Raw genomic sequence first — 132,727 nt, forward strand, 5'->3', positions numbered from 1 at the left:
GAGGCAAAGGTACCCATGGTGCTTGAAAGTCACAATGTGGCGCTGGGGAAGGCCTGATGACCTACCAGGGGTCCTGTTTTCCCACTCTCCTCCCTCCAGCCTGGCTCAGCCTCTAGGAGGTTTCACGTTCTCTACCTCCAGGTCCATGTGTCAGGGATACTCCAGAACCCACACTGCCCACAGTCTCTTCCTCCAGGAAGTCTTTCAGGGTTGGCTTACGGCCTCGTCATCTGCCCATGTGGACCAGAGCCCTAGGGAACTGGGGAAACAGCTCCAGCATTCCTGATATTTCCCAGGCCTTGCCCAAGAGCCAGGTCCCTCGTTACGGTTTCTTACCATCCTTGGGAAGAAGACACTGACACGGTACCCACTCTCCTGTTGAGGAGACAGAGACACAACCAGATGATCAGCTTCAGCTCAGTAAGTGGCTGGACCCTTACCCAGCCTCTGGATCCCTGCTCAGAGGGAGTGGGCCTGAGGTCCTGGGCAGCAAAGGAGCAGAGGGGAAGGGTTTTGAAGGCAGGACCCAGGGACAATAATAAAAGAGTAACAGAAAGAAAGATGCAGCTTCTACAATCACATCTGCTCTATCCCTTCCTCACTCTGTGGCCTTGGTGAACTTGCTTCACCTCTCTAAGCTTGTTTGTTCACCTGGAAAATAAACCCCAGAGGGCCAGGGGAGTCATGATTAATGGACGTCTGGGTGCTTATGGGACCCTTCCTAATTATCATCACCATGTCCCCCAAGTGGCCTTCTTGGTTCCTCCCAAGTTTGGGCGGCAGAGTTGGTGGGAGACTCCCAGGTTGAACCCACCCAGTGTTAGTCTTGGCTGTGGCACTTGGCAGCCATGTGGCCTTGGGCAGACAGATGGACATATTTGTAGTGAGTGTGAGAGTGGAGATGGGGAAGGGGTTAAGGGTAGGGACAGTGGAGAGACGGGCCATCTGAGGCCAGAGAAAGGCCTTGAATGTCATGCCAAATGGGGTGGCCTTCATTCAGGGGGAAGCGGACCCGCGAGGGGTACAGGCAGGACAGGATGCCACCACTCCTTCACCAAATGCAGAAACAGTGGAGTTCAGCAGACAGCTCATTGGAGGTATTGGAGGCAGGGTGGCTGAAAACACCAGGAATGGTCCTACCTCAGGGCCTTTGCTCTTGCTGTTCCTTCTGCCATGAACATGCTTCCCCAAATGGGTTCTTATTTGATCCTTCACTGTGTCAAGTCTTTGCTCAGCTATTCTCATAGAGGCCTTCCTGGACCACCATAATACTGCAGTCCCTCCCCGCCAGATCCTAGCAGTCTGGGCCCCTCTCTACTGCCTTATTTTTCCAAGGCACCACTGCCAACTGATATGTGTCAATCCCCAAACTTGAATGTCAACTCCACAGGGCAGAACCATGGTTTTGTCACCACTGGGTCCCTTGCAGAGGAACTGGCACACAGTAGGTACCCAGGAAGTACCATAGAATAGAAAGAATTGACAGGGGATGGGTTTAGGGGGCTGAAAGTCAGGGAGTGGGGAACTGGCAATCATTCATTCATCAAATCCACCCATTTAATGTGTTTAATGTGCCTACTATGTGCCAGGCACTGTTCTGGGCACAGGGGCGGGGGGTGAGCAGGTCAGACAGCATTCCTTTGTCCTGGAGGCGACATTCTAACAGGGAAGACCAGTGCATCTGCAAAAGACAGGCCCACTCAGGCAGTGCTCGCAGCCAGGAAGAGAAGAAGCAGGGCACAGGGTGCCTGCTACCCCCTGATCCCACACCAGCTTTGAGTACATGCTCCCTTCACAGACAGAGGTTTCGAGGCAGGGAACCCCCCCCTCGTCTAGAGCCTCACAGCTTTCCGGGGCAGAGGCTCAGGATTGGTGCGGACCTCCTGCCTCCCAGACTGGCCCCAGTGACCTCTCACTCTTTCCTGGTCAGTGCAAGCAGTGGAGACTATGACCTCGTCCATTCGCCGCTCCCAAGCAGTAGGGGCGATCTGCTCACGCATGTGCAGGGCCTGTGGGTTCCTCTGTCCAGAGTACACCCAGATTTCTCAACAGCTCCTGCGAGACCTCCTCCAGTCCTTAGTGCCCAGAGAGGGTAGGCCTGCTTGCAGGCACACAGGGAGGATGGTTTGGGCATGAGGCATAGCCTAGGCCCAAGGACGGTCAGGGAGGCATAGCAGCCACTCCCCCAGCTTGGTCTCTTATTTGTTTGGCCCTCAGACCACCACCTTACTTCCTGAGCTTCAGTTTCCTCATTTTTAAATGTGGCTATGAGGCTGAGCTGCAGAGGGTTGGGATTGCAGGGTTGGGCAGCCCCTGAAGGGCCCAGAGTGGACTTCGGAGTCTCCTGGACCTGGCCTCGAGCACCCCAGTTGGAAAACTTTGGATCAGATCTTGTCCTCTGTGCTCACATCTGGCAAATGGAGATAATAAGTTTCCCTGCCATGAGGTTGCTGTGAACAGGGGTGAGAGCCCAAGTGGTAGCATGGGCACCTCTGTGGCCACAGAAGCTTGGAACAGTACATGGTTAAGGGAGGGAGCAGGTGCATGGAGGGACCAGCCATGAACAAATGTATAGATATACTCTTTAGCTTTCGAGACCTCACTGGCACTAGGCTAGTTGTGACCAAAGGGCTTAGAACAGAGCTAGACCCTGAAACATGTGGCTTGTCTTCTTTGTGCTCCCCATCAGCAGAGGTGTGCAAGTACAGACGTGACAACAGACCGCTGGGGGCCCCAAAGCAATCCAGGCATCAGATGGAGCAGGATTTTCCCTTCTACATCCAATCTTAGAGAAGGGGCTAAGACATCAGATGGTACCTGAACATCCAAGAGGATCTCCACAGAAGTGGGGGTGGGTGGCAAGTTGTTGTAGTGATGGGAGGGGGCCCAGGTCGCTGGCCAAGACAGTTCCAGCACCAGGTAGGCAGGGGTCAGGGAAGAGATGGTTGGGTGGAGGCTGAGGCTTCCAGCCAGGACAGCGCAAGCAATGTGAGCCTTCCCAGTGTGAGCCCATCAGCAGGGCCCTGGCTGATGGAATGCCGAAGAGTGACACGTGTGCCCAACACAGCCCCTCACACCAGTCAGTGCCCCAGCTCCCCTTTAAAGATGAAGAAACAGGTTCAGAGAAGCCACCCAGCAGCTGCCAGGTGGCAGAGCCAAAGCAATGAGCCAGACCTGACTCCAGCTCCTACCCCTGGCTGGCCGGTTGCTTCATGACCTTCCAGAGCAGGAGCTGGGTGGGCGGGTCACAGGACTGCTCCTTTCTGCTCTCCACAGCCCTGAGGGCCAGACCAAAGGCAAGCCAACACAAGGAATGAGCCAGGGCGCAGGAAGAGAGGGTGCTTGGATGAGGGGCATGGAGGCAGGGGCATCCCCTGAGGTCCTTCCCTGAAACCCTTTAGAGAGGGTTTTCATGGCTGCAGCAGAGAGAAAGTTGCACCCCCATTGTCCCATGCACACTCTGGGTCTCTTCCAGGGTTCTGGGATGGAAGGTAGGAAGGAGCCCACTGGGTACCCCGTGTGGCAGGAGGCAGGAGGCAGCTTTGGTGCTACTCACCCAAAGGAAACAGTGACCTAGGGACGCCCAGGTGGCTCAGCAGTTGGGTGTCTGCCTTTGGCTTAGGGCGTGATCCTGGAGTCCTGGGATCCAGTCCCGTGTTGGGGTCCCTACATGAAGCCTGCTTCTCCCTCTGCCTGTGTCTCTGCCTCTCTCGTGAATAAATAAAGTCTTAAAAAATGAAAGAAAGAAAGAAAGAAAGAAAGAAAGAAAGAAAGAAAGAAAGAAAGAAAGAAAGAAAGGAAGAGTGACTTATCCTCGTAGAACAAGTTCAGGAGCCTGGGGTCAAGTTCTCCAGCCTGCTCCCACCACCTCAGCATGACCATGAGGACCAGTGGAAGCCAGACCCTGCCTGCCCTCCACCTGGGATCACACAGGTGTGCAAGTGGGGGCCTGGTGACAAGACCTCCCCCCTCCCCCGCCATCTGGCCCCAAGTCCTGTGGCCTCACAGTCCCTGCTGGTCATCAACTCGGCTCCAGCCACACACCTAACTCCTAAAGCACCAGGATGAGACACAGCTCCCGGGCCAACGAGACACATCAGAGATGTTGCCATCTCAGTAAGATCTTGCCATAGAGAGCTGACCATGGAGCCCCACAGTTCAAGCCTCCAGCTTCGCCTCACAGACATGGGGCCATCATCACAGGGCCCACACCTGGTGCATCACAAGCACACCAGCCACCCCGGGCACCCGGGGGAACCCTGCTTTGAGAAACCAATAGGCCCCAGCCATGCAGCGGCTTCACAGACTCCTGCTGCTCTGCCGCTCGTTTCACCTCCAAGCATCAGGCAGGGACGGTGGCCACCAAGTGGCACAGCGCTTGGACCCTTGCTTTTCCCAGCTTCCCTCGCCCCTGGGCTTGGGGGCTGGGGTGCCCTGGTCTGGGGGAAGGAGCCCTCGGGGGTGCCCTCAGGGCAGTGAAAGACCCCCTGAGGGCTGCTCAGGCTCCTCACTGAGACCTGGTGGAGCTGCTCTGAGGATTAGCGGAGGTGCAGCAAGTCCAGCAGCCTGAGCGCCACCCACCCAGAATGATACAACCTCAGTACGGGCTCCCCCACTTTGCCCACCCTCCCCAGGTGCCATGCCGCGTCTTTGCTGGCCTTCCCCTCCGAGATTGGGTCTTCTACTCAGTCCTCTGCCAGGATCCCTGAGGTTCTGGGATTTAGGGGCTCCTCCCGTCCCTGTGGACCCCCTCTACTGTGCTGATTGTGTTGAGCGGAGATGGAGGAGGGGGATGTTCTCAGGCCCCAGCCCCAGTGCTTGACATGGACAAGCGTGGACTGAATGAGGGGCGGCACTGGAGTTGGACTCTGGTCGGGGCCCCAAAGCCTGTTTCCCTGAAGCTGGTTGGCGGCTGCAAAGAGCCTGGGAGAAGTGATGAGAGGTGAAAGCAGCTCCGGCTTTGGCCTGCTCTGAACTCACCCCTACCTGGTGCCCACGGTCCTCCACTTCCCTTCGGTCAGATGGGAATAATAATCTTCCTCACTTCCTTGGCGTGGGATGCTGATGGTGCCCTTGCCCGTCTCTGAACCTCAGTTTACCCAAATGCTCAGCAAGAATGGACCTGTGGCTTCTGGCGTGTCATTCAGAGCCTGGACCAGCACCCACCCCCACACCCAGGCAGCGAAGGGGCCTTGATGATGGGGGAGGCGAGGCCAAGCCCCAGCCCAAAATAGCCTGGGATGGCAGGATGATGGAGGCGGTGCCGGGCCGGGTGGCAGGAGCTGGTAATTGATGGCTCTGCGCTGGCCATGAATAAAACATCAGCCTCTGCTCCGTTCTGGGTTCATTATTTGCTAAGGGGGACAGGCTTCGTTTGTTAGGGTCGCCCTTGCCCACCTCCTCCTGGGTCCTCCCTTCTCCGTCTCCTGACTTGGCTCCCCAGTGCCTGGAGGACAAACTGAGGCCCTGGAGGCCATGGCCTACCCTCTCCCCGGCTGCTGAGCCAGCTGCCCCACTGCCGCCTGCCCCTGCCCTGACTTCCATCCCTCCGGGCCTGGGCCTGTGCTCACTCACCGGCCTGGGTGCCTTTCCCGGCTCTCCCGCCAGAGGGAATCCTCCAGGCATCACCAGGCCCAACTATAGTAAATCCTCCAGGAAGTTTTGTCTGTCCTTGACAGGTGCCCTGGACACCCAAGGACCCTTGCGCACCCTGAGCACGGACAGTGCTGTCCTACCTGTGTGAATTTCAAGCTACCTGGAGGTGCCCTTGTCGCCATCAGATCGGCAAAGACTTCAACATAGTGCAGGAACATGGGCACCAGATTCCTCGTGGCTGGAAAGCCACCTTAGAGAGCCATTTAGGCAAGCTTGCCAGAAATCACTGGCCCCAGGCCCACTAAAGTCTTAGCTCACGGGTGTCCTCCCACATGTGTGAAGCAAGGCTGCTTACTATAGCCTGTTGGCAAGAGCACAAGACCAGACACCAGGACACCCAGCATGGGGCACCGATGTGATAAATATCAGTGACATCAAACCATAGAATGTTATAGAGCAGAGAACAAGGTGGCGTGATTGTCCCTGACATGGGACACTTCTATGATATATCATGTTAAAAGAGAAGTGAGGTGCAGAGCAGCGTTCACACGTGCTACATTTCCTGTTAAAAATAAGAACCACGAAAAAGATTTCATATCAGTTCTGTGTATGTGCAGAAGCCTCCAGAAAGACACATAAGAGGTCCAGCAGCTGACCCCACTGAATCCTACTGCTCTGTGCATAGTGCACAGGACCAATTCCACAGAAAAGTGAGACTTGTGGACCCACCAACCTGGGAATTTTACAACTGTGCCCAAACCCTCTGGAAGTAATTCTTAGGGGTGCTGCAGCAGCATTTTTTAAAAATTTATTTAGGAAACACACACACAGAGAGGCAGAGACATAGGCGAGGCAGAAGCAGGCTCCTGCGGGGAGCCCAATGCAGGACTCGATCCCAGGACCCCAGGATCATGACCTGAGCCAAAGGCAAACGCTCAACCACTGAGCCACCCAGGTGCCCCTTCTCCATGGTTTTGAGAGTGTATCCTGTTGGTGGAGTATAGAGAACTGTCCTAGGCTCACTGCCCTGCCCTGGCTGAGGCAGAACACCCAGTGTACCCTGAGCTTCTCCTGACGCAACCCGTGCTTCGTGGAGGTGCTGGGGGCAATATCTATGAGCTTTTCTGTGTGTGCCCCTGTGTGCATGTCCTCCCTGCTGGCTGCTCCAGGACAGGCCACGTCCCAACGTTGCTGTCCCCACTACTAGCCCATCCTTCAGGTTGCCATCCCTGGAACCAGCCAGTTGGCTCACATTAGCTGCCCTCTCTCTGGACCCAGAGATGGGGGGGACACCCTTTAACTCCCACATAATTGAATGGCTCCCTGACCCATGGTGACAATGGCCATTCATGCTTCTTAGTCCCACACCCACACCGAGAAATCCATGAGGGAGAGACCCAAGGCTCATGGGAAGCTTTCAAAGGCTAGTCACCCCCACATACTGCACTGTACCCCCTCCTCCCATAGACAGGGTCCCACATGGTATCCTTTGAGGCATTGACCCAGCAGAGCCAGCAGATTCTTGTTGCTTGGATTCCCACCAGTTGCTTAGTGCCGTGTGACCACAAGGTCTGGTGTGACCCCAGGCAAAAAGGCCACTTTCAGCTGGAGACCTCCCACCTCATTTAGCCCCAGATCCCGAGATTCTGGGGAAAGAAGGGAAATGGAAAGGAGCAAGGGTCTAGAAGGCATGTGGAGACTGTGCACAGTGAGGGCAGGTTCTATGCGCACAGTCAAGCGGCTCAGCCTCTGCGGGTGGCCTTTCTCTGCGTGCATAACAGGACCCCACGAGCTTACATGCCAGACCTTTGCAAGACTCCCAGAGCTGCCTGTGTGAGAAGACCCTTCCAGATTTGACCACATGCTCTGGGGTGCAGAGTCAAGGCCAGTAAACAGACCCTCTTAGCATTCCAAACACCTAGCCCTAAGAACAGCCTGGCTTTAAGGAATAAGTCAGGCCTGAGAAGTCTGAGGGTTCTGAGTCCATAGATATAAGAATGAAAAGGTGCTCTGGGTCTGAGGCCCCGAGCCCTTCACATCTGTACCGAGGGTGGGCAGCAAATCAAGGCCAGGCCCTGGGGTCTAGGCCAGTCCTCTCTCCCCTAGACACTGGAGGGCCAGGGGTCTCCCATCCAGTCTCCTTTGCTGCTAGGAGAGCACACTGTGGAACGTGCTCATGCCCATCACCAGTCCTCAGCTGCCCAGGCTGGGGGCTGGAAGGACAAGCCTCAAGCCCCTCTGGTCCCTACACAGTTCTCTGGCCACTCTGTGTCTGTTCCAAGCCAAAGGCTCCAGCTGACTGTGGCCCATGGATTGGTGGCCACACAATGGTGGGGGCGGGGGGGATCTCCAGCAGGCCTGGGATTGACTTGGCTGTCACCCTGAAACATGTGCAGAGCCCTGCTTTCTCTCATTCATTCATTCATTCATCCTTGAAGAAAGTCTGTGCCAACATCTCCTCCCAGCCCAGCTGTACGAGCAAGCCCAGGCTTAGATCCACAGCCACCATGTGGTAGCTGTGCAGCCCCTGGCAAACAGTTCATCCTCTTTGTGCCTCAGTTTACCTACCTATTAGACCACAGCGAGGGCTCATAGAGTACCCAACTTATGGCATACTTGCGAGACAAAAATGATTAAAATATGTAAGTGACACTCCATGTCATTCCCGGACGCCACCAACCCGGAAAGGAAGTGGGCCATCCTCATCCTTGGGATGCTTACAATTCTGAAAAAAAGGAATGAGACCTGGATCCGGACACTCTAGTTTGTGCAGCCAGGATGTGGACCAGGGGAAGCAGGCATGACGAGTCCAGGACACAGGAGCCTCTCCAGGTCTCCTGGTCACAGAGATGGCTTCTAGGGACTGAATCCTTGGGTGACAAACGCTCCGAGGAGCTGAGTGGGACATGGGACAAGGGTGGGGCAGGGGTAAGGGGCCACAGTGAGGCCCTGAACCACAGGCGCCTGACACACGACAGGTGCTCAAAGATAACGGTTGAACAAGGACAGGAGGTAAAGACCCAGGAGGAAAGGAAGAAAGAAGAGAAGCAAACAGGATGCAGGGCTTCCAGATCCTGGGGTCTTGGATGCCAGGTTGGGTTTGGCTTAAACGTAAAGGCTGGCGTGTTCCCAAATCTTCTCTTTTTTGACCCTGAGTTGAAAATGAATAAGATTTTTAGCCCTAACATATCAAGGTCCCTGGCTGCTCCTCTTTCTGTCCTGAGCTAGAAAGGTCAGTATTTACACCCATTTTCCATACAAGGAATTGGAGGCACAAAGAACTAGAGAAGCTCAGGTGAGTGACAAGGCTACTGACCCAGGATGTGATGGATGGGGCCCAGTCCAGAGGCAGAGAAATAGCCCTGAACCACCAGCAACAGGAAATGACACTGGGTAGACTTTCAGTCTTGCCTCGTTTGCTGACAACCGTGCTTCAGTGTTCCAACTACCAATTTCTCCCCAGATGGAATGTAGAGAAATAAGACCAGTGATGGCAGCCCAGCCAGCGTCTCCCAGTGCGTGCAAGTGATCCTTGCCAGGGCGCCCACAACTGAAATCCTACGGACTCCGGTGGGTGGGAGAGTGCATGAAGGCAGAGTAGATGACGAGAGCTCAGAGTCAAAGGCCTGATACTGTTTGACCCCAGATTTCCAAACCAAGGGCACAGGCTCTTTGGAGCTTCCGTTTCTTAGGAGAGGCTGGGAATCTGGAGTTTTGGTAGGGAAAAGAAATCTCAGATTTTAAAACATCAGCCTTTAATTCAAAATTGCAAAGCCATCATGAGAGCTAACTCTCCGAAGGCCAAATAGAATGTGGCTGTGGGCTGGACCAAGTCCGTGATCTCCACCAGTTCTTAGGCAGCTTCTTCAAACATGCCAGGCATGGGCCAACCTCCAGGCCTTTGCACTTGCTGCCCTCCTACCTGCAAAGTTCTTCCTTCAGAAGAAGGGAGTCTTCAGATGTCCCTTCTCAAATGTTATCTTCTCCAAGAGGCTTTCCCTGACTTTTTTCAGCCCATTTCTTTGCATTGTTTTTCTTCACGGCGCTTACCTGCACCTGGCATTTTAGGATTGTTTCTTTCCCTGAGGAGAACTCAGCTCCATGAGATCAGGGCCCCTGCCTCAGGCAAACCCCAGAAGCGGAAGGGCTACTAGCTCCAGGTTGACACTCAGTCAACGTTTGTCAAATGGGTGGTTCATCCCCTCCCGGGATCCTGAGGCGCTTACCGGGGCTCAACACAGGAGCTGGTCCTCGTGGGCAACAGGAGACTCCCGATCCAGGACTCAGGAACATGGCAGCACCGGGCCGCAGCCTAATCAGAGGAGGCCAACTAACTAATGCCTGTGCTGGTGTGCTGGTGCCCGATGAGCTGGTTCCCACCCCGTCCCCACCCCAATGGCCGTGGTGGGTAAGTCTGGAAAAACCCAACCCCCTGGAAGCCTCCATTTCCTGACCTGCATGGTGAGGGAATGGCAAATACTGCCACCTTGGGGGGGCAGGCATGGAATCCCAGATGGCCCCCATCACCAGCCGCCCAGGCCAGAGGGACAGACCCATTGATGGGGTCAATATTTGTGGAGTGTCCACAGTGCTCAGAAGGGGACAGGAGGAAGGAAAATAAAGCCAGGGTCCCAACAGATGCAAAAGCCAGTGGCAAGAGGGCCATGCCATGCACGGATAGGTCTCTTTCCTCACCACCCTGGAGCTTCAGAGAGTTTCGAGCAAGCTTGAGGCAGTCAGGCAGGGGCAAGAGGTTGCCTCCTCTCTTTGGGAGAGGGAGGGGATGGCAAAGATGCTACTGACACACACACCCTGAGGAGGACTTCTGGGAATTCTGTTCCAATTTTAGAAGGTGTGCTGCTGAAGTGAGCACTGTCTAGGGGTTTCAATCACACCCCTGACACTGAGCAATTGAGGGCTGCAGGGGGTGGGTTCTTGCCATGTCTCTGCCCATCCAAGCCAGACTTGTCTTGGACACCTCCGACCAAGGAGGAAAAATTCTTGTGATGGTGGCATTGTGCTGCAGAATCCAGTCGGGGTTTGTTTTTACATGAAAGTGTCTCATCCTGACTCAGATCTTCAAGGAAAGCTGATGCCCCAAGAAGATGAGATGTGAGGGTCCTATGGCTCGGTTGTATTCAGGAGTAAAGTCCCCATATGCAGTGCCATGCAGTGACAGTGAGAACCAGGACTTGGGTCCCGTCGGCCTGGGGTCAAATCCCAGCCCGTGTCCTCCTCGCTGGGCCAGACCACTTTCCTCTGTGGGCCATGAATTTCCACCTATTTCCACCATGAATTACCTGGTCCTTCAGAGCCCTGGGCTCCTGGCCAGAGCCCCAGTGATAAGGGAGGGAGGCAGCAAAGCACAGCTTCGGCAGGAGACACAGCCCTGGCTTGTACCCATGCGTGGGGGACACACAGGCCCGATCAGGTCAGCGAGGAGGGGAGAAGGGAGAGGTGTGCTTCCAGCTGAGCTCCGTACAGGTGGTGCCCAGGAGGATTACTGCCAAAGCCTCAGCCAGCAAGTCCTTGAAACACCAGGGCTACGACCCCGTCACTCCCCTCCGAGGTCTCTGCTCCAAAAGACTGAAATCCACATTCACACAAGACCGTGTGTGAGTGTTGCCAACGGCACTGTTCGCAACGGCCAAAAGGTAGATGTGACCCAAATATCCATCAACAGAAGAACAGGTAAATAAAATGTGGACTCTCTACGTGCTGGAATATTATGTGGTCATAAGAAAGAATACAGATCTGACACCTGCTACAACGCAGCTGGACTTTGAAGACAGGATGCCAGACCCACTGCATGATTCCACTTCTATGAAAGGTCCAGAAGAGGCCAGTTCGCAGAGGCAGAAAGCAGGCTAGAGGTGGCCAGAGGTGAGGCGAGGGGCCGGGGGAGGACCTGCTAATGGGTACAAGGTGTTCTTTCCAGGTGAGGAAAATGTTCTGGAACTAAACAGTGAACATGTTTGCACAACATGGCAAATGTATTCAATGCCACTGGACAGTATGTTTTAAACTGGACAGTTTTATGTTAGACTACTTTTATCTCAGTAAAAGGGTGTGGGAGCGTGGACCACCAGGGACACCGCAGGACTGTAGCAGAAACAGCAGCTGACACGGTGAGCAGACTGCCCAGGCGCAAATGGCTCTCCAGCCACCTGCCGGCTGTGTGACCTTGGGTACATCTTTTTACCTCTCTGAACCCGTTTCTGCATCTGTAAAGTGGGAATGAGAACAGCGCCTGGCCCAAGGCTGCTGAGATGGTGAATGTGTGGGAGCATCTGAAGCAGACCTGCCCTGCCCAAAAGCACACATTATCTTTCTTCCCCTGATGAGTCACAGCCACCACCTGTGGGGTGACAAGCCTGGCTGCCCAGGGTGGGTGAAGCTCCAGGGCTGTCCCAGACCATGTCCGGGGCGACACACAACCCCTCCCAGTGGCCAAGGGCTGAGCCAGAGCAGCACCTCTCCGTATGTTTGGTCAGCTCATGTCTCCTCCCTGGGCCTTGCCCACCATCTGGGAGGGGGTAGGCACCAGTGTTCTATGAAGCTTCTAGCCCTGGAAACTTTCTGCTCCTGGAATCTGCAGGGGAGAGCGATAATGAACATGGAGAGAGAACGGGGCAGCTAAGGTGTCGTCTCTGGTCCCCCCTGCCCAGGTTCAAATTCCAGCTCCAGCACTTCCCAGCCTTCCACCCCTTGGGCCCTGCTTGTCTCAGCCAGCTGGGCTCTCTGTGCCTCAGTCTCCCCATCTACAGAAGTCAAATAATAATTGCAACTCCTTTGTAGGGTGTTGTGAGGATTGAATGAATCCATTAGATCAGTGCCTAGGCCTTCAGGGGCACATTCCTGTGGTGCCTGCTGCTCACAACAACCCATTCTTCCGATGAGGAAACAGAGGATCAGGAGTGGGACTGGCTAGAATGTGGCAAGGGTGAGGGTTGCTAGCATACACCAACTGTGCTCAGCCGGGAGGGAGCGGTGGGGGTGGCCAGGAGAGAAACTCAGGCCAGCAGGGCCAGGAAGGAAGGGGCGAGGGAGTGAGCCAGGGAGGGAGCTGCCCTCCCACAGCACAGGAAGCCCGGAGAGGGGAGTGGGGAGGGGGGCGGTGTGGCGGGTGCCAAGCACAGATTCAGCCCTACCAGCCACACTTTATAAATTTTGCATCATCCTGGCTATGAATAGCTTCCTCCGCAGCAAGACAGACAGTTCAAAGGGAAAAGAAGGGCCTGAGGCAGGAGGGGGAGGGGTGAGATGCACCCTAAACCCCTACCTCAGGCTCTGGAGACCTGGAGATCAGGGGCCCTGGGACAAGAGCGTTGGAGGCTGGGAAAAGCCTCCTGGCACATCCCACAGGGGCCAGGTGCAGGCCCTGGAAGGCTTCCGAGCCGGGGCACAGGGGGAGGCCCGGAGCCTAGACTGCCACCTGGAGTTCCCCATCCTTCTCCAGCCCAGTGAGGCTGTGAGGCCATTTCTCATGCACAACAAAGCCCAGGGAGGTCACCCTCCATCGAGGTCACGCACACCAGCCCAGGCCTGGGGTAAATGCATGAAGTGGCTGGTGGAACCGATAAGGAGGGAAGAAAGATCAACCAGAGGGGCCTGGCTGGGCCCCAGGGAGGGAGGTCGGTCTAGTGGGGCGCTGAGAGGGCACTTGGGAGACCGTGGCGAGGCTAGTGGTGTCACCGGGACTTCCATCGCCTCTGTGCCAGAGAGCCTAGGTTCAAAAAGACACATCAGCCCTTCCTGGCTGGGTGGCCTTGGGCAACACACACACACACACACACACACACACACACTGCCTGTTTCCCCAATAACAAATGTCTAATGAAATAATGAAAGTACCCACCGCATTTGGGGGCTGCTAAGTGAGCCCCCTGCCCCCCACAAGGGTTCAAGGCCAAGTGCCCCACTGACCCGCTGTGCAACTTTGTCTTCCAGCTCGGTTTCCCCATCCACAGAGGGGGCTGACGCTGACCCTTCCTTCCCTACGGTCGTGAGAGCACTAGGTGAGGATATCCAGCATTTGGAACAAGCTGCCTCAACCCAAGGACCGGGACCATTTACCAAGACTGCTAATCTTTGATCAGTGAGACTCCACAGGGACCCTCCCAGTAAGGAGACCGTCCCCACAGGGCAATCTCCACTTGCCACCAGGGGGCGCCCCAAAGTGTGCGAGGCAGGTGAATCTTCCCAGACAGGCCAGGCCGCTGGGGTCCCCGCAGTGTGTGAGGGACCTGCTTCTGGCCCCAATGGGTGAGTGCCGGACCATCAGGCTTGTCTGTTCCCTCCGACAGGGTGGGGTGGGGGAGGCGACAGGGCCATGTCTTCCTGGCACTGGGGGTGGGGATGGCCCTCACTGCCCATGGCCCAATTAGGGAACGCAGGCCTTCTCCTTAACCCTGTGCCTGGGTGCTGGTCTGTAAACTGAAGAGTGTAGGAGAGTGGAGCAGCCACCTCCTTGGGCTACAGTGAGGACCCCTCCATGCCACTTCTTGTCACTGGCACTGTGACAGCCAGTTTCACCAAGCACTTACACGTGCTGGGCATGTGCCCTTCTACATACTTGATACATTTAACTCAGGGATCCTCTGAGGCAGGTGCATCCCACTTGACACAGAGGGAAACTGAGGCCCGAGGAGGCAAAGGAACTTGCCCAGGATGTGGGGCCTCATCTTTGTCTCTCCATCAGCATTGACACCTAGTATTTGGGTCCTGTCTCTTCCATTTGAGTGCCAGGAGACCAGGGTGAGACCTTTCCTCTTCTCGGCCCTCAGTTTCCCCAGCAGTGACCGGTATGAGGTGAAGAGAGCATGATCATTGTGCAATCCACAGCCCACCCCTAGCTACCTGGGGAAGTGAGTCCTTCGCAGTCTCTGCCTTTGTTTCCTTCTCTGTAAAACGGGAGTGGGAGCAGGTCTTGCTCCCCGGACTCAATGAGGCTCAGTGCACTGAGCTCTTAGGGCAGCAGCTGGCACCCAGGACGTACCCAGGAAATGACCTGAGCTGAGTATTGGATGGTTGCTGTGAACTGATGGGTCTCAAAGACCCCTCCTCACCTGGAGACCCCAGACAGGAGGACAGGAAAGTTCCAGGCAGCCAGGGCCACTCAGAGTAGAATCTGCAGCCAGCCAGGTCCAGCTTCCCTGCATTCTTCCCACAGCCTTCTGTCGGCCAGAGCTCTGCCTCACGTCACATTTCCTCTTCCCTCCAGCCAGGTCAGAGGAGACCCCAAGGAAGCAAAAATTCAGGAGAGAACTTTCCCCAAAGGGAAAAGTATCCTCATGGATCCCTTAGGGCTCCGCTCCCCAAGCACCAGCTAACCACAGGACCTGAAGCCTGGAAAGCTCCTAGCATGTCTGCTTAGACCCAGGAGTCTTCAGAGTTCCACCTGCTTGGGACCAATTAGGACCTCTGTCACTTACCTGCTGCGTGACCTTGGGCCAGTCGCCACACGTCTAAGACTGCAGATGATAGCAGCCCCCGGGCAGAGGTGGTTGTGGAAGTCCAGGGCCACAACACACATAAAGCAGCTGGCTGGGTCCCACCGGGCCCGACAACCCGGCTCCTGAAGCCACTCAGCCTCGTGGGGATGAGCAGAGCCCTGGCAGTCAGACGTTCCCAGTCCACGCCCTGACTCACTGTGTAACCTTGAGTGAGCCACTTCCCCTCTCTGTGCCTTGCTGTCCTCATCTGCAAAACAGAGTTCACGACACATACCCCAGGATGTTGTCAGGAGAACAAAATGAGGTAACCCCAAGACAGCACTCAGCAGACGATGCTTGTGAATGATATTGCCTCCTGTGTCAGGGCCCCCACCGACCACTGTCCACTAGTCACCGGCAGCCCAACCAAGCCTCTCTCAGATAGGCCCCAGCCTGAGCAGCAAAGGACCTCACAGTTCTCCTTAGACTGAACCTTACCTCCCCAGGTGACCAGGAGCAGGTGGCAGACGCATCTCTGTCTTTCCCACCTGCCACATGACAAACACATGAGAAAGGAAAGGAGGACCATGAGACAGCCAGAGAGCTCAGTGACAAAATGGGGCAGAGCAGGGGTCGGGGGGCAGATAGCTTCCACAAAGCAGGGCTTGCCTGGGGCCCCCGGGTGTGTCTCCTGGAGACTCGCTTCCTGCCTGTATTTTGGGGGCTCTAAATGGGTCTGGCCCAGCCTCTGTGCCCAAGCCCCAGCCTCCTGCCTCCCCAGCCATACCTGTATCCACACAGGCCTCACTGGCTTACTTGGGAAAATCTCACCTACTGCATCACTGGGTCCAACAAACCCAGTTGACCTGGGACAAGTGCCAGATACACTTAGACTCCAATCCTAGACCTACCTCAGCCTATGTGACCTCACCTGCTCTAGGCCCCAGCAACACCCAGCATGAGATGGGGGAGCTCTGAACATGCTCATTGATTGAATGCCTGACTCCTATTCACCGCGTGTCACCTGCAAACAAGGCCCCAGATTGTTTGCAGCTACTTCCACTGAGAGATAGAATTTCATCTCCTGTCCCCCTGAACCATGGGATCTGCAGTGCCAATAAGATGAGGCCAAGGTGATGCCAGGCCTGGTCTAAGATGAGGTCTCAGGATGCCTTGCGGCTTCCACCGCTGTGCTGGCGATCCTTCTGCCATATGGACTAGCCTGGGCCGGGCCCGCTGGAGGGTAAGAGACCTCCTGGAGAGGGAGGCCCCGCCAGCCCAGCTGAGGTCACACATGGTGCGCAAGCCCAGCTGAGAATGGCTGAGCCCAACCCAAATCACCACAGAATCGTAAGCTAAATAAAATCATTGCTGTTTGGTACCTATGAGTGGAGAGGATGTTTGTCACAATGCACCAGCTGCTGGATATACTCCATAGCCCCACTTTACAGTGAGGAGATGAAGGTTTTCAGGGGCCACAGCTCCATCTGCCAAGGGACCCACAGGCCATTCTCCATTAACAGGAAATTGTGGCAGGAGTGAATGAGAAGTACACCCCCAGGGGATGGGTGGCCATCACTGTTTCTGCCAGCAGTTTTGGTTGCATCATTAAAAGCGTCATTAATAAAGATGTATTGTGGAAGGTAAAGCTCATGCCTCCTAATTGCTCCTGACAGTCTTACACGGCTGCTCACTGATTGAGTGGGCACCCGGCCCCCACCACAGAGAACAAAAGAGGCAGTGACAGGCTCCTCCCTATTGATTCAGGGGCCCCAAGGAGGGGGCTTCTCGTCTATCTGGAAAGTCAGCTGTGCTCTGAATAGTGACAAAGGGAGGAGAGAGAAGGACTCAGGGCCAGGGGGCCTCCCCCTGGCAGGCAGTGACTTCCCCCTGTGCCTGCAGCCCTGGGGCAAGAGCAGCATTTTCTGCCCCTGCCACATCTTTGCACCTGCTCTTCCTTCTCCCTGGTGCCCCCTTTCCCCTTTCTTTACTAGGCCAATGCCAACTCGTTTGCAATCCTCAAGGCCCAGACAGGTTCACTTCTTTTGTGGCCCTGCCTGCTTTCCTCTGATTTCAGATAGGATCCTCCTCTCTATGACCCTCTGGGCCCCAGCACTGAGCTAAAATCATCAGCTCAGCACCCTCTTTCCCATCACCATAGGGAGTTCTGGACGGCAGGAGCTGTGCTCCTTGAGGACAGCTAGATTTGCCTTGACCCAAATTAAAGGAAGTTACAGGGAATTCAAACCCAGGCACCGTCTCTGACTGCACTTCTCCCGGAAAATGCATTTCTGAGGCGCTGTGTCTCTTCCCACCATCTCAAACCCAGTTGTGGGTCTGAGTTACCAAGTAGGGTCCAAGGGGATGGAGGTTGAAAAAAAAATCATGAATCAGGGGGCACCAGGGGGCCCCCACTTCAGACCACAAATCAAACTCCACCGGGACGGGGCTCCAGAATTTGTATTTTAACAAGACTGGCCCTGTCCCTCCTGTGTGAGGAGGCCGGTGACTCCCACACATGGCCAGGGCAGGGATTGGCTGGGCTGGAACAAGGGTGACCCTGCCAGCCTGGACTTCCAGGGGTCTGCTCATTTAGCCACCCTAATCTCTCTCCAGTGCTCCACTAGACCTTGCTTGTACCTCACCTCCCTGCATGCCTGGTTCCTCCTCATCATTAAAGCTTCGACTCTATGTCGCCTCCTCTGAGAAGTTTCCCTGCACATCCCAGCCAAATGCTGGAGAGCCGCCCCTACCCTCTTTCCTCTCCTCGAGCACCTCTTAGAAATGTCATTATGAGCATGGATCTCTCTGATGTCTATTAGCTCCACAGGGGCAGGTTGTGTTCAGGGCTGTGTCCACAGACAGTCTGCTCTCAGTGGGGCTGGAGGGGACATGTTGAAGGAGTAAATGAATAAATGAATGGACGGCCAAACCAAGACCCCCCCCCCGCCCCCACCCGGAGATTGCAAGAGAAATGCAGGTCTCCAGAGCAGAGGCAGAGATGGACAGGATGAGGGAGGGGGAGTCGTGGATGAGCCAGGATCCATTTAGTTGGAAAGTAGCACTGCCAGGAAAGTTGCTGTAGAACCAGCCTCACCTAAAGGATAACGGCTAGGGGCTCAGGCCACGAAGCAAACCCCCCCAGCCGCAGATCTTTACCCTGCGCCGGTACCTTACCTGCCAACAGCGGCTGCCTGCACAGTCGTGGAATTGCAGCTGCTGTGGAGAGCGCTTAGAGCAGACCTGGCTGCACAAAGGTCACAGCTGTTTTTGGGTGTCGGCCATGTGTAGTGGCGAGGCTCAGCCCCACCCCAGGAGGTTCTAGGTCCCATCCCGGGTCAGAGGTGGAGCTAGGATTCGAGCCCAGTCCTCACTCCAGAGCCCAAACACTTCCTCCACCAAAGGAGAAGGCACTGGAGTCTGGCGGTTTTTCAACCCGCAGCTCTGCCCTGCACACACACACTCACACACATGCCGTGGGACTGTGGCTGTGTGGACACCTTCTGAGCCTGGACATCATCGAGGCATGGCTCATGGCCCCGCCCGACTCCCTGGGAGGCCTGGTCAGCCAGATGCCTCTGCCCGCCACCTCGCCCATTTATCCTCACTGATGGCACAGAGCAGCGCTGTCTTCTCAGCTCGCAGCCAGCGAGGTTAAAAATATACCCAAACGATGTTTCCATTGACTTTCCCCTGAGTTATGGGCTGAGGCCTGCGGCTGCCTGGAGCTCCAACTCCAGAGGCCTCAGAGGAGAACGTGCACGCTCTGGGTGAGCCAGACCAGGTGCGCATCCCAGCTTCCAGCCCAGCGGGGCCGCCGCACCTTTCTCACCTGTGAGAGGAGTTAGCGATGCGCCTCCCTCAAGGCGGCTCACATTCACATTTCTCTGGATGACTCATCTGCAGTGGGCTCCTCCCGTCCTCTCGGGTCTGCCGGGCAAAGGCAAGTTTAAAAGCGTGATTTTAAAGGATAAGGACATTTGGGATCAAGGACATTTGGAGCGATGCTGCCATGTCAGCTCCTCCGTATTCCTCAGGGCCTCAGCCGGAGAGACCTGAAGAGGGGTTGGAACACTTAGCAGAAGCAGGAGGGTCCTTGGAGATACTGCAGAGGAAACTGTGCTTTCTATAGCACTCAGGATGGGGCTGGAGGTCTCGGAAGTGCTGAGACTAGCACACCCACCAACTCATGAGGTGAGTGTCCCCTTAATCCCCATCCTGAGGAAAGTTCGGAAGTCTCTGAGGCCACACAAGCTCCCATAATACCTCTACTCAGCCTTCCCCAGCACACAGACCTTTGGTTACCCTCTCAGCAGCTGCCTCTCTCCTCCCCGGATAAACCAACCCAGACCTTATTTCACCAAAGGCAAGGTGCTCACTCTAGAGCTCTGCTGTCCATTACAGTAGCCGCTAACCACATGTAGCTGTGTACATTTAAATTAATTGAAATTAAATTTAATTAGAACCCAGCTCCTCAGTCTCTCTAGCTGCATGTGGCCAGTGGCTACCATATTGGACAGCACAGCTCTAGAGGACGAATACCGATTGGCTTAAGCCAGCCACGGAATCCCATTCCACATCGCCAGTGGTTGGTCTGTGGTGGGCACGTGACAGTACGACTTACAGGGAGTTCGGGAAATATGCGCCTCCTGGCACAAAGAGAGAGATGCAGGAGGAGCAGACCCTTTACCAGTGGCCACACCCTTGCCTCCAGCTTTTGGAGGCCAGAGTGAAAGGATATGGTGGCCAAAACTGAGACGACCATCTTGCAGCTGTCAGGCAATAAACCTGAGAAGAGAAGCCAACACACTGATGGAGGCTAAACTGAAGGCTGGAAGGAGTTGAGGCTCATTGAGCTCTGAAACCAGCTGCCTCTGAATTTTTCTTTATGTGACTATTTGAACCACTGTCATTGGGGATTTCTGTCACCTGCTGCTAAATGCTTTCTAAGTGACAAAGTAAGAAATGATAGCTGCATTAGACTTTCAGGCCTTTGGTTATGTTGTTCCCTCTACGCCTCCCTTCACATCCCTCACAAAGCTGGAAGTGACCTCTCTCTCCTCTGATCACACACTGGGCCCTATCTTCCAGCCCTTGGCACCAGTCCCTGGCAGGGTAAGGGCAGGCTCCACATCCATCTTCATGCAGCTAGCTGCACACTCTGGCCCTACGAAGGTTCCCCACAAGTAGCAAGTACTCGATTCTTACTTAGTGAATAAAAGAAGAGGTGTTTTCCTTAAGCATCCCCATGTGGTGTAAGCTTACACTAAAGCTTATAAAATGGAGTGAATTTATCACAGTTCTCAGAAGTGGAGAAATTCAGAGTAGGCTGCCTACCCCTACCTCACACCATATACCCATACATTCCTAGTAAATTATGGAGTCAAATGCAGAAGCAAAGAGCTGACATTTGTATTTATTTCTGTAAAATTCTGAGGAGTCCATTGATGGATGAATGGATAAACAAAATGTGGTATATTCATACAATAGAGTATTATTTAACCTTAGAAAGGAAGCAACTTCTGACACATGGTACAACATGGGTGAACCTTGAGGACATTAGACTAAATGGAATAAGCCAGTCACAGAAAGACAAATTATATGATTCCACTTATATAAAGCACTTAGAGTAGTCAAAGTCAGAGAGACAGAAAGTAGAATGGTTGTTGCCAGGAGCTAGGGGGAGGAGGAGGAGGGAAGTTGTTTAACGAGGACAGAGTTTCAGTTTTTGCAGGATGGAAAGGGTTCTGGAGATTGGTTGCACAGCAATGTGAATATACTAAACATGCTGAACTGTATACTTATATTTTATGGTAATTTTTACCACAATTAAAAAAATGTTTAAATGTTACATGGAATATACACACAAAGGATATATAAAATGACTGTGTCCTGTTTAAACCAGAATGCTAAGATGCTAATGCCATTCTGGCAGAATGCCAGAATGCTAAGATGAACCCCACTGGGCCCACCCATCAGAAGAAATAGAGCATCCGGGTCCCTCTAAAGCCCTAAGTGTCCCTGCCTGGTGTCACCCCACCCTCCCCTATAGAAGAAACATCCCTTTAGAATGCCATTCATTTCCTTGCTTTCCTTTACATTTTTGTTTAAATAATATATAGCTCAGCTTTGCTCAGTTTTAACCTTTGCATAAATGGAACAAATAAAGCAAATGCTGTATCTCTTCTGTCACTTGTTTTTCCCCCTGATTATTTTTGGGGTGAGCATTTTTATTGTTATGATTTGTTAAACTTGCATATGTGCCGTAGACTCTTTGGTATGCCTCATAAATTTCACAGTTACAAAATAAATACACAAAGTGCTAAATGTAAAGACTGAAGTTCTTTTAAAAAATAAAGAAATCTAGGTGACTATTTTTATAATCTTCAGATGAGGAAGGCCTTTCCAAGCATAACACCAAAGACCAAAATCATAAAAGAATCAGTTGACATATTGGATGACAAAACAGTTTAAAACGTCCATGGGTAAAAATGCCCTGAGCAGAGTTTAAAAAGCAAAACAGAAACTGTGGAAACTATTCACAACACATAAGACAAGAAAAGACCAATATCCTCATTATACGAAGGGGTTTTTCAAATTACGTAAGAAAGGGGTGAATGTGCTCCCACACTGCTGATCCTGATAGGAGTTCGTACAGCAGTCTAGGAAGGTGATATATGTCAATATGCGCCCGAAGTCTGAAGCAAAGTTTGTACACTGTAATCCAGACTAGCCACTTAAGGAATTTCACCTGAGGGAACCAGAAGAGAGGTGTGCTACAATTCGTGTACGAGATGTCCTTCACAATCATTTCTACAGTTGGAGAAAACTGCAAGTGACCTAAATGTTAAACAACAGGGGATGGTTTGAACTATCTAAACCCCTGAAGTCATGTTTTGGAAGAATGTCTCCCTTTGGCAGGGTAATATTAGTTGAGATAAAAAGCAGGCTATACTCTGATAGATGAATGACTGAAACACAAAGTGGTATACTCATGATGGAACAGAGTCTCTTCTATCAACCACAGGTTTACCATATAACCCAGAACTTATACTATTAGAAATTTACCCAAGAGAAATGAAAACACGACCACAAAAACTTGGGCACATGGGTTAATGGAGTTTTACTTATAGTCGTCAAAAACTGGAAATAACTCAAATGCCCATCAGGTGTTAAGGAGATCAATGTTGTGTATCCAAACTATGGAGTACTAGTCAACAAGAAAGAGGAACAAACTTTTGGCTGGATCTCAGAGACATTATGTTAAATGAATGAGACTGGACACCAAATGCTAGATACAGTATCATTCCATCTATACAGCAGTCTGCAACAGTGACAGAAAACAAATCAGTGTCTATCAGGAGCTGGGGGTGAGAATGGAGCTCAAGTGCAAATCACCAAGAGGGAATTGGGGGACAAAGGAAGTGTTCTCCATCTTGATTGTGGTGGGCGGTGGTCAAACTTGTCAAAATGTCACTTAAAATTGGTGGATTTTATTGTTAATAAACTATATCTCATGAAGCTGTTGTTTAACAGTTTTTTCAAGTGTGTTTTATTAATAACATGGTAAGTAGGGTCTCATTTTTGTGGAAAAATATAGTACACATCTCTGTTGGTCAGGATAGCCTAAGATATGCTATGGTAACAATTCCCCACAGTCTTGGTGGCTTGACCAAACTAAGGTTTGTCTCCTACTCGTGTCCCAGTCTCAGAGAAGCTGGAGGATTGTCCAGGGCAGCTCTCAGCCACATGGTGCCTCTGGCATCCAGGCAACCTCCATCTTGTGGCTCAACCATCTCAACACATGATTTCCACAATTACCAACAACAAGGGAAAAAGGAGAGTTGCAGTTCTTATCTGTGTCAACTTGAGATTAACCCAGGTCACGTCTGCTAGATGTCCTCTGCCAGAACAAGTCACATGATCCCACCCCAATGGCAAGGAAGACTGGAGACATGAATCTTCAGTGAGTGCTAGTTGTCTCTGGCTTAATACTCCAAATACCCCTGGCTCCCTTCTTCCTACACCCAGAGCACACCTCCCTTAAGGGAAAACATGTAAGTCCCACCCAGCCATTGCCTCCAGCTGAGAGTGCAAGATCTATGAGCAACATGCAGTGGTCATAGTCTGTGTGTGGCTCCTCTTTGTCCAAAGCTTTCTGACCTAAAAGCACAAGTCTCACACCCCTTTCCACAGCCAATACACTCCAGTGAACAGGGATCAGATAATCACAGTAAGCATTCCCATTTGGAGTCTATCAAGACATTTCAAAATTCATCTAGAATTTCTAAAAAAAAAAAAAAAAACTTCTAGAATTTCAAAAATTATGATGACCTGTAGAACCCACCAGGCACACTTTGTACAGCACCCATCTTGAGGGTGAGAAGGTTCTCGACTTAAGCCCTGAGTCCTCTCTCTGAGGGAATCTCCAAATCCAGGGTCCTCCATGGCCCCTCACAGTGCCTTTTGCAACTGTGATTTATTTTTCTTCTTGGCCATATCTGGAATAAGCTTTCTCTCTTCCTCTGTGTGCTTCCTGTCTCCTAGAAGGGGTGAAGACTCAAACATCATTTCATGCCATTTGAAGTCTCAAATAATTAAAGGCTTTTATAGGCCAGGCATGGGATTTCATTGGAATTATATTCTGTTTATAAACCTAGCAGTTGGGGCATACCTGGGTGGCTCAGTTGGTTAAGTCTCTAACTATTGGCTTCAGTTCAGGTCATGATCTCAGGGTCTTGGGATCGAGCTGCAGCTTGGGCTCCGAGCTGGGCATGGAACCTGCTTGAGCATGGAACCTGCTTGAGATTCTCTCTCTGTTCCTCCCCCACGATTGCAAACAGGTGCTCTTTCTCTCTCAGTCTCAATAAATTAATCCTTAAAATTAATTAATTAATAAAAAACCCTGCAGGCATCCGATCTACTTGCCTTAGATATGTTCTATGTGCTGGTTACTACTCTTGAACTTCTTGACAAGAACTAATTCTCACCTATATGCCTGTGCTTTATCTCCTCTGGGCCTATTTCTCTCAAGTGAATGGTTAACACTGTCTGACATGATAGGTGGGAAGGCCAAGCCCTACTGTAATATTTATCCTCAGTTACCTGAATCAAGTGAGAGATGTTTTGGGGTTTCAGGCCCAAAGCCTTTTAAATACCATCTACAGCTGTTGGGAATGGAGCAGCATTGAGAGTATCATGTCAGCCCTGCTCTGTCCTGAGCTTTTCATTTATGTCAACTCCTGTCCACTCCTCTTGAGCTGCTTTCTTCCTTGTAATCCTTGCCAAACATAGCCAATAATGGCAAAGAAACTTTACGTGCATCTTCTTTTCCAACCTCTTCCCCGAGAACTATAAATCCAGGAGTTCCTGGTGCCTCCCAAATTATCATTGGAAAGAGCTCTGTGAAATGCATAACATGGATCTCCATCTTTCTAGTCTCTGATATCAGATTCCTTACCAGATGCTCCTAGAGTACTATGCCAGTGCCCCCTCTTTCAAGAGTTTGCAATGGCAGCATTTCTCTTTTGTATCAATTTCTGTGTGAGTCAGAATAGGATGTTCTGTGTTAATAAGCCCAAGAATTTCAAAGGCTTATTGCTATAAAGTTTACTGTTTGCTCACATATGGTCTGATATGGACAGATATCCAGGACTCAGGGGTCCAGGCCCTCCCATCATAGCTGTAGCTGTGTCTTCCAAGGTGACCACAGTAGTGAAAGAAAGAGCCAGAAGGGCACACCTGGTCTTAGCTGCTTCACCCCAGAAGTGATATGCCTTTCGGAAACTGGGTGGACTTACCCAGCACTTCCAAGTGTGGATGAGCTCAAGTGGCCCACAGAAAGAGCTGAAGGCGCTGGAGCAGTGCAGGCCCTATCAACTCTCAATATTAATAAACTAAAAGTCCCTCTCAGGGAAGGACCTCACTGAGAGGGATTTGCTGGAAGTAGAAGACAAATTGGGCATGATCGAGATAATAGGAACCAAAAGATAGAAACAAGAGAAAGGGAAAGAGAAAGAAGAGAGAGAGGGAGAGAGAGAGAGAGAGAGAGAGAGAGAGAGAGAGAGAAAGAAAGAAAGAAGAGAAGAGAAGGTCTAGATAGAAGGAAAGAGGGGATATAAGACTTTTTTGAACATTTCATAGACACAATAGAATAGGAACTCTAGAGCTACGAGGCTTAAAGATGGATTCTGGTCCATCCTTCCTCTGGAAAGTTCAAAAAACTCCTTTCATATAAAAATGAAAATCAGAAAAAGATTGTAATTAAGTCCCACACAAAATTATCTTCATAAACATGAGAATTATAGGCAATGTCGCCATGGATAATGAGTGCATCCCAGAAAAGTGTGTCCATAGAACATATGCCCAAGAACCTAAAAATCATATCCTAATATTTAAAAAGGAGTCAATAGAAGTTTTAAAAGTCATAAAAGATACAAAAGAATAACAAACAAAAATGAAAGACCTCAGAAAAGATGTGCTAGAACTGAGGGGAAAGTTAGAAATAAAAGGAAAACCTCATGAAAGAATAAAGCCTAAACTAAAAGTAACAGGAGAGCACATAAACACACCAGATGCACCTAAGAAAATGAGAAGATAAGTGGTAGGGGTATTAAAAAAAAAAGTGATAAAGATAAGTAGGAATCATGAAAAAGTGCCTATGCAGAGACTAGCAGAAAGACATAACATATGTATAATAGGTCACTGAAGAAGGTAAGCAAAGCTGAAGAATCAAACTCTAAACCCTGTAATTAAACAATGACAACAACAACAAAAAACCTTTCCTGAGGAAATAACTAATTTGAAACAACATTGGATACCTGGAAAAACTGACACAGAATATCCAACAGAGAGACACATTCTAAAAATGCCTTTGGGAATCCAGGCAAAAGAGACATCATCACTTATCAGTAAAATCAGGCCACCGTCAGACTTATCTACATCAATACTTCCTGCCAGAAGCAACTAGAAGTCTTACTTACAATTAAGGGAGATGGCATGAGCCAAGGATGGTATATCTAGCCAAACTGATATCCAAATATAATGGTTATAAACAGTTATCAACAACGAGAACTCCAAGGATATTGTTTCTGTGGGCACCTTCTGAGGACCCTCTCAGAAAAGAAGCTCGGACAACTGAGATGACCAAAGACACATGAACAAAAGTTGTACTGTATATAAAACACATAGTTACTTGTACAGTTAAGACCAAATAATGGTTATAACAGATATAGTATAGGGACACCCGGGTGGCTCAGTGGTTGAGTGTCTGCCTTTGGCTCAGGTCATGATCCCAGGGTCCTGGGATCCAGTCCCACATCGGGGTCCCTACACAGAGGGGAGCCTGCTTCTCCCTCTGCTTGTGTCTCTGTCTCTCTCTCTCTCCGTCTCTCATGAATAAACAAATTAACAAAAAAAAATGTCATAGTATGATACAATACAGTCATCAAATATTTGAGGGAACATGAGAAAAGTATATAAAAACTAGAATAAACTCACTGACTACCTTGTGGTTAAAGTCTGCAAATAAAAGGATATTAATCCAAATCCATTGCTGTGGGAAGAGAATCATAGCAAGTTTCAATATTGCTCGACGTAGAGAACCAATAGGCAAAGAGAGGGGACAAGAAGTATTTCATCCAGAGATGAGTATAAAGGTAACAACTGGAGCAAATATACAAAATTACAACCCTCCTAAGTACCAAAAAGATAAAGTCAAAGAGAGGGAGAAAAGAAAAACAATATTGAAAGACAATTTGTTTTAAAAACTTACATAAGTATAAATGTATCATAAAACATGTGACAGTACTGAGGCCAAATGTATTGATTATATGGTCTCAACTCACCTATTAATAGAGAAAAGGTTTTTAGGTTGGCTAAGAAAGGAAGCTCCAATACAATGCCTTAAATCTCTCTGGAGTGATGGCCAGAACATATTGTCTAGTGAAAAAACTGTGAGGGGGAGGAAAGTTACTATGGTATGCCGCCATTGATCTGATAAAGGGGCAGGGTACACGCAGATAGGAGCCAGCTTACGTTAAAAAGATGAAAGGAAGAATGTTCTGGTTATCCGCAGTGCCATGACTACCCCAATGTTAGGCTTAGACAATCGGTTTATTATCATATAACTTCGTGAGTCGGGAATCCAGGGAAGGCTGGCTGGCTTTTGCTTCCCCACGTGGTGTTGATGCAGGTCATTCTCTGGCATCCAGCTTGAGGTGAGCTGGTCTGGAAGATCTGTGATGGCTTTACTCACATGACTGGTGTTTGGGGGGCCCTGCTGGAAGGCTGGGCTAGCTGGGGACTGTGGGTTGCTGTGCCCACACATGGCCTCTCCAGCAAATGATCTTGGAGTAGTGAGGAGTCCAAGCACCAGTGTCTTAAGTGAGTCAGGATCAGGCTCTATGGTGCTGTAAGACCCAGCTCAGAAGGTCCTGAGCACACTTCTGGCACACTGTGCTAGGGCCGAAGCAGTCACAAGTCACCCAGAGCCAAGGGGACACACATAGACCATTCATGCCCCAATGGCATGAATGTCCAAAAACTTCTGGCCATGTTTTGCAACTGCCACCAAGGATAAACCATGTATTTTTGTAAAGATTACCTACAGGCAAGAAACCCGCAGTAAGGGTAATTATCACAATCAATCAAAACATATAAAATATCTTTGAATCCATAATTGTTTTTTATTTTATTTTTATTATTTTTAAGATTTTATTTATTTATTCATGAGACACACAGAGAGAGGCAGAGACACAGGCAGAGGGAGAAGCAGGCTTCCTGCAGGGAACCCGATGTGGGACTCGACCCCAGGACCCCAGGATCATGCCCTGAGCCGAAGGCAGATGCTCAACCGCTGAGCCACCCAGGTGTCCCCATAATTATTTTTTTAATCCCTACTTGATCACCATTGGGAGACCAGTGTAACTTAGAAACTATTATAGGGACTATGCCATCCAGTATCCTACCTTTCCTTTATAAACTGTAGCACCAGGTAGCCACATAGGCCACGTAGCAGAGGAAGGTTAAGTTCCTCTCCATAGGAACACAGAAATACATCGAGCATTGAAAATAGGATGAGCATATCGCCAGTCTGCAACCACTAGTAAATCCGCAGTCACCGATGAGCAGCAGAGACAGTGGGACACGGTGCCTCCCGGAAGAGGGACACAGCTCTTTACCAAGAGTTCTTGCCAAAAAAGAAAGAATAAAAAATTCCAACTTGAATCTGCTCAAGTCTCTAGACCCAGCTCCCAATTTGCAGGAAGTACACAAACCATAGGAAACTCTACAGGCCTTTCAACCCAGTTTCTTCAACAAGTAAATTACAAGGAAAAACACATGGCAGGCCAACCTGGAGATGGAGCACATTTGGGAGATCCATCAGCCAGTGTGACATGGGGACCTCATACAGATCCTGATGCAAACCATGTTTTGTTGCATTTTGACATTTCTGAGACAATTCTAAGTTTGAACAGTGAATGGATATTTGTTAATATTAAGGAATGATTGTTGCACATGAAGTATTAAATAATGTTATTACTATTTTTAAGGACTAATCCTTCATAAGTACCCTCTGGAATATTTGTGGATAAAATTATTTGATGTCGGGGATGAATGGGGTGAATGCCCCAATAATTTGAGAGGTAAAGTGGGTGACAGTAGAGGCAAGACTGGCATGCATAAGCCCTCTTAAAACTGGGTGCCAGGTACCTGGTGGCTTGTTACATGTTCTAATTTTATATATGTTCGAACCTTTCATAATAAAAGGCTTATGCGTGTAATTTTTTTGTACAATAAAAATTTTATAGAGAGAAAGGGCTGGAAAGATACACATCAAAAGGCTACCTGTGCAGTTAAACTTACACAATGTTCTATGTCAAGTATGTCTCAATAGAAATAAATTCTAAAAAATGCGAACCATACATTTGTTCTGGCAGACGGGATTATAGGCAAGTTTTCTTTTTAAATTGTTCAATAGCTTCTGAAATGCGTACAATGAACACAGAGCACTTTAAAAATCTGGGAAAGGAAAATTAAGCCGGACCAGCACACCCTTCCCAGGGGGCGAAGCTTTCTCTCGGGCTCTGCAGGTGTACGGGTAACTTGGCAGGAGCGGGCCAGGAAGCCATTTGGCTGCACACACCGTGGCCCTTACAGGCAAATGTGCTTCCCTCTGCCCCACTTCTCTTCTGGGAAGCGTGCCCAGGGAAATCATCTAAACTCTGAACCGCCAGCCCAGCTGCCAGCTCAAGGATGTCCACGCCGGGGTTAGTCAGCGGAGTAGACACTTGGAGTCAGAGGCCACGTCCAACATCGGGCCATTGTCTCAGTAAAGGATGGCTCATCACGATGACAGAATGCTAAAAAGCCATCAAAACAGTGATTATTGGCCAGAAAGCCTCAGACTTAATGCTGTGTCAACCAAGGATGCACCTTTGTATGTCTGACACTATTCCAGCTTGGGAATCATACGTGGAAGATGAACAGAACCAGTTCTCAGCCTCAAAACGGCCCATTCGTATTTTTAATAACAAGGCCTTTCCTCTTATGAGGGAGATTCGGTTTTCTCCGAGCTCCTCTGGAAATCCCCAGGAGGCAGACGGCTTCTCTGCGTCTCTCCTATCATCCATTTGGCTTTGGTTTCTCGCAACCATCCGCACCGCCTGCTGGGGACACTCCCGCGGCTGTGTGGCTCCTTCCCCTGCCTCTGCGAGCCCCTCGGAGCTCTGGGGTGTCACGCCCTAACTGAACGGCAGACAAGCTTGAGGGGATCCTCGCTACCGGCAGCTCCCCTCTGGCCACTTCTCCTCCCTTCCTCGCCAGCTCCTGGTCCCAGGATGCCCTGATGCACCACCCGCCTCCGGGAGACTCACAGCCACAGCCCACCCCCCCCCACCCCCCCCCCCCGCCCCGGGCCGCTGTGGCTCCCTGATGGCAGTCCCCTTTGCACATCCACAGATTCTTCAGTATGTTTTCTTACAGACCATTCTCACTGCAAGATGAGTGTTGTGCCGGCCTCAAGGTACTATTTGTGCCCTTATTTGTGGTGGGACTTGATAGATTTCCATCTCTCCTCCCCCTCCTTCTGCAGTCACAGAGCCCCTGGTGTCTACACAGCACCCTGGCTGCCAGTACAAAAACTACATTTCCCAGCGCCCCTGGCAGCCACAGATGCCCATGTGACTGAAGTATGGCCAATGGGATGTAAATCAATGATGCACCGCTTCCAGATTATGTCCTTCCAGGGAGGGGATATGCCAAACTCTTCATCTCTTCCCCCATCCTGCCACCCAGAACATGGGCTTAGGAGCCAAGTTATCATCCTGGGTCGTAAGGACGAAGGCATCAAACAGGGTAGGAATAGCAGAGCAACAAGATGGAAGGAACCTAGGCTTTGAGACCATGAAGCCACCACTGTTGCCCATTTCACTGTCTCTCGACCTGTTGTAGGAGAGACAAGAATAATCATTTGTCTGGATTAAACCATCATCAATTTGGTTTTGTTGTTGTTGGCATGTTATTGTTGTTAATAAGTAGCCAAACCTGGATCCTAACTGATGAACTTGCCCTATAAAAGTGCACCCATGGGGGATCCCTGGGTGGCGCAGCGGTTTAGTGCCTGCCTTTGGCCCAGGGCACGATCCTGGAAACCTGGGATTGAATCCCACGTCGGGCTCCCGGTGCATGGAGCCTGCTTCTCCCTCTGCCTATGTCTCTGCCTCTCTCTCTCTCTCTCTCTCTCTCTCTCCCCCATCCTCTCTCTCTGTGTGACTATCATAAATAAATAAAAATTTAATAAAAAAAAAAAAAGTGCACCCATGGGCAGCCCAGGTGGCTCAGTGGTTTAGCACTGCCTCCATCCCAGGGTGTGATCCTGGAGTCCCAGGATGAGTCCCACATTGGGCTCCCTGCATGGAGCCTGCTTCTCCCTCTGCCTGTGTCTCTGCTTCTGTGTGTGTGTGTGTGTGTGTGTGTGTGTGTGTGTGTCTCATGAATAGATAAATAAAATCTTTTTTAAAAAAGTACACCCATAGTACCCAGTGCCAGCAAGCTCCCTTACGTCAGGTTCTCCCAGATGCAGAGCCTGAGACAAGGATTCAGCTGCAAGTGCTTCATGGAAGAAGTGCTCCCAATAGAAACCAGTAAGGGAGGGAGGGAAACAGAAAGCAGCAGGAGAAGCCAAGCAAGGGTGCATTTCTGTCCTGCCCAGCACCTGATCCCAGGGAGCTCTGGGGTGCACACTATACCTCTGAGTCTGTATGTCTGAAGGCGAGGGGCTGGGCTTGCCTGCTGCATTATATTGGCTCAGGGGACCCAGGGATGTGGGCATCGACTCTCAGGTGCTTCCACTTTGCTGTATGGGGTGAAGAAGGCCCAAGAGCCATTCCCTGAAACAGGCCTGAGATGTGAGTGGTCAGCCAGAGGGGATCAGAGCAGAGGGGATCAGTTCTACGGTTCCCATAAGGAGGCCTGCAGGCTCTGGTCAGGTACCAAGAGTGCTCCATGCATAGGGAGGTGAAGCCTTCCAGGTCCTTTGTGATTCTCACCCTGTCCACCTCTTCCCCCAGCCTGGGCCCATCCTCCTCATGCTGTGGCCCCAAATGAGATGAACAAGGACAACCCCAAAGATATTCCCCTGGGACTCTTAGCCAGGAGTGCTGGTAGATGCCATGAGGCCTACAATTCAGTCGCCCAGTAAACCATGGTGGTGTTTGCCCAGAGAAACCAACAGGTCCCAGCACATGGGGCTCAGAATATGGAGACTCAGAGAGGTACATCCACTTGCCCCAGGCCGCACAGCTAAAGTGGAGGGACTGAGGCAGGTGGGTGAAGGGACCAGCAATGTACAGAAAAGGCTAAAGCTGTGAGAACCTGGAGAAGTAGACCCAAGACTCTGTGGGGGAGCCAGGAGAGCCGCTGGGGGCAGGGTGGCACCACATGGGGTCTGCAGAATCAATAAGGACTTTGGGTGTCATTCACCTGAAGCACTTCTACAGACTAAACCCCGACCTCTGTTAGCTTCTGCATCCCCCACTGTAATTGGTGGAGGCACCGTCTCCTTAGGCTCCTGCAGGAGCAGACTCAGAGAGAAGCCCTTGGGAGCAAGGCATCCTGGGGAGTATCCCAGGCGGGAAGGAGCCGATGTGGGCTGTGTTCTCCCCGCAGTGCCCGAGGGCTCCTGGAGCTCCGCGTGGCGGGGGAAGCACCGGCCTGCCCCGCAGAAAGGGCCTGGGCAGAGCCGCGGAGCGAGGGCGGCTGGGGGCGAGGGCAGGCCCGGCGGCTGCTTGTGGCCACACTGCTGGGAAACCCTGCCAGCCAGGTCCCTTTGACCCAGGGCGCAGGATCTTCCCACTCTTTCCAGCTCTTTCTTCCTCTCAGTTCTGAAAATAGCACTTGCCAATGTTTTGAGACCTGTGCCTTCTTTGTTCTTACAACTTTGAGACTTGAATGACACAGAGCCTCTCATTTAGACATTGGCATTATATTTACTTGGCTCCATTAACCCACTCTGGGGGGAAGGGGGGCTTTCAGACTCCTGTGAGGCGAAGAGCGGCCAAGTCCTGAACAAGGGCCGGACTCTCCCTCACTTGCCAGCCCTCAGAGCCGGGCTACCTGGGTTAGGATCCCTTCACCACCCGTGTGATCTTGAACAAATTCCCTAGCATCCCTGTGCCTCGGTTTCATCCTCTGTAAAACGGGAAAGGCAACAGAAACCACTTCCGAGGGCTGTTGTGAAAATTAAATGCAATAAGCCATGCACAGTGTGTGGGACGGTGCGCGGCAGCAGGTGAGTGCTGAATAAATACCAGATCAACCTCTGCTTCCAGGGAGCGGAGTCTGATGTAGGAAGCTGGCTTGGACATGGACATGGCCACCCACTGTGATTGGGTTTGGGTAAGGGAAGTGAGGGGCTGTGGGAACCCTGAGAAATCAGTGACAAACGTAGGAAAACCGCACAAAAGCAGGGCTGGAGGCAGTGGGTTTTGACAGATGAGTAGGAATTTGCAGGCAGTTCCCAGGAAGGTATCGTGAATATGTGTGTTGAGGCAGGGTGGCTGTCTAGCATCCACAGCTCTTCTTCACTGGAGGCAGCTCCCATATAAGCAGTGTCCCAGGTAAGCAGTGTCTTGTTTCGTACTGCGGGTTGTGAAAGGACCAGACTTTGGTTTGGTCAACAGGCCACTCCTGCCTGGGACTTTGAAGCTTATTATTGGGCCAGGGCCACAGCAGAGTCCTAATCAGGCAGGTTGCCATGTCTACGGCCCTGTATCTTCCTTAACCACCAAGAGCCCTCCCATCCACTCAGTAAGCCCTGGACTGAGGGAAGAAACCCCCCCTTTACCTCCGGTGACAGTTACCTTCTGTTGCTTGCAACCAAGAATTCTGAAGGGAATTGCTGGCAGAAAGACCAGGGTAGGAGAGATAGCTCCAGGGATCCTGGCCCTGGGCCCTCTCCCTGCCCAAAGCCCGGCCACCAGGGTTTCATGGAAACCACCTACAATCCTACAAGACCAATGTCAGCACCCTCAATTTGCAGATAAGGAAACTGAGTCTCAGAGAGGTACTGTGACATCTTCAAGGTCACACAGCCTGGGGTGACAGAGTCAAGGGAATGCTGTCTGACCCATGAGCTGGGGGTGAGGGCTAGATAAACCTTCATGGAGCCAGGGACACAGAGCAGGGCTTTGATGTCAAAAGGCATTTACGTAGCAGAGACAAGGACAATTCAGAAAGGCGTTATTCTTCTTCTTCATGTAAGTCTGACTGTATGTCTCTGCTGCCTAAAACACTCCAACAACTCCCCTTAGGCCCTGAAAACAAAGTCTAGACTCTCTGTTGCATCCTGCAACAGAGGTCACAGGACCCCAGGTAATCTGCCCCCAACCCTTGATTCTGTCTTCCACGGCACCAAGTCCCCTCCCACCTCAGGACCTTTGCACAGGCTGTTCCTGGCATGCTCTCTCCACTCTTCACCTACTTAATTCTTCCTCCTCCTCCTGGTACTCCCCTTACATGTAGCCTTCTGAGGCTGCGGGCTCTCTCCCATGGCCAGAACTCAGTAAGGGTCCCATTCTCACCTGTCCCCTTTTCTCTCTCTCTTTTTTTTATGATTATTTATTTATTTATTCATGAGAGACACAGAGAGAGAGAAGCAGAGACACAGGCAGAGGGAGAAGCAGGCTCCATGCAGGAAGCCCGGGTCTACAGAATCATGCCCTGGATTGAAGGCGCTAAGCCACTGAGCCACCAGGGCTGCCCCCCTTTTCTTTCACAGCACTGAGTGCAGTTTATAATACTCCTAGCTGATCCTTGGGGGAGTGAAAACAAGACTTCAATGGTACAATAATTTGTGGCCCTACATGACAAAATCTTATCCCTTAGTACTGTATCTCTCATTAGGGAGAAAGTAAATTTAAATTATTGAGTTAATTAATCACTTTTAATTATTTAATTATAATTAAGTTTAACAAATGTAAATGATTTGATTAATTAATTAATTGAATTTGATGTTTCTCCTTAGGGAGTGATAATGCAGAAGAAGTAGGAAAGCAGTTGCTTTAAGTATCTGTGGGTTTGCTTGTGCCATGTCTGAAGCCTTTGCTGAGCTCACTGAGGGCAGGCCCAGGTCAGCCTCAGCCCCGCTGGAGCTCCAATTCCAGAGCACTGCCTGGTACACAGTGGGTGCTCAGATGACACCTTCCGGGTGCCAAGCCTTACAGTGAAAGATCCAGACAAGGCTGTGACATAGAGAGTCCCTGCTGAGCCCCTTTGCCTGGACCCCACGGGTCAATGGGGAGCCATGGAAGGGACGGACTTCCTGGGCTGGTGCATCCCAAGAGGTCACAGCTGCCGCCGCCTCCCAGGCCCCCCTTCCACCCAAGTCTGGCGGCAAGGCCGGCCCAGGACAAGAATAGAGCGGCCCACAGCTTCGGCAAGGCTAGAGGGGGTGGATGCAGCTAAACCTGGCTTGGCAGGTGGCTCGCTCAGGGTAGGGCCAAGCTTTGGCTGCGGTGGGGGGCAGGGCAGGACTCCCGGGTTTCTGGGTTCACCCAGCTCTGCTTTACCGTCTGGGGGGCCTGGGGCAGGACCAGACCCTCACTGAGCCTTTGTAACCTCCAGGAGAACCCGTCTCCCAGGCATGAGGATGCATGAGCTACGATAAACATAGCACAGCTCATGTATATATATACCCTCCCACCTGGTTTCCAAAAGGATTCGAAATGGCTTTCACAAGAGGCAAAGAAATGAACACTTACAGCGTGCCAGGGTTTACTCATGAGGCCCTCACGTCACAGGCCTCGGGGAGTAGAACCAGGACAAGAAGAATCTCTGATCCCTCCAGGAAGCACATCTAAAGGAGAATGAGCTCCCCATCGCGGGAGGTGTACAAGCAGAGGCCACAGACCCCGGGTGGTGGGAGGGGGGGGGCGGGTTGGCTGGGAAAGGATCAGCACAGCACAGGAGGGCTGGGCCAGATGCTAAGTCCCTGCTGGGAGAGGAAATGACAGCAGCCTGCTTGCTCAGTCACCGCCCCTGCCCACAGGCAGCGGGCCCAAGATAAAGCTGGGGGTTGGGAGCCATTTGCTAGCCCCTCCCTCTTCCCTAGGCCAGAGTCACCCAAACAGGCTGACAAACTGGAGCAGGGACTCACCCTGAATCGAGGTCCTCTGCAGCATCACAGGGAGCCCTGCTCTCAGACACAGAGCCAGGCAGCTGATGTTTGGGAGACACCAACTGAGCACTCAGCACCCAGCTTTGCTGCTGCTTGCTGGGTGGCTTTGAGCTATTTGCTTCAGTTCTCTGAGGCGCAGGATCCCCAGGTAGTACAATGAGGGGGTGGCCTCCTAGGACCTATGCCCCAGAATCAATACAACTGTGGCCCCATTCCCCCACCCCCAGACCCAGCGAGGCTGGGCTCCCCTGGCCTCACTGCACTGGTTCAAGGTTCAGCCTTGAGGCCAGAGGGCACCGTACCTGCACCTGCCATTTCCTGTCAGTGACCCCTCTCTATTCCGGGCTCTGAGTAAGACAGCCCCATCCAGGCCCTAGAAGACCTCCTGGTGTAGGGGGAAGAAAATATGCTAGGGTGACGGGATAGAGTGACAGGGCATTCAGGGAGGCCACATGTGGACATCTGAGTCAGCCAGGAGGACATCTTGGGAGACTGTTCTGGGCAGCGAGAATAGCCAGTGCAAAGGCCCTGAGGTGTGTTTGAGCGCTGTGTGTCTGACGCCCAGGGAATAAGTGGGAAAGTGATGATAGGGTGGGCCAGCTGGTGTGGGTGTTGTGGGCCAGCAGGAGGCTTGGACTAGGGGAGGAGGGAACCACAGCCCCGTTCTCACGAGGAGAGACTGGGCTGACACATAACAAGGAAGGCTGCCTTCCCTGGCAGAGGGAAGTAGCCAAATCCTCCCTCGAAGGCTGCTTTCCCACTCCCGACCAGGCCTGAATGCTGCATTTTAATGCTACCTGATGAGGAGCCTCTCAAAGCTGTCATTAAAACAGGAAGTCCGCTGCCTCTGCCACCTGTTTCTCAGTCCAGTGAGGCTCATTGGCCCCAGGAATAGGCACCGTGCAGACCTCGCTGCCTGGAGAGAAATGGAGACATCCCGCCCTTAGCAGAAGGGCCTCTGATCTCTACCTCACAGCCTGGGGACAGGGAAGAGGGGACCCGGCCACTTTCAGTGAGGAGCAGGCAGGAAGCCTTCACTGAGGTCATAGTTTATATAAACTGTCAAGGGCCCGTGGACTGAGCATGTCCTTTGTGAATGTCAAAATTATCTGCACACGGGCATCTCCCACTTGGATTCCTGGACCCCCTTTGTAAGAGCTGGAGGATCCCATAAATAGTAGCTGAACCCGCAAACAACTGGTGTTCGAACTAATGTGTGGAGGAATCTGCAAACTCCAAAGTGCTTTCTAACGGGGGCCAGTACTTGGCAAACTGTGAACTACTTGGTAAACTACAAAATGCTTTATAATTCAGTCCAGGGCTTTGCAAACGTAAATTGCTTTGCAAATTGTTTTGTAAAGAGCTCTGCAAAGTCCTTCGGAACTGTCCTGCTCCCTGTGAACTGGGGAGCCATTTGCCAGCTACAGAGCGCCGTGCACCCCCAGGATGCTGCAGACGAGTCAGGCCCCTGCCGGGTCCCCGTCCGTCAGGCCTGGAGCGCCCACCCCGCCCTATGCGCGCAGAGGCGGGTGGGGGTGCGCAAGCCAGCCAGTCGGGGTGACCAACCGCGCCCCGCCAGGGTCGGAGCGCGGGCCGGAGGGGGGCCAGGGCGCTCCGAGGCTGGGCGGGGCTCCGAGGACACGGGGTCAAAGTCCGGGCTCTGCCGCCTCCTGGTGGCGGCGGGAGGAACGACGGGGGCCGCGCCCCGGGGCCTCGGGTCCCGCCGGCCGTGTGCGCGCACACACCGGGCCAGCGGGCGGTCCGCGCACGCGCCTGCGTCCACGCGCGCACCTACAGGCCGGGCTGCGGAGTTCATTCACGCCGGCCTCCTTCGCCTCGCGTAGCCATCCATTCACTCGCAGCCTCATTCACCGGAGGTTGGCGGGACGCTCGCTGGAGGCCGGCTTGGGGACACGACAGTGGCAGGGCGCACGCACCCAGATAAAGGCGGAGAAGAGGAGCTAGCCTGGCTGCGCCGGCCGGCGGGGCAGCCCACGAACGGGCTGGGGGTGCCAGGCAGCCCCGGGAAGGTGCGGGAGGGGCGCTGCAGGCCGATGGCAGAGCCAGGGGGCCACGGCCTCCCTGAGGAAAGACGGAGGGCCACACGGGGCCTGGAACTGGAACTGACGGAGCGCGGTGCCCAGGACGGATTCGCCGCAGAAGCCTGTCCCAGACTGAGAACCACCTTAGGACCACCTGCGAGCAAAGAGCAGACTTCCCTTCCGGCTCAACTGAGGCTGAGAGGAGTGTGCACAAAGGCAGAGGACAGATGGACCCCAAAGAGATCCATGCCTCCCTCTGGGAGCGCGCCCCAGTTCGCACCCGACCAGGGAGGCCCTGCTCTCAGACCTGGAGATGTGGGCGGGCTGACTATCCCACCTCTGATCCTCCTGGTCTGTGACTGGCAGGAGGACCGGCATGAGACTCCGGGAGCCAGCCTGGACACTTTGCTAAGCGGCTGCGACTTGTCCCCACCAGGGAAGTGCGAATCCGAAACCCAGACACAGGAAGCCAAGCTAAGGGGGACACGGATTCTTAAGGATATGAACCAGGCTCCTTGATCTAATGATGCCTGAAGCCCACCACGGTTCTTACATGAGCATAAAAAAAAAAAAAAAAAAAAATCCCTTCTGCTTGTCTGTTGAAGGAGGGTGTCAGCCCTCGCCCAGGCCTCAAGGATCACAGGATTGCAGGGCCACACTGGACCCTGGCAAGGAGCCTTCCTTGAGCTGCCCCCCAGGCCCCTCAGAGGGGACCTGTATCTGTCCCCAAGCCTCAGTGTCTCAGCCTTCCAAGGTATACAGCTTTTTCTCAGCTTTCTGAACCTGTTTTCACATCTGTACAGCAGGGTAACAACGTCACCTGAGCCAGTAACACAACACCCTTGATGAGGTGACCGTGTCAAGGCTGGGGTGCAGTGCTTGGCACGTGCTCATCCCTGTGTGCACCTGGCAATGCAGTCTTCGCCAGTGGGGGACAGGCACATCCACCAGTGGATTGGGCCTACGTCTGCTGCTCGGCCCAGTGTCCAGCACAGGGCCTAGAGCCTCAGCTGGGAGCTTCAGCATCCTCACATGTGCACGGGTCTGTCAAGTGCAGGGCCCTGAAGGGTTCAGCAGGACCTCTTTCCCTGACCACGCTGCCCTAGCCCTGACCCTTCCTCCTATGGGTCCCAGATCTTCACCACGGAGCGGAGCTCGCCACTTTGATACACAGTCTCACACAACTGTTGTTCTACTTTTCCTTTTTTTTTTTTTTTAAATTAAAACAGCAATCAGGTAACTGCCCCGACCTATCAGGGATAAAACCCTGGGCAGTCCTTTCTTCAAAAAATATATATTTTCTTTCTTTTTTTTTTTTTTTTAAACAACACCAAAAGCAAATCCACAGCCCCCGTTGAGCCGGTCCCCAAGGAGAGTGAGCTAGACAGCTCCCCTAGCACCTCTCTGAGCAGAGACCTTGGGCCCATCCCCCTAGACCCCAGACTGAGCAGAGACACAGGGATCTCCACCTGCTGGTCCCTAGGGAGTGGGAGAAAAGTGATCGGCTCCAAACCATGCAAGAAAAACCAGCCAAACCCACAAAGCAAAAGAAAAAAAATCAAGAGGATAAATTAAAAAAAAAGTGAAAACCCCCTCCCGAGGCAGTGGGCGGGAGCTAGGTTGAGCCCGTGTGCCCTTAGAGGCCTTATTCGCCAGTGCCAGGGTGAAGGCTCGGGTGGCTCTGTTGTCTCACTCATGGGGACTCAGGAGGATTCACATGGCTCATCCCCCGAGTGTGTCTCCCCCCAAATACTGAAGCCAGGACAGAGGCATGGCCACCCTAGGCCAATGTGTGCAAAGTCCATTCAGTCAAGAGATTAAAAAAATATACAACTTGGGTGGCATCCAGGGCTGGGCCACGGCAGTTTCCCGCACACGGGCACCGGCTGCCTTCTCTGTGAGGGGCAATTGGGTCTGCCATCCAGGCCCCTCCAAGTCCAGGATCTCGGGGGCTGGAGATGGGGTCCTTGAAGCAGCAGGGGCAGAGGCACTGGTGGGGTCCACAAGGGCCTGGCTGAGGGCCCCAGTGGTCTGGTTCTTTGGCACTTGGGACCAACGGCCTGCTATCGAGCCAGGCAGGAGCAGCCCCCTCGATTCTTCCCCCAAACCCTCAAGGCTGGGGTGGCAGTAGCTTCTGGGCATGGGCAAGCACTGCCCCAGCAGAGGGGGCTGTAGGGTGCTGGAGGGCCCAGTGCAGTCCATGGCCCTGCCCCCTATGAGTCCTCCCCCAGGATCTCCTTCACGAAGGCCGCAATGTCCGTCTTCTTGGTTTTGTGCAATGTGAAGAATGGGTGCTCCTGGTGGGACAAGAGAAGACAGTCACCTTGGGTAAGGGTTCATTGGCGAGGCAGAGGGGTAAGGAAGTGACGTAGAGATGCTCCTACATTCCCCAAAGCACCCCCGGCCCCCGTGTGCTCCTGCCCGGGACACTACTCTCTCTGCCTGACGGACTCCTACTCAGCCTTCCAGGACCTCCATCTTCAGGAAGCCCTCCTTGCTTGAGACAGCGTCGATGGCTTCCTCCCCTGCCCTCCTGCAGCCATCCCCTGGCCACACTGAGCTCACTCTTCCCCACACAAACCCCTGGCCAAGGCGAATGCTCTCTCCATCAGCAGGTATGAACCTTTGTCAGTCCTTCCAAGCCCAGGTCAAATGTCACCTCCCCTGTGAAGCCTGCCCTGATACCTTCGGATAAAGTGGCTCACCTCCCTCCCCCCGCCCCCATCCCTCTGCACCATCTGTGGGAGCACTGCCTGTGTGCCCCTCCACCAAGCCTGGTGTGGAGGAGGGAGGAAGGAGCCAGGGTGTGTTTGAGTGAACTGAGTACCTGAAGGAACGAAGACAGAGGCAAGCCGAGGGTGCTGCCATCCCTGTGCACAGGTATGCAGCCCTCCCCCCGAGCCCCGCCAGTCTACCGCTCACGCCCCACACTCACCATCAGCTCCAAGTAGCTCATGCGCTCCGCGGGGTTCTTCCTCAAGCTAGGAGAGAACAGGGCAGGCTGGAGCCAGGCTGGCATGACAGAGGTCTCCAGCCAGCCAAGCCAGGTGGGCTCCCCGCTAACCAGGCAGTAAGGACACATGTGCTCCTGGGGCTCTGGGAAGCAGGGGTGGGACTGTCCTGGGGAGCCCGTGGGGATGGAGTGGGATCTGGGGGTACAAACTACAGACTTGGACCAAGCTTCTCTGCCTCTTGGGGTATTCGTTTTCTTATATCTAGAGCGATCCAGGAAATCCTCAACGCTCTGATACCAAATGATACTGAAATGCAGTAGATAACAATCACGCACACATGGGGTCCATAATCAGGAGGGAAACTCCTTGTCACGGGTCCTGGGGCCCAGAAGGCCCTGTGTAAAGGGTCAAGGTGACAAGCTGGTCCATTTGCCATGCTCATTTGTTTTCGGTCTTTTTTATTTTCTCATAAAAGAAATAAAGGATAGACATTTTCCTCCAAGCATCCCTTTGCCCACGATACTCAGATATGTCGATGGTTTCTGTCCTTCACTTCTGAATACCTTGTATTTTTATTTTTCAAATCTCTGTCAAAATCCAAGCCTTGGCGGGGGGGGGGGCCTGGATGGCTCCGGTCAGTTAAGTGTCTGCCTCTTGGTTTTGGCTCAGGTCATGACCTCAGGGTCATGGGATCCAGCGCCCCTTTGGGCTCCATGCTCAGCAGGGAGTCTGCTGGAGATTCTCTCTCCCCCTCTGCCCCTCTTCACCCTTCCCTCTCTCCCTCCCTCTCAAAGAAATAAATCTTAAAATAACAAAACAAAACAAAACAACTCCAAGAGTTGGTCAGAAGAATTTACTTTGCATTACCACATATCTCATCCCTCTGCAGTTACGCACTTCTTGTTTGATGTAATTATGGGCAGGGAACATGACCTGGATGACTCTGCCTTCTTCCTTTTCCCTGTTTCCTTTTCAATCTCAAACATATTTTTTAAATAGAGCTCCCATGGGCATTCTTTACCTTGGTACAAAGTTCTACGCGTCAATAAAGCAACTCTGTCTGCTACTCAAGTCCTCCGTCTGCTCTTTGTTTTCTTTTCCTGGCTGCCTGGTCTGTCCGTCTCTAGAAGGACTATTAAAATCTCCCCAAGGACCATAGTTTGCCACAGTTTCCTTATGCTCTATTAATGCCTTGCATATTCTGATGCCATGCTGTTTGGTGGTTATTTGCTAACGGAGGAGGGGACTGGGCACCAGGAGGAGCTGGAATTGGGCCAGAGTAGGGAAGGGTGCCACCTGGGGCTTGGGGGGGGTGGGTCTCAGAGCCAGTGCAGGGCTGCAGACTCACCACTGTGCAGTGAAGTCCACGAACTCAGGAGAGAAACGGTCGGCCGGGAGCTGGGGAGATGGCTCTTCCACCACCTGCTTCAGCTGCTGGAACGGAGTCCCCCAGGATTCATACGGAAACCGTAGAATGGCCATCTCAATCTGCAGTGGGGGCGGTAACTCTGGTCAGATGCGCACACACTCTGCCCCCAGGAGCAGGGCATTTGGGGAACCTGTCTGGCCTGGCTTGCCACCCAAAGCTGGGCCACAAGGCAGGTTGAGGGGCAGACACATGACATCAAAACGAAGATGAAAGCCGGGGGAACAGCAAGCGTTGCTTCCTCTGACCCAGCCTGCACACACTGGCTCAGGAAGCAAATCCAGCCCGGAGTTGTGACTGGTTTGAGCATCATCAGGCTTTCAAACAACCTAAATTCAGAAGGCTTTACATAAAAACCCAAGTGCCAGCTAATCTGGAAAAATCAGAGGCGCTGACAGTCCCCCAGGGCAGCAGTCGGCAAAGGCGGCAAAGGCGTGTGGGACAGGCAGCAGCTTCCCCGCTCACCACACGCCACCCCTCCCTAACGTCTCCACAGGGTCTTAAGTATCTGCTGCCGTTTATTTGGGTAGTTGTCATTATGCCAGAGCAGGCAAAGGGGAAATGAAATTATCCCCGTCAGCCTGCCTCTCCCCGAAGCTGGAGATGCTGAGACCTGCGTTTGGTCAGCTCCTTTACTTTGGCAATGGCCCCCTGGGGCCCCATCAGACACTGAGGTTTGCAGGTGCTCCTTCTACTCCCCCCAACCCTCATCAGTGGCCAGCAGGACCCATCTCCAAGGCCCCCTCCTCCGGGAAGACTTCCCCCTCCCTGCGGACCCCCTGGACTCCCTGCAGGGGACACTGAGGCCGCCTGGCCTCTGCACCCGTGCCAGACCCCTAGCCACATGCCTTGCCTACAGTTGGTGGGAAGTCATTTGTGGAAAATACCAGCTATCTAACAACAAACTCTGGGTTGATTCTGACTGCTGAGTTTAAAAAAAAAAAAAAAAACCAGGTCAGCTCAGGCCCCCCGCCTGAAACAGCAGAGAGACTTCTCACTGACAGGCCATAATCACCATAATGAACACAAGAGACCTCAGCTCAAACAAATGCTTCGTGTTGGCAACTGGCGCCTGAACAGCTTACTAATTATTGTGCTAAGAAAGGGCCTTCCCATTAGGCTAAAGGCCCCTTTCTAGCCAAGATATAAACACACCCCACAGATGGAGGGTGTGCAAAATGCGGCAGGCACGCTTGTGATCTGGTGTGGGGTTTCACAGGACAAATTCAGGATGCTGTTTCCTAGAATTGTCACCGATTCCAAGTAGCACAAGTTAGGATCCTGTGTGGGTTTCCAGGAAAGGACCTAGGGTCCTACCAGACTTACAATTAGGAAAACAGAAAATTGTCCAGACTCTTGACCCCGTAATCCATTTTCCTGGTAATTTTTTCTAATGAGCTCAAAAGATGAAAAACAAAACAAAACAGGCTCTGGGCAGAAAAATGCATGGTATGGTGTGATCCGTAACAGTGAGTATTAGGAAGCAGTCTAAACACCCAGCACCAGGGACTGGCCTGCCACGGGGCGGCTGAGTCTCAGCCATGACCATGAGGGCCATGCTCGGAGACCCCACTCAGGAATTCATGCGATCAGCACTTGACCAAATACTTGTTATGGTCAAGAGCCTTCCCGAATATCATCCCATGTCTTTATGTTGGTGGCTGTGGTCAAGTGCCCACAGAGGGCTACCCGGCGGGGGTTCTGAAAGAGAACCACCGAGAGGGGCAGGCCTGGCACCCAGTGCCTCAGAGGTTACTCCTCCAGGTCAACCAGGGATTTCAGATGGAAGGGAAAAAAAAACAGAAACAAATAAAACGTCCCACATTAGGGACTGGCTGTGTAGCTGGTGGCAGATGGTTGTGGCGTCCCTTGAAGAGATGCCTACAGGGGTTTCTAACAATCCAGAGAAACATGAGTGATGTGATGCTAAGTGAGAAAAGCAAAATAAAAACCATAGATGTTTTTTAGAAAGAGGCAAAATGTCTAGAAGGAAATGCACAGTGTTGGCACTCGATGGTAGGGAGAAGGGGCTATGTGTCTTTGAATGGAACCATGATGATTTTTTTTCTTCTTTTTACTTTCTCTCTGTGTTTTTAGAGAATGTTTCTATTACTTTTGTAACTTTTGGGGGAAATACCTAACCTCCACCATAGCAGCCAGTCTCCTACGCCGCCAACACAGCTTCTCCTATGTGTGCATGCTAGTACCCATCCAGACACAGCCTCTATCTCCCCTTGACCCTGGCATGGCCTATGACACTTTGACCAACATAATTAGAAGTGACACTGTGCCAGTCCTGGGACAAGCAGTTCAGAGCACTTCTCTCATGGAAGCCAGGCACCCCAAGACTTCAGTAACCCTCGGCACCACGCTCTGAGGAAGCTAGCGGGCAGCCAGCCCGGAGGAAGTCACGTGGAGGCCCCACATCTCTAAAGCCTTCTCAGACCTTCCAGCCCAGCCCTGACCCCAGCCAGAGCCAGGTGGCATAGAAGAACTGCCTGGCTAGTCCAGCCCGGAATGCAGAAATGTGAGAAACAATGAACTATTGGTGCTTTACGTCTCCAGGCTGCGGAGCAGTTTGTTACACAGCATCTGCTAGCACACGGGTGCCCAAGTTCTACCAGAGACATCAGAACGTCATGGGATGTGGTGGGTCCCCAAGAATGACAGGTGGATGGATGGATGGGAGGGAGGGGCGGAGGGAAGGGAGCGGGGGTGTGCATGTGGCAAGTGCCCAAGTGGGCTCTCTAACATCCAACCAGTTGTGTATAGTCTGGAAATCCAGCAAGAATCTGCTCTTATTTTTTTTTTTAATTTATGATAGTCACAGAGAGAGAGAGAGAGAGAGAGAGAGAGAGAGAGGCAGAGACATAGGCAGAGGGAGAAGCAGGCTCCATGCACCGGGAGCCCGACGTGGGATTTGATACTGGGTCTCCAGGATCGCGCCCTGGGCCAAAGGCAGGCGCCAAACCACTACGCCACCCAGGGATCCCTGCTCTTATTTTTTAACTCAGGAGTTGGGAAACTCCTATCTGCAGGTATAATGTGCACTTTTAGACTTGGCACATTCCCCTCTGCTCCAAAAAGGAAAATGTGTAATTGAAAAATGATAGTGTTGGCAGTAGTAAGAAAAATTGAAGGTATCACCCAATTCCCATTTTCTGACAAAACAATTTTGCTTTTGATCCTTTCCCACTCACTGAGCACAGACACCACTTGCATGAGGAGGGGGATTGGGATAATAAAACTGCATTATCAGGGCACGTGAGTGGTTTGGTCAGTTAAGTGTCCCCTTCGGCTCAGATCATGATCCCAAGGTCCTAGGATCGAGCCCCACGTCGGGCTCCCTGCTCAGTGGGGAGCTTGGTTCCCTCTCTCCTTCCTACTGCTTCTCTCTCTCTCTCTCTCGTTATCTCTGTAACTATCTCTATCTCTCTCTCTCAAATAAATAAATAAAATCTTTAAAAAAAACACACCAACCTGCAACATCAGCAAGATCTAAAACATCTACATTGGCCCTGAACTCCCACCCACCTCTTCTCTGGCCTCCCCTTGAATGTAGCCCCGCAGGCACACACTAGGCACACCCCCACCTCCTCAGAAGCTTGTGCTGCTCTGCTCCCACCCGAGTCTCTCCTCTCCACACCCCATCCCAAAGGTATTTTACTGGTCTGGTTGTTGATTACTGATTGTACCCTGTCCCCAACACCAGGAGGCCAAAGGAGCTGGGGCAGGGAGGGTGCTGACACCATGGAAATGTCGACACCACGGACACTTCCCATTAATTCGAATGGTTGGGATGGGGACAGAGGCCAGTGACCCCTTAGCCAGCTGAGTCAGTCCCTTGTGCATCCTGGGGCCACCATCACAGCAACATTTTCCTGGGTACCCTGGCAGGGGACTAGCATCCTGGTCTTTTTTGTGTCCCTTCAGCCCATTCTCCACATGGGTACCAGAATGGGCTTTCTAAATTCATACATAATCAAACCTTGACCCACTTCTGAGCCAAGCCCTGACTCAGCAGGGGCAGAGATTCACTGTGCAGTTCAATAAAAAAGGAGAGGCACAAAGGCTTAGCCCTCCTCCTGGACCTCAGATGTGGCCAAGCACCCGCCCTCAGCTCTCCCAGTGCCTACAGCCCCAGGACTGACAGCCCACCCACCCCAGCCCACCACACTCCAGGAAATGCATGACAACCTCACAAGTGGCAATGTTTCCACACTGTGAAAAACAGTATTCTTAAGATTTTTTTCCATTTTGCTTTGTAAATTATTCGGGTACCAAGAATTCATTGAATTTGGAATTGGCTGTGATTTTTCAACAAGCACCATGAGCTCTGGGGCAAGTCTAATAGACCACTTATCACACCTCCCCCCTCAGGAAGGGGTTAACACCACTATACATACTCCCTTAGATACAGCATCATTTTTGATGACACGTTTTCTTCTCAGATTGTGAAGCCAACACTTTTTTCCAGGCCTAAACTATTTGATGGGCCTGCCTGAAGCTCCTGGACTGAGCATGCCCCGCCCCCCACCTTGGTCCCCAGGCCCCACCCAACCAGCAAGGGCCAAACCCAGCTCCAAGTAGTTACCATGGTGATGCCGAGACTCCAGACATCAGACTTGACATTGTAGCCCTTCTGGTTAAGCTCTGGGTTGATTCTCTCGGGCTGTAAAGGGGATCAGTGAGGCATGAACACCAACCCCACGGTGAGGGGCCAGATAGGGGCCACGCAAGGTTCCCTCAGCTAGGTCTTGCTTCTCTAATCCCAAACAGAAGAGTCAGGCTCATCCTATCCCCCTCCCCACTGCTCCTGAGCAGGTGAGAGAAGTGAGGCCAGTGAGCACCAGAGTTTGGTGGTGAAGGCCCAAACCATCCTCACTGGCACCGTTGCCCACGGAGGGAGGGCACCCTCAAGACACTAGGAGAGGGGTAGGGCCTACACTAATCCCACAGGTTACCTCCCTGTAAGTGTTCATGAAACTTATCATCCAAATGGGCACATTGGGGCACAGCTAATAACAGGGGAGAGGGGGGCTGCTTGGCCAAGCTGGGCAGCAGATTACCCCCGCTGTGGTAGGAAATAGAGAGCCTCAGGGAGGCCTTGTCCCCAATGGACAGAGGACATGGCCTGAAAATGCTCTCCCAGGCAGGTGCCTCCTGAACCTTAGCTGTGGCTGGGGACTCAGAATGGTATGGGGACCACTCACAGCCATGTAGGGCTTGCAGCCAGCGTCCAGCGTCTTAGCCACAGAATCCACCAAGTAGCCACTAATCCCAAAGTCGCACATCTTCACGTGGCCCTCCTTGTTGATGAGGACATTGGACGGCTTCACGTCTGCCAGGGATAGAACACATCTTCTGTGCCTTCAGGGGTTGTGGGGCGTTGCAGGAGGCCAACAGGCTCCTCGATGCCACAACCACTGCAGGGGCACATGATACCAGGGCAGGGGGGTAGAGGAGACATGAGGTTCTACCAGGTGCTCTCCCAGTCCCAGGAAGCAAAGATGGGAGCAGAACAGCAAGAACACGCCCTGGCCACTGGCCACAAGTGGGGATGGACATGAGCTTCTACCTGGACCCCATCTTTGTGCCTTGTCAGCACTTTGGACACAAGGTCCAGAGGGGGAGGCTCATCCCGGCTGTGCAGCCAGGACTCTGCCTGTTTCCTGGTGGAACCTCTAGCCCCGGGGTCCTCCTGTGCTGGGGATCTGCTGGGGGACGGCACCACTGACAGGCTGCAGACCCGGAAGCCCCCCAGTGTCCAGGCTGAGAGGCTGGGCATTTCGGCCAGGAGGCACAGGGCAGCAGCAAAAGCACGGGACACGGAGGGGTCTGTGGAAACACAGAGCCCAGGCTACAACTCGAGGTCCATGCAGAGCAGGCTACAGGGCATACAGCAGGGACTCTTCCAGCAAAAGCATATATAACACACGAGCAACCTCCATCCCTTCCTACAGGGCATGGGCATAAGGACAGAAATGCACAGGAAAAGGACCAGCAGGTTCCATGCTGACCTGCCAACAGTGGTGACCTGGGGGCAGGGGCTGGGGTGGCCGCAGAGCAGTCAAAGCCGGCTCGGTCTAATGCACTTGGTGAAAAGCAATATGCCTGGGTGAGTGAACCACTCAGAGTGAAAGGGAAGGATCTACCACACACACAACCCGCGTGAGCCTCAGAAACATTAGGCCAAGGGAAAGAGGCCGGAGAGAGGCCATGTCTATTTATGCGAAGTTCAAGTATAAGTAAAACCGATTTGCTGTGGGAAACACCAGACAAGATGTGGAGAGGGGACATAGGGGCAGGGTCTGACCAAAAGAAGCACGGAGAACTTTCTGGGGTGGGGTAGAAGGTGGGACATCTTGAGTCTTGAAAGTGGCCAGGGTTATGTGGGTGTAAACTCTGAACAGATTCATCAAATGCTAGCTACGGATCTGTGTGTTTCATGATACATAAACAATATGTCAAAACAAATTCAGTCAGCGTTCCCAGGATGAAAGCCCCATCATTGCTCCTAGTACCAGCAAACCACCGAGGGACCTAAAGACAACAGCTGGCAGAAGTGACAGTGGCCTGGACTGGGAAGCAGGCTCAACTCATGACCCTAGTGGGCACACCACTCACTACTTATCACCTGAGGTTGCACCCTCCTTGCAGCCTGCAGGCCCCTCCCACACAGTCCGCGGTGGGGCACTGACCTCTATGGATCACCGACAGCTTGCTGTGCAGGTGCTCCAGAGCCCTCACGATCTGGCGTTCAGAGCAAGAGGAGAAAAGACAAGGCTATTATTCCTAGTTGCATCAAGCACGACAGAGCTGTGAGACCCCCTAGCCGTGCCCATCTGTCTCCCTCTCACCCATACACACCCACCCCGCAGCTTGCCGGGCTCTTGCCCACATCCCAACCTTCACCCTGGTGTATGGCCACCTCAGTGCAGACACACCCAGCCTCCCACTTTTCTCCCACCCACCCGACAGGTTAGGGTCTCAGGTCCAAGCCTTTACAGGGAAATGATGTACCCGGAGAAGTACCCCAAAGATCATGACTCAGTACTCTGGTATGGCATGTTTTAAAAGTTCCCAGATGTAGTCAGGACTGAGAAGCATTTCCTTTTTCCTTTCGGCTACCAGGATGCTCAAGCCCAGTGTTATTACCCTGCTCTAGAAACATCTTACCTCAAAAGGCAAACAGTGTGGATGCTAAGCTTCCTCCCAGCATAGCTTGCGTCTCTATGAACTGCCTCAGGGCATTTTTGGCAGGAGGAAGTTGTAAATACTAAGTCATTTTGTAAAAAATAGTGTAGACAGCTCAGGAGTTGCACACAAAAGCTAGAGACCTGAGATCTGCCAAATCGGTGTGGCTCTGGTAGCCCCAGGATCTGGGGTCTCCTCAGCAAGAAAGTTCTATGCAGGGTGGGAGAGCTGGCTCCCTGCAGGGCAGTTGCCCAGGCGCAGGGCCCTACTAGGGATCCAGCTCTGCCCAAGCTATCACCTTAGTTTGGGCTTTGCACTTGCTGGGGTAGGGCTGGGGCCCCTGGCTACATACCTGGAACCCCCAACCCCTCCCAAGCCCAAGGCCACTTACAGACACAGCAATTTCCCCCAGGATGTCCTCTGGAATGGTCATGTTTTTATCGAGCACCTTCCGGTAGAACTTGTCCAGGGATGTGTCCATGAGCTCCATGCAGATCCACACATCTCCCTGTGGAAGGACACCTGGAGGTCAGCCTGTGTCAGCCCGAGGCTGTACACCGGTGTCTGGACAGCCTGTCTTGGTGCTGAGTCCACACATGCCTGGCTCTCAGCAATGGTCAGGCCCCTCTACTTCAGCCCACAGAGATTTACCGAGTTGGGAGGTTTACCTCCTACTCTGCACCCCAAAATTTTCTACTTTTTTCTCCACCTTCCATGCTTATGTATACTAGTGGGCAGTACACCTGCCAGCCTTACCCAGCTCTGTTGCCTCTGGTCTCCTGCACCTAATCCCTAATTCCATGGTAGTTTCTAGAAAGAAATGACTAAAACACACGCCTAATTGCGTCCCTCCGAAAGCGGGCTCTCAGGCCCGGCTGCAGCTTGGGGCCATGACCCAGCCCTGCAGATGCTCCTAACCTCAACCACTGTGGCCCCAAACACACATGGGGTCATCCTCGCTCTGGCCTTGATAGACTGCTCCCTTCTTCTTCTGCAGAGCCCGGCCTCCCCAACTCCCAGCTCCCCCACAAACTCCTACCTATCTTCCAGGACAGTGTTTTGAGAAGGCTGGGTATGGCCTCTCCCTGGGGGACTTAGGGATTATGTGGCCCACATGCCTCCCTTGCAACTCTGACCCAGCACACAGAGAGGCCCAGGTGTGCGTCTCTTCCCATCAGCAAGAGGAGCAGCCTGCACCTGGCCCACAGCAGGTGCTTAGCCAACCAGACTAGTGGACAATGAGGCGCTGACCCACCACTGGATCCACAGCACCAAGCATGCTTGGGGACGGGTGGATGCTCAGGGAGCAGCCAGCAGGAGCCCGTCCTTCCACTGCAACTAGCCACACTCCCTGGCATCACCCTTGACCTCCCTCTCATCCCACAACCCATCCTTCCCACAGACCAAGAACTGGACCTGCGCACACCTCCTTGGTGCCCTTGCTCGGAAGCCCATGCTGCCAGCCTGGATGCTAGTGAAGCAAGCAGGTGGTGCCAGAGGCAGAGGGAATGCCAGGCCCTAGGTCACATCATTTTATCTTCATGCATCTTTGTGAGGTGGATATAATTACTGCTCATTTCACAGACAAGGAAACTAAGGCAGGAAGCAGGAGAGCCAGACTGCCTGAGCTCCCAAAAACTCTGCATGCACCATCTCACCCACTGCTGTGCCTAGTACCTGGCACACAGGGGACAGGGGTGCTGAGCAAGCATCTGTGGGGGGCCCAGCATGAGCAACAACAGATTGTAGGGTAGCCAGAGTGGGGCAGGTGTACAGAAGGAAGGTGGGATGGGGCAGCCTGAGCCCCCAGCCTGCAGCCCAGCACCCACCTCCCACCCTCCCACCAGGGCCGCACCTCTCTGAAGAGGGCCCCATAGAAGGTGACAGTATAGAAGCAGTCGACCGTCCGCATGTTGATGTCCAAGTCCATGAGCAGACGCTTCTGCTCCTGTGAGTTCACGGTGGCCCGGATCCGCTGCGGGAGACAGGGTCACAGTTTAGGGGCCATGAGGCAGAGGGTAACCACCTCACCATCCCCTATAGGAAGACTAGGAGCTCCAACGGGTTCCCACAAGCAGTACCACCAGCTCGGCCCCTCATGCTTCCTCCATAAAGCCTCCCCTCCCAGGTATCCCGTGGCCTGGAGCTCCCTGGCTGGCTGGGGCAGGGATGGGGTGGGGCCCTGCTTACCTTCACAGCCATGATGGTGCCACTCTGGGCATGTCGCACCTTCTCTACCACCCCGTAGGCTCCTCGGCCCAGCTCTGAGATGGTCACCAGGTCATCGGCCTCCACCTCAAAGTTCTTGGGGGACAAATAAAAGAGAGACCACAGTCAGGAGCCTGGAGTCACTCTCCCAGTGGAGTGCTTGGGCAGCAGGAAGAGGAAGCAGCCAGTCAGTGAGATCTGAACTCAAATCCTACACCAACCACCTTCTGCTGCATGACCTGGGGCAGGTCACTCAACCTCTCGGACTCCTCACCCTCTATAAAGCAGGCATAGCCAACGTCCAAGGCTATTGCAAGGTAGAAATAAGACCGCCTATGAAATGCCCCCAGCTGGCACCAGGAGCACAAGAGACGCCCTTTTCCTCTTGCCCCCCACTCTATTCAGGGGGTAGGACAGGATCATTCACTCAACTGGTATACCTGTTGGTATACTCAACTGAGTACCTGCCATGTGCAAGGTGTTTTAGGCCCTAGATACAGAACAAAACAAAGGTCTTGCCCTCACAGTAAGCAGTGTGGCCCGAGGCCACCTGCTCCCCCTCCTGCCCTCTACTGTAAGGCAGACAAGAAAAGGATAAGCTATTAGATGAGCAGGACATTGCACACTGACACGTGTCAGGGAGGGACATTGGCCTAGGAGAGGCCTCCACAGTGGGGTCTCTACCTGTGGGGGAAGCACAGTCCCTGCAACGGGATCTCAATCCCTGGTGACCAAGCCATCAGGAGGTGCGTGTGCAAGACAGGTTCCCGGGTGCTGGTTGTGAGGACAGAGACAGGAGGCCACATGTTCGACACCCCATTCCCGCAGGTGACATGGGCACTGGTGACCCCATGACCCCAACTCTGAGATCAGGAGCCTCCATGCCAACTCTGGCTCTCCAGGGCCCCGAGAGGCAGGCCAACTGTCACCATTCCAGATGAGAGGGTCTGAGAGTGGGCAGCCCAGGGCCACATAGCCAACATCTGGGGAGTGAGACTCCTCGCCAAAGCCCAGCTCTCTCTGCCACCCACAGCCACCTCCCACTGGCCCTATAGGGTCAGCTTGGGCCCATTTATCAGACGAAGACACTGAGGTTCAGATAGGAAGGCCCTGCCCCAGGGGTGCAGCTGGTACCTACCCTATCTCCAATGGTGATGAAGGTCCGGGAGTCGAGGTTCCGGGGGGGTCTGTGGGGAGGAAGCAGACCCAATGAGCCTCAGAGAGAACCACATCCTTCCCTGAGAGAAGGAGCAAATGAGCCCAGCATAGGAGACAGAGACGCATCCCACCCTAGGGAGGCAGCCCAAGGGACGTGGTATTTCTCAAGGCACCCAGTCTCAGTCACTGAGCCTCTGCTAGGCCAGACACAAGGTGTGGTCACACAGCCATGGCCAGAGCCTCACCCCTACATCTCTGAGATGGGCGAGAAGGGGACTGAGAGCAGAGTTATAACACCTGTGAGACCCTGTGGTCGCCCAGTTCATAGGAGGTACTCTCTGGAACATGCTGGCCCCTGCTTGCTCCCCACCTCTGGGCTCCCTCCAGGAAGCCTCTCCCAGCTGAACCAAGGGAGAAACTGAGGTAGACTCACGTGGGGTTGGGTACAGGTGGCTTGGACATGCAGGATATCCGTAAATCCTTCTTCCTCTTGGATTTCCCTAAAACAGAGAGAAGGTGAGACATCTGGACAAAGCTCAGTCTATCAGCATCCCCTGAGCACAACCTGGGCTGGACAAACCTGGGGACAGATGACTCAGGCCCCCTGCCCTTAAGGGGCCCCAACCACAGACACAGACGCTGAGCGTCAGTGTGGGCAGTGCTCTGATGGACCTGGGTGCCCAGAGGATGTTCCTGGCTCAAGCCCCATTTGCCCTCCTGGAAGCTGGCCTAGGTAGTCACCCCCACAAGTGCCTGAGAAAAGATGGTGCCTCCATCACATACCTTCAAGGAGGTCCCTCCATCAAAGATCTGCCCCTGGGGGGCACACCTCAGGCTGCCACTGAGCACCCACCTGAGGGAGCGGGACCAGGTCCAAGCAGCCAAATGTTTGCCAGGGCCTGTGCTCCCCCTCCCCCCCTGCAAAAGGCCTGCATCCGGAACGTCTGTTAAGGGCTGAACTGTGCCCCTTGAAGATCCGTGTGTTGACATCCTAAGCCTTAGTACCTCAGTGTTACTCTATTTGGAGATGGGGTCCTCACAGAGATGATCAACTTAAGATAAGGTCAGGGTGGGCTCTAATCCAGTATGACTGGTGGCCTTCCCACGAGGGGAAATTGGGACACAGAGACAGATATGCGCAGACGGAAGACAAGGTGAGGAGACAGAACGAGAAGACGGCCGCCTGCAAGCCACGGGGCTCCGAAGGCTACCAGAAGCTAGGAGAGAGGCCTGCAACGGGCCCCTCCTCACCGCCTCCGAAGAAGCCCGCCCGGCGGCACCTTCATGGAACTTCCGGCCTCCAGAACTTCAGACAGAAGCTTCTGTGAAGCCGCCAGCCTGTGGTGGTAGCCAAGAGCCACAGCCTCCTCCTCCCACCTGTGGTGCGAACCTCACTGGGGGCATCTGAGGTAGACGGAGCTCTGTCACGTCCCGCCTCGGCTGCCACCCCTCTGCCACCTTGGAGCGCAGACGCCCACCTCAGGGTGGCTGGGCAGCTCGGAGCAGATGCAGGCCGAGGAGTTGCTGAAGCCTGGTGCCTGCTTCTCTGCCAACCCCAGCAACCTCTTGCCTTTGCCGCCATGTCCAAGAGCACCCCAGGAAGCCCGCTTCCCGCCCCAGGGCCCGGGACAGGCCGAGTCTCCTCAGGACGGAGACGGGCTTCGCCGCTCCAAGGCCCCGGGCCCGCGCCGCCCGGGCTCGAGACAGGGTGGCCAGCTGCGCACGGCAGCGGCGGCTTCCATCGGGGCCGGCGCCCAGGAGGGCCCACGGCATCTCACAGGCAGGAGAGCAAGGCTGGGACACATCACAGGGCCCGTGGGCGGGGACGCAGGCTCGAGCCCACAGGCCCTGCTCCCAGGCGCCGGGCCGGGGCTCCTTTCTCCAGAGGGGGAGGTGGTTTGCCCAGGTCACTGAGGATGTGGTGGCAGAGGTGGGACCTGACCATGACTCCCCGAGAGCACACAGCACTTGCCGGCTCCTCGGGGGCATCCTTCCCACCGCCCAGGGGTAACCCTGATACCTGTTCTTCCCTCTGTGCCTGTGTCACCCGGCTGCCACCGAGGCACCACCAGCCACCCAAGGAACCAGGAGCCGCCCCAGGCCCGGAGCCACCTGGCAGGAGCGTGCACAGAGCACTGGGAGACCGGAGCCCCAGGAGCCACCTCGGAACTGGGTTCAGATCCAGCTTCCGCCACACCTCGCCGTGTGGCCTCACTGCCTCATTCATGAACCTGGCTTGGACCCAGCAGCTGGGCAGGGCCCGACACCACTGTCGAGTGATGGAATAGGGTCGTTATTGTCACGGGGAAGGCGACGCATGGCCCTGACTGTCCTCAGAGCATGATGAATCTCCAAGAAATAGAACAGCCCCAGTGGGGATGGGGTCCCAGGGTCTGCATTGGGGTGGATGGGCAGAGCACCAGGGATGATGCAAGCAGGCACCTGCAGCCTGTCCAGAGAAACCACCCAAGTACACTCCCACTGCAAGACGCCTGGCTCTGAGGTAGGTCTGCCTATGCCCTGGCCGCCAGTGGCACAGTGGAAGGTCCTGACCCAGGTGGTCCCAGTGCTCAATGCCAAGAGCTGGGTGGGAGCCCTGCTCACTGCACACCAGCCTCAGCTCTTGGTGTACCTCTGTAGCCAAAAGCAATGCTTCCTCTGCCCCAAATTAAAATCCTACCTTCGCCCCTTAGAGGCTGGGTGCCCTTAGCCAAGTCCCCATTCTTCTCGGAGTGCCAGGATCCTCATTCAGACAATGGGGATAAAAAGCACCTACTTGGTAGTTATCACATAAGGCACTCAGGCCAGCACTCTGCTGGCATCAGAGCTACTTGACCCCAGCCCAGGCCTGTCTGGGAACAACCCAGTGGCCACAGGAAACAAGTTTCTACAAATAGTATTCACTGGGTGCCACCAGCCACTCCCCTGGCACTGAGGTATACCAGTTGCCTAATCATGAGCTCAAGTGCAAGCCTGAAGGGTGTGGGTGTTTGTTTTTTGTTTTCTTTTTAAGTTTTACTTATTTATTTGAAAGAGACAGAGACAGCACCCAAATGGGAGGTGCAGAGAGAGAGAGAGAAAAAGAGAGAGGATTCCCAAGTGGACTCTGCAATGAGCACAGAGTCTGATGGGAGGCTCAATCTCACAATCCCGAGATCACAACCTGAGCCATAACCAAGAGTTGGACGCTCAACCAACTGTGATACCCAGGCACCCTTTTTTTTTTTTAAGATTTTATTTACTTATTCATGAGAGACACAGAGAGAGAGAGCGGCAGAAACACAGGCAGAGAGAGAAGCAGGCTCCATGCAGGGAGCCCAATGTGGGACTCGATCCCAGGACTCCAGGATCACACCCTGGGCTAAAGGGAGGCGCCAAACTGCTGAGCCACCCAGGGATCCACCCCCCAGGCACCCTTGTGTAAGGTGTTTTCTTCCCATTTTACGGATGAGGCAACACGGCCCGTTGTCAGGGGCTGGGTGGGTCTCTCTCTTGTCCAGCAGCAGCCTGCTGACCACACAAGTGGCCCTTCCCATCTATTCCAGATGTTCCGACAACCCTAGGGGGAGGAGATCTTAGCCTTATTTTACTCGAGGAACACAGATGCTGCACAGTATAACAGGGGTCCAGCCAGGAGTGGCTCCGAGATTTGTTGACTTGGAGACCACGATGGGCCAGGCCCGCTGCTCCCGGCACCCCCTCCTGCTGGAGCTTCTCCTGGTGGCAGGAGAGACTTGCCTGTTATACTCCCCCTGGGGAGTGCTGTGACGTCTCCTGAGGAACAGGATCCCAGACGCTGCCCTGGGTTTCCTAGAGCCTGGCTCATTCTCCGTGGCAAGAGGAAAGCAGAGAAGCCAAGGTATACAGGGCCATTTCTGAGGCCACTCCCAGGCTGCTCCTGGGTCCAACTAAGTGACCACTGAGCTCTGGCATGGGGTGCAGGGGCCCTGGGATGCAGGGCCTGAGGATTGAGGAGGCCAGGGGCCAGGCCAGTGTTGCTAATACTGCAGTTAGCATGTGGCAGCCTGAACAAGTCTGGCTCTACCCCCTTCCCGAGACCTAGCATATACCCTCCTCTCGGCCCTCAAGTCCTGCATCTCCGAAACAGGGCTCCGAGAAATGGGCTCCTCCGCTGGTGCTCGGCACAGGCTCAGCGCACGGTAGGCAGGCCTACGTGACGGCCCATAACCACTCACTGCAGTTCTTACAAGCCTCTCCACAGGGGCGAAAAACAGCCACCCTACGTGATGAGAATTACTGGGAGCTTTTATTCTTCGCTTGAAGCTTTTTGTAACCAGAAAGTAAAACACTTTATGTTAAAAATGAACAATGCACTGGGGGGTCTTCCGGGCCTCAGGACCGCACCCCGCCCCACACCACCTGCTCTGGGCCCTGCCTCACCTTTCTCTGGCCCTAACCTGCACACCCATCCCCCACCCTGTGGTCCGCAAACGTGGTGACATGGGCTCCCCCTACCAGGCCTCAGTTTCCCTAGCTGTCAAGGGAGCTTCTCCAGCCGCAGCCGGGCCAGGCGGGAAGGGGTCAGGTGAAGAGGACCAAGGCACTGGGTAAATGTGAGCTCCCACATGCCCCTCCTCCTGGGCGTGGGGAGGGACCGAGGCTGCTCCGAGCACATGGGCTGGGTGCTCAGAAGGAGTACGGTCCTGGCCTCCTCACCTACCTGCCCATCAGGGTCATCAGGCCTGCGTAGGGAGTGACATGGGCTCCGTGGGGCGGCAGCACAGCCATCAGAGGGAGGGGGTGAGGCCTCCGTGGAGACAGCTCAGAAACAGGCCGCAGGCCACCGGCCGCTGCCAGGTCCGCCATACACGTCAGTGCTGGGCCCAGATGGCCAGGCGGCCCGGGGCTGCCCAGGTGTGGGCCCAATGTGACGACCGTCACCACAACAAACAGACGTTCACAGGCTGCCACCAGCAAACCACAACAAGCCTGCCAGCCTCAGCTTGCAGGGCCTCTGGCACAGGTGGGCACAGGGCCAGGCGTCTGTGTGTCCTCGGCCCTCTCCGGCCTCCCATGGCACCACAGGCAGAGGACAGGGAATCCAGCCGCTGACCTACAGGACGAGACTGCGAAGAGAGGCAGCCCAGACTCACCAACTCCTACCCTGGCCTGGCCCCGCTCTCATCTCGTCCCACTCACCATTCCTTAAATAAGCCCCCTTCTCTCCCAACTCAGCACCTTTGCACGTTCTGTTCCCTCTGCGTAGGATGCTCTTCCCTGTAACTCTCTGTCCCAGCTGGTATATGATCCTCACCGTTTGCCCAGTCAGAGAGGCTTTCCTGATCCCTCCAGCTAAGCTGCCTTGTCCCTGGCTCTCCCTGTATCCAGCTGGCTTGTCCCTTGTCATGTATTACCAGTCCCAGTCCTATAGTCACTACTTTAGGGGCAGCTAAGAAAATGCTTATGAGTACTGACTCTAAAGCCAGGCAGCCTGGGTTCAAACTGCAGCTCTGGCGCTGCCTAGCTGTGTGCCTTCAAGCAGGTGACTTAACCTCTCTGGGCGACAGAGACTCAACTGTGACATGGGGATAAAAGATCCACAGTTATCCTAGGGTTATCAGGCATGTCCTGCGAGGTTATCAGTGCTGTGGAGGTGCCTGACAGGGAAAGATTAGACTGAGCCATCTGGAAACCCGCAGAACCCCAAATAACACCAGGCCCTCAGCCCCAGACAGCCATTCTGTATAGGAAAGTGTTTCCTGTACCTATACCTGTTTCCCATACCTGTTGTACCAAGGGGGTCAGAGAAAAGATATGACTTGACCAAGGTGACACAGTGAGTGTCTGGTAGGGAGCAGACATGAGAACAGGTCTGTGTAGCTCCAATGACCAAACACCAACAGAAAGCCTGAGAGAGGGGTCTCCTCACCCCCTGCGTTACCCCTGCCTGGGTGCCTCGGGGAGATTCCAAATAGACTGGACTGTACTACCCTCTCTCGGGGTCCCATCCATGGTGGGGGCGGGGATCGAACACCCCTCATTGGATCCTGCTGGGGCTTCCACTCACAAAGGGAGTCCCCCATACATCGTTATGTGTAGTCACAACCCGATTTCTAAAGCAACACCTGCTGTTCCCAAATTATTCTCCCCACCCCCTACCTTTGGGGCATTTTAGGTGCTTCTTATGATTTCCAATGCCATTGGAGAAGTCCTAGGTCCCGAGTGCCTGTACCCACCGTGGAGTAGGGGAGGCCAGATGTCCCAAGGCCACCCATGCCCCCTGCCCCATTTAGCTTGTCACTTCTGTACTATGGGGGGTCCTTCAAAGAAAGATCAACTGGACCAACCTACTGCTACTGTGCAGGTAGCTAATGGATGGCTGATGCTTGTTGGCTCTGACAAGCCAAAACCGGTGCCCAGCACCTGATCATCTCCTCTCACTGCAGACTTCACAGCAGCCCCAGGTACTGCTCTGTGGGTGAGTCCAGATGAGGCACTCAGAGCAGGACTCAGAGCAGTTCACAGACAGGACCAGTGAGGCTCAAAGATGTTAAGCAGGAATAGCAGGGTCAGGTGCTCAGTCCCACAAATGTCTGAGGCATCCCCCACCCTCTCCCCCACAAAGAGGCCCCTGAGGAGCTTTTGGGGGCCACCACCACCAAGTGTTGACAGGGAGTGAGGACAGACCTGGCTCCCCCAGGCAGGGGACCAGCTGGATCGCCGGTGCTGTAGCACCCTATCCCCAAGGTCCCAAAACAGATGAAGGGCTCTCTCATTTACTGAGCACCTGCCAAGGGTACCATGTACCCCATCCCACAGGTGAGCAACAGGTTATGTCGTGGGGGGCACTCAACCCCATGGCCCTACCCTCTCTCCTGCTGTGTGCTGGCCTCCCGGGTAGGTCGTGGCCTCTGAGCAACCCCCCACCCCCACTTCTCTCTACCTCTCAGGGCCTTCCTCATCTGCAAAGCAGGTGGGAAGGATTCTATAGCTGCCCACCTCACAGCACCCATCCCTTCTGCAGTGAGCAGACTGGACCCTGCCCTCCCAAGGTTATGCTCCAACCACAGACACGTGGCAATGTCTGAAGACACTCTGACTGCAGGGGGCTGCTACGGGCATCTAGTGGGTAGAGGGTAGAGGCTAGAGATGCTGCTCCACAACCCACAGTGCACACCCAGCCCTGACAACCCAGAAGGATCCAGCCCAAAATGGCAACAGTGACAAGGCTGAACCCGGAGCTGACGGGAGAGACAGGACCACAAACCAACAGCAAACTAACAAACAGAGCCAGTATGTGTAATGTTTACACAGATTCCAAGCATGCTAAGTTCTTAAAGAATAAAGGAAGCCAGGGACACAGACCTTTCTGGGGTGGGATTTGGGCTGAGGCTGATATGGCAAGGAGAAGGAAAGCTCTAGAGCCAAGGGGGCCCACACAGAGGAGGCAAGTACACAGGGACTCAGTCCAGAGATGGAGGGAAGGGGAAGTGGCTGGCCCAGCAGGTGTGAGGAAGGAGGCCTGATCTCACCTGAGGAGATCTGAGTCCACCTCTTCAGTGCTAATAGTCATATGAGTTCACAGGGCAACCCAGTCTGGAGGCAACTCGGTGCTATCCAGACACCCACTGACCCAGAAAACCCACCTCAAGGAGCTCACCCCTAAGATACAATTCCCACAAGAGAAAACAAATAAATAGCTGCCAAGATTTGGTGAGCACCTGTTGTATCCCTGGACCGTGCTAAGCATCTAATCACACCTCACTGGATTGTTTCAGCCACCCCAAGGAGCTGGGATGAACAGGATCTCCATTTTACAGATGAGGACACTGAGGCCAGGGTTTGTAAAATCGAGAGATTGGCCAGGGTCCAGTAGGCCCCTAGGCAGGAAGACAGGCTGAGCGCTCTCTATGCAGGAGGAGGAGCATAGATTTTGTGAGGGAAAACAGTGGTCCCTTCACAGAAGGAGCAAGAAATTGCCTTTCTGCACCTTTGAGATTATCCTAGCCACATGCAGTGTCAACTAGTTAAATGTAAGTAATTTAAATAAAATAACAAGAAAGAAAGAAGCCTTGGGTAAGCTTGTGTCCTGGGCTGCTGTGGGTTTGGGCTTCAGTCTCCTCCTCCATCTGAAAGGGGGAGCCAGACTCACTGGTGCCCCTCCCGGGGGCTCAGAACTGAGGACCAGTGTGGATACAAGGTTCAGGGGCCCAGAGACTCGCACGGGGTCACATGCAAGGACTTGAACCGGAGCCCAGCTTCCTGGGCCAGCTCTTCTCCCTAGGCCACAGATCCTCACCCCACACAACCCACCCGCAGCCACAACAAGCATCTCCCAAGCCACTATGGCAGAGGCCAACAGACAGTGAGTGCAGAAGGATAGGCTTTGGCACTGAGGTGCCATATGACCACGGACCAGCCGTACCCCCTCCCTGAGCCTATTTCCTCCTCTGGTGTTCTGGGGGGTGCAGTGACCTTGATCTCCAGGAGAGGATAAGCCCTAGTCAGAGGTTGTTAAGACAAAAGTCCCAGGACAGATCTGTGTGACCTTGGGCAAGTCATTCCCTGCCAGGCTGGTACACTTATAAAACTCAGAGATGACAACACACCTGTGTTACTAGGTAACCATGACAGCTAAATGAGACAATGCACATAAAACGTCTGGCACCAAACGGGTTGGATCAGTAGCCACCCTGGCCCACAGGCCTTCGGTCGCCTCAGTGGGCCCCGGACTGCCAAGTGAGCCCCTAGAAGGGCAGGGTGGACCCCTAGACTGCAGAGCCCGGGCTTCAAGAGCCCATGATTAGGGAGGGACATTTCCCTAGTGACACCTAAGCTTCCCAGAGCCTCGAGGAAACGGGACACTCCTCTTGCTCGGGCTCGTGGGCTGAGCTAGCACAGGTCTCCACCTGGGGCCATTGTGAGGTCACCCAGGACACCAGGAAGCACTGCTGGGCCCCACGCTCCTGCTCCTGCAAGATGGTAAAAGCACCTCTCCCTACCTGTTATCATCATTTGTATCAAAACAAAATCTTACAGAACACAGGGGGGTCGAAGAGGAGAATACCTTAAAAGGTATGCTTGGTGGTAAAAACCCCAATCTATAGCTCAGGTTCCAAGACAGCACTGTATGCACACCTAATAGGTCCCTGATTTCGACAGGTCTCATGACTTCTCACCCTCAGCAGTAGCCTGAGAAGTGTTTTCATTTGTCCATTCCCCTCATTCAGATGAGGGCACTAAGGCCCAGCGGGTCACAAAGGGAGCGGGGCAGAGCTGGGCCTAGAGCCGGCCCCTTGCACCTGGCCACCTGGCAGGGGTTCCCACCCCCCACCCCCAGGCCCACCCAGCAGGGGTCCACCCACGCCATCTGGGGGTCTACCCCAGGCGGGCAGGGCGGGCAGGCTGCACCAGTAGTAGGAAGGCGGGGGTCCAGCAGAAGGCCAGGCCAAGATGCAGACATGCTGGAGGACGGGGAGGGCAGGGAACGTTCCCCCAGGCGCACACCCACGGTGGTCACGGGCAGGCCTCCGAGCACCAGCAGGGATGGGGCACCTATTGAGTGGGCATGCAGAAATGCTCCTCAGCTCTCTACATACTTCCTGGTAGTATCCAAACATCCCCACTGGCATCCAAGGCCCCTCACCAGTCGCCTCACACCCACTGGCTTATGCAAGTGTAGGACACACCTATGAAGCCAGTGGCATCGGCACCGTGGCTGGAGGAGGAAAGTCAGAGCTGTCAGGCTCCAGCTACGCAGGCCATGCAGTGCAGTTTGGGCTAGGAGTGTAAGATCCACACACAGCAACAAGAACAGCTGCAAACACTCATCTACGCTGACTCCGAGCCGACCCCACACTCAGCACTTCCACACGCTAATGCGCAGAATCCTCACCACAACCCTGCAATTTAGCTTCTAGTATCATCCCCATGACACAGACTGAGGCCACATAGCTCATGAGTGGGGGAGACGGGCATGAACCTCGCCGGCTGGCGGCAGCCTCTCCCCCCAACACATAGTGATGTAGGCCCCAAGGGCCACAGTGGGCGCCATCCCGGGGATCCTGAAGGACAGTGAGCGTAACCATACCCCTCGTACCCCTTTATTAGTGAACTAATAAAGAAGTGATTAATACAAAAGTCAGGGCAGTTATTAGGGAGGTACAATTCTGGGGGGGACTTTGGGGCACAGTAATGTTTAATTTCTTTAGCTGGATATTGTGTACACGGAATTCATTTTATTTTTATTCATTAAAATACAGAGGTACACTTATTACATCTTTTTGATGTCTGTAATGTATTCACAATTCAAAAGTTTAAAAGGAATGGAAGGCCCCACCTGCCAAGAGGTGTCAACAGGGTCAGTGCAGAGCTGCCAAGGAGAAGGACAGAGAAGCCAGGATGGCCCCTGGAATGCCAGCTCAGCCATGACACCCCCGAAAGGGACCCTGAGGGCAGGGAGAGGGTGACAGGGACCCATTGGTGGGAAGAGGGATAAAAGCCTCTTCAGGGGTGAGCCTGGTGACCCTCTCCCTATTGGATACAGCCCCAGGTCTGGGGTCTCTGAGCTGCAGATGGGCCTACCAGGCTGCCAGCACCCAGCCCTGAATGTTCTTCATGCCCTTCGTATGAAGCTTTTTGGGATTTCCACGGTCAGTGCTAAGAAGGACACATGCCCAGAAGCAGCTAGGCAGGCAAGCCTGCCTTCCAAGGGCAATGCCTAGACGGGAGGCCAAGGGGAGGTACGGATGGTCCCCAGAGGGCTGTAAGCCCCAACATCAGGAGCTGAGCTCAGGGCAGGCCTGCCTCATTGCCCCATCTGGCGGTGGGGGGGGGGGGGGGGGCGGGGGCTCTCTCCTCTGGGCTGCCCCCAGTGCTCTTCCTCTGGGATGAACACTGACACACAGCACCCGCCCTGAGACCCTGACAATGCTCTGCATGGCTGCCAAGGCCCCGCACCCAGCCAAGCCTATGTCCCAACTGCTCCCCATCACCTTGGGCTCCCATCCAGACACACCTGACCTTGGATCTGGACTCACCACCGAGACCTTCTCCAACTCCTTAAGTGGAGCTCTTTGAGAGTCAGGGTGCTCCTCACCCACCCCGTATCCCCACAGCCAGCACCATGCCTGGCACTGATGAAGTTCTACCCACTGAGGGGCCGGCCTAGAGGTTCCCATTGTCCTGATCCTCCACCCCACACTTCCCTGTGCTCAGGGGAGGCAGAGCTGCAAAAGGGGTCAGTGCCCAGTCCTCTCTGTTCCCCACAGGCCTTCCCCAGGAAGGCCCAAGAAGCAATGGGAGGCCCCAGCTCCAGCCAGGGGACCATTGAGGAAAGACCCTGGTACATTTCAGCTGGCATTACAGAAATCCGCAGCCAGAGTCTTCGTGTCATAGGGCTTAGGAGCTCCAGAGATCGGGGTCCTGTTTACTCACTCATCACCGAATACCTGCCACAGCCATAACAATAAGAACATAATAAAACATATGGCTCATTAGACACACTGTCTCCAGTCTTTGCTACCACCCTGCAAGGGAGTGTTTATTCCCATGTTACAGAAAAGGAGACTGATGGTCAGAGAAGGCACAGAGGAAGTCAGGAAGCAGTGAGGAAAGTCAGACTCAGAACACAGGCCTGTCTACACACTGAGCCCAGATTCTGCACCTCCTTCCCGTCTTGCTGAGGTTCTCTGTGGAGTGAGGACAGTCTCGCTGGCCCACTACCTGACACTTAGCAAGAGTAGAATGAGGCTGTCTGCATCCATCCCTGTGGCTGCCAGCAGGACAGGCAGGAAAAGTCCTTGTCCCCAATCTGCAGGTGAGGAAACTGAGGCCTCTCACTGGAACGGTAGGCCATGCCCAGGGCACTGAAATCATTTACAGAGCACAGTGAATGTAACTTTGCCAACATCACACAGCCCAAGAGCCTGAACTGAAATGTGGCCACAGTCACCTCTCCACACCGAGAGTGCAGGCCACCCCCATACCACCTCTCCTCCCCAGCTGCCCAGAGCCTCCAGCGGTTCATCTGAGCCTGAGGAGTCCCTGGGCCAAGGACAGTGAACAGCCGCCGCCACCTGCTTCTGTTCCGTGAACAAGAGGAAGCGGGGCCCTTGCCTAACAGAGGAAGTTCCTGGGCGGGGCGGGAGCCAAGCCAGGAGGGCCTGCCCAAAGATCCCAGCCCAGCCTGAGGTCCAGGAAGGGGGCCACCTCTGATGCCCAATGCGGGCTGGATGCTGACCGGCAAGGCTGGGGCTCACAGCCCCCCTCCCACCCACCAGCCAGCAGGCATCGCCCCTTTAAGCAGCAGCCAGTTGGGCTGGCATGCCCAGCGGGTGAGTCAGCACCCAGTGCCCGCTGACTCACCCACCGGAAGCCTCCCGCTGCCCCAGCCCTCTCCCCACACAGGCAACTGAGAACTTTGCTCCTTTCAGGCCTCCAGCCATGGGCTGGCTGATAGAGAGTTTCCTGTGCGTCACGCCAGGGGTGGGGGAAGTCCCCAAGGTGTCACCCCCCAGTCTTTCCGACAGCAGGGACAGGAGAGGACAGGGAGCTGGGGGGGGGGGGGCGGGGGGAGGGACAGTGGCTCGGGCAGGCAGGGCCAGGACACAGACAGTGCTCCCGAAGCCTCAGTGTCCCCACTGGGCATCCAGGAGCCATGTGAAGATCAACTGTGCAGTGCCTGTGTGGGCGGCACTCGCAGTGCAGCAGGAGCAGTGACAGGATGCACATGGTACCCCCAAGGACAACGTGGCTTGAAGCAGCAGACCCAAAGCATGCCCTCGGCCTCTGACCCCAGCCAAAGATGGCCTGGGGGCAAGAAGCCTGGGGAACACCAGCAGAGCTGCAGCACAGAGGATGGAGCAGGGACCAGCTGCAAGGCAGGAAGCTCAAAGGTAAAGCTCCCTTAAGGTCAAGTGCCAACCATGCCCTGTTTTGTTCAAATTCCTGAGAATGTGGAGAAGAGCACAATGCTGGAGGGCCCTGGGCCCAAGATGGGGGGGGGGGGGGGCCACAGGTGAGAATCCTGCCTCTGGGGAACTCAGTCTAGCCACTCCCCCTGTCTGACCCCAGTTCTGTCATCTGACAAGTGGGTCAGACTGCACTGAATATAAAATGTGCCAACTGTAAAGGACTGTGTACACAAGAGGCATCACCCCTAGCTCAGTCCCCACTCCAGGTAAGGCCAGGCCTGGAGGAGATGCAGACTAGACAAAGGCATAACATAGGGTCCCACCAGCTGGGATGGCGGGGTGGGGGAATGGGGGACGTCCCATTAGCTCTGCTGGAGCATCAAGGACAGGAATGGGACATAAAGGAGCACGGGGGAGACCTTTGGAGATACACAGTCCTGGATAGAGACATAGCTGCACCTGTCACAGCTGTATGAGCTCAGGCAAGGCACTGACCATCTCCAAGCCTCAATTTCCTCATCTGTAAATGGGGCTTCGAGGAATAAATGGGAGAGCACATGGAACATGGAAAAAAGCTTGATAAGTGGCAGCTCTCAGATTTTTTGGTGAGGGGGTGTCATGGCTCCCCACCATATCTTTCCACAGACCCTAAAGAGGCTGATAAGGTCCCTGAGCTTTGCAGAAGTACCTGTCCCTCCATCTAACCCACACACTATCAGGTATTACCTGGACCCACAAACTGGAAATTCATCTTGTTAATCTCTGCAGAGAGGCTCAGAGAGGGCAACACCAGGATTCAAGTCACACAGCACACAGGAATCAAGCAGTGCCTCCCCCAAGTTCCTTTTCCCTTCACACCTTTGACCCCTCTCCCTTCACAACTCTACAACTTTTATTGTGATGAGGTATTCCCTGCCTGGAAGCAGCTGAACGAGCATCTGAGCATCGGAAGACAAACACTGCTTCCAACTGTGTCCTTCTGCCCATGAAAACACTGTGGCCCAGAGAAGTTGAGGGACCTGCTGGAAGTCCCATGGCACTGACCAAGCCAGGCAGAGACCCCACACTAGAGAAAAGAAGTGTCTGGGGTCCTAGTTCTCCAAAATGGCAAAGCATATGATTTCCCAGTTCCCAAGCTCCACGAGGTCCGTGCAGGCCAAGTCCCTCCCCGGCCACCTCCCCCCTTGAGTGCCTCCTGAGTTACTCACAGTGGTTGGGCAATGGTCAGGGATCCGGCCTCCCACTTACGTAAGACGTAATTATCCTGCCCACCAGGCCGGCCAGGCTCTGGCTAACAGCCACCGCAGCCACAGGCAGCAGGGGTAGAGATGGACCCACACCCTCCCTGGGACCCCTCAGCCCTCCTGCTGCCTGAGCCCCTCTAGAGAAACAGAGGTAGGATCAAGCCCTGAGTAGAGGCCCACTGAGTGACATCAGTTACCTTTCTCCACCTCACTCTGCAGCTGCAATGCAAACAGAGCCAAGGCCTTGACCCCACATGGCTGAGGAGAACGGTAACAAGGTGTGGGCAATTATTGTCCCTGGCTCAGCACCTACTGTGTGCCAGGCATCATGCTGCACTCTTCTCCTCGCCCATGCTTGCATGAAACTCTTTAGTATTTGCTACCTCATATCATACCCAGCAATCCACACAAGGTATGTGTGATTACTTCCATTTTACAGATAAGGAAACTGAGGCCCAGAGATACTCCTGCTGTTGGGGTGAGGAAGAGGCAGGTTTAGAGGCCCAAGGGGCAGCCCATTCATTACAGCTATGTCCGGTTTGGAAATCTCACACAGCCTAGCCTGCTGAGGCTCTGACGTGCCAAAAACATCCTTTCCTCTTCCCCGTGCACGCACACACACACACACACACACACACAAAATCCCCCTTTCACCCTCCAAGTTTCACCCCCCTCCCCCCCCTGCCCCGCATGACAAATCCTGCCGCTTTGACGCTGCAGCCGCCACCTCACAAAAATTTCCAGGAAGGCCAGCTACTTGGAGAAGACTAAAGTGAGCCCATTGCACAGCCAGCACCCTGGCCTAGCGGCTGACCCAGAACTCAGAGGCAGCAGGGACAAGTCCAGTATCCATTAACCCTGGAGATACAGGGGAGCAAAAGGGGGTGAGCTCCCCAAGTGCAGAGAGAAGCTTGCAAGTCAAGACAAGGAGAAGCTGATGGAGAGGGGGCTTGTGTTAGCGTGGGGTGGAAGGCCAAGAGAGGTTCCTGGGGGACAAGGCTGCAGGGCTGCAAGCTGGCCAGGGATGGGGCCTATGTGGATGGAGAGAGTTGGGGAAGAGGAGTGAGTTCTTGGCTGGAGTGTAGCCAGGGCACCCACATGGGGAGCGGGGGGTGTACAGTGAGATTCCCCCCCCCCGCAAAGCAGCACTGCTGGGGCTCAGATGGGGAGTCATTTAAATCCCAGCGTGGATACAGCCCTGGGACCAGGGGAGTGGAAGGGGGCCCTGGGTGCAGGATCCGAGTGATTCCCACCTGGATCCAGCAGAAGGACCCAGACGGGGAGAATTCCTGTTCTGGGTGCAGTTAAGGCCTAAATGAGGAGGTCAGAGTGAGGTTTCTGACCTGGAGCGGGGTCACCGGAACGAGATCGGGTCTGATCTGAGTGCAGTCCCCAGGCCCGAACGGGGCGGGGGAGGGGGGGGTCCAGGTGAGGTCCAGGCTGAGATCGAGACCCGAATGGGGAAGGATTCCGAGCCGCAGTGCTGCCCGGGTCCCGGACGGGGGTTGCAACAGGGTCCCACAGACAGCCTGGGGTTCGTGGTCCGGGCGCGACCGGGGAGCCGCGCTCCCCCCGGGCATTCCTACCTTTGGTCTGGGGCATGCTAGCGGGCTGACTGGAGGCGGGGGACTCCATGGTGCAGGCGGGTCCAGGAGCGGTGGCAGGAACTAATCTAGAGGGCGGCGGGCTCCCCCCGGGTGGAGAGCGCTCATGGCTGCGGGCAGGGGGCCCGGGCGCGGCGGCGGTGCGCAGGCGGGGGCGGCGAGAGCGCGTCCGCGACGGGCGGTGCCGGAGCCAGACTGGGCAGCGCCGCGGGGGCCCCGGCCGGACGGCGCCGACGACAGCCCCGCCCCCGCGCGCCGATTGGCCCGCCAGTCTCCGGGGCCCGTCCCCTGCCTATCAGAGGCCGGCCCGGCGTGCCCGTCAAGCGCCCGCCTCGCCCCTCCCGCCCCGCACCCGGCTCCTCCCACTGCCTGTCGAGCCCCGCCCTCCAGCCGGGAAACCCGGGCCCCCTCGGGGCCAGCGCCGGCCCCTCCCGCCGCCTGTCAAGACGCAAGCCCCGCCCACTGCCCGGGATTGGCCGAGCCCGGCTCGCGCCCTCAGGCACCAGGCCCCGCCCCGCCTTCCCCGCCCCGCCCCGCCCCGCCCCGCAGCGCCCGGCCGGTGAGCTCCGCGGGCACGGCTGGGTGTGTGGCGTCCCCTGGGACAATCCCCGGGTATCCCAGGGTGGCGGGGCTGGGGGACGGGGGGTTAGAGTGCGCCCCCGGGGCGAGCCCTGCGTCCGGATCCCTACCTGGCCACTCTCCAGCGCCCGTGACCTTGGGCAAGCCAGGGAGCCCCTGGAGCCCAGCTCGGTCTTTGCCTCTGTGGGAAGGAGACCAGAAGGGCCCGGCCTCCCGGCGCTGCGCGGGGGAACCGGGCGGCCCTTGCAGGCAGTCCTGGGGGACCCAGTGTTGTCAAGGGCTTAGGCACAGTGCCCGGGGTCCGCACCTCTCTTCCCTGCCTCTGCAAACCTCCTCTGAGCGCCCGCCGGGGGTCAGGCACCGGGGAAGGGGTGGGTCACAGTGGGGGACTTGTGCTACCTACCGGGAAGCCAGTACATGTAGCGCTAGGGGTTGGGTCTTCAAGGTCCCTCCTCTACACGGGAGACGGAGTCTCAGGGGGAGTAAGGTGGGCCTTTGGTTCTCTTCTCCTCTGCCCTCCGGGCCTCCTTCTGGACATACAGACTGCATAGCATGTAATAGCCACCCAGGCCAGTCCTCCCTTCTCCCCTGTGGAGTCTAGGGGGATTTTAGGAGCCACCGAGCAATCTGGCCTGGGGATCAGGTGACTCAGATGCAAAGCTATGGGCTAGCGAGGGCAGGAAGCGCCTGGCAGAGGTCAACGGGTCAGCCCCTCGCCTCTGGGCAGGCATGAGTGTGCTGCCTGCCAGGGACCTCACGTGAGGGAAGCAGATTCCACCACCTGCTAGAAATGCTTGGAGCGGGGAGCTGACCTCTGCTTGCCCATTAGTAAAAAGGGGTGATTCCCTGCAAGGCCCCACCCACACAGTGATGGAGAGGGCCTGATGAGATAAGGAAGGGGGGGGATACGTTATTTATGTTATCATTATTCTCTTCCTGCATCTCTTGCTCATCCTTTCCTGGCAGTGGGTGAAAAGTCATGATCTTGACAGGTATGGGATCAAATGCCAACTCTGCTACATACTAGAAGTCATGGAACAGCTCCATGCCTCAGTTTACTGACCTATCCCATGGGAACAATGAAGCCTCTCTGAAATTGGTGCAACTCCAAGCTCAGGCTTGGAAGTGCCTGGCTTAGGGCCTGGTACTTCCTAAGTGCCCAGGAAATGTTTGTAAATACACTTCAGGCCACCTCCTCCAGGAAGCCATCTCAGCCTAACCACTCCTGGGTGTCCAGAGCGCTCTATTCTCAATAGGCCCTGTGACCCTGGACTAGTCATTTCACCTTGGGACCTGCTGCTTATCCATCTGTAAAATGGGCACCCAGCAGCTGCTGCCTCCCTACCAGGACTGCAAGCCTGGTCCCACAGGTTTCCTAGGTTCAGGCTCCTGCCATCCACTCAGACTTCCACACTTCCCATGCTCCGCCTCACCCTCTCTGTTCCTTGTTGTGTTCAAGGGTCTTACTGCTGACCCTTGAACGTGCCAATACCAATCCTGCCTTGGGCCCTCCGCCCTGACTGTTTCCTCTGCCTGGAGCACCTTTCCTCCCAGAATTCCTGTGGCGCTTCCCTGCCAGCCTGCAGGCCTCCACTTAAATGAACTCCTCTAAAAGGCCTTCCTGTCATGCCCCCAGATCAGTTTAAATTCTCTGCGCAGCACTCATGCCACCAATGCCTTTCCCATTTGCTCTGTCTTTTATCCAGCTCTCCTTCTAGACCATCAGCCTTTCCTGGGCAGGAATCTTGCCAACTCATGCCCTGCTGCAGTCCTGATGCCAGTACAGCCCTGGGCCTGGCACATAGTAGGTGCCTAATAAGTACTTGAGAAATGAACAAAGGAAGGATGAAAAGCGTGCCACAGATATCAATGAAGTGACTCTCGTCCCGTGCCAGCCTCCCGGGCACCCACATGATTCAGGCAAGGCCCTTCAGCTGCAAGAGTTGATGGTTAGTCAGGGAGCCTGACAGACAGCCCAAGAATCACAAAACTCCATGTGGGGCGCTATAAATAGACTCATGAGCAAGAGTCTCTGGAAGGTGCCAAACACCACCTGGGTGAGGTCAGGGAAGGCTCCTCAGAGGAAGTGACTTTGATACTGGACCTTTAAGAATCAATAGGAGCTTGTCAGGCAGAAAAGCAAGAAAGAGTCTTCCAGGAAAGTGTTAGAGGTGCTAAATGGGCCCCATATAAGGGCCAGCACGGGATGCAGAGCTGCATTGCTGCCAGGGGAGGAAGCATCACATGACAGCTTCTGTTTTTCTTCCTCACCAGTTGTAGCAGTATCTGCTGGCTTCCCTCTACCTCGAAAGAGCCCAGGGAGGGTGATGAACCTCATGATCACTCAGAAACCGGAAGGAGCATTTGATGGGATCACAGCAGGTTGCTGTTTACCCTGACTCTGAGAAGGAACATCCCAAACACCCCTCTCTGTGCACCCAGGGAAACAGACACAGGGAGGAAGAGGGTGTGGCTAAATAGGGTGTGGGTGTGAGCCAAGATGGGAGGGACCCGGGATGACAGAGGACTGGAAAGAGAAGATGGCCAGAATTCACAACTGGGGAAGCTCACTCACTCATTCATTCAGCAACTATTTATTGAGCAGTTAGTGTGCCTAGCACTGAGGACACAACACAACATTGAACAAGACAGACACCACTCCCTGCCCTCAGGGAGGTGATGGTCTGGTGGGCAAACCAGACAAGCAAAATGCCTAGGTTGCATCATTATAGCCTATCAGAGGATAAGTGCTATGGGACAAAGGATAGAAGGCGATGGGGAGTGCGTCCGGGTGTGGGGACTATACTTTTAGAGACAGAAGTCAGGAAAAGGTTCACTGGAAGGTGACATGTAAGCAGAGAGCTGAGGAAGTGAGGGAGGAGTCATGAGATGTCTGGTGGAAAAGCATGCGGGCAGAAGGAACAGCATGTGCAAAGGCCCTAAGGTAGATGACTTCTAGGGGAATAACAGTGTGGCTGGAGTAGTGGGAGCTTGGGGAGGGGGGCTGTTCTCACCTATGGTACCTCTTCTACATCTGCAACACACTCTTGCACAAGCAAAACCCCACGAGCCTCCTTTCACACCTGTGTAGGTCCACACAGCCCAAATACGCATGTACACGTGAACACAGCAGGGTGCACAAGTGTGAACCTACATGTGGAATGGCCACACAGATGCAGGCATATTAACAGACTCCATCCACACGCACAGCTGTGCCCACTCACCACCCGGCACTGGCAGGGGCCTCCGCGGCCTGCTGATACACAGCGCCCTCTGGTGACCGTTTCTGGCATGGTGGCTGGATGTGAGCGGGTCACTTGAGGGAGCCCCGGGGCAGAGTCAGCCAAGCCACCCTCTCTACTCTTTCCGTCCTTTCCTTTCCTGCCCCCAGTCCCTCCACACTGCAGCCAGAGAGAGCCTTCCAAAATGCGGGGCTGGCCGTGCTCCAAACCCTGCCCGGGCTCCCTCAGTGGGGAACCTCCCCCGGCATCTTCCCATTCCAGCCACTCCCAGCGCAAGCTTTCCTCCCTGAACCTGTGTTCGCAGAGGCTGCTCCCTCAGCTAGGGATGTGCTCCCTGCCTTCTCCACCTGACTCAAGCCCTCCCCTGCTTCGCTGCCCAGTTCTGAAATCGAATGGGGAGGCTTTTCCTGACACACACCAGTAGCACCTCCACCCCAGCCCTCTCATCGAGGACCCTGGCTCTGCCAGCGCCTGCACCCCATCAGCCTGTCCTTCGAACCTGTGGCCCTCCAGAGCAGGAGCTGGGACTAGTTCCTGCAGGCCCAGCACGGGGCCAGCTGCAAGTGATGCTCGGAGGCAGTAGGAGTTACCTGGAAGGAGCATGGCAGCGGGTGGGAGCCTCTCACTTAGGATCAGGCTCCAAAGTTGTGGTGTATGGAGAAAACCGAGAAGGCAGGCAGGGGCTCACTTGCCTTATTTATTTATTTATTTATTTATTCATTCATTCATTCATTCATTTATTCATGAGAGACACAGAGAGAGGCAGAGACATAGGCAGAGGGAGAAGCAGGCTCCCTATGGGGAGCCCGATGTGGGACTCAATCCCCAGACCCGGGATCACACCCTGAACCGGAGGCAGACGCCCAACCACTGAGCCACCCAGGCGTCCCTCACTTGCCCTATTTAAATTGTGACCACCCTCAAGTATCAAAGGGTGAATTCCTACAAGCTAGATGACTCTGCTAGCAAAGCAGCAAGTACTATTTTTAGAGCACCTGCTATGTGCTAATCCCTCAAAGCACATCGTCTTGTAGACTTATTATGATGCAAGGTGCATGAGGGCAGGGAGTTTACTTTGGTCACTGCGGTGTCCCCAGCATCCAGCAGGCACTTAGTGAATAATCATGGAGGGGAGAAAGGCTTACAACAGCTCAGAAGAGGCATACTAGCTTCACCATGCCCATTTAACAGAGAAGGAAACTGAGGCCCAGAGAGATATCTGAAGCAGTTAGTCACAGTAGAATCAACTGTTGTTGAAACTGTCAGTTGGAGACAGAGTTTTCCCTGCCTTTCTCTGCCCGTGCTTTCATTAAATGGTTTGCAACATCCTTCTACTGAGCAAAACAAGTTGTCCTTGAGCTCTTGCCACTGCTCTCTGGAAAAATGCCAAGCCCTTGCTTGGAGCCCTTGGGATGGAGCCCTTGGGGCTGTCCAGCCCAATGTTCTGCAAGGATAAGCTCAGAAACCCTGAGGCTGCCCCAGGGACACATGCAGGCGCCCAGGGGCTCTGGACCCCCAGGACCCCCAGGACCTCCAGTCCAGAACTTGTCTGTCACCAAGTCCTCACACATGGCCTTGCGTGCCCAGGAGAAAGGGATGGGTGTTGATTGACACCTGTCTCACTCCAAAGCTGAGCCATGATGTGACCCAGTGTGGTCAACAAGGTTAGGCTTTCATCTTACACACAAGGAAACTGAGGCCCGAAGCTTCAAGCAGCTTCTGTGTTCTCACTGCCAGGAAGAATGAAACCAGACTTTTAACCCACATCATTGGAACAGCCTACTATGTATTAGGCAGTTTACTAGAAGGCTCATACCTGTTATCTCACCTCCAGGACCTCAGAGTGGTCCTTATCACCAGGGCATGGTGTTTGCAACAAGTGCAATGACAGAGAAAAATAAATTGCCTGTCTAGACCAAGGAGAAGAGAAGCAGAACTGCATTCAGATGGGGCTGACTCCATGACCTGAGCACACCCCAATGGCTGCCTGGAAAGAGCTGTTTTTGGATGTAAAGGCGTCCTGGCTTCCCCAGGAAGTAGCTGAGTGACCTTGAGCTAACCACTTGTCTCAGCCAGGCATTGGAGATTAAGCGCATCCGTTCTCGTCAATGCTTCTGTGCCCTTTCAGCCATCCCCAAGCCTTGACTTCCATCCTTCCTATGACAGGGTTCTCATCCCCTCACTAGAAGTGTCTTCCATTCCCGGGGAATTCTGACCATCACCTGCTTCTTCCTGAGGTCATACTGAGGTTTGCCCCTCTTGGAGATCCCAAGCTCAAATCCACCCATCCATTCGGTATATATTTCCTAAGCATCTACTTTTGCCTGACACCCGTTAAGTACGGAGGAGACAGCAAAAAACAAGACATACAAGGTCCCTGCCTTCATGGAGCAAACTTCTGGGGGAGGTTGAGAAGGAAGGCAATTCATCATATGTACATATGAAGTAAATACATCAAATAATTTCCAAAAATGAGGGCTGTGAACAAAAGCGAAGTATGGTGATGTGGCAAAGAAGCACCATTAGGAAAGTCAAGGAGGCCTTCCTGGAGGAAGTATCTTCTGAGCCCAGACTTGGGTGGAAAAAAATACCCATGTGAAACTGGGAGTAGGAGCTGACATAAAATAGACCATGGTACAAAGTAGGTGCTCAGAGAAAAAGATGAAGGGGACTTCTAGTTAACCATGAACTGAATGGGGATATTTTTTTCCCTTCCCTCCCCAAACCCTTCTAAAATAACAATAGAAAAAAATAAGATAAAATAAATCTTTGAGGCACAAGCTCACAAGGACAAAGAGACAATTCGAGACAAGGCGAATCCACAACATCTTCAAAGCTAGCCAATGAACAGACAAATAGTAACTAACTTAGGGAGTGGAAGGAGGTGAAATCAAGACTGGAGAAGGAGGGGGCCAACCTCAGGCCAGACCACCGACCTGACAGTCCCTCAGAAATACTCAGCCCGGGAGGCCCCAGGTTCCCCTGGAAGGGGAGGGGCAGCTGGGGATGGAAACCCAATGAGGTAAGAGTTTATAAAAGGAGCAGTTATGCCTCCCAACCTCCTACAGACAAAGGTCATGAGCCTCCAGCCTAGAAGGATCCCCGAGTGCCCCCCTTGACATAAAAAGGAAAAAAATCAGCTGGTAACTAACAAAACAGATCACACAAAATAGAGGATATACATAAAGTACTCCACAGCTCAGATGGGAAACAATATTTCCATAATCACGATACTGTAAACACCAAATACTGATGTAGCCACACATTTTGAGCACATGAGGTTGGGCGCTTGGGGGAGGAGAAGCACAGGAATGTGCATGTAAGAGAACGAAATCTTCCCCCTCCATCCTAGGAGCTATCAGATATTGTCTAAAATGGGAAAGAAAGACAGAAATGGCCATCTAAGCATGTGATGGAGAAATAAGGAAGGAAGAGCTAAAGGGGTTGCAAGCAGCCACACTAGAATATCAGCTGCGGGCAGGAAGGGACTTGCTCTGCTAGGGACATCGCAGAGTCCCCAGTGCCCAGAACAGAGCCTGGCACACACCGGATGCTCCATCCTATTTGTCCATGGACAGGCGGCTGCTGGCTTCTCCTTGTTCTTCTTACAAGCCTGGTCATGCTGTTTGACTCCAACACTGTGTACATGCTTTGCTTTAGTACGAAGTGGAAGTCAGCTTGAGGGGAAAAGAAGAAGGCGAGTCATCTAGAGCCTGGCTCCAGGAGTGAGAGGATATGAGGGGAGCAGGCCCAGGTCGTGGAAGGCCGAAATGGAATAGGTTTAGAGCACCTGCCGTCATTCCGGGACGCTCTGGCCTGCCAGCCGCACACTCCCCAGAAAAGCCACAGGTCCCTCCGCAGAGCCATGTGCTTGAGGACCCCACAGGGGCCTCTGCTGCGGGATCAGTGCTGCAGCCACGCCCAGCGCCCCCGGTCCTCCCGCTGCCTGCCTTGCACGAGTTGGGGCACGCTGTCTGTTGGGCTGTGCCTGGGTCCTGGTGTCCCATGTCTCCAGTGGAGGCAGCTCTGCCCTGGAGGGAGGGAACATGCTGGAGACCCCAAGCCAGCATCTGCTGCAGAGCAGGCAAGAAAGGGACACATGTACCCACCCAGGGGGACCCTGGGCAGGACAGGCCACTGTGTGGTGTCTGGCTGTCCGCCCCGGCCTTGGCTGGGACGCGACCTCAAAGCCGAGGGCCACTCTGAGGGACCTGCTGTGGAGACGACCGGGACAGCACAGACATCCAGCCTGAAGCCAGGCCTGAGATCTGTCCCAGCCAGTTCCCAAGTGGTGTTGAGCATGGCCCACCTCCCCACGCAGAGAGGCCTCAGGGGAAGCCTCCTCCGGCCCAGCTGGGCCCTGTGCAGGCCTCGAGTCAGGGCTCTGCTGGGGAAGCTCCCCTGCGTGAAATGCTCTTGGCTGCCACCCGCCGCCGACTCCTGCTCAGAGTCAAAGGCTCAACCATCCCATCCTTTGAAATGTTCTGTTTCCAGACCCTTCCCAGCACCCACAGGTCTTCCTGGTATAAGGAGAGAAAGGGTGTTCAGGTGATCCATGTTGGGGAAATTGTCATTTGAAGGGTCGCAGACATTCGTGGGTGGAAAGAGGAGTCTGTCCTGGAGGGAAGCCCCAGTGAAAGATTGAGATTGATCAGACATCTAGTGGGCGGGCAGCCACGATGCCCCCGGCCTGCCAAGACCAGTGGCTTCCTTTGCCCTTCTCCTAGGGATGGATTTGCTCTGCCCTGGCTCTGGAAGTGATTGCTTCTGCTCAGGGATGAAAGAGCCAACAAGTAGCAGGGAGGATGTTGGGTCTCGCACACTCAGAGGTGCCCTCCAGCCTCCACCCCACGGTGTTGTTCAGTGAATGATTCAGATCTGAGGCCACGGCAGGGGGCGCTGCTGTGATGACCGAGTCCTTAAGGGCTATGCAGGGGCAAGATTGGAGAGCAGCGAGCCACATGGCCTCTTTTGTGGTAGGAGCTCTCCCCTCTGCCAGCTGGTCTCCGCCTCGCATGAGCCACCGGGAAAGTTTGCTCAAAGCTGCTGCCTGGACTGAGTTGCTCTGTGGGAATGTAGGAAATAGTCCCAGCAGGTCAGCCTTGGTGGCATCTGGGCAAAGAGATCACAAGGAATGTGTTTGTCTTCTTTATGCTTTTCCATCGAACGGCTCTGTAAGAACCATGTGTTATTTTATTTTTTTGTTTTTATTTATGATAGTCACACAGAGACAGAGAGAGAGGCAGAGACACATACAGGCAGAGGGAGAAGCAGGCTCCATGCACCAGGAGCCCGACGTGGAATTCAATCCCAGGTCTCCAGGATCACGCCCTGGGCCAAAGGCGGGCGCCAAACCGCTGCGCCACCCAGGGATCCCTTTTTTTAATATATATTAATTATGTAGTGGTTTGATATGTTAATAAAGCCAATTAATCTAATTGATGTTTCTCTGATTTTTAAGATTTTTTTAGAGACAGAGAGTGAAGGAGAGCAGGGAGAGGAGAGTGGGAGGAGGGGCAGAGGCAGAGAGAATCCTTAGCAGGCTCCACGGCCAGACGGAGCCCCACGTGGGGCTGGATCTCACCACCCTGAGATTGTCACCTGAGCCGAAATCAAGAGTTGGACACTTAACTGACTGAGCCAGCCAGGTGCCCCTATTTGATATTTCACTGTAAACAAACAAAATATCATCATTATTTTTAACACTACCTTTCTTTACACCTCAGATCCTGCCTTTTACGGGAAGTCTTCCTGAAATACCCAATCCGAGAGCCTCACAGGACTTGACACCATCTAATGACTCAAAACTGCAGACTCTGGTAGTGTCAGGGGCTGGGTGTGTATGGCGGTTTGGGGGAGGCAGAGGGTCACAGCCAAAGGTCCCTGGCTCTAATCCAGCCCGGCTGTTTCACAGATGGGGGGTAAACAGTGTCTCTCACATCTGACCCAGGCTGAGTTCCAAGCCAGCACTGCCTCTGCAGCCCCCGGCTCCTAAGTCCCAGAAGATACATGTTGAGAAAGGCATGAGGGTCAGAGACAGGGAGTCACCCCTCCACTTATTTCCTGCTGAGTTTCAAGCTCCCCTAAACTCAGTGCTGTAGAAGAACCATTTTATCATGCTCAGGACACAGCAGCGGTGGCCTGGCTCTGACCCATGACATCTGGGGCCTCAGTGGAGTCACCTGGAGCCCCTTCACTTCAGTATTGGGTCTGGGGGCCTGGCGGGGTCTGTGGACTGGAGCACCTCTGCCAGCGGCCAGGGCTTCCTCGCAGCCTGGTGGGTGGAGAACTGGGTAGAAGTTCAGTGGCCATGTCCCATGTGGTGTTAGAAGTCACCGGGTATCACTTCCGCCTTACTGTATTGGCCAGAGAGCCCACCCCGTTTTAGGGACAAGAGGCATAGACTCTGCCTCACGATGAGAAGAACATTGGAGAGCATGCAGCCATTTCTTTAAAAACTCACAGCCCCTCTGCCATTTCTCGTGGACTGTGACCATTGGAAGAGCCACCTACCACACTTCCCAGTATGTCAGCATCTCTTAGGGCCCCCGTGGGGACCTTCTTCCTCCAGTGAGGAGGCTGGTACAAGTGCAGGCGGGCAGGGCGGAGGCACATGGTGGCAGGATCTTAGAAAGATGCAGAGGCCTCAGTAACTGGCAGGAAGGGGGTGGAGGCTGAGGGAGGAGGCCAGAGTGATGAGGCTTCAAGCCTCCCATAGGTTCAGAAGAAGGGTGCCAATCACAGAGATAAAACTGGGCTGGGCAGTAGGTGTGAGAAGAGAAGATAGTGAGCTTGGTGGGGAACATGTTGAGTTAAAGAGTCTGACAGCCCTCTCATTTTTCTAGGCTGAGTGACAGCACCACCTCCCCCAGGAAGCTTTCCCTGCTGCTCCAGGTGGAATTACTGCTCTGTCCTCTGGGTTCCTAAAAACCCTGTGTTGCCCTCATCATGCTGGACTGGAGCCCACAAGCCCAGGCCTAATGCATCTTTGGGTCCCCAGCCTCATCTAAGGGCAAGAGAAGGGCACTTCCAGGCTGAGAGGCCTCCCGGTGGGTGGAAACCCCACAGATGGCCAAGAGCCTCTGGGATGGAATTCCGGCTCCACCATTTACTGGTGTGTGACACGAAGCAAGTTATGGGATTGCATAGCTGCTCCATGAGCCTCAGTTTCCTCCTCTGTTTGGAGATTTTACTGGTAGTCACTTTAAAGAGTCAGAGGGGGACTAGAAGGCACCTAGCACGTAGGCAGAGCTCAACCAGAGCTTGGATGTGAAAGCAGCCCACTCCTGAGGCCTGGGGGCGGGAGGAGGCCTCAGGATTTGGGCCAGCTCAGTGGCCTCCTGGGTTTGGAGCTGGATACATGGGGTCCCCTGAGGGATGCATCTCAGCCTGGCCCTTCCCTCGGGGGCATCCAGTCTGACCCAAAGACGAGCCATGGGTAGGTGGAAGGTAGCTCCCAGAGAGGGCAGCTGGGGTGAAGGGCAATGCATCCTAACACGGCTGGGTCCTGCCACAGGCCCTCCCCGCACCGCGGCCTCCGAGGAGTGTCTGAGCCGGCCTGTTCCCACCAGTGAGATCTGAGATCCGAATGAATGAGGGCGAGGCCTGGGTGGGGAGGACAGTTGGAGAAGCAGCACTGCATGCAGGAGGGCGTGGAGATGGGGCGTCAGTGAGCTTGAAGGGACAGGGGAGGGGCCGGTGGCAGGTGAGGCGGGGATGGCACGATGGACTTCCCAGCAGCCTTGTGGCGCTCAGCGAGGACACGCACATACTGGGCCCAGGAGCACAGAGCCGCCGGCCACACAGGCTGGGCAGGCCCCATGGCAGGGACTGAGGCCATGGGCCCAGTGTGGCCCAGCAGACAAGCACTCAGGACCAGGAGACACCGTGCCCGCATGCAAAGCCTGCATGGCTGCTATTGCATCCAGTGAGTCACTGCATCTCCCCAAGCCTCAGTTTCCTCATCTGGAAAATGGGACCATAGCAGCCACTGCCCACAAGGAGCATAACTCCTGCGGGCACGGACGAGGTGTTCAGTAAACAGTCACTGTTTGCCTCCAGTTGTTAGCTCAGCCTGGCAGCGCACCCAGGTCCGTGCAGCAGAACCTGCCAATGTGCCTCCGTGCCACCCTGTCTGGGCTGTGGGATCTTGGGTGGCCCTATCGGCTCTCCAAGTCTCAGTTGTCTCTTCTGGCAAATGGAAATCAGATCCTGGGTGCCCCAGTGAGGCTCAGAGCAGAGAGCGTGTCCATGCGTGCCGGGCACACCGGAGTCGTGGCTCTGGACTGGGAGATGGGGAGGCATGTGGCTTTGCCCGGTTCGCAGGGCGGGCAGGCCGAGCTCATGTCCGAGGTCTCCTCTGGGGCACCCTCCCTTCCCAGGAGCAGCCCAAGCAAGCAGCCTAGGCCAGCTGGTTGGTTTTGATAAGTCAATAGTATAAGCAACAAATCGCACAGAGATGTCCCGGGTGCCGGAGGAGGCCATGTCTCCCTCAGGCCTCCTCCTCCTCCCACTCAGGAGGGGACCTGAGTGTTGGGTTTGGCGGCCCAGGGGAGCCTCTGTTGGCAGGTGCCACTGAGAGTTCTGGACCAAGAGGCATGAAGTTTTGTTCTATCCACAAGAACAAAATAGAATAATAAAGCAGCAGTAGTAATAAGAATAGTAATAATAAAAGCACCCACTTATTGAACATTTATGATGTTATTGAATTCTCAAAAGAATATATTTGCAAAACACATCTCTGATGAAGGGCTTGTACCCGGAATATACACAGAATTCTTACATACAAAAATAAGAAAACAAACCACCCAATAAAAAATGTGCATAAAAGGGCACGTGGGTGGCTCATTTGGGTTAAATGTCCGCCTACAGCTTGGGTCATGATCTCAGAGTCCTAGGATCAAGCCCCGTGTCAGGCTCCCTGCTCAGTGAGGACCCTACTTCTCCTTCTCCCTCTGCCCCTCCTCCTGCTTGTTCTCTCTCTCTCTCTCTCTCTCTGTGTGTGTGTGTGTCAAATAAATTGAGTCTTTTTTAAAAATGTGCAAAAGATCTAAATCAACACCTCACCAAAGAAGATACACAAATGGCAAATAAACATGTGAAAAGATAATCATCATCATTAGTCATTAGGGGAATGCAAATTAAAACCACGAGGTGCTACTACATATCAATTAAAATGACTAAAATTTAAAAGATGGACAATTCCAAGTGCTGGACAGGATGTGCAGAAACCTTACCTCAGCTCAAGTCTTGATCTCAGGGTCATGAGTTTCAGCCCCATGTGGGCTCCATGCCGAGAGCCTACTTTTTAAAAAAGGGAAAGATGGGGGGGATCACTGGGGGGCTCAGCGGCTTAGCGCCTGCCTTCGGCATGATCCTGGAGACTGGGGATCGAGTCCCAGGATTGAGTCCCACATCGGGCTTCCTGGACGGAGCCTGCTTCTCCCTCTGCCTGTGTCTCTGCCTCTCTCTCTCTCTCTCTCTGTCTCTTGTGAATAAATAAAATATTTTTAAAAAATAAATTTAAATAAATTTAAAAAGGAAAAAAACCTGCATGCAATAGTAGTTGTTTTCAATATAACCAAAACCTAGGAGGAACCAAATGTCCATGAACTTGTGAGTGGAAAAACAAATTATAGCATATCCATCCATGGAATACTATTTGGCGATGAAAAAGTTCTGAGCTACAGACAGAGGCAACAGCACGAGGCAACAGCTCGGGTGACTCTCAAGTGCATTATGCTGAGTCAAAGAAGCCACGCTGGAAAGGTGACATCGGATACGATTCCATTTGTGCGCCGTCTGGAAAAGGCAGAACTAAAGAGACACAAACAGATCAGTGGTTGCCAGGGACCTGGAGTGGGAGGATTAACTGCAAAAGGGCATAAGGAAATTTGGGACTGAAGGAAATACTCCCCAGGATGTTTGTAATGGTGCTTACAGGGCTGTATACTTTTGTCAAAAGTCATTAAAATCATATTTAACATGTATGAATTTTATATGAATTTTATAGTATTACTCTATACCTTAAAAGCTTGTGGAGGAAGAGGGAAGCCAGTTCAATAAAGAAAAAAAGCCCTGAGCAGCTGGCATGGGGGGTGGGGGTGGGGGACGGACCTGATGCTCAGAGGATGACATCATGGGTCCAGGCCTTGTGGCAACTGTGACAGGAGGAGCACACGGAGAGCTAGGTGAGGCTGAGGGCAGTGGCAGCCAGGTGGGTCTGGGCTCAGGGAAGACAAGGGCTGGAGGAGGCAGCAATGGCTCTTCAGGGCAGGCTGGGTGGGTGTCACAGCTGGAGATTCGGAGATTTTGGGAACTGCAGGGGCAGAGGGACATGTGGTGGCTCCAACTGTTCACAGTACAATGGGTCAGGAGCCTTCTCACCCATTACCTCCTTAATTCCTCACCCCAAACTATAGCTCAGAGAGGTTAGGCCAGCCTCCCAGGTCACACAGCAAAGCTGGTGGCAGAGCCTGGCCTGTTGACTCCAAAGTCAGTGTTCTTGCTCTAGGTGTAGAAGGGAAGCCAGGAATCCCTGAGGACCAGCCTCCCTGCCCAACTTGATATGCAACTCAGTTAAAGTCACTTCCCCTCCCCAGGCCTCAGTTTCCACCTCTGTAAAATGGGACTCTAACAGAATCATTCTCATAGAGCTCTGGTGGGGGAGAAAGAAAAGACTCAGGGATAGGAAGTGCCCTACTGCCACCAGCCCAAACACCTACCCTCACACTGGCTGAGGAAAATGAATTAGGAAGGTAAAGTGGCAATAAAAACGGGGCTCCTTCCTGCTCCCTGGGCCTCAGTCTCCTCATTTGGCATGAGGGTTAATTGAGTTAAGTGACAGATGGGAAACAGGGGGCTAGTTTGAACACACACACACATTTTTATTATGAAAAATTTCAAGCACTTAAGTTGAAGGCTGGGGTGGCCGTTGCTAATGCTCGGCTGAGTGTTCTCCTCTCTCCCCGCTTCTCTCTCGCTCCCACGTGGAGGTATACATTGCGGTCTGAATCACTCCAGGGTAAGTTGCTGCCATCACAACCTTTTACTCCTAACCCTTCAGCATGAAGAACAGGAACATTCTCACTTGTCACCACTATACGATTATCCCATCAAAGAAAAAAGCTATAATTCCATCTAATACGTAATCCATATTCCAGGCACCCCATTGTCTCCAAAATATCTTTTATGACTGGATTTTTTGTTTGAACCAAGATCCAGCCCAGATTCACTTATTCTAAGTGGTATTGTCTCTTCTTTTCCCATATTTTTTTGAGAAAATTTTACATCTCCAGAAAAAAAATGGCCTGAATTGCACAATGACTGTGCACATGACCTTCACCCAGCCATGTTGGTTGGTTGTTAAACTCCCCAGATCCTCTCTCTCCCCATCAACCATTTAAGAGTTAGCAGCAGACACGCATAATTGAAAAAAAAATTTAAAAAAAGAAAAAAAACATGCATAATTGTGTTTTCTAAGCAATTGCCATCATTTATATATAAGAAGACTTTATTATTTGATTTCCAGCTCCTGTTGAAAAACCAGGACAGCTTTCCAATGTAGGATACTCAGTGAGTAGCTGATGCCACTTTGGATGGGGCAGGAAGTCCCCACTCTGCCACACTCCACACTGCTCCCTGTTGTCTGACACCCATCCCGTCTCCCTCAGTCACATAACCTGCCTGGGCCCCGCCACCACTGCACTTTCGACTCCGATCTACTCCAGATGATCACTGAGAGGCTCGGTCTTCTCAAGAAGGAGCCATCTGTGCCCTCGGGAAGGTCTTGTCTGTCAGGCCCACCTGGTGGCTTGTCCTCTGCTTGGCGTGTCAGACTCTGGACTCAGCCTCACCTGGGTTCAAAGCCCAGCTCATGACTTACCACTGAGGAGGCTACAGACAGTTCTCAGCCTCTCCAAAGTCTCGTCCCCTCATTTGCACAATCCCTGCTTCCCGGGTGAGTGTGAGGATTTAATGGGATCACACAGCACTCAGCGCAGTGCCCGGCATCGAAGGAGCACTCCAGAGATGCTGCTGGTAGCAGATGTATTTTTGAGAAGACAGTTGCAAAGGTAGGCAGAAACATCTGTACAAACATTCATGTCAATGCAGTGGAAAACTGGAAGTTGACCTAAATGCCCAACAACAGGGAACTGGTTAATTACTGTACCTTTAAGACAGAAGAATCAGCAGTGGAGACAAAGATGCTATATTTAGAAATGACCCAAATAACCATCAATAAAGGACTGTGTCTAAGAGAATGGTTAGGGTCTCGTCATCTGTTAGTGACATCATGAGATTTTGTTAATGGAACAGTGCGCAGCTGTAGAGCAGGGACACAGCGATGTACTGACACGGCTGGGCCTTGGGGACATCCTGGTAGGTGATATGCCCCACTTCGGGGTTATATGCTCATTTGCAGATTAAAAATGGGAGAGGGATCCCTGGGTGGCGCAGCGGTTTGGCGCCTGCCTTTGGCCCAGGGCGCGATCTTGGAGACCCGGGATCGAATCCCACATCAGGCTCCCGGTGCATGGAGCCTGCTTCTCCCTCTGCCTGTGTCTCTGCCTCTCTCTCTCTCACTGTGTGCCTATCATAAATAAATTTAAAAAAAATATATTAAAAAAATAAAAAATTAAAAAAAATAAAAATGGGAGAAAAAGAATATATACTTGTATTTACTCAAGTTTCTGTGTGGAGAAGTCTAGACACATTAAAAAAATAAACAAATAAAACTGCTTCCCTATGTGCGGTGGGGAACCGGGCACATGGAGGACATGGCATGAGGCCGATTGTTCCTGGTTGCCCTTATGTATTTTACTTTAGCTTTTCACACATGTGAACATATTGCTAAACTAAATTTAAAAATGCTTTTAAAAGGGGCACCTGGGCAGGGGCGCCTAGGTGGCTCAGCAGTTAAACGTCTGCCTTCGGCCCAAGGTGTGATCCTGGAGTCCAGGATCGAGCCCCATATTATGCTCCCTGCATGGAGCCTGCTTCTCCCTCTGCCTGTGTCTCTGCCTCTCTCTGTGTGTCTCTCATGAATAAATAAATAAAATCTTTAAAAAAATGAAAAGTGGGACGCCTGGGAACGCCAGGGTGGCTCAGCGGTTGAGCGTCTGCCTTTGGCTCAGGGAGTGATCCTAGGATCCGGGATCCAGCCCTGTATCTGGCTCCAAAGGAGCCTGCTTCTCTCTCTGCCTGTGTCTCTGCTGTTCTCTGTGTGTCTCTCATGAACAAATAAATCTTTTTTAAAAATTGGGGGGTGTCACCTGAGTGGCTCAGTTGGTTAAGTGTCTGCCCTCAGCTCAGGTCACCAGGTCATGGTCTTGGAGTCCTGGGATCAAGCCCTAGGTTGGGCTGTCTACTCAGTAAGGGGTCTGCTTCTCTCTCTGCCTCTTCCCCTACTCAAGCTCTCCCCCATCCTCCAGCAAATTAATAAATAAAAAACTTTTAAAAAACCGTTCTTAAGAATAATCTGTGGTTTCCATATATTAACAAAGGAAAATGTTCACAGTTTATTGTTAAAAGGGAAAAAACCCACTACAAAACAGTGGTTATGATCTGATTACATTTTTGTTAGAGAAAAGTCTGTGTGCAGAGCTCCAGGTGAGCAGGAGTTTCATCCACCTTATTTGTTACTGTTCTCAGCACACACAGGAGTGGCTCACTAAACATTGAATGAGCAAGTGAATGAATGAGTGAGTGAAGGCCGGATGTCTAGGACACGCAGCCAACCTGTGAGCATGGCGGACTTTGGAGGTAGGTTTCCGAGGGGCTTTTATACTGTTGAGATTTTTTTGGTTTATTCTGAAACTTTTAAATGAGCACCCCTTGTGCATCTAGTCAGGAAAGAAGAGCAGTGAAGGCATCCCACCCACCCCACCCACTCTTGTTCCACGCAGGCCTGGCAGAGATGAGGTCCTGGGGGTTAGCTAAGGCTGCGGGAAGGAAGGGGAGGCCCAGAGAAGGCCTGTGACTGGCTGAGGGTCCCACAGTGGGGCCCAGATGGACGAGCCAGGCCTGTTCAACCTCCAACTCCAGGAAGTTTGGATGCTTGGTGAGGTTACTCGTACCCATCAACTCCATTTCACAGATAAGGAAACTGAGACCCAGGGGTATGAGTTAGAGGGGCTAAGATCACAGGTCCGGAGACAGACTGGCTCAGATTTTAAATCGGTCATTTTACCCCTGGAGTCTCCTCCTCGTGAAGCTTCAGTCCCCCTGGCCTACACACTGCAGTGGCGGGGGAGGGGGGACTCACGCCCATGAGCTACCTGTGACAACCGCAGATCTTAGCACTGGCCACTGTTGCCACTGCTTGCAGTGGTGGAAGGGTCCCCTGCCTCTCAGCTTTCCTTTCCATGGTCCACCCCTAAGGAGGCAGGAGCTTCCTCACAGCTGAGGTCATTATGCAGTTCCATGGAATGTTCCGGAACCTTGGGAAGGAACAGACTGCTGACATGCATAGCACCCTGGGCACATCACAAAGACGTCATGTCAACTGACAGAGGCAGACACAGCCACATACTGTATGATTCCATTTCTATGACATGCTGGAAAAGGCAAGAGAAGAGGGGCAGAGAACAAATCAGAGGTGGGAGAGGTTAAAAGGGGCTCAGAGGACTTGGGAGGATGATAAAACTTTCATTACTTGGTTGGGGGGAAGCTATGGGAGGGTATACACTTCTCAAAACTATACGCTGAAAGGCTCATTTTTTACTATATATGAATATGATCTGAAACTTTTTCAATTAAAAAAAAACCCAAAACAAAAACCTCAGCCATGATGGGTACGTTGGGCTTCATTTTACTATTCAATGTATTTACATCTACCATATGCTTGAAATTTTCCAATATTAAGAAGAAAAGGAAAAAACCTAAGACTCCATCCCTGATCTGCTCAAAATGTTCCCATAGCTCGGTCCTGGCTCAAACTAAAAGCCAAAGGCCCCACTGTGTCCAGTGAGGATCCTCAATCTATCCCCCAGGCCCCTCAGCCTCACCCCTCTCCCCAGCTCACTATGCCCTAGCCCCACTTGCCTCAATGTGTTTTTAAACATACCTCAGGGCCTTTGCACTGGCTATTGTCTCTGCCTGGACCGCTTTTCCCCACAACATCGCCTGACTCACTTTCTTACCTCCTTCAAATCTTAAGAGACCCCAAGTCATTTGAGGCATATCCTGGCAACCCTGTGAAATTTCCTTCAGAAGCATGCCCCATTTCCCTCCCAGCTGAATCTCTGGGGCATTGGTCTCCATGAGATGGGCCATGTAGTTCTTTCTTTGCTTATTATCTCTCCCTCTGCTAGAATGTAAGCTCGTGAAGGGCAAGGAGCTCAGTCTGTTTTGTGATGTCCCCTTAGAATAGTGCCTGGCACACAGTAGGTGCTCAATACATATTTGTCAAATGAATAGTGCTCACTTCGGCAGCACATATGATATTTGTAAAATGAATTAATGATTGACTGAGTAAATAATATCCTCATCCATAGGACCTGGTCTCCATGTGGCCCCAGGAGTTCCCAGCCATAGGGTCTTTAAGCACCCCCAGCTCATCTACTGGGGTCACACTTTCATTCAGCAGCCCATCCCCGAGGTCTCCTTCATGGCCAGCATGCTCTAGGGTCAAAAGATAAAGCAAATCCATTCAGCTTGGGGTGTGTTAACTGCTCACTTTACCTTTTATTAAGCTACTGCCTTGTTTCATAAAGGATTTCTGCAAGTTTTAAAGACCCAAGCAAGCTAATAGACATTACAACCCAGGAGAGAAAGAAAGAAGTCAAAAACAGGGTGGATCCTGGGCTTTTCCGCTAGGCCTCATGCACACTGGGTTCTGCCAAGGACTCATTCAGAGAGGAATCTCCCCTGGACCTAGGCTGACCAGGAAGCATCAATGAGGGCTTCCTGGAGGAAGTGATGTTTGAGCAACAACACAAGCAAAGGTCCAGAGTGGGAAACAGAATGGCCTGTTCATGGAATGTCCAGAACAAGCTCTTTGGAGAACAAAGAAGTCACCTGAGACATATACGAGGTCACATCTTGCTTGCTAAGGATTGTGGCCAGCCCTGCCTCAGGTGAGGTCAAGGCCCTCTCTATCCCCAGAATCTGTCTCCTTGTACATAATGACTCACTCCTCAGCCTTGTTTTTGTTTGCAAACTCCATGATATAATGCACTCTTGTTAGAAAAAATTCTCCTACAGTATTCTCAGTAAAAATATCTGGCAAAGGACTCACAACAAGTTATGGGGAAAAAAAACTCCCATAAATCAAAAAGAAGAAAAATGAATGGGCATAACATTTAAGCAGGTTCTCCATAAAACGGGCATCCAAGTAGCTAAGAATCATTTGACAAAGGCTCAACGCCATCAGTCGTCAGGAAAATGCAAATGTAAGCCATCGAAAGACCACTTCACACTTATCAGAATGGCTAAAGTTAAAAGGATGGCAACACCAAATGGAATTCTCAAGATTATCATTAGGAGGAGTATAAAATGGTGCAAGCACTTTGGAAAAAGGTCTGGCAATTTCTCTTACACTTTCTATAAGATCCAGTATAGCACCCAACAGGAGTGCTACAGTAGGGACACCAAAAGAGGGTTCAAGACTGTGTTCAAAAGACGTGTTCAAGATTTAGTCATAACAGTCAAAACCTGAAGGCAACACAAATGCCCACCAACAGGTGGGTGGAGAAATAAATGACGGTGGGGCACCTGGCTGGTTCACTCAGCATGTGACTCTTGATCTCAGGCTCTGGAGGTCAAGCCCCACCATGGGTGTGGAGCCTACTGTAAAAATGTAAATAAATTAATAATAATATTAATTAAATAATTATGGTATATGCACACAATGGAATACCTACCATTCAGCAATGAAAAAGATACACCAACATGGAAGAATCTCCTACATAAAATGTTGAGCAAAAGATACTGGACACTAAAAAGTGCCTACTGTATGATTATGTGAAGTTCTGGGAGAGTCAAAGCAGTCAAGGACAGTGATTGGAAGGGAATGAGGGAACCTCAAGTATTCTCTACTGTGAGTTGGGTAGTGGTCACGTGGGAATGAACCTCAAGCTTACATCTTAACAAACTAGTAAAAGGTAACCTGTAGTCATGTTTCCTAAGCAGCAGTGGTGGGAGGGGGCGCTGCTTTGGGTGTGAATCAGACGAGTGTTGGGGGAAGGCTGGTCAAGTCCCCTTTTGGAAAAGAAGCCTGCCAACACCCCACCCCCACCCCCACCCCCACGGTCCTGTGAGTTGTTGAGAAAGTCTCTGCTCTCTTTCTGGAGCTCAGTTTCCCCATCTGTGGGGTGGATCCCAGGATCTCCAAAGCTCCCTCCTACACTTCTGCCTCTTTTGGGGTGAGGCGGCATTTCACCATCCGCCCTATCGCCCTATGGGCTACCCCAAACAAGGCTTCTCAGGTTTGACCCTCCTCACAGTCACACCTGCGTATAGGTGCCGCATCTGCAACATCAACCGTCCCCCTGCTGCTTATGAATTGCAGCTGTGTGCCTTGGGCCTCTATTCCTTATCTGTAAACTAGAGTCAAGCAGAACTATTTTCCAGGCTCGTGATAAGAATGTTCACTGAGGGGGGGGCGGCGGGGACTAACCCTACGCCTTGCCCGCAGCCGCGCCGCCGCGCCCTCTGCGCCCCCGCCCGCGCCCCCGCCGCCCCGTCGGGCCAGCCCGGCCTGATGGCGCAGATGGCGTCCACGGCAGCCGGGGTGGCGGTGGGCTCGGCTGTGGGGCATGTCGTGGGCAGCGCCCCGACCGGAGCCTTCAGCGGGGGCAGCTCGGAGCCCGCCCAGCCCGCCGCTCAGCAGGCCCCCACCCGCACTGGGCCCCAGCCCCTGCAGATGGGGCCCTGCGCCTAGAGGTCAGGCAGTTCCTGGACTGCTCCACCACTCAGAGTGACCTGTCCCTGTGTGAGGGCTTCGGCGAGGCCCTGAAGCAGTGCAAGTACGACCACGGTCTGAGCTCTCTGAGCTCCCTGCCCTGAAGAGACAGGTACGGACTGGTGCGGATCCCTGAGCCAACCCTGCACCCACCTTCACCCCTTCACCGACAGCCGGACCACGACCTCAGATTGTACCCATGTAGCTGGGATTGGGAATGAGGAGGGGGGTTTCTCACCCCACAGATGACCGGAGACGCAAATGTGCAATTAAAAGAGTTTATTTTAGACCATTAAAAAAAAAAAAAATGTTCACTGAGCGCAGGTGTAGCTTACCAGGGCTTTGCCCCGCACCCGCTGCGCACACAGCAAGTGCTTAATAACTGGTGGCTTCGAGGGGAGGATTAGAGATCCCCGTATATAGGTCGTTTCATGTTCTGGAGAAGGGGTCCGTGTAGGGGGCCCAAGTGGCTCGCGGGTCCAACGCAAGAGGGCACAGCGTCCCCGGGGCGGACGCGGCTCGCGTTGTTTTGTTTGGAGGGACGAGTGGCACGCGGCCAGGGAGGCGCTCGGCCCCTTTAAGAGTCGAGTGGAATGTATCAAAACAGAAAGGCCGCGTGCCCATTGGCCGCGCGCCGCACGTGACCTCACAGCTGATTTCCTGGCCCCCCTCCTTTTTTTGTTGCTGCCGCCGCCGCGGCCGCCGCCGAGTGTCAGTTTCTGCGCCGCCGCCTGCGGTCCCCCGGCCGTCCCGCGGCCCCCCCCCCCCCCCCGCCGCCGCCGCCGCCGCCGCCCCGCCGCGGGCCCGCGCACCTCTCCGCGCGTCCGGCCCCGCCGAGCCGGCTCGGCCCGAGGGTCCCGGCGGCCGCTGCCGGCGCTGCCCCGCGCGCAGATGGCGCACTCGGCGGCCGCCGTGCCGCTGGGCGCGCTGGAGCAGGGCTGCCCCATCCGCGTGGAGCACGACCGCCGGCGCCGCCAGTTCACCGTCCGGCTCAACGGTAACGCGGCGTCCGGCCCGCCCCCGCCTTTTGTCTGCGAGCGAGCGGGGCCCGCCGAGGCCGCCCCCTAGCTGGGGCGCGCGCCCTCGGCCCCGGGCCCGGGAGGGGCGTCGCGAGCGCGCGCCGCGGGGTGGCCTCCGCGGGGCCCCGCTCCGCTCCCGCTCCGCCCCGCGCTCCGGGAGCAGGCCACGCGCTGTGCCCGCGGGCGAGGCGGGGGCGCGGCCGGCTCGCGGGGCAGGGGTGGGGGGAGGGGGCCCCGGGGCAGGCAGAGGTCCAAGCAGGGCCGGCCCGGGTCCTCCGCCGCCAGCACCCAGCTTCAGGCCGCAGGGGACCCGCACCTGCTCCAGCGCCGCCGTGTCCCGGTGTTGGACACCCCCTGGGGGCTGTTGTGGGAGTCCTGGAGAGTGAGTCCACCGTGACCTCCTGCCTCTCCCTGGTGGCCACACGGCTTCTGGCCGCCCCTGGGAACTTTAGCTTTTCTGCACCCGGGTTGGGGGCATCTCCTGGGCAGACCTGGGGTGAGGGAGAGAGGGGTGTCTGCTTCACGGGGGGCGGGGGGGGGTGCGATAGAGGGGAAGGTGTCACCATCGGTCCGTTGGCTCTGAGACTTTGGCCAAGTGACCTCCACTCTGTGTGCCCCGGTTTCTCCATCTCTACAATGGGAGTGACACCAGTGCACACCTGAGCCCTGGTTGGAGGGACAAAATGCTGTAATAATGAGAGTAAAGAAGCCTTAGAATAGCCCTGGCAGAGCAAGTGCTGCTCTACTGATGGTGGTTTTGAAAACCAGAAAGCAAAGTCTTCATTTCCTGTAAAGAAAGTTTCCACCACTTACTAGCCTGTGCCCCCTCCTGGCTAAGAGGTCTGAGGGGACAGAAAATAGAATGATAAGATCTAGGATCAGGAGCTCTCTATGCACCCCCTCTCTGCATTAATAACTTTTTCTTCCATCCCAGCTGGGCCCCCCTGCGGCAGTGTCCAAGCCAGAAGGGCCCTCAGAGGCCATTGTGCCCATTTCTGACAAGGGAAGACAGAGGCTCGGCAAAGGGAGAGGCTCGCCTAAGGTCAGGCAGTGAGTTAGGGCAGAGCTGGGATAGGATCCCCCCTAGTGTGAGCCCTGGAGCTGGGCTTATCCAGCCTGTACTTGCACGGGAAGTCAGGAGGGGCTGGGGCAGGGACAAGGACGGACCGCATCCCTGGTACAACATCCCCTTCATGTGGGCATTCTCACCCCACGTTACGGATGAGTAAACTGAGTTTTGAACGGTAGGGGAGGAGTGACCCCCCAAAGTGCCAGAGCTCAAGCCCAGGCCCGACTGACCAGGCACCGTGTTCTTTCCGTGTGGACGCAGGTTCTTCCACCACTGTGGTGCTCACTGTGGTCCAGGTGACCTTGACACTCCAGTTGGCCACTTGTGTGGAGGGTCCTTGTGGCTTTTCACAGCTTCTTTTCTGAGGTTCCAGGGAGGCCTGTGTTTCCCTAGGGGCTCAGGAGGTTCCTCTGTACAGTCAGAAAGTTTGGGGTTTTCCTTTTTGTTGCCAATCAGTCCAGCCAAAGGACACCCCTCCAGGATTGGCAATGGTCAAGGCTGGATGTGCCTAGCCGTTTTTCTAACCTTGTCTCCTGCCCTTCCCTGAATGGCTAACTCCATCATGGACTGGGGCTCCCCAGCCAAGCCCAGGGAGCAGTGGGAGGCCACCAGCTTCTGTCCAGCCTGGGAGGGGGGTCTGGCTGTGTATATGGGGAGTAGTAGGGTGAGAGCATCCATGTCTGGGCCTGGGCCTTTCCTCAGCTGCAGAGGGTAACGTCCTGCCATAGAGCCCCCCGAACAGCAGGGCAGGCCCTGGAGACTAGCTCAGGGTGCCTACCGAGGGAGGTGAATGCTCAGCCTGAGAGCCAGAGCAGCCTCTGGGGCCATCCCCCTGGCAGAGCTGTACCAATGAGTTTCTAGCGAGCTCCGCTTGTGGGCGATGGCAGAGGCTGAGCCACTGCATCCGAGTCCTTGCGTCCCGGGCGGGTTCTGGGCATGTGGCGGGGGGGGGGGGGGGGGGGGGGGTGTGAGGGGAAACTGCTCTTCCTGTTTTATAGATGAGGATCCCTAGATACAGGGAAGTGACTGGCTTGCTCAGGGTCTTGTACTCAGAGGTGGGAGAACTGGGATCCCTCACACAGGCTGTTATTGAGTGCCTACTGTGTACCAAACATTGTTCTAGGTGCTGAGTACTGGTAGGCTGACAGTCTAGACGGGCAGTAGACAATACGTGAAGTGTCAAGTGTCCTAGAAGGCAAGGGCCTGGTTAGGCAAAGGCTGCTGCCTAGAATCCAGGGTCCAGGGGGGCCACTCTGGGAACGTGCCAGTTACTTAAAGACCTAAAGGAGGCAAGAAGGGAGAGCTCCATCAGACAGAGCACTCCAAGTGGAGGAGGCAGCAAGACCGAAGGCCCTGTATGTCATAGGTGGGGACACCAGGGCACATAGCCAGTAGGCATCTAAGGCAGCACTGAGCCCCTGTCCCTGGGAAGTCCCTCCTTGGCCTTAGCTCTGACCTCCCAGCCAGGGCTGAGTGTCCCACGTGTTGCAGGGAGGAAGGTCATCTGGGTCCTAGAATCCTGGTGCTTTCTGTATGCTCCCTGATCCCCAACCCTGGGGCAGGGTAAGCCCTGACTTCCAGTCCCAGCTCTGCCGAGTGACCTCAGGCCAGCCAGTCCTGACACCTCTGTGTCCCAAGCACTTACCTGTCCCTCCTAGGACACTTGCTACACCCTCCTGGACCTCAGAATCACCTTGAGATCATGAACTGTAACTAGTTTTGAGAACAGTTAAAGCTGCTCCACTAGTGAAGGCCCTCCCCTGAGTTTCTCCACTCTGGTACCCTCCACCCAGCCCCAACTCAGCCCCAAAGTCCCCGGGGAAGTTATCAGGAGAAGCAGTCACTGAGAAATTGTCTTCCCTGGCAGGTGGGAGGAGGAACCAGGACTCTGCTTGGTCCGGAGGCCCCCAATGGCCAGTACCAACCCCCTTGCTAGGAGCTGGGAGTTCTTGGCAGCTCACCAAACCCCGCCCAGAGAAGGGTCTGGGGCCTGAGCAGGTGACAAGGACAGCTTGGCAAAGACTGGGGCAGGTCAGGAGCTGGGCGAGCTTGAGGAACAGCAAGGCCAGTGTGGCTGGCCCGGGGCCCCGACAGAGGACATGCGGGATCCAGTGGGTGGATGCAGGGAAGCCGACAAGGCAGCCAGAAGGGAGTGCCTGCGGAGATGTGAGCAGTGGCCAGATTGCAGGCACGTTGTGAAGATCATGTCCGTGGACCTATTCAAGGGTCAGATCAGGGTCTGAGATGAAGGCCAGGCACAGAGGACCTTGAGGATCTTGGCCTGAGTCACGGGAGGATGGCCATGTCCTAGGGCTCTCCAGGGCAGTTTGGTAGGTGAGGGGGATCAGGCTGTATCAGGTAGGGGGGTTGGGACAAGGTGACCTGCGCTGCCCCACTAACCCGAGGTGCTGGGCCACAGAGCAGGTGCCCCAGGACTGTGCACTAGGGGTCTGGCTCCTCAGCCTAGAATGCTGTGGCCTGGCTGGTGGGAGGGTTCATTATAGAGCTTTTCACTCACACGTAGCCTACGCCCACCCTGGTGACCCAGATGGCCTTTAAGTACCTCTTACAGCCAGAAAATTCAAAGTGAGCTCAGCCCCACATGCTGCCGGGCTGTGTGACTGCCTCTCAGAGTCTCCATTTCCCCATCTGTAAACAGGGCTGTAAGAATCTCACCCACTTTGTAAGATTGTGGTAAGGCATAGTGTATGGAGAGAGCTGAGCACAGGACTGCCTGTTGCAGCGCCCCATAGGGGTGAGCTTTCTTTCGTCTCCCGGAAGGCCAGCCAGGACCCCCGCGTGGCTTCCTACTGCTCTCCCTCCCTCATTCAGGTTCAGCCCTGCCCACTCACTGATCCTTGAACATTCCACCTCAGGGCCTTTGCACATGCTGTTCTTGCCACCTGGACAGCTCATCCTCCACATCTCCTTTTGGATCATTCACCTTCTCCAGGTCTTTGCTCAAAAGAGGCCTCCCTGTAGACTCTAAGATGGCAACCCTCCCCCCTTCTCTGCTGTATTCCAGCTTATCACCTTCAGGTTTCGATTATTATCACAGTATTATCTGTTTTCCTCCATGAAGGAAGGTGTAGTCAGTTTTCTTCACAGCTGCATGCACAGCACTCAGAACCCTGCCTAACACAGTCAGCCCTCCATGAGTTTGGGGGTACTTCAGTGGCCTGGGCATGCAGGCAGCAGCTCCGTCAGTGACTGGTGACCAGCTCAGGCCCAAAATAGCCTCCTGATCTCTGCCCTCCTGTACTGGGTGAGGTGGATTCACTCCCTGGGACAGAGGCAGGAGCCAAGAACCAAGTCCCATGGTGCAGGGGGCCAGCTGGGGCAGGTGGCAGAGGAGGCCATGGCCGGACCCTGGCCACATGGCTCCGCTGGAGCTCCGGGAAGGGGCAGAAAGCCGCCCACCTGGGACTGGAGCGTCCTGTAGCGTCTGGCTTGCTGTGAGACGCTGGTCTGGTCATTGAGATCTCTTGGCCTGTCAGCCTTCCACACTCGCCAGGGGCTGGGAGCCCAGGCAGCAGTTAGGGACGCATTCTCTAGGATGCTTTAAATTCAAGCACATGAAAGACCGTTGGCTTTAAAGATTTTAGGGCAGCCCCGGTGGCTCGGCGGCTCGGCAGTTTAGTGCTGCCTTCAGCCCAGGGCGTGATCCTGGAGACCCGGGATTGAGTCCCATGTCGGGCTCCCTGCATGGAGCCTGCTTCTCCCTCTGCCTGTGTCTCTGCCCACCCCCACCCCCGTGTGTTTCTCATAAATAAAAAAATAATGTAAAAAAATCTTTAAAGATTCTAAAAAGACGCTTGGCATCTCCATGCTCTCTTTTAGAGCCAGTGAATTTTGTTTTCTAACCTCAGGACCTTGCCGTTGACCCTGTCCTGTCTGTCCCTCCCTCGGCCACCACCTCAACTCAGAGGTTTTCTTGGAGGATCCCTGGGACTGCCTTGGGCTACATGACCCCATCTCGCCCCCAACCTGCTTTTTTCTTTCCTTCGTACACTTTCTGAAATTATAGACCATGGAGTTGTCCTCACCCTGTCTTTCTCTCACTTACCATGTCCAGGTCACAGGCATGGCCTGCCAGCTACGCCCTCACACCACCGGCAGAGCCCGGTGCCTTCCCGCACCCCTGCCTCCACCTGGCCACAGCCTTGGTCCGTCCTAACTCACCTGGCTGGGGCGGCCGCCGTCTCATTGGTCTCCCTGTTCCTGCCCGGGTCCCCTCTCGCAGCGGCCAGAAGGATCCCTGAAGTCATGAGTCACCTCCTGCCCCTCCCCTGCCGAGGACCCTCCTATGGTTCCCAGCTCACAGGGATTTAAAGGCTCTGCCGGACCTGCTCCTGTCACGTCCCCGCCCTCCTCACCCCCCACCCTCCCCTTTGCCCACACTGCTCTGGCCACCCCAGCCTCCTCACTGTCCCTCAAACACACCAGACCCCCGCTGCCTCGGAGCCTTTGCATTGGCTGTTCCTTCTGCCAAAACACGATTCCCCAGACATCCTGTGACTGACTCCTTCTCCTTCCTCTCTCTACCCAGCACTCCCTCCGCCCCTGCCCCACCCCTGGCCACACTACACATTGACTTGCTTTTCTTGTTTATTCTGTCTCCCCTTTTAGTCCGTTCCAGGAGGGCAAGGCTCTTTGTTTGGCTTGTTTGTAGCTGAGTCTCAGTACCAGAAACAGTGCCTGGGGCTCAGTAAACATCTGTCAGGTGGAACGGATGGATACAGGGACGGATGGACAGAGAAGACAGCTAGGTAGTGGGTGGCGGGGTGGGTGGATGAGTGGGCAGACGGCTGGGGGCGTGTGGAGAATGATGAACACCGCAAAGGCTCATGTGGGGCTCAGTGTACTCTAGGCAGTGCTCCCAGCATCTTGTAGAGATGACTCCTTTAATCTTCTAAACACTGTGAGGAATGCTTTATTATATCCCCACTTTATGGGTAAGGAAACTGAGGCACAGGGAGGTCATTCAGAGTCCAACTCCAGCACTCAGGTTCCGCATCCCTAGCCCTCCGTTTGCCTGATTAAGCCCCAAGAGCCTCCAGGGCCTCACCTGTTCTCCACCCTCCACAGGATGTCACGACCGGGCCGTCCTGCTCTACGAGTACGTGGGCAAGCGGATCGTGGACCTGCAGCACACCGAGGTCCCCGACGCCTACCGCGGGCGTGGCATTGCCAAGCACCTTGCTAAGGTACCGCGGGCAGAGGGTGGAGGGTGGGGAGGGGGCACCGTCCTCTCGTTCAGCTAAACCAGAGCCCTGGGGGCCAGAATATAATTCATAGGTGCTCAGTAAACCTTTAGTGAGTGAGTAGATAAGCGAAGGTCCAAGTACGTGACTTGTGTCCCATTCCCTGCCCCTGAGGCCCTCCATCCCCATAGCGCCTCCAGCCAAGGCTGGCTGCAGAGCAGGTTTGGGCTTAATGCAGGGAAGTACAGCCCAGAACAGAGAATGGCCTTCCACTCATGCCTCTGAGGGCTGCACCAGGCCCGTGTTCCTCCCGGGCCTGCTCTAGCCACCTCCACCCCCGCCTTGAGCCTCTGTTGCTCTGCTGCCCTCTGCCCTGAAGCAGCCACTGCCACCAGGACCAGCAGCTCATGCCCATGTCTGGAAGACAAAGTGATCTTCTTCCTTTACATGGGATCAGCCTCTGCACTGCTCTGGGGGGCTGTCCCAGGTTGCCTCTGTGGGAATTCAGAGAGTCACTGACCTGGGGAGAGGGGAGGTGGGCCATGGAGCTGGGGAGCCCTGGCTGGCCATGGGACCCACCGCAGGCCCTGTCTGGGGCTCCCCTGAGCCCCGCCTGCTGAGGGCATGGAGGTGCTTGCTGTGTGGCCTCTGACTGCCGCCTTCTGGGGCCTTGAGTTTCTTTTTCCGTGGAACGGGAGAATAGACTGGAATCTTGTCTCTCGAGGGTCTCAGGGTGTGAGCCCCAAGGTGGGGTGTGGATGGTGAGACGCAGCAGGGCCTGCTCGGGCGTGTGGAGCTGGAGGTTCAGACTGGCCGACACGTAAGCACAGGGTCCCTGGTAGGCGCTCGGTACATGCTGCGCCCCTCTCATCAGACCAGCCAACCCTACCCAGGCTGTCCTCCACTTTGTTGTAGCAGACGTTTATTAAACACCAGCTGTGTGCAGGCATCCTGCAAGGTGCCGGAGGGCAGGGGGTGCACTGGGCACACCCTTGCTCTCCAGGGCCTGAGCACCTTCCTGAGAACAGCCACGGGTGTGAGGAGCGCCACCTGCTGGCACCCTCATTGCTCCCCCCCATGGTCGGCTTCAGGAGCCCTAAAATGCCCACACTGACCTCTGCTAGGTGTAGGGAGCCCTGGGGGTTGTGGGAGCCACAGGCGCCCCTCACCCAGCCAGAGGGTGAGGTTCCAGGACCAGGCATCAAATGAGTGGCCACATGAAGATGAGAGAAAAGGAGCCATAGGCAGCAGGTGCCTTGTGAGTGCAGAGGCGGTGAGATCGGATGGGAGGGTGTGCTGGGTGCCAGGCCTCGCAGGTGGGGAGTGGGACAGGCAGGACGTGGCATGGGGTCAGGGGTTCTTTGGTTTCATGCCCACCTGATGCTGTGCCAGATGCACAGGGCTGCGGCCCCTTGCTACTCGGTTCCCTGGCTGCTGTGTGCAACCTGCCCTCCCAGGGCCTCGGGAGCCCCATCCTTGTTTATCTGCCTCAGTATCATGTGGCCTCGGGCAATTTTGCCAAAGCTTTCTGCCTCAGTTTCCCCCACTGTGAAAGGAGGGTGGCGGCAGCACCTCCCTCCTCCCGTCGCTGGCCAGATAGGACCCTTGGCCGGTGCAGCCAGCTCCCGCCCTCTGAGGGACCAGGCTGGGAGGTGTGGGGTCTGGGCTCGGGCGGCAGGCACTGACGGCTTCTCTCTCTGCCCCGGCCGCCAGGCTGCTCTGGACTTTGTAGTGGAGGAGGACCTGAAGGCCCATCTCACGTGCTGGTACATCCAGAAGTACGTCAAGGAGAACCCCCTGCCGCAGTACCTGGAGCGCCTGCAGCCGTAACCCCGGCCCCATGGGGCAGGAGCCTCCACGCCAGACCTCTCCTCGCGGCCTTTGCCTGGCCCTCCGCGTGCTCTCAGGAAACCTGGTCCCCACCGGGGACAGACTCAGAGTTATTTTTGTAAGGATACTTCGTCGGTGGCCCTGGGAGGCCACTGGCCGACGATGGGCCGTAGTCCAGCTCCCGTGGAGCAGGGGAGGCCAGGCGGCCGAGCTCCTGGCAGCTCCCCCTTGGCAGACACCGGCTGGCTTCTCGCAAGGGCCCGCAGCCGGGTCTGCAAGGCGGCTGGGGTCATCCCTGTGGCCAGTCCGGGTGCCACCTGCTCTTCCTGCTCTGTGATGGGCAGGAGGGCTGATTTGGGGCCCCCTCTGCTGCCACCTAGGGCTCTGTCCTTCATGCAGATGACGAGGGGCTTCCCTGAGTGCAGAGGAGCAATAAGAAACCTCGTGTGCCAACCTCCCGGGGGCGTAGCACCAAGCCACGGCTGCCACCAGTGCGGCCCCTTCTCCTCCTCCTCCTCCGACACACATGCCCCAGGCTCTGAGGGGCAGGCCAAGGCGAGGGGTGGCCCTCCTTCATGTGCAAAGCCTGGGACGCACAGACTGGGCTCCCACCATGGCTCAACTGTGCACACGTGAGCACACATACACACGCACAGACACACAAAAGCTCACACACACGGGACACTGCAGGGCTGTGCATCAGTGGAGTGGCAGGTGGAGGGGGCGCTGGGTGTTCTGTCCTTGGCACCCATGTCCTTAACTCCTTGCCATTGTCTGTCAGCTCTGCAACACATCGCGGCCCTGTCCCCTGTGGCTGTCCTGTCTCCCCGCAGCCTGCAGCCAGCCCCGTAGGTGGCCCGAGCACTGGCAGCCGCCCTCCCTTTGCTGGCCTCTTGGCTGCCCTGTGGGTGGGCTTTCTCAAAGAGGACCCTTTGGAGCTTAGGTGGGAGGGAGGCAAAGTGTCCTCAGAAAACTGTCCTCACTATCCAAGGGGAAGGAACGTTTCTGTGGAGGGGATTTCCTTTGTGGACATTGGACATCAGAGCATCTTTCTTTCATGGCACGCTTACGGCTGGGCATGTTCTGTTGCCTGGCTGGGATCCCAGACCAACTTCCTTGGTAATCGCCCTGGAGGTGCACACTGGCACCCTCTGTCCTGCAGGCCTTATGAGCTGGGTAGGGCTCGGGGTCCTGACCACCTGTGCCCTACTTCCCACAAGAATCAAGTCCATGCCTCCCTCCCTGTGGGGCTGGAGGGAGACGCTGAAGGCAGAGCCCCTGTAGGGCTGAGACAAAAGTTAACAGCACAGCGCTTGGGGTAGCATGGCCCCTCCAGGCCTCCGGCTGGGGTGGGCTTGGGGAAGCATGTGTGATGGGGCTGGCGACCCCTCCTTTTCTCTGCTTCGCTGTAACAGGCCTTGGCTTGGGTTGCCTTTCCACTCACCTCTTCCCTCTGGGTTTCGGCACCAAGCTCACCACAACCACCAGGCCAGCTTGGCCGCCCATCTCAGATGTTTGCACAGACACCTTCCCACCCAGCGGCAGGAACACTTAGATCAGGACGCCTGACAGCCTACCTGTTTGTGTGTGTGTGTGGGGGGGGGTCCCTGAGCCCCAGAGCCCCCAGAGAGGCAGTGTCTTCAGCATCCCCACTCCCATGTGCTAGCTCCCAACCCTGCTCTGGCCTCTAAGAATTCTCCTCCCCAAGGGCTGGGGGTACCTCTCACCTTCCCACCATGCTCCTCAGTTCTGTTTGCAAAGGGCTATTCTGAGGAGCCAGAGAAGCCCCTGGGCCTCCACTGTGCTGGGAGTCCCTGGCCAGGAATAACTGGCACAAGTAGGTTCTGTTGCTGAGTCCCCTCCAAGCTGGGGGTGTCACCTCCCTGGCACAGCTCAAAGAAAGGGGGTTGTTGGCCTGAGCGTAGACAGATGGGCCAGTCTGGGGTCTGGGCCTTCTCCCTCTGGCTCCTGGGGCAGTGGGATTATGAGTCCCCTTCCTTTCCCACTCCCCACCCACACATGCCTTCCCAAGGTCAAACACAGACTCAGTCATGAAAACTCCGCAGTAGCTCAGAAACCCGTGGCCTGCAGAATGATGGGAACCAGCTCCGGGAGGGTACTGGGCCCCAGCGCCCTCCCAGGCCATCCATGGGAGGGTGCCCTACAAGCAGTAGCACAGGGACCCCAGAGAGGTCCCCAGGGCAAGCAGGGTTTACGGGAACAGAGAGCCATGTGGCACGGAGAGAGCAGGCCTGTCCTGGTCCTCAATGTGTCCACCTGTGTTCTTACCGCAGGTGACGTGCCATACCTGGCTGGCAGACACACAAAACACTTACTACTTGAACCAGGAGACACGCAGGGTCTTGGGGGACTGGTATCAGCCCTGGGCTGGGGAATGGCTGGTCCCCAGTTCCTGCAGGAACACCCTGGAGCCTGCCCACCTCCCGGCTGCCTTAAAGTATTGCTGACCCCACTGCAGTGGTCAGCCTGGCCCTAAATCTCCAGCAGGGCCTCAGGGCAGCAACAGCCTGCCCTCTCAAGGCCCCAGAGCCCCCAGCCCACCTCCACCGGCCTCCCCACCCCCTGGTGCTACTCTGCCTGGCAGTCCAGCCTCACCCCTACCGTCCCTGGATGCTCCAGGAGCCCTTCCTCCACAGGCAGGTCACGTGGGCCACCCACAGGGGCAGGGGAATGCTCGGGGATCCCACAACTGGCCCCTCTTCCAGCAGAGTGCCCCAAAGGCCCTGCGTTCTCCTGCCACATCTTGCTTTGTGGGTTTCCTTCTCTTGCCCAGTCAAAATAGGTGGTAACTCATGTGCCTTTCCTACTCAGGACCTGTTCCAGGTGGCGCCTGGGCCAAGGCTGGTCTTCAGACCTGCTCCCGTTGTTACTTCTCAAACTCCTCAACAGATTGCATGGCATACATTTCAATAAAAGGTGTGACCTAGTGCTCTGGCTTCCAGAAGTGGCGCAGGGGTGCTCAGGCCAGGGGGCCGTTCCCCCCACACCATGGTGCTCTGTCCTCTACCCCCAATGTCCCTGCGCCGGTCTGATCACTGGCCCCCCCCTTTCCTGAGGAAGAGAGTTCAGGGTCAGGAGCCATGGGCATGAGTAAGGAGGGGAGAAGGCAGGCTTGGCAGGCACCCTCTGCTCTTCCATCCCCTGTCCCTGGCAGCAAAGCCCCCATTTCCTGGTCAGGAAGGCGAGGCTCTGATGGGCCCCAGGGCCTGGCTGAGGTCTCCCAGCTGGACAGCGGTGGCATCAGGGTCTGGGGACTTGGCCATCCTTTCCCTTGTTGCAGCTCCCCCCCCCCGAGGCTGCAGCGATGCTCTCAGCATGCAGCCCGCAAAGCAGGGGAATGAGGTTTGCCAGGAAGAGGCTGTGATGTCCTGTCCCATCTGGTCTCAGCTGTTGCCCTTAGACCTGCTCCTCTCCCCACTAAAGAGCCTTCCCTTGGGGCTTCTGGTGCAGTGGAGAGATGCAGGCTCCCATGTAGGCCTGGGCGGGGGGGGGGGGGCAGGAGGCTGTGCCCTGTGCTTGAGGGCCATGTGGCCACAGTGTGTGAGTGTCCCCCTCCCTACCCCCCAGGCCGTGGCCCAGGGAGGGGGACCCCTGCATGGGGAATTTCCTAGTTTACACTCAAGATGACGGCGCTACCCCAAACGACAGGAGAACACGGCACTGCGGTCACCAGGCCTTTCGAGATCTTGTCTGGCTTCTCATGGCACTGCCATGAGATTCCAGTTCTTAGGCCTACTTCACAGATGGAGAAACTGAGGCCCAGAATGGGGCGGGGAGGTCGTCACTAGGCTGCAGAGCACCAGGACCCACACCTCGCTGGTTGCCTCAGTCCTGCAGCCACAGGACATCAGAGAGGGGCTTTCCTGGCTGCCAAGGATGCTCTGGAGCCAAGTCTACAGCTTCCGTTCTGCTGACCCCGCTGCAGCCCCGCATCCAGCCCTCAGGGCAGCATTTGGAGCTGTCTGTCGTCTGTCCGGTGACTGGGGACAGCAGCCAATGGGTCTCTGAGCTGTGGCTTCAGGAGGCACCTCCACCCCCAACACCCCTCCCTGAAACTAGGGGAGATGTTAAGTAGCAATCTTGCCACCACGGAGTGCTGTGAACCTCCAGGGTCTCCCCTGACCCCAGGGGGCAGTGAGGTCATGACTGCCCCAGCCCAGTCAGATCACACAAGCAAGCCTGGTGCCTGTGTTCGAGGGACTGTTCCCTTGGAGGCCGTCGCTCTGACCCAGAATTACATGGGTTCCTGTAGAGTTAGGAAAATGCAAACTGCACCAGGTGCTACAAATGGGATTTAGTGCAGGGGACTGGTTACCAAACTGTAGGAAGGAGCAGAAGGGCAAGCACAAGAAGGTGACCCAAACGTTGGGAAGTGCAGGAAGCTGCTGTGACACGAGTGGGGGCACAGTGTCACAGCAAGCCATGATCACTGGGCCTCTGCTAGGACCTCGCTGCCTGGATAAAGCCTGGAGTGCATGTGCCCACCCATCGCTGCTGCCATAGCCACTGAAAACACCACCAGGTCCAGAAACTTGCCCGCACCGTCTCCTAGCCTCGTGCCACTGCCCTCCTCGGGCAGAAGCGAACGGGCAGCCACTGCTAAGGGCTCTGCGGAGTGTGGCTTGCAGGCATCTCTTCCCGGTGTGATCCGTGGATGCCCCCAGACAAGTAGTCGGGATGAGATATTCCTGCCATCTAGGGGCAGGACATCTGATGTCATGCCCATCTGTCTACACCAATGGCTGAAGCTGGCCAGCATGATCGAGAATGACTGCTCCCGATGCCAGACCGACCCAGAATGGCTGTTGGAATGGCAACTCATGTTTGGAGGCACTCAGTCTTCATGATGCTGGTGCGTCACGGGCTGGGGTGTCCTGAGCTTGTCGTAGGTGAAAGGGGACACTTGCAGGCCGTGAATCAGGTTTGGGTGGGAGATCTGTGGGTGAGATTCAGCAATCTTCTGAATTAGGGAGAGGGTGGAACACATGAGGTCAGAGGAGGATCCTTCAAGAGGATTCTATCAAAAGGCACTTCACGGGCAGCCCGAGTGGCTCAGCGGTTTGGCGCTGCCTTCAGCCGAGGGTGTGATCCTGGGGTCCCGGGATCGAGTCCCATGTAGGGCTCCTTGTGTGGAGCCTGCTTCTCCCTCTGCCTGTGTCTCTGCCTCTCTCTGTGTGTCTCTCATGAATAAATGAATAAAATCTTTAAAAGAACAAAAAAAAAGGCACTTCACGATGAAGTCACATGTTAGATGTGGAAAGATGCTGAAATGGAATGTGAATAAGCCTCTCCATGGTTATTCTGGAATTTAGAATAAGGAGAGTCGGGGAGAAAAGAATTTACCAGTGTTTTATCTGCTAAGACCAACAGGCCAATTAAAGGTATGAACTAGGTCATTCAAATTTCCCAAGCTGGCTGTGAAGGGAGAGTCTTCCTCCTACGTGTGGAGACCCTGCAGTTCAGAAGGCCAATCCCATTGCCCCGTGCAGTACCCATTATGTATTCAGTGAAGATATAGGGGTGACCAAGGCAGATGGAGCTCCATCTTCAGGGGACCCTGCACCCAGTAAGAAGACTGTGACAGGGCTACTGGTGTACACAGGCAAGGCGCCCACCCCAATGCAGAGGGCCCTGGAAGGCTCTCTTGAGGAAGGAATATCTAGATTGAAAGCTAAAAGGTAGGTGGGCTTTTAATGGGAATCAGCACACAGGCCCCATATGAAATGGTCCTCATGGCCTCTGACCTCAGCTCACACCACTCTAGCCACACAGGCCTTCCTGCTGTTCCTCATACCCGTGAGGTCACCTCCACCCCAGAGCCTTTACACGTGCTGTTCTATCAGCGCAGGATGCTCTTCTCCCAGTCATCCTTGGGTCTCCCTCCGTGGCCTCCTTCAGGTGTGTACCCAACTATCACTACTCACTGAGGTCGCCTTTCCCAGATCCCACCCTGCCTTTAAGTTGCTACCCACCCCTCCTGATTCCCTTACTCTGCTCTAGTTTTTTAATCTTTGCTTTCTTCTTACATATTATCTAATGGATTTATGTTAGCTTATTTATTATGTGTTGTCTGCATCTCACTGCTAGAGTACAAGCCCCATGAAGGCAGTAGTTTGTTCGTTTTCCATTTTGCTCATTTCAATATCCCCAGATCAGATCAGTGCCTGGCACAGATTTAAAGCTCAACTATACTTGTTGGATCAATGGACAGACAGATGGACAGGTAGATAAGTGGATGGAACAGTAATGGGAACGAAAGCTCTGGGTAGACTACACAGCACAAGTGAAGGCCCAGCAGTGAGGCAGCTGACGGCACCTCTTGACCTTGCATGTGTCTGAAAGCAAGAGAGTCAGGAAACAAGCGTGGAGAGGAGAGCAGAGCCAGGTGATGGGGAGCCTTGAGGTGTGTAGAGGCTGCCCACAGCCGTAGCTGTTGCCACTCATGGACGCACAGCTGGAACTAGCAGCCTCCTCACAGCTGGCGTGCCCCGGGTCTGAGTCCTTGCCAATGGAACATGTATAAAAGTGAGGTGGGCTGTTTCTGGGCCCCGTCTTTCCCATCCACTGCTGGGTGCTGTCCATGGCAAGGCTCTGGGGGTTGTGAATCTACTGGTAAGGAACACAGGTCCCTGAGCTGCGGCATGGACACAACCCCCTGCCAAAAACAAACCCTTCTTTTGGCTTGTTCCATGAGCGAGGAATCCAGGCCTACAATGTTTTAAGCATTCTGCCTTTGGGGGTATGTATGTTACAACAGACAGTGCACTAACTCTAGGGTGCTTCTGTTCCTTAAAATCTGGTATTTGTAGCGCTGTCTTGGCGGTGAGGCGGCGGGGGACACGGACATAGATACTGCAGAGTGGAAAGTTGGAGATCCACGCCGCGTAGGGAAAGATGCAGAGCAGGCTCCTACTAAGCCTGCGGCTCCCAGAGCAATCCGAGACAAGCTGACAGCAACGTGAGCTGGTGCCTCCTTCAGTTTGCAGCAAGGGGTGAGGAAGGGGTGTGCAACAGAGGAGATGGCCTGCAGACGGTAGGCAGGGGTACACCACCCCCACTCCCACCCCCAGTGCTGGCGAAGGCAACTGCTACCGGCCACAACTAGCAGGGACTCGAACTGAAAATGTTTGAAGCAGCAGCGGCCCATCACAACTGTCTCGATTCTGTAGACAAAGCCTTGGCTGCCCGGCAAGATCAGACGCAGGATCTGCTGGGCCCGCCAGCTAGTTGTCTGAGCTGCTTGGGAGGTTAAGCATCAGTAAACTGAGGCAGAGACAGACAAGTCATTAGAAAGCAAAGAGATGGAGCCTCTTGAAAGCCACATTAGGCAAGAGTGTCAGGCTCAGTCCTCCAGAACTTCCTGACAGGGAAGGTCCCTAAATTTCAGAGGGAATTATGCGGCCAACAAAGCCAAGAACCGGTGGCCTCGCCCCAAAGCCAGGCCCATGTGGGCCAGCTGCAGAAAGTGTGCAGAGCCCTCCTCAGAGGTGGTCATGGAGGAAACAGGACGTGAGTACAGTCCTCCCAGAGAGTGGAGTCCAGGCCCCACAACACCTGCCTCTCAGGATCCCGTTGTCGCTGGCCCAGTGCAGCCACCTGGGACCCATGCTCCTGCTCTCCCTTCTTCTGATGAGAGTTTCACCAACTTTGATCCTGTGCCCGTCCCACCATTTCATTCTGGCTTGGAGTGGGCAGTCATTTGGATTTTCCTTCTAGCTCCCTGGCTGCTGCTGGTGAGGAACATGCTGCATCTCTAAGAGACAGAGGACCTCAAACAGGAATGGGGTGTGTGTGGGGGGGTGTCCGTCTGGTGAGGGTGCCTGTGAAGAAGGCAGAGCACTGCTATTTGGTTGTCAGAGGACAGATTGTTGCAGGGACTCAGTAAGTCACCAAAACTCCATTTCCTGTCCTTCCTAGACAGATGGCATCTCCCAGTGTCCCTGGTCATTAATGGGCAGCAGAAGTGCACAGAGGCTTTCAGAGGATGGTGTCTCCCCTACCCCACCTCTCCCTCACCTTCAGGAAGTGGCAGACTGCTGGGAGGGAGAACCCAGCATTGCCTCTCATCTCTGAAGCATTGTCCGGTCTATTTGTTAGACTCACATCAGCTTAACACACACACACACACACACACACACACACACACACAGGCCCGGTCAGCATTTAGACTTGTGACTGAGGCTTATAGGGACTCATCGATGGCTCGTAAGCAGAAAAGTGCCATGTTCGTATTTGTTTTAAAGGAATTATGGAAAAAAAATAAAAAAAATAAAGGAATTATGGTGGCTGGAGTGTGGACAGAGGATTGCAAGGTGAAGGTTGGGTGTAGGAAGGCGGCTTAGGAGGTTGGGGCAGATCCTAGGTGTCCTGGAACAGAACAGGGGGAGCAAGATCGAGAAATGGGTAAGTGTGAGGTGTTCACTCTGTCCCAGAGTCCACAGCTGACAGTGGCAGGGTCAGGACTCCAACTGGGGTCTGTCTGGGTGGAAGAGGGCCCTATGTGTTGAGGTGCGTGTGCACATGTGTGTCTATACATGGCCCCCAGATTCCATCTCCCCTGCAGCCAGCCTAGGCTAGGGCCCTGCCCCTCACCTGATCTTCTGGTCTCCCGGCAGCTCTCTCGTGCCCTCTGGGCTGCTCTTCACACAGTAGCCAGAAAGATCTTCCTAAAACCTCAGACCATGGCTTTGTCCTGCTCCAAACGCTCCAGTGCCCTCCCCCTGCATGAAGGGTCCAAGCCGAGGGACCTGAAGTAGTCCCTGCTCGCCCATGTCCCTCAGGTTCGTTACACTTCAGCAGTACTGACCCGGTTTCTGGTCTTCAACTCCCTCAAGCGTGTTCCTGCCTCAGGCCTTTGCACTTCTGTTCCCACCTTCTGGAATTGTCTTCCTCCAATATTACCATAATTTCACCTTCCTTGTCACTTAGATCGGTTTTAATTAGACAGATGTTCAGCTGCTAGGAAAACCCAACTCTCAGTGGCATTTCATTGGTCCTATGTATTACAAAGTCCAGAGGATGAAGGTCCAGGGCTTGTGTGGCGGTACTATGATGTCACTGAAGGCCCAGGCTCTTTTCATCCTCCTTCTGCATCTCCTTAGTATGTTGGCTGTTGTCCTCCTGCTTGTTGTTTCATGGTCACAAAATGGCTTCTTACCTCCCTTCTTACCTCCAGGTATCACAGCCATATTCTAGGCAAGAGGAAAGGTGGGTGCTGCCTGTCTTGACATCTCCATCTAACGTTGCCTCCCTGGGCACTCTTTACCTCGCTGCCCCATCTTATTCTGGTCCTTTATCACTCCTTGGAGTTTTCTTGCTTGTTGACCAACTCTTGTCACTGAAATAAAAGCCCCCAAAGCAGGACTACACTTGTGCTCACTGCTAAACCCCGGCTGCGGCACAGTGACTGGAACATATTTGTTGAATGAATGAACAGTGAAGTCCCCTAGTTGGCTTGGTGCTGGAGTCGGGACTCAAACCCAGATCTCCCACCTCCTGGGCCTGGACATTTCACAGAGTGTCCCCAAGCCCCTCTCTGTGTGAGGAGCTACCCAGTCCATTTGCAGGTTCCGGGAGTATGAACAAGGAGCCTGTGTTTTCAGGCCTGGATGGAGAGACAGAGAAAAAAATCCCCCATGCCCCCCACTGGGATTTGGGGAGTCCTCCTTACTCAGAGTGTGAGGCAATCTTTCTTCAGAGGCCGCTGGCGGGCAAGATGATCCTGGGCGGTGCAGAGCCCAGAGTAAATGGCAACCCCTCACCTCGAGGGCAAGTGCTTTCTTTTTCCTGGGAGCTTTAGGGGAGTGACATCTTACCAGAATTTAATAACCTTTTTTGGGGTTTCTTTTCATTGTATTTATTTTTGCAGGATCCTACATGCAATACAGGGATTCGATTCAGATAGTCATACAGAGTTTCTCCTTTAAATAAATATATTTCAGAGTTCAAAGAGTGAACCCATTCAAAGAGCAATATTAAGAGTGGCCTAAAGATCTGGTACAAATGCCAATCATCACGTCTACATAATTCCAAAACATTTTCTTCATCCCCAAAAGAAACCTGGCACATTAGCAGTCTGATTCATCTGCCTCCCCCAACACTCCTCTCCTGCCTCCCGCAACTACAAATCTACTTTATGTCTCTGTAGATTTGTCGATGTGGGCATTTCACATACATGGAATCATACAGTGTAGCGTCTTTCACTCAGCGTATTGTCAACGTTATCCATGTCGTAGCACGTGTCAGTACTTCATTTTTTATGGCCAAGTAATGTTCCATTGTGTGGATGGACCCTGTTTTGTTTATCTGCTCATCCATGGACGGACATTTGGGTTTTTCCATCTTTTGGTGATTGTGTATTATTGCTGCTGAGAGCATGGGGGTTCAAGCATCTGTTTACATACGACATTTGATGGTCACGTTTGTGCTTCCTGCAGAGGCCTATGGCCAGGCACTTTTTTTTTTTAAGATTTTATTTATTTATTCATGAGAGACAGAGAGAGAGAGAGAGGCAGAGAGAGACACAGGAAGAGGGAGAAGCAGGCTCCACACAGGGAGCCTGATGTGGGACTCGATCCTGGGACTCCAGGATCACGCCCTGGGCCGAAGGCAGTCACCAAACCGCTGAGTCACCCAGGCATCCCATGGCCAGGCACTTCTAATTCCACTTCCTGTGATAGCTGGCTCTCCGGTTCTTCTTTGAACCCCTAGGGATATGGTGACCCATCCTCTCGGTGGGGTCCCCTCATCTCTCCAGGCATTCCCTGGGGCAGGACAGCATTTAAAATGGTGTCAGATCCCTTCTCCCATCTCCTCCTGTCCAGGTGGGGAATGTACCTGGCCCAAGCACCAGCTTGGCCCTCTCTCCAAGTCCTACCCCCTTGGTTGTCAGCGCAGCTTCCCAACCTAGGGGACCCAGAGCAAGTGTGGTCACCCCACATGTCCTTGTCTCAAATCAATCTGTCCTCTGATCTCCAACTCCTTTTAGGCTGGATGTTGGCGATGGTCACCATCACAGAGCACAGAGGCTTTCTACATTTGGTGGCCATGGTTCAAACTGGGCAATGGGGCTCTGGGCAGAGTTGTGTCCCTCCAAAATTCGTATGATGAAGTCCAGTATCTCAGAATGTGGCTGTATTTGGAGGTAGTCTTTAAAGAGGTGAGTAGGATGAAATGAGGTCAGATGGGAGGCTCCTGATCCAACCTGACCGAAGACTTCGTTAGAGGAGTCTGGACACACAAGGAGACACCAGGGTTGTGTGTGTACACAGGGAGACATGTGAGGACACAGCGAGAATGCGGCTATCTGCAGGCCAAGGAGAGAGGCCTCAGAGAAACCAGCCCCCTAGCACGTGATCTCAAACTTCTAGCTCCTAAAATCATGAAAAGAGAAATGTCTGTTGCTTAGGCCCCCCAGTCTGTGGGACTTTGTTCCGGCAGCCCCAGCAAATGATTGGAGACTGTGTTTTAATGTCCCGTGAAGCTCCAAAATCGCTCTACTTCCCCTGCGGGTCCCCAACCCCAGCCAGCTTGTGCCACTGACCTATGAGTAAGTGTCTCCCCTGCTTCACGCTCCTGAGGGAGGCGCCTGCTATAAAATGAACTATAAAAAGGCACTATTATCATCAAACCATGTTGGCCTAGTTTGTCCAGGAGTTCCTCATATTGAAACTGGGACTCCCATATCACCCTTCGCTAACCCCTCAGCCCTGGATCCGGGGCTGGCCAAGTGGGCTAAGGAAAGGCAGGAACCTTGTCGACATCCTCCTCTGTCACCCAGGTTTTTGCACAACCTGGCATGGAGCAGGTACTCAGCAAGGGTCTGGTGACACGTAACTGAGTAACACACCTCGCACGAATCTCTAGGACTGCTGAGCGGCCTCACTACTCATGCTGACGGTGATGGGTCTTCAGCGAGGAGGGCATGAAGATAAAGTAGGGGCAATCTGTGCCTTTCTCAGACTCGTGTCGGGAAACCGTGGCAACTGGTTGATCTTCACAGGCACCTGCTTGTGTTTCCTTAGTACTGCGGTTTGTACACAGACCAGGGCCTTTTCTGTGTCTGAGGTGGAGTGCTGATAGGTGGGAGGATGGAGGCCCCAGGAGCGTCCTGGAAGGACACTGGCTGGTTGCCACTGGGTAATGACTGGGCTTCTGCTCCAGTGAGCACTGGTAGGCCAGCTTTTGTCTCATGGAGGAGAGAGCATTCGCCAGGATAGGATTTTAGGAGAGCTTGTTCCCGTCGTGTGCCACCATGTCACATGCCACCTGTGTTTTGACACAGTAGCATACGACAACAGCCATTTTTGTCTGCTCATGGAGTCTGGGGGTCAGGAGCTAGACAGGGCATGGCTCTGAGCAACAGGGACGCTCATCTCTGTCTCTGTATGTCCAGGTCTCGGTAGGGATGTTGTGAAAACTGCTGGTGAAGCTGTGGGAAAATAGACCCTGCTGGTGGGAGTACAGGGCCATTCGGGGAGATTTACCAAAGCAATGAGCACCCCATACCTTTGACCCAGCAAGTTGTTTTTAGGAAATTATCCCACAGGAAGGTTTGCACACGGGCACCAGGAAGTTGTGCAAGCACACGTATTGCAGCCCTCTTTGAAACAGTAAAAGACTACTGGGAGGCTGGCTAATAGAATCATGGCATACCCAAACACGGGATGCCAAGCACGGTTAAGCCCAGCGTGTGCACAGAGTGATCTCCAAGATGCAGTGAACTGAAAACAAGTCACAGAGCCGTGTGTGTACAGCGTGTGCCCCATGAGTAAAAGAAAACAGCCATTGTTAGTAGATGTATACATTTGCCTATGTCTGGGTTATCCACAAAAGACACATAAGAAAGATACAAGCAACATCTCTGGAAGCTGTTAAGGACTAGGTATTGGGGGACGCCTGGGGAGCTCAGTGGTTGAGCCTCTGCCTTTGGCTCAGGTTGTGATCCTGGAGTCCTGGGGTTGATTTCTGCATCGGGCTCCCTGCATGGGGCCTGCTTCTCCCTCTGCCTGTGTCTCTGCCTCTCTGTGTCTCTCATGAATAAATAAATAAAATCTTAAAAAACATTGTAAGTACAAACCTTTGTGTAAAAAACATTATACAAAAATGTCTTTGTTTGCCTCCTCGGATGCCTACTATGTGCCAAGAAGCATACGAGCAGGCGTAATTTGTTGAACACACACTCGTTTCTCCTCCCCAAAATAGCTGTGCATGGTAGCAGGTGTGAGTGGTGTCTGCTGCTTTCACTGCACACTTGCCTTTTTAGACTCTTCTCTGCAGCTTGGACTGGAAGCCTGCAAACCACATTTCCCAGACTCCCCTATCAGGTGACTCTGCTTATAGGAGGCATTGGCAGAGGTTCAGACGACAGGAAGGAGGGAGAAGCCACCCCAGTCCAGGATTCTGTGGCACCACAGGCCATAGTGGTGACAGCAGCTGTGTCAGCATCCCCAGGAGTGTGGCTCTCAGCTTCTGCTCAAGCAAGCGGGGATCCTGGATCTGGGAAACACTACATTTTCTTTTGTTCCTCCAGTCTTCGGGCCACAGCTGTTCCCTCTACTTACGAGGCTGTGAGCGTCCTCATTGTCCCCTTGCTTCTCCTGCCCTTGCAACATCTCTGTAAATATTGCCCTGTGTTAAATTCCTTCTGCTTGAAATACCTAGGGTGCTTTCTGCCCAAACTAGACACTAACACACAAATTTACCCCCATTTTGCGGATGAAAAAATTGAACCTCAAAGACAGGAAATGACTTAACCAAAGGCAAACCGACTACTGCTCCTCCCTCACCCCAAGCTCCAGTCACCCTGGTCCCATTTCTGGAACACATCAAGCTTGCTCACACTCCAGAGCCTTCACACATACTCTCTCCATGGAGAACATTCTGTCTCCAGCTTTACATGTGCATATTCTTTCTATCCATTCAGGTCCCATTCCAGGGTTACCTCTTGAAAGAGATCTCCTGTAGCGACCCATAATCTCCAAGTAACCCTATTACATCATCCTGCTTTGTTTCTTCTTAGAAATTCTCTGAAAATACTTACTTGGTTGTTATCTCATGAGACTGAAAAACCCAGGAGACCAGGAACAGTGTTTGCCTTACTAAATGCTGTGTCTCTACGCCTATGAGTGTGACACTGAGTGTGTACTCAATACTCATTTGCTATAAGAATGAATGACTGAGAGACACCTGGGTAGCTCAGCAGTTGAGCATCCACCTTCAGCTCAGGTTGTGATCTCAGGGTCCTGGGATCGAGTCCCACATCGGGCTCCCTGTGAGGAGCCTACTTCTCCCTCTGCTTGTGTCTCTGTGCCTCTCATGAATAAATAAATAAAATCTTTTTAAAAATGAATGAATGAAAAGGGTAAACGGAGAAGTGGCAGATTATTTTTGAGCACCAGTTAGGACCCACATCTCTCGCTGGCCATCTGCCTGCTTGCAGTTCAGGGGTCTCTTCAGGAGGCTTCACTGCATGGAAAGCCATAGGAATTCCAATTTCCACCATTCTGATTGTGCCCTCGGTGGGTGCTCAGTTACTACATGCTGAGCAAACTAACCTGCCTATGAACCTTCCAGAAGATGTGTGTGCAGTAAGAGTGATTAAGAGGCAACATTCTGTGGTGGGGGTGGGGTGGGGGGGGCGGTGGTTTCTCAGCTTAAGTCAGCAGACTGGAAGCAGATGGGCTGCTAGAAGTTTAGTACGAGAGCCGGAGAGATAGGAAGATCATCCTCGGTGCACAGCTATTTGAGTACTTGCATTTCCTCTGTGCAGTAGACATTGGCCTGAGATCTGTTCTTGTTGATGAAGACAATGGCGTTTCCAGAGCTCCTCCGGAGAGGCACCACAGCATAGTGTAATCTCTGCAACCAGACAGCTTGGGTTCAATTCCTTGCACCATTCCTGACCGGCAGGGTGACCTTGGAAAGTCACTCAGGTCCTCTGTGACTCGGTTTCCTCATTTGCACAATGAGAATGTTGATGATAAACAGCATCAGCTTCACAGGGCTATTGTGAAGATCAATAGTTAAATCACTTGACATAGTTTGAGCAGGGCTTGTTGTGATATCACCGTCGGTTGTTATTGTTACCTGTGTAATATGTACGCATAAATTCCATACATGTATCATCTAACATAATGCAGTCCTGTGAGGAGAGGTACTACTATCACCTCCACTTTACAAACAAGGAAAGAGAAACAGGTTATAGAAGCAGCCCTAGATCCAGGATATGGAGCCATGCTTCAAACCCAGCTGTTCTAGAAACCCTCCTCGTCACTACACTGGTCCAGAGAAAACGGGCCTATCTGTAGGTAATGACGAGGCAGCACGGTAACTCTTCAGAGGTCACTAAGTGAGGCAGGGTTGTTTGACCTGAGTAGGTACTTCTGAGGTACCAGACAGGCCTAAAATCTAAGGCCTAGTTGGCTGGGAGAGAAAGACATTTTAGGGAAAGCACAGATTTGCTCTGGATTCGCTAGCCTGGCGAGTTCCAGGGAGGAAGGAGAGGCAGTTGAAGCTGGTGAGGAAGGCAACCTCTAAACTAGGGAAGGGCCTCTAGATTGTGCTACGGAGCTTGAATTTCATCGTATAGGTAATGAGGGACCGGGAGATGATTTCAAGCAGTTAAGTCTATTGTAGACTGTGAGCTGTTGAGGAGCTACTGAGGAGTCCTCGCTGCTTCCAGTGCCACCTACGCCTGGCGGCCCTCGGCCCAGGCGACTGACTTCCGCCAGACTTGGATGCTGAAGCAGGCATTGTGCTTCTTCCTCTCTCTCTGAATCTGAAGCAGATTTTGACATAAAAGAGTTGCTAAAACATTTATGGAATGAACTACTGTGTTGTAACATTGTGGAAAGCGGGAGGGGAACTACAAGTTCCAACGCTGGGAGGGCTCCTCCCACCCCCAGAGAGTCCAAAGGTCCGCGGGAGCAGCGCCTCGGGAGTCCATCGTGCCTCCAGCCAGCAGCAGCCAGGCAGAGGAATGCCAGGTCTGGGGCAGGGCGCCCGCCTGGTGGGGTGAGGTGCCCAGCATATACCTTCAAAGAGACCGAAATAGGAGATTATGTCCAGGTCCCCGCACGGAGACAGGAGTGGGATGTGTGGCGGAGACAACAGGGCCGAGGTGGCCCGGTCTGAAATGGGCTTGTCCTGTATAGAAGCCTGTTTCTCTCACAGCAATGATCCCACGTGGTAGCTCTTTCTCTTCTGCGCCAGGAGACTCTCGGTTCCAACGGTCTGCAAGCGGGGGCTTTCGTGGCAGAAGGGACCGCCTCTGTCTCGTCCCCCAAGCATCCCTGGAGTCCAGAGAAATGGGGGGAATGCAGCGGGAGTAGCGAGTGCCTCGGAGAAAGGCCAGTGGCGCCTCCGGCCCCTCGGTGACCGCAGTGGGCAGAGGTGGCTGTGAAGGGCACGTCGGGCCGCCTTCGCGGACGGCGGGACCCGGGCGCGGGCCGGGCGCGAGGGCGCCGAGCGAGGGTAGCCCCGGGAAGCGGCGGGCCGGCCGCACGGAAAGCGCGGCGCCCCTCGGCGACTGCAGCAGGCAGCGGCCGGACCGCCTCCCGCGCGGCGCTCTGGGAGTTGTAGGCACTTTCTTTCCACTCTCCTTCAGCGCCTTTGCTCTTGAAGCCCAAGGCAGTACAAGCCTGTGAGCGCCTATGACTCCCCAGGCTGCGAACTCTGGGAATTTCAATTTCTAAAAAGGTGCCCTGACTACGACCCTTCCCAGGATGCCTCCCTCCACTCAACCCGGTTTGAGGACTACATTTCCCAGGAGACCTCAAAGAGGTGGGGCTTCCGAGCTCCGCGGTGCATTGTGGACACTGTAGTCTCCTAGGCGCTCGATTTCCACTTCCCGGGCAGTCAGGAGCCGAGGCCCGGACTACATTTCCCTTCCGTCCGCCCACTATCCCGAGGCCGCCTTGGCGCGAGACATTTGCGAGCTGAGTGTCTCCAAGATGGCCGCTTGGGGAAGGAGGCGTCTTGGCCCGGGCAGCAGTGGCGGCAGCGCCCGAGAGAGGTGAGATCTCGGGGCCTGTTGCTCTCCCAGGGCGAGTGGCTCAGGAGCCTGGAAGCAAGCGAGGCCTCCTGGGACTGCGCCGCTGTCCCTGCCTTCGTCCCCGGGCTCCCCTGCTCGCCCACCCGCCCTCCACAGACCCTGCGGGGCACGCGGGGCCCCTGCTCCGGCTGATCCGGGATCTCGGTGGGAGCCGGCGCCGGCTCTGGCTCCTCGCGGAGGAGCGGCCTTCTCGGAGGGCTCGGGGGAGGTGACGATGGCGGGGCCGGGCGAGGTGGGCCGCGGCCGTACGAGGGCCGGGCCCAGGCCACGCGGGAAGGACCTGGCGCCCCGCGCAGGCCCAGGGGACCCGCCTAGCATCCCGCGGCCGAGCGGCGGCCGAAGCTCCTGTCCCGCCGGGCCAAGAGAGCGTGGCCTTCTCGGCTGCGACCCCTGACGCGGTGAGGAGTAGCTCCCGGGAGGGAGAAGACAGGGAAGCCTTCACCGAGTGGGCCGGCTGCGGGAAGGGCAGTGCGGTCTGCACATTTCTCAGGGTAGCTTCAACCTTCCCCGCTTCGCCTCCCGGGCCGAAGGCGGGCGGCTTCCGCGAATCCTCGATTCCTGCGACTTTTCGAGGGTTCTCTGCAAGCGCCCCTGCCGTGGAAGTCCTTTAGAGTGACCTTCCCTAATGAATGAGCTAGGGGCTTGTTTATTCCAAGGTGGATCTCCATGTAGAGAACTGGTTTCTAGAAGATGAGATTGAAATAGTCTTTGTGTTTCGTGTTGAATTTAGTTTTTGCTTCAGGAAAGCAGTTTCAGCTCGTAGAAGGCACTGGAAACTGTCCAGGTACTAGAAATTTGGGGAAGGATGTGTATTGAGGAAGTCACCTGGATTCAGCTGCTCTGTCCATTTTGTTACGGCCTGGTTGGTATAGCAGAGGTCAGGAAGAAAGTTTGGTGTTTGCTTTTTTTTTTTTTTTTTTTTTTCTTCATTTGTCTCTTTGGAGAGGTTTATTAAATAGAAAAGTTCTCTCTCAACTACCCTCATTCTTTTCTTTCTTCTCCTTTCTTTTTTCTTTTCTTTTCTTTTCTTTTCTTTTCTTTTCTTTTCTTTTCTTTTCTTTCTTCTTTCTTTCTATCACATTCATTGCTGGTGCCTGCAGATGGTTTTCTCAGCTCAGAAGATTCTTCCTGTTTGGTAGTTGTGATAGGCCAGCTTGCATTTTATTCTTAAGCTCAGAGTTATCCAATGTTATCTGTTCAGCATTTCCGCTTCCGTGGAAAAGCAGTGAATGGCAAGCAGATATTTTGTTTTTCCAACTGCCATCTGCTATTTCTTAGATCAGACTATAGGAAGAAGTTAAAGAAGTTTAACCTCGATAGTTTCCAGATGGCCTTTAAACCTGGCGAACGTTTTCAAGATCTTCAATGGGAACATTAATCCTTTAGTAATAGGAACTAACCTGTTTGGAAAAGCCAGAGTAACTGAGAGAAAGATGTTTCTCCTTACTGGAGAAAAACAACTGGAAGGGCCAAATGGGGTTGTCCTAGACATCCTACAAGGGCTGTACCAGCACAAGTTAAGCTTTTATTGATCTAAGAAATCAGATACTGGGGATTTTATCTCCTTGGTTGGCATTAATTCAAAACTGAGTTTGCAAACTAGCAGCCCATAGGCTGAATCCAACCCTTGACTGTTAGTCTTCAGTTTTCAAAAATAATTTAAATTACTTGACAATACTTGTAAGTTGAAAGATTTCACATAAAACTCTCCTTGAAAAGTTCAGTAGTGGCTGCCTTTTTTTTGGTCAGGGCAAGTGCTTTCTAGTTCATTACTCACCTGACAGCTTGACTCATTGCATTTACCTCCCTAGTCTCCTTAAGTGTGCAGGTTGCAACCTTTGGCCTGGAACTGAAAGCTCTGCTCACACATGCAGATGCTGTATGTCAGCCAGGAATGGGGCATCAGGTTTTGTGATTCGGGTGGCACCATCTCTCTTTTCTTACAGATACGGTGGTGTGTGGCTGGGGGGAACCCTTCTCTTTGCCTTTGCTGTGCGGCCCTAGCCAGGCTCTGTTGGAGAAGTCATTTGTCTGAACCCAGTTCCCCTAAGATCCTCCCACACTGAGCAGGGGATGGAAACATAACCCGCTGCTGGGCCAGCTAGCTAACTTCTGGGCACACCTCCATTCCTGCTCAGTGGGTGGAAAGACTGTTCGGGTGGGGCAGGCTGGATTAATTGATTGCCCAGCATGGTAGATTAAGAAGCCCAAGCATGTTATTGCCTCTTACGACTGAAATAGGCTGTTTATGGCTCTCTGCGATGAGTTTGTTCCATGTCACATTTGTGCTGACTCAGATCTCAGCTTCACATTGTAAGACCACTTTCCAGAATTGCTTGACACACCCAGCTGGAGTCTGCTTTATGCTGAAAGTGAAGGACGCATTGCTTGGTGTGGGGCAGGGGCTGGAGCAGAGCAACACTCTGGGCAAACTTTCCAGATTCGCCAGTGGCTGCCAGCTCTGAAGCATGACATGTTTAAAAGGCCCTGCCCAGGGCCAGACTGTCCACTGGAATTACTGACATCAACTGTGTGTTAATGGTGGTTCACTTTAGAATACACAATGTGTGAATTCTTTACCTGGTTCTTGAGTCTAGAACTGTGTTCATTCAGGAGCTACTAGTCACATGTGGCAATTAAATTTAAATTAATTAAAAACAAGGGTATCTGGCTGGCTCAGTCAGTAGCGTATGCCACTCTTCACCTTCGGGTTTTGAGTTTGAGGCCCACATTGGGTGTAGAGATTACCTTAAAAAAATTAATTAAATAAAAGTTAATAAGATGAAAAAGTTCAGCTCCTTAGTCACACTAGTCACTTTTCAAGTGCTCAGTAGCCACATGGGGCTTGGGGCTACCATGTTAGATAGGGCAGATAGAGAACACCTCCATCACTGCAGAAAGTTCTATTGATACAACAACACTGGTCTAGACTAAAAGAGGAAAGGGGTGGAAATAGCAAAATGCTAGCTGCTTGCATGTTGATTTTTCTCTCCACTCCATTAAATCCAGGGACTCCACAGTGTTTGTAATGAAGAACATCAGACTCTGAGCTGTAACCTGAATTCTTGTCCAAAATTCAGCACACTGGCAGCGAGCACACGAAACAGATTGCCACTTGTCCTGTCGGCGTCTTTGAGACACACTTGCCCATCTAGGAAGGCCCAGTGCAGGTATCTGTGTGTTCTGCCACTTGGGTGCCACCCTGGACCAGCTCACAGACGGTCCCGCCTGTCCTACTCGGGCTGCTTGTCTTCACTCCCTCAGGGCCTCTGAGCATCCCTGAGTTCTCCGTGATTGTTGGAATGTGAGTATAGCCACATGCTCTCAGTTCCTGTTTTTCTCATCACATGAAGATGTACTCGATCTGATTCTGATCATGATGCAAGGCAGCGGTGCCGTTTAAGGCCTGGGGTGTTCAGAGGGCCGGGCATACTGTACTAAACGCTCAGGTTGTAGGGGGAACTCACTTTTTGTAGCCCTTCTCTTCCTTGGCTTGTGCAGCCATCTGCCCAAGCTTTAGGCAGCCAGTTCCATGGGATTACATCTACATCATTCTGTACCGTACCTTCTTTCCCAGGACCTCCATTTTTTTTGACAGCTTTGCTTTGCTTTAATATGTGAATCGTATAGATGTGATCCTGGATGGCTGGTGGAGGGTTTAGTTCCCAGTCCAGCTGAACAGATGGGCCACAAGCCATGGAGGCAGGTGGCTCACATTCCAGGAGTGACATTCTCCTCATTCTGATCTGATCCTTTCCTTTTAGAGTTGAGGACACTGAGTGGTCTGGGTTGTTTTTTGTTTGTTTGTTTTTTGGTATTTTTCTCAAAAGGAAAACTGCCTTCTGGCCCTACTGTGTGGTAAAAATGTTTCTTTCCTCCTGGTCTGGATGAGCCACACAGGTACAGCATCCATACCCATCTCTAGGTGTGTGGGTTCTCCTCAGCTGGCTACCAGAAGGTGGAGTCGTGCACGCTTGGGCCAGATGCTGATCCCGGATATTGGATATTGCAAGTTAAGATCATCTGCTGGAGTTCATCCTCTTAAGGCATGAATTTCCATTTTCCTTGATTGACTTGAGCAGTCTAGATTCCAGCAACAATACCTCGTGCCTCAGTGGTATAGTCCTTTAGGTCACATTCCAGCTCAGACCCAACTTTCTGAAGAAGGGCAGGATGATCTTGTATGCAGGGAGGGGAGGAGGAGGCCAAGGCCAGGCCTGAGTTTGGCTTCTGTGTCCTGGGCCTCAGGGAGCAGGGGCAGTGGGAGGAGGGAGGAGGTACTCCACAGAGTGAACACCCAGGCATCTCCCAGCCGCCACTGATGTTCTGTCCCTGTTGCCAGCAGCAGCGTTACAGGCCATGGAGTTCTTAGGAAAGCCAATCTTCACTTAGTAGAGTCGGAAGAGTCCTTTAGCTCAGGGCTATTGAGTTGGATTTTCCCCCATAATGGAAACATTCTGTATCCATGCTGGGTGTTCTGTATCCATTAGGGTAGCCAGGAGCCACAGGTGGCTGTGGAGTGTTTGAAGGGTGGCTCCTGCTCCCAAGGAACTGGATTTTTTACTTTACAATTGTAGTTAATATATACACGGCCTCATGGCCCTTACACTGGGGTGGTACTTTGCAGCTGTTGTGGTTGGCAGAGCCGGCCCCATTCCACCCTCACTGCAGCACTTGGTAAGAGCCAGGGCCTTTGCCCTGTTTGACATGAGGCAACCTGGCTTAGAGCAGCAAGGTCTTTTGTCCTTGGATACAAAGCCAGCGAGTAACTGAGAGGGAACTTGAATCCAGGTCTCTTGACCTCCCACATGTGGTGTGCTGTGTTCTCTTTCCCCACAGCAGAGCTGCCCAGTTACCAGAGTGCCCGGAAGGAAAGTGTGCTCTCCTGGATATGGCTTTCTCTGAAACAGAGCAAAATGCCATGTGCCTGTGGAAGTCCTTGGCCTCTTTGGAACCATCCTCAATATTTGGGGCTACGTGCCTCTGTCCTAATTGGCCTTTACATCCACAGTGTAGAATCCTACTGCTTTCTTTGCTTCCCAAGGAAGCAATTTTTGATTAGCCAAAGGTGTGTTCACCTAGATCAGGGGCGGGTAGGAGGGGGTAGAGGTAAAGTCCAGCACCTCACATATCGTAGGTAATGAAGTGGCCACATGCTTACTAGGTGGAAAGCAACCTGACATATGGACCTAGTTTAATTTTTCACCCACCAGCTCTCTTAATTACTATAATTGTTTTTCTCCTGCCACTCAGTTCAGATGAGCTTCCACTAATGTCTGTTGCTAACCTATCACAGTCAGGCCCAGTGCTAGGTGTACTATGGTGAAAACACAGAGCTCCAAATTGACCTCCTTGGTATTTCAGATGGGAGTTCTTACCCTGGCCTGCCTGGGAGCCCAGGGCCCATTCCAGGCAATGGGCCTAAAGCAGGTGCCTCTGCTATAGTTAGGTTAGGTTCTTCTGGTTCTGCCATGACCAGAACGTTATGGTGGCTTGCACGGCTCCTTGGCCAGTGCTGGCTTGAGCGGACAGGGAAATGGATTTTTCCTCCCACTCACTGGCAGGACTGCTGGGGTGTGAGACCAGCGGGATATCTCAACCATGAGATGCTGCCTATGCCCAGACTCGCAGTGGTGGGCTTATTCCCTGGTATTGTGGGCTTCTCCGCAAGCTCGGAGACACTTTAGAGCCAGATGGGCTCCTTCCTGCTCGCCTCGGCTGTGTGGTCTCATCACCCCATGGGATCCAGGGCTGTTGAGTTTTCTTTTTATGAAAAAGTTGACAAGTTTCCCATTATAAAAGAAGCACATGCTCATTTGTTTTCTTCTTTGGAAAATACAGAAACGAATGAAGGAAAATAAAATTTTAGTCCCCTGCTAGGCCACCATCCAAAGAAAACTACTGTTGACCTTTCTTCGTGTACAGCATCTTAAATACTTCCCTCCAGATGTTCTATTTTGGATTTTTAAAAATTGTATGTTAAATATATCAAAAGTATGTTTCTGACATGTGAAAAGCTATAAACTTGCTACCATATGTCTGACCCTCGAAAACATTACACTAAATGAAAGAAGCCAGTCACAAAAGGCCCCAACATGATCTCATTTAATGGAATGTCCAGAATAGGTGAGTCCATTGAGTCAGTAAGCCCCAGCTTGCCAGGGGCTGGGAGGGTCAGGAGAAATGGGGAGTGATGGGATTTCTTTTTGGGGTGATGGAAATACTCCAAAATTGATTGTGGTGTTTGTTGCACAAGGTAGTGAAGGTGCTAAGCCCCTGAATGGTACACTCCAGATGGGTGAATTGTCCGGCATGGACTTGTCTCAGTAAAGCTGTTACTGAAAAGTACTCATCAAAACCACAATGAGATACCACTTCACACCTGTCAGGATGGCTGCTGTTCAAAACAGACCATTATAAGTATTTATGAGGACAGGGAGTGGTTGGAACCCTCGTGCTCTTTTGGTGGGAACGTAAAGGGATGCAGCCATGGTGGAGGATAATGTGGTGGCTCCTCAAACAGGTCAAAGTAGAATTACCACACGGTCCAACAATTCTACTTCTAGATGTATATCTAAACGAATTGAAATTGGAAATTTGAGCCGATAATTTTATACCATCTTCACAGAAGCATTATTCCCAATAGCTAGAAGGCGGAAGTAGCCCAAGCATGATCGATGGATGAACAAGTGTATAGACGTACGATGGAATATTCTTTATTCATCCTTAAAAAGAAGAGAAGTTCTGACTCATGCTGTATAGCATGATTGAACCTTGAAAACATGTCAAGTTGAGTGAGCCAATTGCAAAAGGATAAATACTGTATGATGTCACTTATGTGTGGTACCTAAGGTGGCCAGATTCACAGAGACACAAAGTAGAAGCATTGGGGACAGAGTTTTTGCAAGGTGAAGCCATTCTGGAGATGGGTTGCACGATAGTGTGAAGGTACCTCGCGCTACTGAATGTACGCTTACCTGGTTGGGACAGTGCATTTTCTGTGTCATGATTTGAAGACCGTTAATAAACCCATGTGCTCCCTGCTTAGCTTAAGTAGTAACTAGCATTATCCTGGCCCCATGTTCCCACAGGCACCCTCACTCATGACTTGTCATTTCCTTGCTTTTCTTCATAGCACACAAGAGAACATTCCTAAGTATAGCATATCCTTTGGTTCTGTGAACTACTGAATGTGTATGTGAGGTGTCCATCTGTGTGTTCTGGAGCTGTTTTCTCCACCTTACAAGTGAGGGATTCAGCTGTACCTCCATTTCCCCTCTGGTGGAGGAACAGCCTGGTTCATCCATCTCCCCATACGGTGCTGCGCGGAACATTTTTGCGCCGCTCTGACTTTTGGGAGTTATCTCCAGACCTTGGGGATCCCATGTTTGAGACCACTTTTACAATTTCGGATTCCTGGGGATCCCTGGGTGGCTCAGCGGTTTAGTGCCTGCCATTGGCTCAGAGTGTGCTCTTGGGATCGAGTCCTGCATCGGGCTTCCTGCATGGAGCCTGCTTCTCCCACTGCCTGTGTCTCTGCCTCTCTTTCTCTCTGTGTCTCTAATGAATAAATAAAACCTTAAAAAAAAAAAAATTCAGATTCTTCTGAGACCAGCTTCCCAGTCCCCTATACAGGGGACCACACAGCTACATGCTGGGCAGGCTGTCAGGTGCACAGAGGGCACCCACATCCGGGGAATGGAGTTCAGCAGGTTGATTCTTCATTATGGCCACCTTTTCACCAGAAAGCCAGCGTTCTGATGACAGTTTCCAGACTACCATCAGCGTGGATACAGAGGAGGAGAGGGGAAGGTCTCAGGCCCACTCTCGTTGAAGGCAGAGGAAGGGAGGTTGATTCAAGAGCCCTACTCACAAGTGCCCATGATCCTGAGGCAGCATCCACAGCAGCCCCTCCAGCTCAGATGCCTTGATGCTCTGCTCCACAGGCTAGTTAAGGGCTCAACATGCAAACTGATCTCAGCACTGGCAGAGGGAGTTTAAGAACATGACTCTACAGGGGTCCATAAGTACCATGGATCGTGCTAAATTCAAATGGTTTAAAAGTTATTTGGTAAAAGAGACCCCTTTTCTTTCTGGAGCCACTCCATACTTCTCCCCAGCAATAGTCCTAATTTTCAGGTCTTTGTATTTTCAGAAATGTTCTGTGCATGTAAAAGTGTGTACCTTTTTAAAAGTACACTAAAGATACCATAATATGATCACTGTCCTGTACTTGTTTTCTTCACTTTATTTCTTGGATACTTTTCCATCAGTGCTCTTTCTCTTTTTTTACATGAACTTTAAAAAAAAAAAAAGATTGGTTTGAGAGAGAGAGAGAGAGCATGCGCACATGCACACCCACACCCACACCCTCATGCCAAGTAGTGGGGAGGAGCAGAGGGAGTGCAGAGCTGAGTGCAGAGCTCAACTTGGCGCTTGATCCCAGGACCCTGAGATCATGACCTGAGGTGAAACCAAGAGCCGGGTGCTCAATTGACTGAGCCACCAGACAGTTCTACATGAACTCTTTTTTATGCACTCTTCTTACTGGTCATTTCACACTTGCTGTGAAAAGCAAAAATACAGTCTCTGAAGAGTCTTTAGGACTCCTATTAGCTTTTTGTTTTGTTTTGTTTTTGATCTGCATTTGTGTACCATGGCTCTAGTTAGGGCTTGGGTGTTTCCTTCCATAGTTGAGTTACATGTGACCTGGAAGCAAAAACATGCCACGTGGGGGTGGGCATTGGAGTAGTTGGGTGGTGGCAGACATAGCTCTCTCTGGGAGTACTTGCCACCAGGTTTCTGAAGTAACAACCCATGGCAACCATGCAGACTGGATCCAGTGGTCCAGGCAGATTTGATTTAATTTAATTTAATTTAATTTAATTTAATTTAATTTAATTTAATTTATTTAATTTATTCATGAGAGACACCGAGAAAGCTGCAGAGACACAGGCAGACGGAGAAGCAGGCTCCCTCTGGGGAGCCTGATGCGGGACTCCATCCCAGGACCCTGGATCACCTGAACTGAAGGCTGACACTCAACCACTGAGCCACCAAGGCATCCCTTCGGGCAGCTTTTTTTTTTTTAAGATTTTATTTATTTATTCATGAGAGACACAGAGAGAGAGGCAGAGACACAGGCAGAGGGAGAAGCAGGCTCCATGCAGGAAGCCCAACATGGGACTTGATCCTGGGTCTCCAGGATGACAACCTGGACTGAAGGCAGCGCTAAACCGCTGAGCCACCCGGGCTGCCCTTGGGCAGCTTTTAAAACCTATATTTGCAGAGACCTCACACCTCAACTGTCAGAGCCCAGATAGAAGGAGTAGATGTTGATTGCTTGATAGGGGAGCCTCTAACAAATGGGGCCTCTGGTGTGTGTGTGTGTGTGTGTGTGTGTGTGTGTGTTGAACTTTTGTGTCTCCTTCCATGTGTAGCATATAGAATCTTGGAAATCTACTTCTCAAGATTTCAGATTACAGGGGATCCCTGGGTGGCGCGGCGGTTTAGCGCCTGCCTTTGGCCCAGGGCGCGATCCTGGAGACCCGGGATCGAATCCCACGTCGGGCTCCCGGTGCATGGAGCCTGCTTCTCCCTCTGCCTGTGTCTCTGCCTCTCTCTCTCTCACTGTGTGCCTATCATAAATTTAAAAAAAAAATTAAAAAAAAAAAAAAGATTTCAGATTACATCCTTTCCCAATGAGACAGTCTCCTGAATTTGGGTACAGCAGTTTGGCTTTAAGAGCAGAATTCATGGGCAGCCCTGGTGGCGCAGTGGTTTAGCGCCGCCTGCAGCCTGGGGTGTGATCCTGGAGACCCGGGATCGAGTCCTGCATCGGGCTTCCTGCATGGAGCCTGCTTCTCCCTCCGCCTGTGTCTCTGCCTCTCTCTCCGCTCTCTCTGAATGAATGAATAAATAAATCTTAAAAAAAAAAATTAAAAAAAGCAAAATTCATGAGTGTCAAGACAGTGTGTATGGCACTACCTACTGGGCTGGCTTCAGAGGTTGACTTGTTTGAAGTCACCTAGAAAGTTACTTCAATGTGGCTCTTGTTTTTACACTATGGGGGCTGATTCATGGTGACCGGGTGGGAGTGGGGTGACCTGCCCACAGTAAGCTGTTGGGACTTCAGGCAGCTGTGGCATGCTGTGGCAAGGTTGGGTGTATGTATTGGATGAGCACACCTGTGTCTACACATACTTGTCTGAGCTGTGTTGTTTGTGGCTGCCCATAGCCAGAAAGCAGGGGGTGAACAACTCACTGTTCCTGCGCTGTTGGGCCTGATGCTGGGCACATGTGACAACAATAGTGAGACAGGAACCTGTAGGGTACTGGCCTCTCACTCACTGTCAGGCTTGAAGGGGACCTATGGACACACCTACTCATCTGTCTCAACAAGCAGCAGAAGAGTCCCCTGCCCACCATGCCTGCCCCTAGGATGGAGGCCAGCTGGGTTTGCAGAAGGGAGGGCAGCAGGGGGCTGGGGGAGGTGGGGGTGGGATCTGCTCGCTGATGTGTTTCCAAAACGGAACACTCTGTTCCAGACACTAGAGTTTCAACGGGCATTTTCTTTTTCTTTTCTTTTTTTTTTTTTTAAGATTTTATTTATTTATTCATGAGAGACACAGAGAGAGAGAGGCAGAGACATAGGCAGAGGGAGAAGCGGGCTCCATGCAGGGAGCCCGACATGGGACTTGATCCCAGGTCTCCAGGATCACACCCCAGGCTGCAGGCAGCACTAAACCGCTGCGCCACCAGGGCTGCCCTCAACGGGCATTTTCTTATTGGCCTCAACATACTTTTTCACAACATTCAGGATGGCTACAATCTGCTGGACAGAGAAGGCACTGTAAACTGAGGTAGATTTTGGGTTTGGGCAGGAACATTCTGTAATCCCAACCTTGATACCCATGTTTTGCTTTAAATGTTCTAGAGGGACTTTGGGGCCAGAAAGGCATCCCTGGCCTCACCTTGCCAGTCAGTGGGACACACACTGACTTGGAAGTGTGTCCTCTTCACAGCTTGAGAGCACATGGGAAGTCTGAGCTGTCTGGGAACGAGTCCTCTTCTTGGCCCTGTGCCCATGGGGGCTGTCGGCCCATTACCAGTGACTTCATTTGTTCTGTGACTTATCTAGTCAGCATGAGACTGTGCCTCTTAGGTTTGCTTCTTTGCTAAAGGTGGTTTCTACAGTGCTGAGTCTTTCTTGGAAGAACTGAAACAAGCTCTATCTCCCCTCCCTGAATTAAACCCAAATGAAAGCCTTGAAAGGGAAAACCGTCCTTTTCCTATTTCATCAACTTCCGGTGTATTCTTCCAGAAATAGGTCATTAACTCATCCTGGAGAGGCAGCCCCAACTACTGGCACATTGTAGGGAGCTGCTTTGGCAGTGTCCCATATTCAGGAGGCTTCTTGTCTGACCCTCAGAGAACAGTTTCTCCCCCGTGCACACCGTTTAATTAGGGCCTGTGATTTAATTAGGCGTCTCAGAGCCCAGCTTAATTACAGTTACTTTTTCAGGATAAAGAATTCCCTCTGCCCAGGTCCCAGCCAGCAGTGCCTTTTGCTCAAGTTGTTCCCACCTGGGCACGGAGGCCCTCCTGGAGGATGCTTCTCTCCCTGCACTTGAGGGCACAGTCAGCCCATTACCAGTGACTTCATTTCTGATGTGAACACAGGAGAGTATTGACCAGTTGTTTTTCTGACAGTGAAACTCTGCCTCTGAGGTTTATTTATTTGTTGTCTAAAAGTAGTTTTTATCGTGCCGAATCCTGCCTGTGAGTGATAGCTAGCAGTGGTGCTCAGTGGTCTCACTCTTTGATCACCTGTCCTTTCTCCTGGAAGTGTGCCCACAACAGTCCAGTTTTCACCATACTTAACATGCAATTTCATCTTTGAAGGCAGGCTAGGACCTAGAGGTTCTGGAGGTGGCCTTGTTTCAGAAGCCTTCACTTGTCCTTAATGTGTGCAGTCAATGACAAGCCAGCTCCCCGTGGCTTCACTCTGCCTGGTGTGCAGGCCTGGGATGTGTGGGGCCGGTGGGCCTCGTGTCCTTGAGCACTTAGGGCTGTGCTACTTGGATGATCGGAGCTCAGGTGCATGGGCTGCCTTCACCTTTGTATGGCTGTATGGCTCAGTATGCCAGTCCAGAGCCCCAGTTAGAGGGGGTTGGACTGGGGTGGGGGGAGCAGTGAGCACCAGGAGCCAGGTGGCGGGGGGGTCTCCTTTGTGGTGGTCTGACCAGCCCAGAGACCAGGGGTCGCTGAAAGGAAGGGGCTACTTTTCCCTGAGGCATGGGAAAGGTGCTCTGTGCTGCCTGGTGTGTTGGCTTAAGTGGCTTGATCCAGCTTCAAGAGCTGTGTTTAGCGGTGTTCCCCCTCAGAGGCTGGTATGAAGGCTTTTGACCAGATGAACTAAGAACACAAAACTAGGAGAAACGGTATATGTTGGATGACGGTATGGAAATTTAGAAGGATCTGGACAGGCTGAAACAAGCCAAATGGAAATGACAAGGAGTGTACAGGTCTATATTTAGGTTTGCCCATCAGGGGTGTGGAAAGATTCTGCTTTGGATGCAAAGTTTGCACTGAAGAGGCCTCAAATAGAATCCCGAAACCACCTAAAATGCCCCCATGGCCCATGGTCACAGCTCACTCGCTGGCCAGCTGAGTCTCTGGCCTCCAGATTTATCTTCCACCGGTGAGGGTCAGGTCACCCATCCCTAGTCCTAGGAGTTGGATCAGCTCAGCCACGTGAAGTGGGTCTTTGTGAACAGTGTTTCTTTTGTGTGAGAGAGAAACGTTTCCTGGCAATCCATACAGAGAGTCCTGGTGGTACAGGGTCAGTATGGGTGGGAGCCTCTGGGGGCCCTTAAGGTCCCTCTTACACTAAATTCCATTGTCCCTGTTCTTGAGGCATTGTCTTTTCCTAGTTGAATCAGAGGGCTTCTTTTCCTAAGCTGTGTGCTGGTGTTCTTGGGGCTGCTGGCCTCGGGTGTTTTCTTTTTTTTTTTTTTTTTTTTTTTTAATTTATTTATGATAGTCATACAGAGAGAGGGAGAGAGAGGCAGAGACATAGGCAGAGGGAGAAGCAGGCTCCATGCACCGGGAGCCTGACGTGGGATTCGATCCTGGGTCTCCAGGATCGCACCCTGGGCCAAAGGCAGGCGCCAAACCGCTGTGCCACCCAGGGATCCCCCTCGGGTGTTTTCTGCAGCTTGTCCTCCCATGGTGGCCAGAGGAGTTTTGTTCTCTGTCATCCAAGGAAAAGACAACCCTATCTGTCTTGTGTTCTGCAGGCCAGGGATGACTACTTTTGAGCCTTGCAGAGGGTAGAGTGTTTGGCACAGCCAGCCATGGGTCTGTTGGTTTCCATCGAAGATTCCTCCTCCACCTGCTCTGGTTAACCAAGACCACGTTTCATTTTCCGACCTTAGGCCTCTGTGTTAACAGCATGCCAGGCAAAACATTCTTCCTCTGGGCTCCTTTGCAAACTTCACTCCACTGCCTTGAGTTAACCGCCAGGTTTGGTACACCTTGCAGGCAGTCATCTTAGAGATCTGGGTACTCCTTTTCCTTTGTCTTTCTACATTTCAGTATTTTACTCTTCCAGAAAAAAAATTTTTTTTAACTGAGTCACCTTGTGTATTGGGTTCCAAGGAAGATAACATAAGCGAGACATGGTGCCCTCAGACTCCCTGGTGAGCCTGAGGCCCCAGACTTCAGCCATGGACTTCTCCCCAGGGTCTCAGCACAGAAGTGCGGTGAGTGCTTCTCAGCCTAACTGTCTCCTCTTTCTCCTCCCACCCCCCCCAACTCCCCAAGGGTGAGCTTGTCGGCCACAGACTGTTACATTGTGCATGAGATCTACAATGGGGAGAATGCCCAAGACCAGTTTGAATATGAGCTGGAGCAGGCCCTGGAAGCCCAGTACAAGTACATCGTGATCGAGCCCACGCGCATCGGTGATGAGACGGCCCGCTGGATCACTGTGGGCAATTGCCTGCACAAGACCACCGTGCTAGCGGGTACCGCCTGCCTCTTCACCCCATTGGCGCTGCCCTTAGATTACTCCCACTACATCTCCCTGCCCGCAGGCGTGCTCAGCCTGGCCTGCTGCACCCTCTACGGGATCTCCTGGCAGTTTGACCCCTGCTGCAAGTACCAAGTGGAGTACGACGCCTATAAACTGTCCCGCCTGCCCCTGCACACACTCACTTCCTCTACCCCGGTGGTGCTGGTCCGGAAGGACGACTTGCACAGAAAGAGACTGCACAACACGATAGCACTGGCCGCCCTGGTGTACTGTGTAAAGAAGATTTACGAACTCTACGCCGTATGATTTCAGTAGGACAGGCAGAGGAGCAAACAGCCCAGCCCAGGAGAGACAAGAGTATTCAGATTGCCACAGTAACATTTTTTTGCTCTGTGAGGCAGCGGAGCCTGGGAAGGTGTTTGGTTTAATATTTGTTATTTTAAAAAAAATAACACAGGTCACAGGTGTACCAAGGGTTTTTCAACTCATTACACTAAGATGTGGATTTCCATAACCCACAGGGGGTCTGAGGTGTGGAAGTCTGACCAGGCAATGGAATGTTGATGGCAACGCTACTGAGGGGGTGTGAATGCGCTTGCGGGGTGGGGGTGGGGGGAGGTCTTTAAGTATATCGTTTAACTGTACCATCCAGAGCCAACCAGAAGCTATTGACCATTAAAATTATGAGAATTTCAACTTCAGGTGTCTTCTCTTTCCATTACTGCCTACAGCTGCTGCAGACAGCTCCAGGTGGTAGCTGGCACGTGGTAGCCGTGGGCACCATGGGTGCCGCCCTGTTCCTTGTTGCGACCTGGGATCACCATTCGCAGCAAGAACAGTCCTTTGAGCAAGGCAGGCCCAGACCCCTTCCAGAGCAGTCGCACAGCTCATGCCAGCCTCCTTTTCAAGGCCAGCACTGCTAAATGCTATTTGGGGACATGGTAGGATCAGGTGACGAGGCCTAGAGGTCACTGGGTTTCCACATGGGTCCATGTAGAGTGGAGGCCTGGGACCTCCTGTCCAAAGATTCTCATTTAGGACACACAGGTGGAACATCTGTATTTTTTTCAAAGCCTCGAAGCTGTTCCTGATGTGACCTGGAGTTCAAGCCCACTGCCTCTCCCAGATCTCCCATTCCACAGGAGCCAGCTCCTGAGCCCCTCCCTCATAGCAAAGGGCATGTTACACACCATCCTCCATATCCCCTCTAAGGTGTTAGATAAATGAAAAACCTTCCCTTCCACAAAGATGTCAGGTCCCCTGTCTTACCGGCAACCTTCCTAAGACCTGCTCTCATTCTTCCCTGAAGAACTACATGGCACTTCCTTTTGAAGGGCCCATCTTTAAGAAGTCACCTAATTTTAAAGGATTCGTTGGGAAGATCTGACACCAGAGAATAATTAAGGGGTACATGGAAAGGCGTTCAGGAGGTCGAGGGCGATTGATCCATTTATTACAAGGGGAGATCCGGACCTTTTAAAAGACTTCAAAATGGACCATGGTCCGTAATGAGTTTGAAAAACTTTAATTCCAAGGGACCTAAAAATACTAATCACTCAGCTGAATACTGGGTGGCAAAATGGTGTTGGGGCACACTACTGTGTACACGGCAGTCTGGTCATCTGGAACAATGATAAATCGGTAGTGATCCTAGACAAACACCTGGAGTCGCCTGTGCAGTGCACACTACCCTTGGGTGTCTGACTGCTGGTTCCCAAGCCGGCTGGGCAGGAATGTAAGGTGCTTTTGTAATAAATGGCTCAGATTTGGAAAGGGAGCCCTGTGCTCTGCCTGCAAATCAGACTTTCAAGGGGGAGGTGGCTGGAAGTGGACAAGCAGTAGCCATCTCGGTCAGGTCAGCTGAGAAGTCCTCACCAGAATAGAAGCCAAGTGCAAACAGGCTGGCTCCAGCTGCACTGAACAAAGCGATTTTTGTCAGGTGGACAAGCCCAGATTCTGAAATAGCACCTCAGCTACGTGTTCCCTGCCAAGGCGAGGCCTTAGGGCTGCTGTGGAGCACAGGGCAGGAATTTGATGTTCCAGGCCTCTACATGAGCAGTGCCCCAAGTCAGCTGGGAAGGGGAGCGGCAGGACCACACCTGTGCCTGGAAGTCCTTCCCTTCTCTGTGCCACCTTCCGACTCACACGTCACTGATGAGTGGGATAGCTCCCTGGTGATGTGCCACAATGCTCTTAAAGAAACAGCCTTAACTGCCAAGTGGGAAACAAAGGTCAGGTCAGCTGGTCCCTTCTCTGCAAAGTGTATGTACACATGACTCCTGCGTGTGCCCATATCCATGAATGCATCATGCCATTAATCCAATTACACGAGTCTTTGAGCTGCCCAGTGTCT

The 132,727-nt window shown here is 53.4% G+C and overlaps 3 protein-coding genes and 3 long non-coding RNA genes across 9 annotated transcripts; 4 read left to right on the top strand and 2 right to left on the bottom strand.

Annotated features, from left to right (window-relative positions):
* Positions 1 to 38,933: 38,933 nt before the first annotated feature.
* On the bottom strand, positions 38,934 to 68,615 carry MAP2K3 (mitogen-activated protein kinase kinase 3). The gene is made up of 12 exons (XM_072820795.1): positions 68,397 to 68,615; positions 53,125 to 53,191; positions 52,672 to 52,720; positions 51,516 to 51,629; positions 51,181 to 51,300; positions 49,717 to 49,833; positions 48,830 to 48,881; positions 47,342 to 47,469; positions 46,723 to 46,800; positions 42,051 to 42,190; positions 40,684 to 40,729; positions 38,934 to 40,045 (listed from the first exon to the last, which is right to left on the bottom strand). The coding sequence occupies exons 1-12, from the start codon at positions 68,443 to 68,445 to the stop codon at positions 39,962 to 39,964; spliced, it is 1,044 nt and encodes a 347-aa protein (XP_072676896.1). The 5' UTR covers positions 68,446 to 68,615; the 3' UTR covers positions 38,934 to 39,961.
* Positions 65,229 to 81,272, top strand: LOC140630493 (uncharacterized). The gene is made up of 3 exons (XR_012028251.1): positions 65,229 to 65,548; positions 77,962 to 78,054; positions 79,081 to 81,272. It is a non-coding gene; the product is annotated as an uncharacterized lncRNA (long non-coding RNA).
* Positions 81,273 to 83,729: 2,457 nt separating this feature from the next.
* On the bottom strand, positions 83,730 to 86,685 carry LOC140630491 (uncharacterized). Its single transcript, XR_012028247.1, has 2 exons — positions 86,515 to 86,685; positions 83,730 to 84,368 (listed from the first exon to the last, which is right to left on the bottom strand). It is a non-coding gene; the product is annotated as an uncharacterized lncRNA (long non-coding RNA).
* Positions 86,686 to 90,983: 4,298 nt separating this feature from the next.
* On the top strand, positions 90,984 to 102,211 carry NATD1 (N-acetyltransferase domain containing 1). The gene is made up of 3 exons (XM_072820798.1): positions 90,984 to 91,137; positions 97,317 to 97,435; positions 99,146 to 102,211. Exons 1-3 carry the CDS (start codon positions 91,032 to 91,034, stop codon positions 99,260 to 99,262), a joined length of 342 nt encoding a protein of 113 aa, XP_072676899.1. The 5' UTR covers positions 90,984 to 91,031; the 3' UTR covers positions 99,263 to 102,211.
* A 2,365-nt stretch (positions 102,212 to 104,576) lies between these two features.
* Positions 104,577 to 111,546, top strand: LOC140630492 (uncharacterized). Of its 3 annotated transcripts, XR_012028250.1 has the most exons (5): positions 104,607 to 104,961; positions 105,048 to 105,181; positions 106,093 to 106,275; positions 107,899 to 108,063; positions 108,459 to 111,546. It is a non-coding gene; the product is annotated as an uncharacterized lncRNA (long non-coding RNA). The 3 variants fall into 3 exon arrangements; XR_012028249.1 differs by lacking the exon at positions 105,048 to 105,181 and having other exon boundaries at positions 104,577 to 104,664; XR_012028248.1 differs by lacking the exon at positions 105,048 to 105,181 and having other exon boundaries at positions 104,618 to 104,961.
* Positions 111,547 to 116,140: 4,594 nt separating this feature from the next.
* On the top strand, positions 116,141 to 131,070 carry TMEM11 (transmembrane protein 11). Of its 2 annotated transcripts, XM_072820796.1 has the most exons (3): positions 116,214 to 116,297; positions 119,346 to 119,640; positions 130,164 to 131,070. In XM_072820796.1, coding segments are annotated over exons 2-3 (519 nt in total). In that variant the 5' UTR covers positions 116,214 to 116,297; positions 119,346 to 119,638; the 3' UTR covers positions 130,681 to 131,070. The 2 variants fall into 2 exon arrangements, with proteins under 2 accessions (XP_072676898.1, XP_072676897.1); XM_072820797.1 differs by lacking the exon at positions 119,346 to 119,640 and having other exon boundaries at positions 116,141 to 116,297.
* Positions 131,071 to 132,727: the final 1,657 nt, after the last annotated feature.

Source organism: Canis lupus, chromosome 3 (genome assembly GCF_048164855.1).
Source record: "Canis lupus baileyi chromosome 3, mCanLup2.hap1, whole genome shotgun sequence".
In the NCBI taxonomy this organism is placed as follows: domain Eukaryota; kingdom Metazoa; phylum Chordata; class Mammalia; order Carnivora; family Canidae; genus Canis; species Canis lupus.

Coding starts and splice junctions, on each gene's coding strand:
- MAP2K3 (XM_072820795.1), bottom strand. CDS start 68,445: ATGGAGTCCCCCGCCTCCAGTCAGCCCGCTAGCATGCCCCAGACCAAA. Junction 46,801..47,341: donor GCTGCAAGCCCTACATGGCT/GTGAGTGGTCCC, acceptor TCCCCTTTACAG/CCCGAGAGAATCAACCCAGA. Junction 42,191..46,722: donor GGAGTCTCGGCATCACCATG/GTAACTACTTGG, acceptor CCCCCACTGCAG/ATTGAGATGGCCATTCTACG.
- NATD1 (XM_072820798.1), top strand. CDS start 91,032: ATGGCGCACTCGGCGGCCGCCGTGCCGCTGGGCGCGCTGGAGCAGGGC. Junction 91,138..97,316: donor GTTCACCGTCCGGCTCAACG/GTAACGCGGCGT, acceptor CACCCTCCACAG/GATGTCACGACCGGGCCGTC. Junction 97,436..99,145: donor TTGCCAAGCACCTTGCTAAG/GTACCGCGGGCA, acceptor CCCGGCCGCCAG/GCTGCTCTGGACTTTGTAGT.
- TMEM11 (XM_072820797.1), top strand. CDS start 116,236: ATGGCCGCTTGGGGAAGGAGGCGTCTTGGCCCGGGCAGCAGTGGCGGC. Junction 116,298..130,163: donor GGCGGCAGCGCCCGAGAGAG/GTGAGATCTCGG, acceptor CAACTCCCCAAG/GGTGAGCTTGTCGGCCACAG.